The 144,179-nt window shown below is 37.5% G+C and overlaps 1 long non-coding RNA gene across 2 annotated transcripts; it reads right to left on the bottom strand.

The window, feature by feature from the left end:
* Window positions 1-29,132: 29,132 nt before the first annotated feature.
* On the bottom strand, window positions 29,133-82,634 carry LOC129526633 (uncharacterized). 2 transcript variants are annotated; one of them, XR_008671324.1, is made up of 4 exons: window positions 82,503-82,634; window positions 81,758-81,826; window positions 44,353-44,572; window positions 29,133-29,385 (listed from the first exon to the last, which is right to left on the bottom strand). It is a non-coding gene; the product is annotated as an uncharacterized lncRNA (long non-coding RNA). The 2 variants fall into 2 exon arrangements; XR_008671323.2 differs by lacking the exon at window positions 29,133-29,385 and having other exon boundaries at window positions 44,012-44,572.
* Window positions 82,635-144,179: the final 61,545 nt, after the last annotated feature.

Raw genomic sequence — 144,179 nt, 5'->3', positions numbered from 1 at the left:
TCCTAGGAGCCAGAGTCACTTTTTCATATGTTATTCCCAAAGTCAGAAATCTGCTCAGTCGTTATTCAATCTAATGTTTGTATTTCACCGAGAAAATGTCCTACTTCCTTGTGTCATACTACAGCAAACTCTCTGAAAAGAGTTTAAGTTCTTGGAAGACAGAGTTCATGTTTTATTCAAATTAGTATTTTCATATGTCTATCAGATGTTGTGCACAACTGTGTGTAATATCAGCCTATGTTTAATATATGCTTGTTAAACTAGATTTTGGAAAAATGAATGGGCTCAAATGTATTTATTTTGTACCTATTGAGAGAAGAAATTGACTTCTGCAAAATATCTTGTTTTCAAGAAATCTCTCACTATGTCCAGCTAAAGAAGATAAATAATAATAGTATTGGGCTGCCCCAGTTGTTCCTGAAGACAATTTATGATGTACTAATTTGGCTAGGGCAGCCCATAATTTGGTGTCTGTATGTGTATATTTCATTGTTGCAAAGATATTAATACTGAAGGTAAATTTGAAGCAAGGCATAGTTCAAGGAAAAATAGTCCATAAATTGAAGTCTCTTAAAAACCAATTGAGAGTAAAGTTTTTCTGAAATGTGAATATAAAAAGGTAAGTTATGAAGTTGGGCAATCTTTTTTTTAAGACAGAGTCTTGCTCTGTCATAGTGGCATGATCTTGGCTCACTGCAACCTCCACCTCCCTGGCTCAAGCAATCCTCCTACCTCAGCCTCCTGAGTAGCTGGGACTACAGGTGCATACCACCACGCATGGCTACTTTTTGTATTTTTTTAGAGACGAGGTCTCCCTATAATGCCCAGGCTGGTCTAGGACTCCTTGGCTCAAGCAATCCACCCACCTCAGTCTCCCAAAGTGCTGGGATTACAGGTGTGAGCCACCCTGACTGGCCCGAAGTTGAACAATTTTTTAAGGTGTGTTTGATGAGGCAATAGCAAACCCAAAGGGATATATTATATCTTAAGTTACAAAAGAAGTATACCTTCAGGTATTTTGAATATTAATTTATCTTAAAGTTAGGTATAAGATTTAAAATTAAATCCAGGTAGAGTTCTAGAGGTTAGTTTCAGAAAAGGAGGTGAATATAACCCAAACAGTGACAGCTCAAGAATTTTCATATTAGGTATACTTTAAGGACTAGATGACTTATGTTGCCTGCATAATATCCAACGTTCTGCTTTTACTTGAAATATATAAACATACATATATTCATACAAATTCAAACATACTTTATTATATATGTATACATGTGTATATATGGATATATATAATGTGTGTGTGTATATGTATACATATAGTCACCTTTGTCTCCTGCCCCAATAATGAAACAACTTAGTAGCCCCTTCCTCACACACTGACTTTTCCTCCTCTCCCTCCACACCTGAGGTGTGAATTCTGTTCTTTTCTTCCTCTAGCCCAGTCTTAGTTGACAAAGTGTCACCACCTTCTCTGGCTCAGAACCTACATCCACCCAATGGGAAACCTTTACTACCACTACCACCAGCCCCACATTCATCACTTCTGCATCACCTTCAGCATGATTCCCTGTTTGTTGTCTCACCCACAAGATTTTGTGCAAGTGAGGCCAGATATGTCCTGTCTGAAATCTTCACTAGCTCCCCTTTACCTGACTTGAAATAAAGCCTAGACTTCCCCGTCTCTACTAAAAATACAAAAAATTAGCCGGGCGTGGTAGTGGGCGCCTGTAGTCCCAGCTACTCGGGAGGCTGAGGCAGGAGAATGGCGTGAATCCGGGAGGTGGAGCTTGCAGTGAGCCGAGATCGCGCCACTGCACTCCAGCCTGGGCGACAAAGCAAGACTCCGTCTCAAAAAAAAAAAAAAAAAAAAAAAAAAAAAAAGCCTAGACTTTAAATCTGGTGCTATGTACACCTCTGCCCCAGCCCTCCCTTGATTTGAGGGCTTCCATGACACTCCATCGAGAAAGGTCCTGCAAATGGAAAGTTGAGTAAATGCATGAATTCATTCAAAGGATGCGTTAAAGCACATTATGAATATGCATATATGCTGAAGAGTACGGAAAGCTGACAAGGATCATGACAGGGCTAGCTAGAAACCTCAAAGGAGATCCACTGACCTTGGGAATGGGATCATTAAATCCCAGAACACAAGAAAACTGCACTTTCATTAGGCTGCAGTTAGACTCTGAATTCTCAAGGGAGTCTGGCTTTCCACAGGTACTGATGTCACCTGTGAGTTGGCTGACTAGTTATTCTAGATTCATCATTGTCCTGAAGAAAAAAGAAAGAGGCCTTAAAAATTGGCACAGTAGGAGGTATTAGAAAAAGCTAGTTATCTGTATACCCCCTTCTAAAAATCAAGAAATGTGATGTCACTCTCACACAGCTGAACTATAAACTTTTTGACACAATTGTCTCTTATCCATTTATATGTGAAATCAAAACTCAGACTTGAAAATTCAATTATTTAATCATTTATTATTTTTTAACCTAAAGCCAAATATTAGGTAACAAAAACACTGATCAATAAATACTGCCTACATGTTAATTAATAGTCTATTGTTTTACATATATTAATATTTATTTTACAGATGAGGAAACTGAAGCACAGGGAGATTTAGTAACTTACATATAATCCCAAGGCTAATAAGAGCACATAGGGGATTCGATCCCAGGCTTTTCGGCTAGGAAGCTCACACTATAAAACATACAGCCTCAGCTAGCCATGGGGAGATAGCCCACATGGTGAATATGCACAGGCATTGTGGGGCATCTCTATCTGGATTTGAATCTGAATTGCATCGCTGGTTAGGAGACCTAAGACAAATTAATTGTGAAGGCATCTCTAAAATGGTGATACTAATATTACCAGGATGCTAGAATCACAATGAGGATTAAATGAACTAATCTTTGTAAAGTGCTTAGAAGCACTCCTGAAACATAATGAGATTTATCCAGTGTTCTTATTAAATAAATATAGTACCTGATCCCACGGAAAGCACTCAGCTGTTAAAGTGACTACTTCAATAAAATGGCTGAATTCTTTTTGAAACCCTAGTGCCGTGAACTTGGTGTTGTTATACAGTCACAGCCTAACAGATCATGTCATTCCAGTTTGCTAAATGAATCTGTTAAATGAGTTCTCCAAATGACAGGTCAGTGTATTCAAAATTTTCATTGTCACAAGTTTTCCGCAGGTGTTTCTTAAAAGGTGTTCCAAGTTGTGACAATTCAAGTTGTACTCTTTTGATCATAAGCTTGACTATTTGGGGAGAAATACACTCTATCAATAATGAGATAAATGAAAGTAACTTACCGTTCATATTATCCAAAAGCATCACAAAAGTATTTGTAATTGAGATGCAAAACAACAACCACAACAACAACAGCAACAAAAAGAAACAAAACTTAGGACCCACCTGTCTAAAATAACATTTATTTTCAACCTCTTTATAAACTTATTGTAGCTATCTTCCATTAACATGCAACCTTTAGACCACATTTTTAAAAAATTAGGCAAGTTTTAAAGTAATTTGTTTTCTACAACAAGCATAACATAAAGTGGAGAGATTTAAAGAGAATAAATGCTTTTAGTTCAGAGACAGTTCTATGTCTTCAAGACTACACAGTGAAAGTTGTAATCATTCATTTTAAGATGGTTTTAAATGTGGCATTAGAAATAATTATTGAAAAACTCTTAAGTAAGAGATGTTCTGGGCATGATGAAAAAACAAGATGCTAGACTTAAGTCATATGACTTAAGTCATATACAGTATGTTTAATAGATCAATAGACGATCATTATTAATATACATATAAGCAAAATAATTAAGATTTTAAGCAAGAGCAAAGAATAGACACAACACTTATCGGGGGTTCAAACTTGTTTTTGATTAAAAAAAAGCACTTAAACACTTATTTTATTAGCCCCAAATTTAAAATTATGACTCTGAGAACAGTACTTGCGCATTTGACAAGAAAAAGACTTGCTAAGTCTCCAGAACTAGATACTAGAAGAAGCACTAGAACTATCTAAAGTTCTAGTATCAGTTCTGAGATTTTCAGGATGATCAAAAGCAAGAAACTGAAAACAGCTTTGCCTTATTTGGTGTATTTTTGCAGATAAGATATATTTAAAGCCATTTCAAGTCCTAAAATGTTGTGTTTCTCAAATTGAAGTACAAAATACGTATGATTTCTTACAACCGAAAATAAATTGTAAATCGTGTTCATTGAAAAAGACTTAATAGAATGAAGTAAAATTTGAACTGAGACCTAAAGTAACTTAATTGTTGCTGCAAAACTCCATGCCCAGGTGGAGGTAATTTGGGGTTTGTTTGTTACAATCGATCAATTATACCTGCTGCTTTTCCTTCCCCTTCACTTTATAGCAAAACTCCCCCAAATAGTTGTTTTGGCCTCATCTCCAGCTCATCACCTCCTACACCCTCAGTTATATTCAATTATGTTTTTAGCCTCCTTTTTCCCTTAAGTCCATTCAAATCAAAGTCACTAAATGACAACCAAATTGTTAATTCCTGGAGTCAGTTCCTAGCTTTCACCTCAGCAGCATTCCCCACAGTTTAGTCTTCACTCCTTTGAATGCTTTCTCCACTCCTCTTCTAGAAAACTCTTTTTTTTTTTTTTTTTTTTTTTTTTTTTTTTGAGACGGAGTCTTCCTCTGTCGCCCAGGCTGGAGTGCAGTGGCGCGATCTCGACTCACTGCAAGCTCCGCCTCCCGGGTTCACGCCATTCTCCTGCCTCAGCCTCCCGAGTAGCTGGGACTACAGGCGCCCGCGGCCACACCAGGCTAATTTTTTGTATTTTCAGTAGAGATGGGGTTTCACCGTGTTAGGCAGGATGGTCTCGATCTCCTGACCTAGTGATCCGCCTGCCTCGGCCTCCCAAAGTGCTGGGATTACAGGCTTGAGCCACCGCGCCAGACCGAAAACTCTCCACTCCTGGTTTTCCTCTTACTCCACTCCTCTTCACGATCCTTTGCTGAATCCCATAATTTTCTGATGTAGAGATGTTGGCATGACTCAGAATCAGAACTCTGTCCTCAGAACTTGGCTCTTTTTCAATGTCTTACTGGGTGATCTCATATACTCCTGTGCCCTTAAATATCATCAATATCCCAATGACTTTCAATATCTCTCATCAGCTCAGGCCACTCCTTTAAACACTGGCTCATGTTCTGCTGCCTCCATGATGTCTCCATTTGAGTGTCTTGTTGCCATCTCAAACTCAACAAGTCCTGCACATAACATTTGATATCCCCTTCCCAACTTTGCATTTCTGTGTTGCTTATCCCAACGAATGCCACTACCGTTACTGAGCTGCTAAGTCCTCAAACCTTGAGCCATCCTTGACTGCTCTCTTTCATACCCATATTCAATACATAGGACATTCTGCTGTTTAAAACTCTAAAATATATGTTATATCTGGGTACTTATTATCACCTCCTCTGCTACCATCCTAATCCAAACTACAACTGTGTTTCATGTTTGTTTTGCAATAGCTTCCTATTGATTTTCCAGCTTCTATTTTTTCTCCTTTTGTCTGTTCTCCATGCAGTAGAATGAGCCTTTTAAAAAGCAGATCAAACTACACTACTTCCCTAATTTCAACCATCTAATTTTTTCCCGTCCTACTCATCATGTCTTATCATCAGAGGAGAAAGTTCGATTTAAGGAACAGGTAACAAGTGTGTTCTTGACCCATCATCTGAATGGAACAGGATCAATTTTCTCCTTGTTAGCACCCAATATTATTTTTCTATTCCATACCGCCTCCATTTGTTCATTCTCTCACTATGCTTTTATTAACTTTGCCTCGTTCTAAGCCAGCTTTCTTCTGGTTTCCATGAAGATTACTTCCATAGACACCGCAAAGTATTTGTTTTATTACCATCTTTATATTCCCAGGATAGCAAACCAGGTTAAGAGGGTGCAATAGAAAGCAATCTCAATTATTGGACAATTCAATGGTGTAAATAGCATTGTTAAACTCCTCGAGTTAAAGGTCGATGCTATGATGTTCCCGAATTAATACAAAATTAGGTGATGCTACATTTTTGTGTGGCTGAAAGACTTGCCTGAGGACCTCAGAATTACTTGTGAGGAAAATAAAGTAAGTTTGAATACTAAGGTTACAGGTTTCACAACCCAGAAGTCATAGACTTTGAATAGAAATTTTACCTCTGTAGAAAAAGATGGCAGAAGAAAAGAATCATGTATTACAGAGGGTGAGTAAATAGTGGGCATATTTTAGGATTCAGTGGTCAATATATAATTATATTAAGATTTTTGGTTACTAATATTGTGCTAATATTTATGGAAGCAGAAATAGGTGCCATGAAAAATAGTTCTACTTTGAATAGTATTTTTATAGTTCTACCTTGCAGAACATTTTTTTTTCAAACACTCCTGTCAATACAATAGTTTTCTAATGTGGAGCATTGAGCCACTTTTATGTTCCCACACCTTTTTATTTGACCATTTTTCTCCACCCCCAATTAAAGAGCTCAAATAATCATAAAGTTTTTGCCTATCAGAATCTTCTGTACCCCTTCATGTTAAAGGAGGCAGTGGGGCAGTGAACTAACATTTGCAGTATCTATTTTGTGTCCAGCAATCTGCTAAAAGAAAAAGTGATTTTTATTTAATCCTTACCACAACAACAACAAAAAGAGAGTTATGTCCTCATTTTACAGAGAGAAAACTGAGATGAAGGGAGAATAAGTAACCTACCAAAGTTCACTGGCATTTCTGAAACAGAAAAACAGGCCGTCGAGTCACAGTAACCCAATGTTTGCTCAATTATGCTAAAACAGTCTCCGTAGCAGAGAAAAGCAACGTCATTTAACTTCAAAGGCTCTAGACTTTAGTGGACACCGTCTTACAGCTGGGCTTCACAAAGTTCCTACTCCCTTTCCTGTTAACCTTTGTGACACAGGAAGTGAAAAATGAACATGATTACTTTTTTCACATCAAGCTATTAACCTTGACAAAGAAAATTGGATTCCATAATTAGTATCCAGAAAGGAGAAATGGGTTAATAATGAAGATATACTTTTAGAGACAATTAATTGCAGATACTATTAACTTAGGAGTTATCAAAATATATCTAAAAAATCTTTTTTTAACTTCTGAATGAAATAAAAGTAATATTATTTTATCGTAGAAAAATCTTCAGGTACATCCTACTTCGCAAAAAATTCTATACCTAAAAAATGTAATTTTTAAAAGTGTATTGAACTGCCTTCACTTTTCAGATCAATGTACTGTATTACATTATTGTGTGTGTGTATGTATGTGTGTGTAATATGTTCCTTTTAAACATTTAAACTATGACTCCATTGAGAAACTTTAATTAACACAAAATTTTTAGAACATGTCATTCCTTAAAAGGAAGCATCACATATAATGAGAGTTAATTTTTGAAAGCTTTACAGCAAAATCATGTACTAACATTAAAATATTTGAAAGCCAGTTAAATATATCTGTACATTAATTTAATGTATAGTATATATAAAAATATTATACTCATTGACCAGTGAATGCAGTGAAGCATTACTTGGTAGAAATTCCTCTTACTATTACAACTTAACTCATTTTAACTTATAATTATTAGAAGATTTTTAATCTGGTCTTGGGGAAAGGGTTCATTCATTTTCCTTTTAGGTTTGCTCAAGGGCCTGGAAACAGAGGGCTGTCCTAAATGACCTTTAAAGATCCCTTCTAGTCCTAGGACTCTGAAATAAATTAAAGTTTTATGACCACATTATGCATAAGCATCAGTGGATCTGGAAGACAATGAGGATGAAGTCTGTGCTCAGACTCTCCCTCCTAGTATTTATGCTTCCTATTCATTTCATGCATAACTAATTTCATATAGCAATTGGTAATCGCATCTTGGTAATGACACCACAGGCATCACAAAACAATTGCAATCATGGCCGCAATTCATTGTAACTACAGCTAAATGCCAGCGCTTCAACTGAAATACTTCCCTCACCCACCCAAGTAAAGGAGAAGAATAAAATATAACTTTAAAATGGTCACCTTCACTAACTAGCTTTGAGTTCTAAATAGTCTGGGTTTCTACTTTTTTTTTTTTTCAAGGACATAATGATTTACTGAGACAGTGAAACCTGGAAGTTAGCCCGCCTTTCCAGAAACAAAAAGACACATATTCCTTATTTATACTACTCTACCAGTGCCACCATTGCTTTACAGATCTGTTGATGCTTATGAATAATGTGGTCATAAATAAAAGGATATTTTTTTTTCTGCCATGCATCCTATTGAATTAACAACAAATTCAAGCATAAGTAGTGATTATCATGAACATATTAAAATATCAAGGTCTGTTCTCTTCCCTGGAATTGAAAGCTGACATCTACCAACAGTGTCTTGCAAGATTATTTGTAATCTGCTAATACTAATATAATAATTTGTATTAGTCCGTTCTCACATTGCTATAAATAACTGCCAGAGACTGGATAATTTATAAAGAAAAGAGATTTAATTGACTTACAGGTCTGTATGACTGGGGAGGTCTCAGGAAACTTACATTCATGGAGGAAGGGGAAGCAGCTACGTCTTACATGGCAGTAGGTGAGAAAGAGTGTAAAAACCCAGGGGAAACTGCCATTTTCAAACCATTAGATCTCATGATAACTCACTCACTATCACAAGAACAGCATGAGGGAAACTGCCCCCATGATCCTATCACCTCAAACCAGGTCTCTCCCTCAACACCTGGGGATTAAAAGTCAAGATGAGATTGGGTGAGGACATAAAGCCTAACCATATCATAATTAATAGCATGCTTTTTATGGCACTTTTAATTCTCACTACACACATTCAGTTCAATGTTTTAAAATTTTACACTCAAAATTTTGTTAAAAAGATGAAGCCAATAGAAGCCTATATTTATTATTTCAAAATCGCAGATGAGAGATTAGAGGCCTAAAGAATCTAGGTAATGTTTCCATTGTCATCCAGATTCATTCTCTGTTACTATGAAATTAAGTAATCTTCTAAATGATTTAACACAATTCAGAAGCCCATGTCTGCTGGGACACTGAGCCTGGCCCTGTGTTGTCCTGGCTGATAGGAGCTATTTATGCCATAGACTCAGTTGTTTTCCAGCTACTCTGGGACTGTACAAAGAAGTATATTGTAAGAGTTAAGAGTGGTCAATCTTTATAATTTTATCTTTCATTTTATTAACTAATGGTAAAGACACTGGCTTCTATGAAGCCAAAATTTCAGTGCCTTGACTAGTTTCAAGAATAAGAAGTCAAGGCTGTAGTTCTTCTTTAACCCTGAAGCATGTGGACTCAGTTAGGTGACTAAGGGTTACTTTACCCTAGTCAACGCTTTACCAGTCACTATGAAAGAACACACCTGTAGACTTTACCATATATTAATTATACTACTAATTTTAAAACCATATCAAACCATTCATTTGACTTCACACAGGTACATTTCAGATCACTCATAAATTAGTCTATGAGTGAACTTGGTCAAGGTTAAATCTCCTTAATTATTAAAGGATATGTTTTACTCTTAAAATAGCAACCATTTTCATTTGTGAACTCTAAGTATTCTATGTCTGAATAATTATGTTTTAATTTTTTCTCCAGACATACACAAATCCATATTTAAAAACAAATCAGCAATACATAACCTTCACTTACTTCAAATGTTTTAAGGAATGTTGTTTTAGGTATTGGTGACATCGTAAATCAATACGTGAATGTATCTGTTGACAAGCTCATAGGAACGATCCTGGTACACCTGGCAGATTGAAAGGAGCCAGGCCATGTCAAAAACTGTCTATCAGTGACTTGCTACCAATCTTCCTTTGCATGGAGTCGTCAGCAGGAACCATTCCTCACAGGTCCAAAAGAATAAGCCTCAAAAAAAAGCAAGAGGGAATTATGCTCTTAGACATGAATATTCTAGAAAATTCAGATCCATCTCATTTCTTTAGAAAAATGGAAGGAGGACTAAAAATAAGAAGAAAGACTATATTGGCTTTTGAATTGCCAAAAGATCACTCTAACCAATGCATTTAAGAGTTACATGCAACAGAAGAATTAATGAGCTCTGAATCTCTCAAGAAAAGTAGATCTTGGAACTCTGGTCTATATTAAAGATATTAAAGCCATAGAAGCATGTTCCACTGACTACAAAAAAAAAGCAAATCTAACAATAAATAAAAGGTTCAAAAATGAGCGAATTAAAGCATATTAAAGGAGGATAGTATCAATATGAATCTATACATGTTAAATTATTAAGAATCATTAAAATCTAATTTCATTATTATGTTTGGTGTAAGATGTGTTATATCTCATGTCTATGTAGTGTCAATAAAATTATTTTATGCATATATTGATGTGTTACTACTACACTTAAAGAAATAGTAAAATAGTAAAATTCTTCGAGAAGGAGACTTGCTTGGTTCTGGTTCTAAATAAGCAATACCTTTTAAATATTACACAGTTTAGGGTTCACTAGTCATTCACTCTAAACCACCTTTCAAGTTTTACAGCAATTCTTCCATATTCAACCTGAAAATTCTATGCTTGTGAAAAATGAATAGAAAAATGTACTTATGTATATCTAGACTTTGGTATAAGGCATATTTTAGCTGGAGAAGTATTACTTAAATTCTTAAAGCCCCCCTTCATTTTACATGAACCATGAAGTTTCAGCAATAATCCTTGTGAAGTAAGTCTATTGAACATTCCAGCATGAACATTTCAGACTTTTCCTGACACTTTAATAAAGAAGAAAATGAAGTTGCCAATCTCTTAACTAAAAATTAATTCATACATTTCTGATGTATAACTAAATACTCAGCATCTGTTTCTATAAGAGCCTTATGATGTTCTTTTGCTTCTGTTTTTAGGTTTAGTCTTCATAAGTTAACAGGATGCTGTCTTTCTTTTTTTGGTCTTTATACATTTATTATTGTTATTATTATTATTATTGTACTTTAAGTTTTGTGATACATGTGCAGAACGTGCAGGTTTGTTACGTAAGTATACACGTGCCATGGTGGTTTGCTGCACCCATCAACCCATCACCTACATTAGGTATTTCTCCTAATGCTATCCCTCCCCTAGCCCCCCACCCCACACAGGCCCCAGTGTGTGGTGTTCTTCTCTCAGTGTCCATGTGTTCTCATTGTTCAACTCCCACTTATGAGTGAGAACATGTGGTGTTTGGTTTCTGTTCTTGTGTTCGTTTGCTGAGAAGGATGGTTTTCAGCTTCATCCATGTCCCCACAAAGGACATGAACTCATCCTTTTTTATGGCTGCATAGTATTCCATGGTATATATGTGCCATATTTTCTCTATTCAGTCCATTATTGATGGGCATTTGTCTTTCAAGAGATGAATGCCATGTTCTAGGCAAAGTTCACCAAAACAAGCTCTAAAATGTGTATTGCATTGAAGCCACTCATTTGGAATTACAGTTAAGTTTGATGAAGCAAGTTTTCCTCTTATTCTCATTTTGATGCCATAAGGCTTCCTTACACACAGGGGCACAGATTCCTGGTAGAAAGATGCTGCACAGAATGAATTTCTGAAGGAGCATGTTTAATCTGCATAATGGTAAAAATTTCTTATTACTAGCTCCTTCCTTTAATTTGAAAATCAGAGGTTCTATAGAGGATTTCGTGCTGCTTCCAAGTAGTCATTTATGGTAAATAGACTTTAATAATGTTTAAGGGCACTGCACTATCACAGGGAAGATCGATGACTAATGAAGTCCTCTATGTAATCCAAACCTTTTTCTCATATGACTTTTCCTTCCTGGGCCAATTTGTTTATTTTTGAGATTGTAGAAAGATAGCCTCTTTCAGATGGAGACAGACACCCTCCTTCTACAGAAATGTCGATATCCTTTATTTGATTTGTTCTGCAGTCCAGCCCCCAATCTGCCATGCTCAAATAACATTATGGCTTGGCTCCATTTTTCATATTAGAAAGTAATCAACATAGAATCAATAGGAAGCCATGTTTACTCAATAATTAATTCAATTTCCTAGAGAAAATGGATGTGCAATAATTTAGTAACCTGTGCTACAAAATGATCCTTTCTTCTTACTTCTGCCAAGGTTTTCATCACCACTTTCAAAAAGATCAGACTAGAAGTATGGAAAACCATGGGGAAAGGACCACAGGAGACAACCAAAGTGCCTATCAGAGATGTCAATACAGTCGCTGGGCCCAGACTGCTTGATTCTCCAGCTAGGACTGCAAAGTAGTCTTCAAATGAGAATAGCATCCTCAAGAATCTCAAACAACACACAAGCTACTTCTTGCAAATAGAGAAACTCCTTTCTCTTTACTTTCATGATGGCCTGTAGAGGAATTTCTATCAGAAAAAAATACTCCTAGTTCCTCTCTGCTGCCTCAGTTTCCCGGCAAAGAATTACTTTTCTGGTTAGAGCTGATTATGCTCAATTTAACCATTTTTTTCTCTCCTAATTCCATATCTGCATATTTGTAGGAAGGATCCACTCAGGTATCTCTCTCTACATAGACCAGGTTCACTGGTTGCCCAACCTTGCCAGGGACTGGCTGAATAAGTCTGCCTAATTCTAAGGCATAGTATCAGCAAGCCCAGGGAGGCCACAAATCTAAAGCCAGGTTCTCCAATTCAGCTCTTTAGGTAGCAAAGCTGATATTTCCATTCCCTTCTCTCTGTCTCTTATGTCTATATTTTTATTAGTTTTGATACAAAGTGGAGTATTACTTATCGACCCTCTAAAATCTCAGCATTCTTCTTGGAGATTCTCAGTAAATATCAGTTTGCACTGCACACTGGGTTAGCATTGCTCAACTTCACATTGCCCAGGGTATTTAATAAAGAAAACCCAGGTGTTGATGTGTATCCAAGTGTATGACTGACTGACTTGTGTGTGTTTCTGTCTATGTATAACATGAGATCTGACATCTCATGGACCCAAGTCTTAGCAGAATATATTTTGGACAACGCTGGTGAGGGAAATAACTTGTTGGTATCCCAGTAACAGGCTTTTGAAGGTATTATCTTAGGTAATCTGAACCTCAACTTTCTTGTATTTAAAATGGGGGTGCTCACACCAACATTAGTGGGTTGTGGTAAGGAATAAAGGAAATAGTGAATGGGAAGTGTCGGACACATTGTAGTATCTTCAATCAATTTTTTTCCATCTTGCATACATTTCCCTCAAGCATACAAGGATACTGCAAAACATGTAGCCTCATTTCTCTAAAAATGTGATTCTCCTGAGCTTTGTGTCACATAGCACAGGAAATTGTCACTGTTACTGTTGACCTGGGTAACTTCCTGCATCAGGTCTTATTCGAAATATCACATTCCTCAAGGAGGTCTTTTTTAACCCCTTCCCTGAGAATACTCACCGGAGGCACTTGTGGCTGCCACGTTTACCCCGAGGTAACTTTGTCAGGAACTGTCTTGCTTTTACTATTATTTTCGCATCAGTCTAGTATATCGACTTTGGAAACAAAAGGTATCATTCTATTTACAGCTTTCTGTTTTAGTAGTGGTATTTCCATTTACAAAATATAGTAATTCCCGATCAGTGAAAATTTTGAATCCTAGAAAATATGGCAATCCTGCCCTTGACATGAACATATTTCTTGAACAATTGTTGGCCAAAGATTTATTTGATGAACCGATTTTTCCAAAATAGATGATTCTGATGTTAATTCTGTTTAGGAATAACTCCACAAACAGTTTTTATATTTTATTTTCACACTGAAATTCAGTCAGATTCGCTTCAGCTCAAAGAGCCTGTGTATGTAAAATTAAATCAGCTCTGGCTGTGAGCTGCGATTTTTTTTTTTCCTAAACTAGAAATTAGTTAATATAAATTATCTCTCTCCCATTACACCTTCTCCTGGTCTCCTGTTTGTCACTGCACTGATTAAAATTTTAATGTCACTTGTATTGTAATGATTGTTTGTTTAAAGTTTATTCCCAATGAGAATGCCGTATTCACAAGCAAAGGATCTCAATCTATTTGATTCGGCAAGGTACATTAAGGGGCTAACACAGAATAGGCACCAAATATTTGTTAAATGAATAAATTAAAGGAAAAGTAAAACATCCATACAGTCCAAGTATGTGTCAGACAAGGGTAAGAGCAGACAAGCTTTCTTAGTGCATTCTTTCATTTAAAGTATCAAGGCATGATTTAAAATTATGCTTTTATTTTTTAAGGAACAGAATGACCACAGTTGAACAATAATCTCATTAGGCAACCTCCATTCTTTTAAAATCAATAAACATGTTCCAAAAGAGAATTGGAAAGGTTGCAGCTGAAATAATCTATCAAACTAGAGTCGTAAGGACCATGAATGTTCAACCACACGTGCTTGTCATACCTTGGAGTTGAGCTGTATTTGGAGGGTTGTTATCTGCAGCTCTAGGAGAATGGTCAATATTTATTCCTAGCTTGGATCCCCTAAAGAGTATTTTCTTTTTCAGAAAAAGTGCATTTGGCCCCGTGAATTTCCCCAAGAGCATCTTTGGTAAAACATGTCTGTAGCCCTCAAGGGAGGTCCATTCACTGTGGTACGTACAATTTCCCTGTGTCAGAGAGCAATCTCTCTCTAATGACATGATTCATATATACAGAGTCCTCCTTTTCCTCTTCCAATTGCCTCCATAAAACAGGCGCAGTGAAATTTAAAAGGTACTTACTTAAAATACAGATTGTTTGCAAAGTATATTAGCGAAAATTCAGCCAAGCCAAACTCCAATAAACTAAAGCCATAAAAGTAATACAATGCTTTATTACATCTTAAGGCTAGTAGCATCCTTTGTTAGAGAGACACCTCAAATGGCCAATCTTTCTGCCTTTCTCTTTAATAACTAGAAATAAGGAATGCTCACAAAAGACATGCATCAAATACTTTCCTTTGGATGGTTTGAAGAGGCAGAGAAACTGTTCTTTGATTTATTGAAGTTGAATCTGCTTTAGTGCACCAAGGGACAATTAGTGTTATAGATCGCTCACTCTTCACTCTCAGGACATAAAAGCAGATGCGTTGCATACAACCAGCTCTGTCTACTTCAACAGCTCAGAAAGGGACTGGTCACTCTCAGATCTTTATTTAGATAACATACAAATTTAAATATAAATATTATGGGAGTCAGCCTGATCTAGTGTAAAGAATATAGACTTGGGGTTCAGACAGAGCTAGGTTTAAATTCCCATACAGCTATTTATTCAGTGTTGCCTAAGACAATTTATTTACACCACTCTGAGCCTCAGTTTCCAGTCTGTAAGTTGGGTAAATCCTTTCTGACTTGAATAGTTGTTTCCCAATTATAGACAATGTATAAAACATGTACACAGTGGGCCATAGGATGTACTCAATTGATTTTATGTGTTGTCCATATTATTATCATTATACTTTGTAACATGATTCGGAGAAAAGTAGCAAATTCAAATTCTTACAGGGTCCTAGACAAGTAATGTTCATGAGTGAAGTTGGCCTCATGTAAAAAGAGAATGGTAAGGACCATGATGGAAAGAAAGATCTGGGTACTGATAACAATGACCACAGTCACAGCATTTGATGACTATTTCTTCAGCCTTTCCAATTAACTTTCCTGTAATTTTAGTTTCTCACACAATTCCGATTCATGCCTTTGTTTCATTTTCTGAAATACCCTCATATTCCCTGATGCTAAGTTTAAAATAAAAGGATAAAGAATAATAAAACTTGTAGCTCACACCTGTAATCCAGGCACTTTGGGAGGCCAAGATGGGAGGATCACTTGAGTCCAGGAGTTTGAGACCAGCCTGGACAACATAGAGAGAACCCATCTCTACAAAAAAAAAAAAAAAAAAACAACAAAAAAAACTACATTTCTTATCCCCTTCTAGTTACATCTCTGCATTTATCAATCTTTTTTCTGCAAACTATCTGAAAGACTATTCCATTCTACTTAATCATGTCCTCCCTTTCGACCTTTAATTGGCTTCTGCTCCTAAAACTGCAGCAAAGTGCTTGAGTCACTAAAGTCAGCAACAGCATCCAACTGTCTAATGCAGTGGCTATTTTTCCGCCACACTCTTACACGGATTTATTCTCTGCTTCATTTATCAGTACGTTTGTTTCTTTAAAGCTCTCAACTTTCTTACCTCCACCCCCACCAGCCCTCTGTGTCTTTGTGTGAAACTCCTCCCCTGCCCACCCTGTAAATGCGGTGGTTCCTTAGATTTCTACACTTAGCCTATGGCTCCTCTCACTCTGCCAACTCTTTTCAAGTCACGCACCCTCATGGTTTCTGAAACAAATTTACACTGATGATTTGTAAATCTCCCTCTATAGTTCTATAGTTAGACCATAGTCTTTGGTTTCAATTGTTTTTTTTTTTTGAGATGGAGTCTCTTTCTGTCGCCCAGGCTGGAGTGCAATAGCGCGATCTCGGCTCACTGCAACCTCTGCCTCCCAGGTTCAAGTGATTCTCCTGCCTCAGCCTCCTGAGTAGTTGGGATTACAGGCGTGCACCACCACGTCCGGCTATCACATGTTTTTTTTTTGTTGTTGTTGTTGAGACAGAATCTCACTCTGTCACCCAGGCTGGAGTGCAGTGGTGTGATCTCAGCTCACTGCAACCTCCGCCTCCCGGGTTCAAGTGATTCTCTTGCCTCAGCCTCCCAAGTAGCTGAGATTACAGGCACGTACCACCATGCTCGGCTAACTTTTGTATTTTTAGTAGAGATGGAGATTTCACCATGTTGGCCAGGATGGTCTCAATCTCATGACCTTGTGATCCACCCGCCTCTGCCTCCCAAAGTGCTGGGATTACAGGCATTAACCACCACGCCCAGCCGCTATGAAATTTTTATATCCAAATACCCGCTAGACTTCAGCTCATGTTCCAACATGTTGAGTTCAGCATGTCCAACGCTGCACTCATTAATTCCTCTCTGAAATGATATTTCCTCTTCTACGGTCTGTCTCTGTTTTGAGCCATTGAACCTATGTAGCAGCCCAAGCTAAAGTGCCGGGAATCTTGACCACATTCTCTACTCACCTGCCCCAACATCCATCCATTGCTAAGACTTGTATTTCACCTCCTAAGTTTTTCTCAAAAGTGTTGCCTCTTCCTTGTCTCTATTTCAACTGCTATAGATCGGACTCTTATCTTTTCTTCTCTAGACAACTACAGCTGTGTTTTAACTGGTTGTTTCTTTCAAATCTTTCTTCATATCACTTACAGAATAATCCTTTCAACAGTAATCCCGATTATGTCATTTACCTCTTAAAACTTTTCTTTGGGCATCGATTACTATAAATCAGACCAACTTGGCTCCTTAACATGACAGTCACTCTCTCCATCTCTGTTTCCTGCCAACCTGCCCATACTTATTGCTCAGCTTTGGGGCTTCCCAGGCATTTGGTTGACAATGCCAAACCACTAAAATGTATCCATTACTAAAACTGGTTATATACAGACCTATGAACCCCAAATTCTAGGAATATTCTTAGTAAATATATCCCATGGAAATATGTTCACTAAAAGACTGTACATAATATTGTATAGTCTCAATATGAGCAAGAATGTACATAACATTGTATACTCTCAATATGCCCTTAAATCTACTCAAATATTTTTAATTAGTAGAATGGATACAAAAATAATGTCCTATCTATTCAATGGAATACTACATGCTAATGCTAATGAATGAACTACAATGTATGAACTACATGTATATGTATATGAACTACAGGTATATTACAGGCAGATTTTAAAGACCTAACATTGAGCACAAGAGGCCAGATCCAAAAGAAAAAAAAAAAAAAAAAAAAAAAAGCATGTCCCAGGTAATTTAAACACAGTCAAAACTAAACTAAACTGTGGTGTTAAAAGTTAGAATAATGGTTTTCCTAAGAGGAAAACTATACACACACCCAAACTTCTGGGGACTTCCAGTCTTCCCCATAGTAGAAACCACAGTCCTATTTATAAAGATGACATGAGCTGCTCTCCCACTGCTATTCCTCTGACATATCTCCTAGTAATATTTTCCTTACTGACTGCTCCAGCTACGTTGATTTTCTTATGTTTCTGAAAATTCCAGCATACTCCCACCCGAGGGCATTTGCAACTGCTATTGCCACTGCCAGGAATGGTCACTCCTCAGATATCTACATAAATTGTCTCCCAATTTCATTCAGAGTTTCACTACAATGCCGTTTTCCTCAGTGAAGACTTACTTAGCTATCCTCCATCAAATTTCAGGGACATTCCCCCATACACCCACTAATACTTTTTATCTCCTTGCTCTGCTTTATTTTTCTCTTTGGCTCATTTCACTATCTTGAATATTATGTGTCATAATAATTCACCTTCATGATTGTCCTTCTCTCCCACTAGAATGTAAGCTCCACAGGGCAGGGGATTTTGTTTTTTTGCTTGTTTTATTTATTACTCTATTCCCAGAGCCTGAAAGAGTTTGTAGCATAATGAGGCTCAGTAAATATTTCTTGAATTAATGAAAGAAGCAGCCATGTGGCCTAAACCCCAAAGCCTTACTGAGCTAACTCAGCAATATGCTGCATTTCTTTTCTCAGAATAGGAATTAGAAAATATGGACAAGACAGGGATGTTAAGAATGAGAAGCAAGTGAATCTCTTCACCTAGAAAGGGACAGCAGGTGGTGGCAAATTGACTTCTGGTCAGAAGTAGATTTGTCTACTTCTGTTTGCTTTTACTATTATTGTTAAATTTTTTAGACTAGAAAATGCCACAGAAAACAAAGCATGGCCCCTTAAGCCAACAGGTGTTGAAAACCATAAGCTAAGCTCCCTTTGAATACAAAGAGGAGCACAGAGCAGGGTTTCACGCATCAGTGAGAATGGCAAACTATTGCTTCAGTGGTGTGAGGATTGCCCTACTGCAGTGAGTACATTTTAAATATATGGCTTTAAGTAATCATTATTCCTAAAATATGGAGGTTGAGGATTTGGGTATTTAGATATAAATATACTTTGTAAAATAATTTGAAACCAAATTCATCAGCAATAATGTTGACACATGGGGCAAGCTTTTATTTCTTTGCCTCAGTCATTCTTTTTCTTTTTTTTGGCAAATAAAGACCATAAATATTCAAGGCATACAACATGATGATTTGATATATATGTGTGTGTGTGTATATATATATATATAGCTTAATTATTATCTCAACTAAATTAATTAACATATCCATCACCACCCATGCTGTGCCTTAGATTCTCAGAACTAATTCATCTTATAACTGAAATTGTATATCCTTTATCCTTTCATCAACATCTCCCCATTTCCCCCACTCCCCAGCCCCAGGCAAACATCATTCTTCTAGTCTTTGTTTCTGTGAGTTTGACTTTTTAGAATCCATGTATAAGTGAGATCATACAGTATTAGTCTTTCTGTGTCTGGGTTATTTCACTCAGCATAATGTCCTCCAGGTTTATCCATGGTGTCACAAATGGCAGGATTTCCTTTTTTGTGAAGGCTGAATTGTATTCCATTGTATATATGTCTGTCAGATGGCCTAGAGGTCTAAAGTGCCAAGCTCAACACACATCAGTCATTCTTTTGGGTCACATTCACTATGCTTCACTAGTTTTGGTCCAGGCCAGTGGTTAGTCAACATTAGTTGCCTAGAGAAAACACCTAGAAAGATCTAAAATGATGCTGATGCCTAGATCCCACAAGCAAGAGATCCTGATTTAACTGTTCTGGAGCAAAAATTGTCGGGATTTTTTTTTTTTTAAGTTCTCAAGTTGATTTAGTTAAGGTGCAGAACTACATGGTTAACCTTTCAAATTCGTGAAATGTGTAAACAGTTAGAGATATGCTATTTATTTATTTTTGCATTCACTCCTTTACTCTTGCATTCCACAAGTATTGACTGAATACCAGCTCATTAAATGGGCCAGGCACTATGGTAGTGGCCAGATGTTTACTGGTAAATATGACTGCTTGGATGCTTCATAGTCACTATTATAGTCACCTACGGTAGATTATGTTACACAAAATGAGACCGAATCATCTCTTCAAATGACTGAAAGTTGTCTCTAGCCATGAAGACAAATGGTTCTGAAGTGAAATTATGAGATGTCAAGATGTTATTAACAGTAACAAGAAATCCTTATCCCAGATTTTTTTCATGCACTTTCTTGCTTACTTTTTTTTCTTTTAGAAAAGTTCATTAATTTTCCAGCTATTCCTTCACTGTTAAATTGTTAGGGTTTGAAATGTAGAGTTTAAACCTGAAACATTGCTGTTCATGGACTAAGTAAAATCAGCTGACCCTGTGAAAAACTGCATGCCATTTTGGTTCTTACTATTCATTTTCTTTAAAAGAGAGGTGGAAAGACAATAGCCAAAGGCAAATCCCACTAATTACATATAAACACTGTTGCGTCTATACCTAACATTTAATGAAAACATAGTTAATAGCACAGTATATCAAATGCAAATATATACTACTACAACTACTGCTAACAATTATAATAGCTAACATTAACTGAGCTTTATTTTGATGAAGCAAAAATAAAAATGCTTTACATGCATTAACTCATTTCATTCTCGGGGGAAAAATGAGATGAGTACCATTATTATTTCTGTTTTAAAAGAAAACGAAGCTGAAGCACAGAGAATTGATACATATGCACGACCTTCTTTGTGCTAAACCAATGCACATGGACGTAGATGTTTTTAAAACGTAGGTATGCACTCAAAATGCCTTTGTATTTCAGCTGCAAACTCTTCAAAGCCTCATACCGCACATCATTATTCTTTCTTGTTTTATAAAGAATGGCCTTGTTTTCCAGTTAATGTCATGAGTCAGGTAGTTCATGAGTCTCAATTCAGCAGAATTTCCAGTGGAGAATGTTTTTATATGCTTTATATAAAAGTAAGGATGTCAAATTCTAATCCATGGTATCAGAGTTTTGCCAGAACGTTGTTCAGACTGAAATAAAAAACATGATCTCCCACGGGATTCTCTTCCATAATGAAATCATTGAGATATGAAGCGCCCCAGGAGAAGAACTTTTCAAGTTCTAGCCATTGGCAAATAAGAAACCAATTGAGATTTGTTTTTAAAAGAAGATGGTGTAATATTCCTATAGTTTGATATCAGGAGGGAAGCCAAAAACCTAAATTGTGGACCATCTGGAGAAGAAATATAATAAAGAAAGCCAACAAAAATATAATTACAACAACTGGCCTAGAAATAACCACTGCATTTATTAAGAACAGCCAAAGCAGGGATGTCAAGATCGAAATCAGAGTTAAATTTCCACTTCAGCTTGACTGTGGGAATAGGAAGAGAACGTGCTCTTATGTGGAGAGTCAATCCTATAAGCAAGAGATATGAGAATAATTTGGTAAAATGTCAGAGATAGAACCCACACTTAAAACCGTCTTATTGTTTTTCAAAAGAAATAAATAACTAAAGAGCTTCAACGGTGTGTGAGATTCTATGATTGGTTCTACCAGAGGGCAAAGATGAGGCAATCGTGGTCTTTTCCTCAAGAAGCTTAAGTCTGACGATGTACATAAAAACACAATGGCCACAAAAATAAACAAAGGGAATTGCTAAAAAATAAAATGTATGATTGAGTTTAAGAAGAAAATTGTTGAAATAGACTTAGATGTAGTCATTAAAAGACAACTCACAGGACATCATCAATCAGAACTTCTCTGCTTCCTATAGTATTCTAACAGGAATTCATTGAATTGACCACTACAAGGAACATATTTTTATTATATGCACAGATATGCTTCATTCATTTAGAATATGTGGCAGGCATCATGATAAGCATGGTTACTGAAATAAATACAGAAATACATATTTTTCCTCATGCCATCACAGATTTGCGTAGTGAGAAAATTTTTAAAAAATTATAATACTACCGGGCGCGGTGGCTCCAGCCTGTAATCCCAGCACTTTGGGAGGCCAAGGCGGATCACAAGGTCAGGAGATCGAGACCATCCTGGCTAACACGGTGAAACCCCGTCTCTACTAAAAATACAAAAAATTAGCCGGGCATGCTGGCGGGCGCCTGTAGTCTCAGCTTCTCGGGAGGCTGAGGCAGGAGAATGGTGTGAACCTGGGAGACGGAGCTTGCAGGGAGCCGAGATCGCGCCACTGCACTCCAGCCTGGGCGACAGAGCAAGACGCCGTCTCAAAAAAAAAAAAAAAAAAAAAAAAAAAAAAATTACAATGCAATGTGTAAAGAAAATAAAATAGGAGAATTGATTTGGTGAGTGAGTAAAAGGTGATGCTAGCAAGGTTTCCAAGAGTAGATTTACCTGAGCTGAAGCAGAGCTAAGTATTTCTTTGGAGGTGAAAGGAGAGGCCGTGAAAGACATGAACAAAAGCTCAGTGCCCTAAAAGGAAAGGCTGGCCCACTGGAAGAGCTTCAATTAGTTTTGTGGGAGTGTATTAAGCGGGATGGAAGATGATTCAAGAGCAGTAAGGGAGCACTGAACTGAAACAAAATAAAGAAGAGTTTTATCCTTCGATTGCTGGGGAATCAACAATCGATTTTTCTGAGCGGAATTGATGCAAACTGATCTACCTTTGCATAATAAGCTACAACTTAAAACTTGATTATACAGTAAATTGACCACATTTTGACATTTGGATTTTTGACTCAGAGCAAGAGGAGTCTACAATGTGTCATGGAAAATGCATGTAGATCTAACTCCTTCACCTTTTGTGGTCTTTGGAATATAGGTATCTCAAATGGTCACTCAAAACTGACCCTAATTTTTTTACCTGCTAGGAAATGTTGAGATGTTTACTATCTAGACTTTCTGGACATATCATATTGTATCCCTTTCAGCTCTACAATGTGGCCACTACCCACCTCCTTAGCACCATATTTTACTTGCAAATCCGCTCACCCTTCCTGTCTGTGCTCTAGAACATCAGCTGACTCTCCAGTGGCCTTCTCCCTGCTCTCTTCCACTGCAGTACTCTGTTCCTGATCTGCCAATTGCCTGGCCTGATCTTTCCTCTTCTCTTCCACTTGTTTACTAGGGAATGTCTTCAAACTTCAAGTTCGTTAGGTGAAGACTCACTCGGAGAGAAACTCCCTTGGAAACACTCTGACCCATAGCCCCTCAAAATTTAAAGAAACCTCCTCCATAGCATATTTGCCATTTGCATTTTAATTGTGTTTGGATGATGATTGACTTGAGCCCCTCTAGGTAACCATTCTGCCTCTCCAGAATGTCCAGTAGGAACACGGCTGTCCGGGGGGCCTAACTTCTTGACTGAAACGCCCTTCAGAGACTGCAAGTGTGTTAGCTGTCTACCAAGTCTGGTGTAGGGGGGACCATTTTCCTCTATGAGTCCGGCCAGGGAAGCTTTTGGGATTGCCTATGGTAGATCCTGAAATAGCACATGTATTTCAGGTTTGTGGCGAGAAACCAGATTTTTTATTTTTCTAGTAAGTTGTCTGCATTTAAACATACCAAAGTTTCAACAAATAGATATATTATTATAACTTTCTTTTTCTCTTTTATAGTGTTTGCTTTTTGTGTGATGTTCAACAGGTTATTTTGAAACCCAAGAGTCCATAACTATCGTATGTATTTCCTTTTCCTTCTTTCCCTTTTTTTTTTTTTTTTTGAGACAAAGTCTCATTCTGTCACCCAGGCTGGAGTGCAGTGGCGCGATCTTGGCTCACCGCAACCTCCACCTCCCAGGTTCAAGCAATTCTCATGCCTCAGCCTCCAGAGTGGCTGGGATTACAGGTGTGCACCACTACGCCTGGCTCATTTTTGTATTTTTTAGTAGAGACAGGATTTCACCATGTTGGCCAGGCTGGTCTCCAACTCCTGACCTCAGGTGATCCACCTGCCTCAGCCTCCCAAAGTGCTGGGATTAGAGGCATGAGCCACCGCGCCTGGCCAGTACGTATTTTCTCCCAGGTATTATTGCATATTTTGAAGTTATGATCATAATCACTTTGGAATTATGATCAATTTGGTATACAATGTAAAGTGTGGATAAGCATATTTTTCTTTCAAAAGACTATTATCTTTTTTTATTTTATTATTATTATTTTTTTTTGAGATGGAATTTTGCTCTTGTTGCCGAGGCTGGAGTGCAATGGGGCGATCTCGGCTCACTGCAACCTCCGCCTCTCAGGTTCAAGCAATTCTCTTGCCTCAGCCTCCCGATTAGCTTGGATTACAGGCACGTGCCACCATGCCCAGCTAATTTTTTGTATTTTTAGTAGAGACGGTGTTTCATCATGATGGCCAGGCTGGTCTCGAAATCCTGACCTCAGGTGATCCACCCACCTTGGCCTTCCAAAGTGCAGGGATTACAGGTGTGAGCCACTGCTCCTGGCCTTCAAAAGGGTATTATCTATAGTTGTATAATTTGTTAACTTGTGAGTGGCTGGATGAATGGTTTATCATACCTGCTGTACATTTCTTTACAACTTTCTATGAGTCTATAATCATCTAAAAATGAAAACTGTTTATTAAAAAGGGTGTTAGCCAATTTCCCCACTATAAGCTCTTTCAGTGTGTCAAAAACCTAACTAAATGAGTATATTTCTCCCAAGATAAGTATGTGTAGGCTAATCACTTGAATTTATTGAAAATCTCATTATCTCCTGCACTATCTGTTGGAAGACTAATTATTGACCTTTTGGTTTCCAGCATCTTCTCTGAAGTACAAATCAGATCATGCTATTGATCTCTCCTTCACACTCAAAACTTAGAAGCCCTCCGTTTGTAATAGGTGTTCTCTTTAACCAGCCTCATCTGTGACAACACCTTCTTTCCTTTAGGTCATTTCTTTTTACCCTCTTCAATAATTCGAGAACTACCAAGGGTGTTTTATAGCACGTGTAATCATTCAGGCCTCCTTCTCACTATAGAATTTATTATCACGTGCTGATCAGAAATTCTAAATCATAGTAATTCTTATCTTTGATCATAAAATTGAAATACAAATTATTATGACCATTTACTTAATTCATTTTCAAATTTGTATTGTGAAAAAAAAAATAATGATTCAGAGTCACATAGCCCTGGGACTATTTGTTAGCTTTTTACACTTAGGCTCCTTTAATACTCAGTTTTCTTTTCCATAAATGGGGATAAGCGTATCTACCTTATAAGGTTACCATGGTATAAAACAGCTTGTAGACAGGCACTGTGTATGGTATGGCAGATACTCAATAGTTCTTACCCCCTTATCCCTTACCTCCCATGCAACTTCCTCTTAATTCATTTTATTAGACAAATGCATTCAAACTGTGGAGAAGAAGAAGTAACAGAGATTGTTGACAGTGAAAACTCAGAGAACCAAAGTCAATTTGCAGCTAATTTTATATATAACACAAGAAAGGCACAGTCAGGATTAGCACTCAGGTCTCTGTGAATCCAACTAAAGGCTGCTTCACTATCTTTCCCTGATAGTTAAGACCACGTGTGAATTTCCTGTATTGAGTGTTTAGAGTTTCAAAATGCAGGCCATAGAAATTAGAGCCAAGAGATATCTTGACCACCACTGTTCTAATATTGACCTCACCAGTGTTTTAGATGGAATGGATAGGGACTACATTTGATTTCCATCAGCAGAAAATAAAAATTCTGACATTCTTGGCAAATGAACCTGTGTAGGTCTCTTAGGTGACTAGGAGTGATGAAAAGTTAGAGGCAGTTGGATTCCCCATAATGATAAGGATAATTGGATTGGGACACAGGTCTAGGCTCTGTCTGGGACACATGCTCAGCTCTGACATGGGAGTGTTCAGCTCAGCACAGGCATTTTATAATATACACTATGGTTACATTGACTTTCTCTCTCCTCTGTGGCATAAATTCAGGCTTCAGAATCCAGAGTAGTCCCTAAACCACGTGAGGTCCCTGACAGCTAGAGGTGTCTGTAATCGGATCCTACTATAACTCAGAAAAGTTGTTTCTATTTCAACACAGTAAAAGCCACCATAAGAATGTTTACTTTCACTGATACAATAATGGTTTTGCTAAAAATTAGCAATTTTGCTTAATATATTTGGTCTGTGTGAACCAAGCAAGGTAACTGACAATAAAGTAAATATTTGCTTTATGGACAAATGTAAGTAAAATATTATAGTTATTGCGCTATTTGCTTTTGCATAGAGTACAAAATATAGTCATGAATGTATTCGTTAGTAAATAATGCCTAGTGTTAACTTTCATTTTTCTGAAGACTAAAATTGAATGAGGAGTGAAGTTGGCAGCACATGTTATTGGCATTCTTGATCTATTCAACTGAAATTATTAATTTTTTTTTCATTTGGGTAAAGTGGCCTTGGTATTAAGTGACAGTTAAGATTTTTCTTAAAATTAAGAACAAGAAACTAATGTTTGAGTCACTGCAGTGATAATACAGGAGACTTTAATCTACTTGAGAAAAGCAAGTAAACCATTTTTCAAAGAGCCTACATGGGAATTTGTCATTCATTAACTTGGTACATTTATTGTAGGCCAGAATCTAGCCTTTAAACTTATAGCCTCTAAATTTTATTTTCTCTGAACAGCAAGAATGCATTCATTAACCAAGACTGATTTATAAGTCAGAAAAAATTACTATTTTATGAGAAACATGACAATCTCAAAGCTGGAATACACCTGTCAGCATGATCTGTGTATCTGTCCTCATCAATCACTCAGGAATCACAATCTTACTTAGGTCCCTTTTTGTTGAGTGTGAGGTCAGATCCCAAGTCATCAGTTGGCCAGGCTAAAAGGACTTGAAGTGAGTCGGCTCTGGGCAGGATGGCACCCACTGGAATCACTGAATACAGTACCTTCTCCCATACCAGTGCTTTGCTGGAGCCTCTACACATTGCCTCTCTCATTCCCTTGTTTATGTTTTCGCGGCTGTCCATTTCCGTTTCTGATAAGCGTATTCTTTCTTTAGATATATTAACACATTTAATTGAGTTACACCTAAATCTTAAAGGGTGGAACTATATACACCATCTCTTTAAATTGCTTTTTATAGGTCAACATTATTTGTGATCTAAAAGTTCAACTTTCAAAGAGCAGTCTTACTGTCCTCCTTCTATATTTTTAGAGATGCCTCAGTAGAATCCCTGAAAGCAACCACAGTTCAGAAAATAAACATAAAATAGAAATGTTTTTCCATTGCTATAAGTGATGGCCCGCACTAAGAACAGTAGGTTCTATTTATGAATCGTGGAATGAGCTAATCTTAAGATCTTTACAATTGACTGTTCAAATGCTGGTGGATCTTTTCTTCCTGTTTATTACGCTAAAGCCAATCCAGAATGTTCCACTCTAATGTGTTTCTAATCAACCTACGAGATTTGTCCACATTGATCATCTTAGGATGTATGGACATAGAAAATTTAATATATATTCAATTTTTAGTGCAATGTTTCTCTAAATTATCTCTTATCTTTCAATATTTGAATAAAAAATTAAGTTTTTTATTATAATTTTTTAAAAGAAGTGTCAAAGTCTATAAATAGTCAGACCTAAGTTTTCCTGAAAATCAATGCCAGACTTTGAGAATGATTCCCTAGTTTAAATTTATTTCTTCATCTTATGGATATCACTGTGGTTAATTCATCTTTTTTCTTTTTTCTAAAAAAAAAAATACCTAGTATAGTATGAATTTATGTCATTAAAAATTGAGTAGGGTTTATTTTTTTATCGATCTTTAGGTCAAAGAGATTATCTATACTGTCTAGGTCAATAAAAATAAAATAAATATAAAAAATCAATTTTGATATTTTATACCCCCAAATTATCATTTATATGTAGTGCAGGAAACAAACTGTTTAAAGATTTATGTTCCTCTTCTATAGAGCAATTCAAAGAGATGTATAAAGTTCAGCTCTCTAACACTTAGGTGTAACTCAATTGTAGGAAGCAGCTACCTAGCAAGGGACTGTATTTCCCAGGAATACTTGAATCTCAGTGTATCTGGTAACTGATTATTGATGACAGATTTTGAGTGCAAATAATGCAAGCCATATCCACAGCTCTACTCTACCTTCCACCTAAACATAGAGTAGTCAAATAACATAAAGGATGATAGAAACACATGACAAAATAAACCTAGGATCTTCAATCACCATGTGACAGTTCAATTGCTGAACACCCATACTGAACATTTGTGTGAGTGAAAATTAGCTTATATTTTGTTTATCTATATAGCATTTAGTGTTACCTCAAATAATCAGTATGTATAGCACAACCTCAGAATCTAGAAAATTAATGTTAAAATAAATGTTAGAAGTAATTTAATCCACTCTCCCTTAAGCACTACCCAAGATATGAATTCCTTCGAGGACAAGTTTGAGGTTTGGAGATGAGAGAGTATAGCTAAGACATGCATTTTTCCAAAGCTAGTGTGCCAGCTCCAGTATTCATTGACCTTTTCTTCACTTATCCAGCTGATTTCATAGACCCTCAAAATGCATACTTGGCTCTGAACTAGAAGAAGCAATATGTAATAAATAAAAAGGAAAAACAATGGCTACTTTTCTCATGATTGAATAGAACATAGTCTAATGATTAAAGAAGAATTTTATTCTTAGGGTTCTTAATTACCAACATGGCCTCAAGTCATTCAGAGGTCTATGTTTAAGTGAAAGACAAATAAATGAAGAGTGTAATATCAGTGGAGAATGATCAATACTAAGTGTACAAAAACATCTTAAAATGGAGAAATAAAAGTAGAGGAATGACTGAGGAGAAGGCAAAGAAAATAGGCCAAATCATGTAGATAAATGTGAGCAGAGATCAAATTCTAGGCCTAACGGCCTCAGTTCTATTCAATTTGTATTGGTTTTCTGTCAAGTAAAGCTAAGGTAGTTGAATATTCATTGTTTTAAATGCTTTTTTGGATTGTGTACAATATCCATTGTGAACATTCAAGGTTACATATAAATAGTAAAAACATTTTTTTTGGCCAGACCCTTTACATGCCCTTAATTGTTAAAATACATGGGAAACTGCAAACCAATCTGCTTCCAACTTTGACTTCAGTGGAATTATTTGCATATATGGAAAAATAAGATGCACAGTTGAGCTCTCTGTGGCCAAACAGGAATACATTAGCTTTTTTCCTGTGCCAAGACAATAATGTTTTCTCACTGGGACGGTGACTTTGTTGCAGCCCTTCAGCAAATCGATAAGCATGAGTTTCCTCACTCCTGAAGATCATATCCATCCTGGGACAGCTCAAAGAAATGCCAACCAAACACAAATAAATGGCAACCTTCAGATTTCTACTAAGCCTGTGCCAGTTAAATGGAGATGGAAGTAGAGTATTTATTTCCGGGTGTTTCTGTGAAGATTCAAGGAAAGAATTCATGACATATATTCGTACAGTGCCTGGCACAAGCTAATAAATGGAGTCATGACTAATTGTTGTTATTGGTACCTGAATGTTCCTTAGTTTTCTCACCATCTGGGGTTATTCCCCATAACTCAGTACCGTAATTCCTTATGGAACAGGAGCCCAATGGCCTCCTTCAAATACCACCGACGACCCTTAGCCACTGTGTACCACTTGCCAGGATTTCCTCTTGACCCCCTTCTCTGCCATCTAATTTTCTATGCATCTAAAATTGCTCCTGTTGGACTTGCTGCTGTTCTTCATGCAGCTACGATGCTCAGTAATCTAATTTGATTGAAAACATGGGGCCACAGCCTCTCCTTTCATTCACTTTTAAATCAATCTGTAGTTGTTAGCAAATATTATTGTAAACAACAGTTTACTCTAGGGAATTACATGAAAAACAACAGCTGTCTATAGCTGTTTCCATTCACAGGGTTCCCGATTTCCTAGCCCAGCTCCCTGTTGCTTGGGCCCACTCTTGTTAAGGGGTACTTAGCCTGAAACAACTTAACTGGAGAAGAGAAACTGACCAGGATTTATGAAAATAGAATGTGCAAAAATCATAGAACAGAATACTGATGTTCGTCAAGAATTCATAGAAAGTAGGAAGATCCCTTTTTGAAATTGAAATCATTGAAATTATTAATTTTTTTTCATTTGGGTAAAGTGGCCTTGGTATTAAGCGACAGTTAACATTTTTCTTAAAATTAAGAACAAGAAGCTAATGTTTGAGTCACTGCAGTGATAATAGAGGAGACTTTAATGAAATGAAAAAGGAGACTGCAACCCTGACCAACTAGGAAGGTAGTAAGCAGAAAGCAAGGCTCTGTCTTGTGGGAAACATGGAGGGATGTCTGGCAGTGCTCATGTAGGAAACAATGATACCACAAAGGAAATACACTGGGGGGAGTGTGGAGACTTCAGGTTCAAGAACATCTTGCCTACGAGAAAGCCACTGAAACTTCTACTGACCTTGGTGGCAAGCGTTGTAAGAAACTGAAACAAATATATCCTGAACGTATAATTTCTTACCTGTCGTTTAAAATCTAGTGCTATAAGGAAGGAAACACTTACTCCTTCCAGTCCCAAAGACAGTTGAAACCAAGTCTACGGGCTACCCCTAAGAAAGCAAGTGATTACTTACTTTCAAGTAACTTCCAGAGACCCTGCTTATCCTCTATTTAAAGAAATTTTTTTTCAAAGTAGTTTACAGCTTTTTTGTCCAACTTTTCCCATCCTGACACTTGCTTGTCATTTAGCTCTTCATTCGGCAAATACACAGTTCATATCAGCACTTTTCTGGTGGCTAAGCATATACCAGTATATAAGACTATGCCAAGGTGTAAATATTGTAGAAAGGTAAACAGATAAATACTAATTTATAACAACTCAGATGTTTATAACTACTACTAAGAATAAACATGCAGGGACATAGGATACTAGGGGAACAGGATTGGATATGATTTTATATAAGATGATCAAGAAAGGTCTTCTGGGTAGGTGTCGCTTGTGCAGTGACCTGAAAGCAGTACCTACGTCTGGGGAACTGGTGTTCTAAGCACTTAGAAAAACAATTGCCAAGGGCCTGGCATGAAGCATGCCTGGAGCACTCACCCTTTCATAATCAAAATGTCTATTCCCTAAATAAAAGGTCCTTCTCCCCCAAATTCAAACTTTGCAGGCACTGCTGGGATACAGATTCTGCTATAGTGCTATAACACCCTTTTTGGTCCTGCTATATTGTACTGTACTGTTATTATGATAATAATCATTATCATTATCATCGTAACTATGAACTCAGCAGCAAAGACGAACCTCAAACTGGATCTTGTGGGAAAGCAGACAGAAATGAAGCATAAAGGGAAGAAAGCTTCGTAGCTTAAAATACGCATCCACCAAAATTATCCTGAACCACATCACTTCAATTTGCCTTCATTCTTCACCAGAAGGATGCTCTGTCATATTGTATTTCTGTAACTTAAATATATATATAATTCTTTCCAGAGATAAGCAAATTTAAATCAAACAGGCACAAGGATGTACTGACCATAACTAGATGGTTGGCAATATTCTATATATAATTAGAGTTATAAGACTTGATTTCATATGCTGAGGTACTTAATGTCTGGTTGGAGAAACAAAATACATGCTTAATTGTAAGTAGAAATTTATGACTTAACATGGCACAGTGAACAGCAATCATTTGTTAGATGAAGGGATACATTGGGTCTTCCATCTTGTAAAGGTCACATATAAAACAGTCACTCAGAAATGCAAGAGGACTCAGTAATTAGGAGTAAAAGACAATACATGGCGTTAGAGTCTTTCAGTCTTCTCACTAGGTATCCTGTGTGGGCTGAGGGACATCTTTAAAATTCCAAATCCTAGACATTCATGATAGATATCCCCCCAACCTGCTCATCTGCAGGTTTCCCCAACTCAGTAAATGACAGCACTGTACTTTTTACCTGCTCAGGCCTAAAACTTGGAGACATCACTATCTTGTTCTCATAAGCTCCATATCTAACTCATTAGCTTATCTGTGCCTCACCTTCAGCATGTATGCAAAGTCTCCCCACAACCTCTGCCACAACCACTCCTCACTGAGCCTCACGATTTCTTACCTGAACTATTGCACAACCCACTTTATTCACATCTCTTCTTCCTCCCCTACCCCCAGGAGTCTATTCTAAACAAAGCAGCCGAAGTGCTCTCTTTAAAAGCTGAATTAGATCTTGTCATTTCTCTGCTCAAAATCCTGGTATAGCTACCCAGTTGTCAGATTAAAATCTGAAAGTCATGCAATCAAATGCAAGACATTCAGGTACTTCATCTCCTGCTACCTCTTTGAAATCAGATTCCAACCCTTTCTTTTCCCTTATTCACTCTGGCCTCTTTGCTGCTCCTCACACACAAAGTATTATCTTATTTTTTATTTACTATTCTCTGTGTAGCAAACAGTTTTCCCCACGTATCTACAGGGCAGTTTTCTGTGCCCTTCACTGCCTCATCTCTGATCAAATACATCGCCTTCTCAGAGCAGACTCACTCCTCAATAACTCCTCTAACCTTCCATTATCTGAACCCTGCATTTACCTTAGGTCATATACATTTTTGTTTATTTTCAACTCCCCATCTCCAATCCCACAGTAGAGGAAACTCTGTAACAGTGGGGAATTTGTTTTGTTCACTGTGGTTTCCACAGCATATAGAACAATGGCTAGCACTGAAAACTGGTGCCACTCCAGCCCTAGAGGTAAGCTCAGTTTGAAACACCAGTCCCAAAATTCACATATTGTTCTCGCCACATGACATGAAAATGACAAACATCATATTCTTTTTTTTTTTTCCTTTTTATCCCAGAAGTGTGAAGTACGTCTGGCTATGATGTTCTGGTGCCTTTTTAACCATAATTTTTTGGGAAGGTATTTGTTCAAATGTCAGAAGTACCTCAAAGGGATGTAAAAGAGCGATGTTTACGTGGGTAGGATTAGGAACTCTCTCCTTCTATGTAAGATTAGCCTTTTAGAATTAAAAATAATCTAACATTTCATACATTTTAACTTTTGTCTTATTTAAAACTTACAGTTCCATATATTTATTTGTAAGCCTTAGTATACATCATTTCCCTTTTTTAAAAAAAAAAAGCTCACTCTTCACTCCTTAATTTTTAAGTGTTTCATCTTTCTAGCTACTTTTTCTTGAGAATTTTTAACATGAAAAATAACACTGATAGGGTTCTAAGGAGTTAACAAATATTTTTACATAGTTATAACCCTTGATGCTCAAAGCAGAGCAGCACAACAATTTTACTGAGGCTCGGAGAAATTAAGTGTTTTCCTAATTTTACAGAGCTTATATTTGTCAAAGTCACACCCTTAACACAATTCTAACTTTCAAACTCTTGGCAAACAAGGCATTGTTCAGGGCATAAGTTCTAAGCCTTCCAAATGCTGTATAATTTGAAGGGGTTTTTTTGAGGTACTGACATTCTGGTTGATATAAAATGAATATTCAAGAAATAAGCTATGGAGAAGGTAAGTGTTTTACATTCATTGAAGAGCTTCCAATTTTGTGTCTGTATTTGATTTCTCATTACAACTATACAAGGATAACAGTGCATGTGTTAGCATCCTTATCAGGCAGGATAGACAGTTATTCTGTAGTGACAAATAACCCTCAAATCCCAGTGGCTTTGCACAACCAACATTGATCTCTAGCTCCCTCTGTGTTTGCATTGCAAGCTAGTGGTGGCTGTGCAGCCTGTATTTGGCATACTGCAGATTTTGGGCAAAGAAAAGGCAGAAATATGGTGAACCACCATATCAGCACTCCTCAATTCTGCCCATATTTTATTGGCAAAGTCACGTTATACATCAGCTCAATCAGAGTGAGATGTATTTGCCTTCCATAAGAGGGGGCACAGTAAAGTCCCAAGGCCAAGCCTGATATCAATGGCATTGGCAAGTACAACCTTCCTTTAGGGATTTTATTCAACAGATTGCATTATACAATCTAGTGCACGACCCAGATTGCTCAGATGAGGAAACTGGAACTCAAAGCAAGTAGGTAGTAATTGACGAATGCGGAATTCAGCTCAAGTTCATGATTCAAGTCTCAGTGTTTCCTGTATTGCACTAAACTACACTGCTTAAGAACTCAGCAACAGCACCACAGATGTCCCTGAATAGAAGTCAGGCTAATTTCCCTTTCACCCCTATTCCCTACCTCTCTACTTCTCCACTTCTATCTGTGGTAGAGCATTGTTGAGGAATCTTATAATCGCAGAGGACCCTAAGCCTCTGAAAAGCAAAGTTAGAAAATAATTTTAAATTTTAAATTTTAAATTTTAGGCTCAATTCAGTGAGCCACAATATTTTGCAATTGTCAAAAGCAATTGGATAAGGATCGATGGGGAGATCATGGCAGACAGGAGGCAGGACTACATTACAGCTCTGGACAGAGCAGCAGGTGGAAGCTCACATGGTGAATTTAAGCTCCACATTGACTGCAAGAACAAACTAGCAATCCTGAGAGGACCCACAGACCCTCTGAAGGAAGTGGGTGGCTCCTGCAGGACCTGGGAGATACCCCAAATACTGCACTGGTATCCACAGCTGAGAGACCCATAGATGGTTCACATCACACGACTCTGTGCAGACAACACCCAGTACCAGCCTGGAGATGGGTAGACTTGCTGGGTGTCTAGACCCAGAAGAGAAACCACAATCACAGCAGTTAGATTCACAGGAAGCCACATCCATAGGAAAAGGGGAAGAGTACTACATCATGGGAGCACTCGTGGGACAAAAGGAACTGAACAACAGCCTTCAGCCCTAGACCTTCCCTCTGACAGAGCCTACCGAAATGAGAAGGAACTAGAAAAGCAACCAGGGAAATATGACAAAACAAGGCTTTTTTACACCCCCCCCCCTCCCCAAAATCACAGTAGTACACCAGCAATGGACCCAACCCAAGAAGAAATGCCTAATTTACCTGAAAAAGAATTCAGGAGGTTAGTTATTAAGCTAATCAGGGAGGCACCAGAGAAAGGCAAAGCCCAATGCAAGGAAATCCAAAAAAATGATGCAAGAAGTCAATGGAGAAATATTTAAGGAAATAGGTAGTGTAAAGAAAAAAACAATAAAAAATTCGGGAAACTTCGGACACACTTTTAGAAATGTGAAATTCTCTGGAAAGTCTCAGCAATAGAATTGAACAAGTAGAAGAAAGAAATGGAGAGTTTGAAGACAAGGTCTTTGAATAAACTCAATCAAACAAAGACAAAGAAAAAAGAATAAGAAAATAGGAACAAAGTCTCCAAGAAGTCTGGGATTATGTTAAACAACCAAACCTAACACTAATCGGTGTTCCTGAGGAAGAAGAGAATTCTAAAAGCTTGGAAAACATATTTGGGGAATAATCAAGGACAATTTCTCCAGCCTTGCTAGAGACCTAGACATCAAAATACAAGCAGCACAAAGAACACCTAGGAAATTCATTGCAAAAAGATCATCACCTAGGCACATTGTCATCAGGTTATCCAAAGTTAAGATGAAGGAAAGAATCTTAAGAGCTGTGAGACAGAAGCACCAGGTAACTTATAAAAGAAAACCTATCAAATGAACAGCAGATTTCTTAGCAGAAACCCTATAAGCTAGAAAGGATTGGGGCCCTATCTTCAGCCTCCTCGAAGAAAATAATTATCAGTCAAGAATTTTGTATCCAGTGAAACTAAGCATCATATATGAAGGGAAGATACAGTCTCTTTCAGACAAACAAATGCTGAGAGAATCGCCATTACCAAGCCACCACTACAAGAACTGATAAAAGGAGCTCTAAATCTTAAATCCTGGAAACACATCAAAACAGAACCTCTTTAAAGCATAAATCACACAGGACCTATAAAACAAAAGTGCAAGCTAAAAAGCAAAAACAAAAAACAAAAAAACCAAAGTACACAGGCAACAAAGAGCACAATGAATCTCACATTTCAATACTTAACATTGAATGTAATTTGAAGACCTTAATGCTCCACTTAAAAGATACAGAACCACAGAATGGAGAACTCACCAACCAACTATCTGCTGCCTTCTGGAGACTTACCTAACACATAAAGACTCACATAAACTTAAAGTAAAGGGGTGGAAAAAGGTATTTCATGCAAATGGATGACCAAAGTGAGCAAGGGTAGCTATTCATATATCAGACAAAACAAACTTTAAAGCAATGACAGTTAAAAGAGACAAAGAGGGGCATTACATAGTGGTAAAAGGCTTTGTCCAACAGGAAAATATCACAATCCTAAACATATATGAACCTAACACTGGAGCTCCCAAATTTATAAAACAATTATTAATACACCTAAGAAATGAGACAGACACCAACACAATAATAGTGGAGGACTTCAATATTCCACTGACAGCACTAGACAGGTCATCAAGACAGAAAGTCAACAAAGAAACAATGGATTTAAACTATACCTTGGAAAAAATGGACTTAACAGATATTTATAGAACATTTCATCCAACAACCGCAAAATACACATTCCATTCAACAGCACATGGAACTTTCTCCAAGATAGGCCATATGATAGGCCATAAAATGAACCTCAATAAATTTTTAAAAATTGAAATTATATCAAGCACTCTCTCAGACCACAGTGGAATAAAACTGGAAATCAACTCCAAAAGGAACCTTCAAAACCATGCAAATACATGGAAATTAAATAACTTGCTCCTGAAGGAGCACTGGGTCAAAAACAAACTCAAGATGGAAATTAAAAAATTCTTCGAACTGAATGACATTAATGACACAACCAACCAAAACCTCTGGGATACAGCAAAGGCAGTGCTAAGGGGAAAGTGCCCTAAACACCCACAACAAAAAAACCGAAAGAGCACAAACTGACCTTCTAAGGTCACACATCAAGGAACTAGAGAAGCAAGAACAAACTAAATCCAAACCCGGCAGAAGAAAGGAAATAATCAAGATCAGAGCAGAACTAAAGGAAATTGAAGCACCAAAAAAATACAAAAGATAAGCGAAACAGAAAGCTGGTTCTTTGAAAACATAAATGAAATTCATATATCATTAGGGAGATTAACCAAGAAAAGAAGAGAGAAAATCCAAATAACTTCAATGAGAAATGAAACAGGAGCTATTACAACTGACATCACTGAAATACAAAAGATCATTCAAGGCTACTATGAACACCTTTACACACATAAACTAGACAACTTAGAAGAGATGGATAAATTCCTGGAAAAACACAACCCTCCTAGCTTAAACCAGGAAGAATTAGATACCTTGAGCAAACCAATAACAAGCAGTGAGATTGAAATGGTAATTTAAAAATTACCAAGAAAAAAAAGTCCAGGCTCAGACAGATTCACAGCAGAATTCTACCAGACATTCAAAGAAGAATCCTTTTGACACTATGCCACAAGATAGAGAAAGAAGGAACCCTCCCTAATTCATTCTATGAAGCCAGCATCACACTAATGCCAAAACAAGGGAAGGACATAACCAAAAAAGAAAACTACAGACCGATATCCTTGATGAGCATAGACGCTAAAATCCTTAACAAAATTCTAGCTAACCAAATCCAAAGACATATCAAAAAGATAATTCACCATGATCAAGTGGGTTTCATATGAGGGATGCAGAATGGTTTAACATATGTAAGTCAATAAATGTGATATACCACATACACAGAATTAAAAACAAAAAATCACATTATCATCTCAACAGAGGCAGAAAAAGCATTTGGCAAAATCCAGCATCCCTTTGTGATTAAAACTCTCAGCAAAGCAGCATACAAGGGACATAGTTTAATGTAATAAAAGCCATCTATTACAAAACCACAGCCAACATAATACTGAATGAGGAATAGTTGAAAGCATTCCCTCTGAGAACTGGAACAAGACAAGCATGCCCACTCTCACCACTCTTCTTCAACATATTACTGAAGTCCTAGCCAAAGCAATCAGACAAGAGAAAGAAATAAAGGCACCCAAATCAGTAAAGAGGAAGTCAAACTGTCACTGTTTGCTGATCATTTACCTTGAAACCCCTAAAGACTCCTCCAGAAATCTCCTAGAACTAATAAAAGAATTTAGCAAAGTTTCCAGATACAAGATTAATGTACACAAATCAGTAGCTCTTTATACACCAACAGTGACCAAGCTGAGAATCAAATCAAGAACTCAATCCCTTTTTCAATAGCTGCAAACAAACAAACAAACAAACAAACAAACAAACAAACAAAAACCTAGGAATATAACTAACCAAGGAGTTGAAAGACCTCTACAAGGAAAACTACAAAACACTGCTGAAAGAAATCATAGACGACACAAACAAATGGAAACACATCCCATGCTCATGGATGGGTAGAATCAACATTGGGAAAATGACCATACTGCCAAAAGAAATCTACAAATTCAATGCAATCCCCATCAAAACATCATCATCATCATTCTTCACAGAATTAGAAAAAAAATTTCTAAAATTCATATGGAACCAAAAAACAGCCTGCATAGCCAAAGTAAGACAAAGCAAAACATATCTGGAGGCATCACATTACCTAATTTCAAACTATACTATAAGGCCATAGTCACCAAAACAGTGTGGTACTGGTATGAAAATAGGCACACAGGTCAATGGAACAGGATAAACAACCCAGAAAGAAACCCAAATACTTACAGCCAGCTGATTTTTGACAAAGCAAACAAAAACATAAAGTGGGGAAAGGACATCCTTTTCAACCAATGGTGCTGGGATAATTGGCTAGCCACATGTAGGATAATGAAACTGGATCCTCATCTCTCACCTTATACAAAAATCAACTCTAGATGGATTAAGGACTTAAATCTAAGATCTGAAACTATAAGAATTCTAGAAAATAGCATTGGAAAAACCCTTCTATAGCTTGGCTTAGGCAAAGATTTCATGACAAAGAACTCAAAAGCAAATGCAATAAAAACAAAGATAAATAGCTGGGATCTAATTAAACTAAAGAGCTTTTGCATGTCAAAAGGAACAGTCAGCAGAGTAAACAGATAACCCACTGAGTGGGAGAAAATCTTCACAATCTATACTAATATTCAGAATCTACAACCAACTCAAACAAGTCAGTAAGAAAAAAACAAACAATTCCATCAAAAAGTGGGCTAAGGACATGAATAGACAATTTGCAAAAGAAGATATACAAATGGCCAACAAACATATGAAAATATGCTCAACATCACTAATGATCAGGGAAATGTAAATCAAAACCACAATGCAATACCACCTTACTCCTGCAAGAAATGGCCATAATCAAAAAATCAAAAAACAGTAGATGTGGGCATGGATGCAGCAATCAGGGAACATTTCTACACTGCTGATGGGAATGTAAACTACTACAGCCACTATGGAAAACACTGTGGAGATTCCTTAAAGAACTAAAAGTAGAACCACCATTTAACCCAGCAATCCCATTACTGGATATCTACCCAGAGGAAAAGAAGTATTATTCGAAAAAGATACTTGCACGTACATTTTTATAGCAGCCCAATTCACAATTGCTAAATCGTGGAACCAACCCAAATGCCCATCAATCAATGAGTGGATAAATAAACTGTGCTATATATACACTATGGAATACTACTCAGCCATAAAAAGGAATGAATTTACAGCATTTGCTGTGACCTGGATGAGGTTGGATTCTGTTATTCTAAGTGAAGTAATGCAGGAATGGAAAACCAAACATCATATGGTCTCACTGATATGTGGGAGCTAAGCTATGGGGATGCAAAGGCATAAGAATGATTCAATGGACTTCAGGGACTGCGGGGAAGAGTGGGAGTGTGGGGGAGATATAAAAGACTACAAATATGGTACAGTGTTTACTGCTTGGGTGATGGTTGCACCAAAATCTCACAAATCACCACTAAAGAACTTACTCATGTAACCAAATACCACCTGTACCCAAATAACTTATGGAAAAATAAAATTAAATAAAATTATGTATAAGGATTTAAAAAAAGCAATTCAACAGACTGCTTCCTATGGCCCTTTACAGCTGTAACAATCAGTGAAAACAAGATTTATCTGGCCCCTCGCCATTGATAAATCATCATTCTCTTTTCCATAATGTTCTTTTGTCATAAACACAAACATAAAGAAAAATGTTTTTCAGTGGAGAAAAACAAGACTATACCTAGTGTGGGGTAAAAGTTCTTTGTATTTTTGCTGTTTAAAAGGATGAATCTTATATAAGACAACAGTGTTACCCTTTGGAGTTCTTTTAAAGAAAAAAATGAAATAAAAATAGTGTTAGAGTCATTCTTGGTAAAAATCCAGATTGCTGGAAATTCTACAAATAACCTGATTTCTTCAACAAATATAAAGCACAGAGAAACAATTTATAAAAAGTGCCTTAGAAGACATATCAACCAACTATAATTGTGTCTCATTTGAACAAACCAACTGTAAACATGTTAATGCAAATAATAAAGGATATTTGAAACCTGATTGTATATTTAAAAGTATAGAATTATTGCTATTGTTTCCAGTTTTTGAATACTGTATCTTTTAGAGCTATATATTGCAATATTTACAGATGAAATTATATGATATTTGCGTAACAAATTTCAACACAATGTTATGGGGGAGTAGACAGGAGTATAGCTCTGAATTAATAACTGTTAAAGCTGGATTTTGGTGAGAACATTGGTATTCATTGTACTTTTTTCTTTTGTAGGTTTGAAATCTTCCATATCAAAATATTTAAGACAATTTCTGCCCAATATTTAAGACTACAGCGTCAGTTTTGTTGTGCCTTTTAATTTTATAAAGCTTCATTCCTCTACTAAAACCTGTCATCTTAATTATTTATTTATAAGTTGAAACCAGAATACTCAAAAGGGAGGTCAAGTTCCAACCTTCTATGTTGTGACATTTAGATTATTGAAGCCATGGAAAAACATCACAGATATTTGTAGACTGCAGCCAGATTGAACCAAAATGAATATTTTTCTACTTATAATATGTGCTTTTGGTGGCAGAGGGTTAATGACATTTCATTTTGTGCCCACTGGCATTGAGAACAATTCGCCTGGTATTTGAAGCACATACAAAAAATAAATTTTCTTTATCTTAATTCCTTAAGTTTTAGTATTCCACTTTCTATTTGCAATTACACGAGGATTTGAATATGAAGAGGAGCACCCCAAGCTTAAGACCTTTCATCAATCTCAGTGTAACAAGACTCAAAAGTAAAGTAACTCCGTTTTTTTTTTTTTTTACTCTAAGAAACTCACCCACAGCATATATATTTGCAACTTAGCCTTGACCTTGGTTTGTAATGTCAACATGAGGTTCCTTTTAGTCAGCAGTTTTTCCTGCAAATTTCATACAACTATATCTGGATTTTATTTTTAATATGGCACTTACATATCTGGGATGTCAGTTTGCCAGCAAAAATCCAATATAAGATCCTTAAATATACTTAACTTGAATTGCTTTGCTTGCGGCTGACACAGTAAAGATCCAGTGATGGAGTATTTAATTCATGGTCTTGGACAAGATGCTGTATTGTGCTTTGATGCAGCTCAGTCAGATGCTAGAGGAATTCAGCACAGTGGAAGCCCACATAAATGTGAGCCTTGCTCAACTAACTCTGGTAATATGAGAGGGTTGTGTGTTTTATGCAAACACATGTTCTTCGTGTGCATGATACTTTGTGTGTGTCTGCTGCTTGTGGTGTCTGTGCCCAAGCCTAACTGCAGGAGAGGTACACACTGGGCATATAAGAAGCCTTGACATGAAGAAGGTCTATGGCAAAACTTCAGGCCACAGAGTACAGTTGTCTGCAGGTTAATAGGGTGAAACAACTCCTAATTCAAGAGTACTTGATTTAAATTTCCTTGGTAACTAGATCAGAGCTAAGATAGATTCAAATTGCTTTCTCAGAATCGCCTCGAATTTCACCATTTTTCCATTCTGTATCATTTTTCCATTTCCTTTGGGGACCTAACCACATGCATTATTCCCTTATCATTTGGTAGAGAAAAATCATTTTAAACAAAATTATTATAATTCTATTCAATCTAACAAAGCACATTTGTTTAAGACTGGTCTGGACAAAGTCGGCTTTGGCTTTTATTGTTTAACTGCTGTGTGACCTTGGGAAAATTGCTTCACCTTTCTAGGCCTCCGTTTCCTAACTGGTAAAGTGGAAAAAGGTATAAACATACACCCAACGTGAAAGATGGTGATACAAGAAAGAGAACAAAAAGAAACATGTTCATAGGGAATAATGAGCCCTCAAGGTTGAATCTTTTCAATCTAGTCTCATTTTTTGAATGCTTGCAGTATAATGGATAGAGCATATGATAATGGATTTTAATAATCGTCATAATAATTACAATAATATATTTTAAAAGATGAGACAGTACTTGCATACAAGGGTTCACAGTTCGGTCGGGGGACAAGTGAGAAAACAAGCTGCAACATCAGCCATGAGTAAGACTCAGGGGTGGTGTTGCCAAGGAGGTGAATTTTACTGGGTTTGTGAAGGAAAATTAAGGTTTTGCCTGTTGAAGTAGTTTTGAAAGGTTGGCCCAAACAAGTTTAAAGCCAAGTAGATGTGAAGAAAGGTATTATTAAAAATTCTGGCTGGGTGCGGTGGCTCATGCCTGTAGATCCCAGCACTTTGGGAGGCCAAGGCAGGCAGATCACTTGAGGCCAGGGGTTCAAAACCAGCCTGGCCAACATGTTGAAACCCCGTCTCTACTAAAAATACAAAAATTAGCAGGGCGTGGTGGCGTGCGCCTGTAATCCCAGCTACTCAGGAGGTTGAGGCAGGAGAATCACTTGAACCTGGGAGGCGGAGGTTGCAGTGAGCTGAGATTATGTCACTGCACTCCAGTCTGGGCAAATAATTATAAAAATAAAAATAAAATAAGATAAAATAAAATTTCAAGGACTTTATATTAGAATAAACCTCACATACAGACTGGTGGTAGTGGGATAGAGATAGAGGAGATCAGAACTATAAAGAGCTTTCCATTTGGACTTGGTCATGAAAGCAATGGCAGGTAGCTTTTCAGAAATACAAAGCAAGGAGACATAATCATACTGACCACAGAAATTAGGGATTTGACATGTAGCATTTCTATGCATGATGTTAACTTCGTTCTCGAATAGTTGTTGACAGAAGATTCATTTGATGAATCCTGTTTTTCCGAAATTGACAATTCTGATGATTGGGATGATTCTGATGTTAGTTCTGTTTAGAAATAACTCCAAGAATAGTTTTTATATTTTATTTTCACATTGAAAAGCATCAGATTTGCTTCAGCCTCAAAGAGCATGCTTATGTAAAATTAAATAAGCGTGGACTGCGAGCTGCGCTTATTTTTTCTAAACGGGAAAAGGGTTAAACTCTTGAATCACCGTTTTTCCTTTCCTTTTACTTTTCTTTCTGCTCTTCTCTGCACCAATGTGCTTGTGTTTTATTAATTTCTGGTCATTCAATCTTTTACCCATTATAGACTGACTTGTAGGCATATCCACCTTTATGTATTTAAAATGCATATACGAGCTAATTTTATCTCACAGAGAGAAGTTATTAAAAGGCGAGACAATCAACATGGAATTGGATATATGTTTATTCATCACAGCCTCCTCGCACTCCATATCCAGGCACCATACAGTGAGATATTAAGAGGTGACAAAATGTCATTACAATACCAGATCTTGCTTCTCAGGCTATATTTAAACTCCAACTCTTCCAGCCACTGAAAACTGTAGCAGAGGGCAGCTCACACAAAACACAAGGAGCCAGAGAGAGGCTTTGTAATAATTTACACTTATTTTGTGTTAGCAGATATTTTTAGGGGATTGAAGTGGAAAACTGGCTGCTATACATAGCACTCAATATGAAGCCTTTTTACAGACCACAGGCGGATTCCTATTTATTTTTATAGATGGAGAAATTTTTTTTCAAAAATGAGGAACACACACACTCACAAACAAAGCAAAAACAAACAAAATCATCTCCTAACTTTTTTTTTTTTTTTTGCCTCAAAGGAAGCACTGTAGGAAAAAAGTCACAGAGTAAAGTCACAGGACTGTAAAGCTGGACAGGACCATGAAGACCATTCCTTCCAAACCCCTCAAATTACAGATGAGGAAACAGGCTAAGGGAATGTGCAACTTTCCCAAGGTCACAGTTTGTTAACTTTTCAGCAGGGACTAGAATTTAAATCTTTTAAATCCCAGTCCAGTCCCCTTAAACAGTAAGAAAAGGTGGAAAACAAGTGCTTTTTCCCCAGGAATCACTTATCTATTTGCAAAAGGAGGTTTGGCCTAACAGAAAAGAGACAAGTCTACGTTACCATATGGTTTAAAATATGGAGTAGTTACCCCAGTGCCTTCTGGAAAGTTCTTTTAGGCAAGTTCAGCATCTTCCTGTTGGGTTTCCTGGCTGCTCCGAGAACCTTGGAGGGCCCGTGGTATAACTTCTACAGACTTGCGTACAAGAGACTGAACCAGCAGCTTCTGAATTATGATCCCCGAGCTATTTGCGGCTTGGCACGCCTTGCAGTTTAGCAAAGAAGTAAATTTCAATTTCTAGAAGAGTGAACTTGGGAAAGGGGAGGAAAAGAGATGGTTTTAACTGAAAGGTGAAACACAAACTGTGGATTTTACCATGAATGACAGACAGTTATTTCATTGTGTATGAAATCCATTTGAAAAGGGAGAACACTCTAAAAAGGCCATAATAACAAAAACACAGTATCATGGCTATGTGTGCTAGTTACAGGGCTGGCCAGACCACTTGCTGTAACTCTCAGGACTTTCAGAGAAGGCCACTGGGATGAAAGAAAAATCCATCTGTATGCAGCAAAATGCAGTCTCTTTTCTGATATGAAGAAATAATTATTCTCAAAGATCTTGCGGTCGTTGCCTCTACCCCTTGCAGTAGAGTGAGGAACAGCATAACAGCATTCACTAGGGAGAAATCCTATACGTCCCTGGCAGTGTGTTGGAACATACCGGGGAAAATTAACAGCTTCAAGTCAAATAGGTTCCTGGATCAGAGAAACCTCCTGTTGAGCATTCATCATTTAGTTTCAATTTTTTCAACTGGCCATGTTTTACTCTAATACACAGCCTCGTGTACACTTGCACATGCACACGTGTGCACACACACACAATCACACACTTGGCGCTGAGGTAGACACATGGCTACAATGTTCTTATTGTCCCAAATTGAATTTGACTATACAGTAAGGCAGCTGGATAATGATAGTTTTACAAGGTCTGGAGATAATTTATCAATTGAACTTCAAAGTTCTCTCAGCCTGTCTGCATTGGTCATTATTAAGTAGGAAAATATGTAATCATTTGAGAAGAAAAATATTAGATTTAAACTAAGGTCAACTAGTCCTGAATCAATGTAAGTTTCCAAGATACCATCCACCCCCATCTCCTTGTTTTCTTAATCGGCTATTCCTTCAAACACAGTCCTCACTTCCTCATGTCTTTAGATCAGGGATAGAGAAGTCTATAGAGATAAATAAGAAAGAATGTGTGTATTTCCTATTATTCCAATAAAAGAAATTTAATAAGGTGTCTTCTTAAGCTCAAAAATTAGAAAAGAGTTGGTAGTTTGGAAATTTGCTGCTTGTTGAGATTGCAAGGCAATATGCATCTGAAATTTAGAAATGAACAAGATCGAAAAACAGGGTAAGACAGCAGGAATTTGAACATCCCCACTATCTCCCAAAAGCCTTGGAAGCAACTAATTCTTATGGATAAGTTAGTGTTTACTGGCACTGTGTAAAGCAAGCATTTGTGCATTTCACTTTCAGAACATCCTTGGAAACAGGGACTCTTTCAACTACCATTTTACATATGAGAAGAACTGATGTTAAACTGCTTATATTGATGGTTAACAGCTGGTGAAGTTGGCGCACAGGAACAGGATGGTTTGACCCCTAAGTCTATTCTGTTAATAGCACACTGTGAATGAGAAACAATGGGAACCCTAGAGCTGGTCTTTTCAAAGTTAAGAACAAATGTTATGTTTAAAATATGTTTCATTTCTAGCTTGTAACTAAAGTACAAACAGAAAAGAACACAGATATGTGACAGGTTAAGTAACAGTTCAGGATTGCTCTTGTTCTTGTTAACAATTTATGGTTAAGTTGACTCTCAATTTGCAGATAGTTATTTAATACCTGTATTTTCAAGGGACTGTTCTTTGGCATCATGAAGAGATATTTTTTTTAAAGAGATAAGACACAATATTTGCCCCCGGCTTTCACTGTTAACAATTTAATAGCAAACATAACACATGTGCCAAAATAATTCCAGGAGAAGCCCAACGAATATCACATTCTAATGAAAGCACACACAAAAAAAATCTGTCCAGGAATGGTTGCATTTTAATTGAGAATTAAAGATAGATAGAATTTGAGAGGCTGAGGAGGAGCACAAGATTTTCTTGGTAGGACAAATGCTGACAGCAAAAGCCCAAGGAGTTAAAGTTCAGGCCCAATTCAAGGGTTATCTAGTACATTACCCTCACTAGTGAATATCAGTGACTTGTGTGTAGGAATTGTGGAGGAAAGTAAGATTGAGTCCATGTTTCAGCTCTTTGCTTGTTTTTGTTTTGTTTTTCTTTTTGCTAAACTAGTTGTTTATAGTACTGTCATGTTGGAGTGGCACAAATCACTATGCCAACAATTGCTAGAACTGGAAATCTTCGCTAAAACATTCTACATATGAATTTAATTTGGACAACGTTAGTTATTTGTAGTGGTGTTTAAGACTCAAATACCCCAAAGGAACATCAACATTAAAAATATGTTATAGCACTTCTGCAAATCAATATAGAGTCTTTGAGATTATTTCTTTTATGTAATAAATACTCATTTCTGCATTATCTGATGATATTCCCATAGCCTATCAAGAAAACTCAAGATAATAATCAGTTGGGATGATTAATATAAACATCTCCCAAAAACAACCAAAAGGAGTTTGGTTTTTTTTCCCTTCTGTTTCCATTTGGCTATACATATGGAATCAGATAACACTAAATTATCTACAACATCTCAAGGGGCCAAAACCGAATAAAGTCTTAAACTCCTGAAACACTTTGTTGTTGTTTGGTTGGTTTAGTTTGGCTTATTTGGGTCTTTATTTTTGCAATGTGCTTGGAATTAGAGGAATAAAAAGAAAGATAGAAATGTAGTTTGTCCCTGGAGTCCCCGCTAAGTTGATTGTCATCTTTACTCCCACAAACATTATATTTTTTACATCCTTTACGAATCCTGGTTGTTCCTTTGCTCCCATGTGTCACACAGCTAAAATTTAACCAGCAGGGAAGTTAAAACATTGAAATACCAAGTTGTCTCCCATCTTAGAAGGCAGTGCATTCTATGCACAATAAATAAATAAATAAACTTACTGGAAATAAACAAGGTTGAATAGATGCACTTAATCTTTCCTAGATTTAGTTTCCTAGAGAGGTAAAGTGAAAGCCCCCAGGAAGTGCAGTAGTTTGTGGCCCCATAAATGAAAATAAAGAGGATCCCAAAAACCTGTTGTTTGCACCTAGAAACAAATGTCTAGTTCATTATTTAAGAACTAAGATGCAAATGCACGATCTAAATCTAAGCTCTTGGCCTGATGTAGCATCTGACTAAACTCTCAGTATTAGTAGAATCAATGCAGAGAGCTTCATGCTTATGGGTTGGAAAACATGGGGACATCTTCTTTTCCTCAAATATTGCAAACACATCCATGTGAAGGTATTTTTTTCTTTTCAATCATGGCTCTTATTTTAGCATTAAATGGGATTTTTTAAAATAGAAATTTGCTTCATAGAGAGTATTTACTTAAAAATACTTTTTGAGGGTGTTGGTATGAAATTAAACTGCTTAAGAGTAGAGATTTTGATTTCATGCTTAATTTAAATTTAATTTAAATTTGACATCTGACCCAAATCTCCAATAGTTCACAGAGGCACCTCTCATGAATCTTTAAACTTCCTTCAATATTTTGACCCTCTCTTTTCTTGCTAGTGTATTTTACTTTGCTGCATCTGTGGACAAATGCCATTGTCCATTTTGATTGTCCATATGTTATTCTCTTACTCAAAGGCAAAAATCCTTTTTATTTCAATTATCTTATCAAATGAAAAGTTCAGATTCCTTTAGTAAATTTGAAAGCCTCCTTACATCTAATTCTTTCTTACCTATCCAAACTTTTTTTACCTTGTTAACCACTTCCATCTTTTCTTGGTCATCCTGTGCCTCTTCCCCACGCATCCATGCCCCCACACCTACATGCCCACTTTCACCACTTTATCTTTGTATAATTCTCCTTCTTTTTTTCGTGAAACCTATGTGTACTGTTTCTCTGAATTTAACCAACCCTTCAAAGCGCAGTTTAAATTTTCTTTTCTCCCACGGCACATAGTGGACTGTGCCTTTGGTGTATTTCTATTGCATTTGCAAGACAGTATTATAAATTTAACATACTGTAAGCATCATACTTTACGTTTCCCTTGTTTTGTGAAAAGTAGTTGCTACAGTACTGTGAGCACAGTAAGTCCTTTGTAGATGTTGATTGATTGATAGCTGCTTACATGGTTAATTTCCTTCCAGCACCTCTGTAAAGATACAGTAAATTTTAAGAAATCACCATGTATTCTATCCTTGTACAACTGTAAAGAAATTACCTGGCATTTGTGTTCGGTTGTTTCAAAGCCTAGACATACTGTTAAATATCTTTATACATCAAGAAAAGGCCATAGCTGCAGATTAAAACTAACTCACCATTGCAAAATGTAGCATAATTAGGTGCATTATGGGATTCAGTGACCACACATATCAAGATCCTTCTACTATGGTCTCTTAAAAACTGGACCACAGGCCAAATAGAGTCAATTACTATAAATAAAACATAATTCCACTGACACACAAGCCCTTCTGAAGCATCACTGATATATATTCAATGGTGTTCTGTGGAGCTGCAGATGAGTGGTAAAATATCACAGTTCACAGGGGTTGCATTGTATTATATGTATGGCAAACTTCTTCTCTGCCTCCTTATTTTTCAGCAAACACATCAGAGAAAAGATGTCCCCATTATATGATGGATTTTTTCCTGAAGTATGTATGTTTTGTGAGTTTGTAAACTTTTGTGTGAGTTAAATCCTACTTTTTGCCCTCATTGTCTAATAAGGGGTTTACATTTCAGATTTATGTTATACTTCTTTTTCTAAAGACGCCCTATTCCAAATTTCAAATTTTTCTGCCCTGCCTTCAGTACTGTTATTTTAAAAATCTTTATCCATGATTAAATGATAAAATTTATCTGAGAAACTGTTTTTAAAAGTCTGGTAGTAAATATTTTTCCTATAGTCACTGTACTGATTTACCTGCTTCATCATTGATTTATCTGTATTCTCTTGATATGCTCTTGTACTGACAAAATCTTTAGTTGACCATTCTTTCTCCTTTTTTTCTGGACTCAGTTTCCAACGTCTCTTTTTCTCTCTCACTCTTTCTTATTTTTCTGCAGTTTGAGAGTCAGAAAGAACAGTAAATGTGCTCAAATCCTTCCAACATTTGTAAAGTTCAGAACCATTTTTATAACTACTGTTGTTTTTGTTTTAAAAAACTCTTAATTTTAAGCAAAAATTTTTGTTTTAATAGTGGGTACCCAAGGAGATTAACAGAGAAGGTACTTATCCACAGTAGCAGATATGCAATTTCCCAGAGCATATGTCTGTCAGTAATAACTTGTCAGATCAGGTGAAATTCTGATAAAATGACAGTTATCAGTATGTAGCTATTTTTGTCACTGTGATTGAAGACCTGAACATTTGCCAAAAAATCACTTTCAGCAATGTCTCCTTAGAATATATTTTTCTGAGCATCAAAATAAGCTGAGACCTTTTTTTGTACTTGCACAGTGTAACTGTGGGGACAAAAGCTGACAGCTAGATTAGAACCAAACAAGAAGGGTCAATAGGAGTCCCTTGGTGGAGAATGATATGGTCACAGCGACAGAGAAAATTTCCCTTTGCACTCAGGAATCATAGATATAAGGATGCTACAAACCTGAGGTGTAGATGACCATTTTTGAAACCACAAAAGAAATCAGATCAAAGAAAAAGAAAGAAAGAGATAAACAGATCAAGCCTCATGAACTTGTTTGAACATTTAGATTGAGACAGGCCTAAAATCAGCTGTACCTCCTTGGATTTCCTAATTCTATCAGTGAACAAATTCACTTCTTTGTTTAAAATGTTGTGAACAGGGTTTCTATCACGTAAAATTTGGTTTCCCATTCCAATAATCCAGAATAATGGTTTTGAACATGTACACTATTGACGTGGATTTTGCTTACCCTATTTGCTGGCTTACTGTCCCTCTTTTATATGCTGATGGGCATGCCATATTTATTGACCTAGCATTGGAATTAAATTATTAAGACTTTGCACAGAGTAGTCTCCCAGAACTGCTCCAGCCATGATTTACCTTCAATGTGAACTGTGAGCTTTCTACCTATGGTTGTGAAAAAGCATCCCTGATCTGTATGTGTCAGTTAGAAATCGCACAAATAACCCACACCAGTACGACTACACATTCGACCCAAGGTCTTCCTCTGGGTGCATTGCCAAGCAGCCAAAAATATCTTTTGTGTTTTCCCTGCAGCCTCAGTCTTTACCTCAGCACACCCTTTGGAGAACCCCACACCACATGGGTCATATTCTGGAAGGTGCTTGCTCTCCAAAGGCCAGCAAAGCAGCCCATGAAATTTATTCCACTGGAGAATCTCCCTTTCATGATCGGTGGCCAGACACCACGGCAGGACATGCAAGAAAGGATCTGGACAGCTAAGGGCATCGGCTGTCCTGTAAATTGCATTGTAGGAGGATCTACCTATTCAGTCCTCCCTGAGGTCTGCCTGTCCTAGAGGGTTCTCTTCAGAAACAGGATCCAATGTATTTGTTAACCCATGAGGTTTCTCCACTTTAATTTTTTCTAAATTTCAACTTTCATTTTAGCTACAGGGGGTACATGTGCAGGTTTGTTGCATGAGTATATTACACCCAGGAAATAAGCATAGTAACCAATAGGTGGTCTTGCAACTCAGGCCCACTTCCCTCCCTCCCCCTTCTTGTAGTCCACAGTATCTGTTGTTCCCCTGTTTATGTCCATGTGTGCTCAGTGTTTCACTCCCACTTATAAGTGATAACATGTGGTATTTGTTTTCTCTTCCTGCATTAATTCACTTCGAATTATGGCCTCCAACTTCATCCATGTTGCTGCAAAGGACATGATTTCATTCTTTTTTGTGGTTGCATACTATTGAGGCCTGCTTTCCTTTTATGCGGCTTCTTAGCATTTCTTTTTCTTTTAATCTGTCACATTAATACTGTAAACCAGATATATATATATATATATATTTCTCTTAAAGACATACAGTGAAAAAGGATTGTACTGTATTGATCACCACAGACCCATATACTTGAGAAACTTTGGAAAATAAATGTCACAGTCCTATAAAACAAATCTGATGATTAGACTATCAGTATATTGTCATTTCTAAGACTATTTGTTGAAATGTTTTACCTCCTGAAAAATAAATGACATTTAATTTTTGGCCTTGCATGACTTTTTTGTGAATGGTATTGATTTGCAAAACATTCCTTATCGCCTGTAATCCCAGCACTTTGGGAGGCCAAGGAGGGTGGATCACGAGGTCAGGAGATCGAGACCATCCTGGCTAACACGGTGAAACCCCGTCTCTACTAAAAATACAAAAAATTAGCTGGGCATGGTGGTGGGAGCCTGTAGTCCCAGCTACTCAGGAGGCTGAGGCAGGAGAATGGCGTGAACCCGGGAGGTGGAGCTTGCAGTGAGCCAAGATTGCGCCACTGCACTCCAGCCTGGACTACAGAGCAAGACTCCGTCAAAAAAAAAAAAAAAAAAAAATTCCTCATTTAGAGATCAAATTTAAAGTCCGGTTTCATTGGGATAACAACAAGAAATACAGGTATACCTGGGAGAGATTGGGGATTTATTTCCAGACCACTCCAACAAAGCAAATATATCAATAAAGCAAGTCACGTAATTTTTTGATTTGCCACTGCATATAAAAGCTATGTTTATACTAGACTGTACTCTATTAAATGTGCAATATCATTATGTCTAAAATAACAATGTCCATACGTTAAGTTAAAACTATTTTATTGTTAAAAATGTCAACTGTCGTCTGACCCTTCAGCAAGTCAGGATCTTTTTGCTGGTATCTTGCCTTAATGTTCATGGCTGCTGGCTGATCAGGATGGTAGTGGTTGCTGAAGATTTGGGTGGCTGTGACAATTTTCTCAAATAAGACAACAATGACATTTCCTGCATCAATGAACTCTTCCTTTCACAAAAGATTTCTTTGTAGCTGTTATGCTGTTTGATAGCATTTCAGCCACAGTAGAACTTCTTTCAAAATGGTAGTCAATACCTTCAAGCCTTCCTGCTGATAAAGTTCCTTCTTTATCAAAGTTTATATAACATTCTAAATCATTTGTTGACACTTCAGCAATGTTTACAGCACTTTCACCAGGAAGTAGATTCCATATTAAGACACCAATTTCTTTGCTCATCCATATGAAGCAACTCTTTACCCATTCAACTTTTATGTTGAGATTGCAGCAATTCAGCCAGATCTTAAGACTCTGCTTCTAATTCTAGTTTCTTTGTTTGTTTGTTTTATTATTTCCACCATATCTGCGGTGACTTCCTGCACTAAAGTCTTGAACTCCTCCAAGTCACCCATGACAGTTGGAATCAACTTCTCCCAAAGTCCTGCTAATGTTTAATGTTGATATTTTGACTTTACTCCCATGAATTATAAATGTTTTCAATGGCATGTAGAATAGTGACTCCTTTCCAGAAAATTGCCAATTAACTTTGCTCAGATCCAGCAGAGGAATCACTATCTATGGCGTCTGTAGCCTTAAGAATGTATTTCTTAAATAATAAGATTTGAAAGTTGAAATTCCTCCTTGGTCCATGGGGTGCAGAATGAATGTTGTGTTAGTAGGAATGAAAACAACATTAATCTCCTTGTACATCTTCATCACAATTCTTAAGTGTCAATTGCAACTCAAGCCCACTTCCCTTCCTACCCCATCTTGTAGCTTGCAGGTATCTATTGTTCCCATGTTTGTGTCCATGTGTGCTCAATATTTTATAATATCTTCAAAAAATCATAATACATTGAAAGAAATATTATTTCTGAACTGTTGGTGTCAACATTGGGCTTAAAATATTTAGTAAACCATTCTGTAAACAGACGTGCTGTCATCCAGGATTTGTTATTCCATTTATAGAACACAGGCAGAGTAGACTTAAAATAATTCTTATGAGCCCTAGAATTTTTTCAGAATGCTAAATGAGCATTGGCTTCCATTTAAAGTCACCAACTGCATTAGCCCCTCATAAGGGAGTCAGCCTGCCCTTTGAAACCAAGCATTAGCTTCTCTTCTCTAGTTATGAAAATCCTAGATGGCATAATCTTCCAATAGAAAGCTGTTTCATCTACAGTGAAAATCTTTTGTTGAATGTAGCCACTGTCACCAATGATCATAGATAGATCCTCTGGGTAATTTGCTGCAGCTTCTACATTAGCACGTGCTGGTTAACCTTGCACTTTTATGTTACAGAGACGACTTCTTTCCTAAAACCTTATAAATCAACCTTTGCTAGTCTCAGACTTTTTTTTTCTGCAGCTTCCTCACTTCTCTCAGCCTTCACAGAATTGAAGAGAGTTAGGGCTTTGTTCTGGATTAGACTTTGGTTTAAGAAGATGTTGTGGCTGCTTTGATCTTCTATGTAGATCACTGAAACTTTCTCCATTTCATTAATAAGATTGTTTCATTTTTTTTTTAAATCACTCATGTGCTCACTGGAGTAGCACTTTTAATTTCCTTCAAGAACTTTTCCTTTGCTTTCTCAATTTGGCTCATTGTTTGGCACAAGAGACCTACTCTTTGGCATTTCTTGGCTTTCCACATGCCTTCTTCATTAAGCTTAATCATTTTTTAGCTTTTGATTTAAAGCAAGATACGTGAGATTCTTCCCTTCACTTGAATATATAGAAGCCATTGTAGGGTTATTAATTAGCCTAAGATTATTATGTCTCAGGAAATAGGAAGTCCCATGGAGAGGAAGAGAGACAAAGGAAGGGCCACACAGTGGAGAAGTCAGAAAACACACAACATTTATAGATTCGTTGTATTGTCTTATCTAGGAATAGTTTGTGGTGGCCCAAAACAATTACAATAGGAATATCAAAAGTCACTGATGACAGATCACCTAAACAGATTTAATAAGAACAACTTGGAAATATTGTGAGACTTGTCACCATATTGTCACCAAAATGTGATGCAGAGACTTGATGTGAGCATATGCTGTTGGAAAAATAGCACCAATAGACTGGCGTGATGCAGGATTGCCACAAATCTTCAATTTTTTTTTAAAAGCAATGTCAGCAAAAATGCAATAAAGTGAAGTGGAATAAAACAAAACATGCATGTTTCTCTCTGTTACATGCTTTTCTTTGATTTTGGTATATTGTATTTGTTTTAACCTTAAGAAAGCATTTCAATCCAAAGAAAAAAAAACTAAATAATTAAGTTTTTAAAATAAATCTAAAATTTGCAACAAAATTCATTTACACACACACACACACACTCACACACACACATTCATGGATACTCCTAACCCCTGAATAAATAAAAAAGTATGAAAACCTACCAAGGAAATGGAAAAAGACCTCTCTTGGCTTAACCTGTTTTGAGAATATGTCTGTTAAATAAATTTTGCACGTGATCTGAAGTGTGAGCCAAGGAAGTACATATGGTGAAACTTTAGCAAATACTTACTAGGGGAGTAACCCACAAAGGAATTAAAGATCCTAGCCACATATTTAATTTTTTCACCCAAACTGTTAAAAGTTATGTCATTTTTCACTGGAGAATGTAGGTTGGCTAATGGATTTAACACTACCATTTGGTCTAATTTCCTGATGTCTGCTCCAATCATTGTATGTGCCTCTTTATAGAGAGAAAAAAAAATAGGGCTTTATCTCCTTGTTTTTTGTGTTCTCACACAGGATCTCTGTTATTTTTTATTCATTGAAAGCTGATGTTGGTTGAAAAAGAAACAGTTCAGTATCGAGATGAGTTTTAATGTGGTATCTCTATCCCTGAAACCAAAATAACAGAGATAAAAACATTTTCCAACAGAAACCACATTTTTTAGGTCAGGGTGGAAAACCTGGAAGAAAGAATAAGTGTTTTACTCTATTTATATAAAATGTGTCTTCTGGTTTTAATAATTTTTATACTTTTCTATCTAATCTAGTTCTATTTTTCATATTTTATGTCGCTTCTTTCTAACAAACCACCATGTCAATGACTATTCTAGTAATTGTACTTATCTTCTGGATGGTTTGGGCTGCCACTTTTTACCTTGCCTTTCCCAGATGAAAGAACCCTATGTGTGAAGTAGATCTGCTTGTCCACTAAATATTTTTAATCTGTGCTTTGAAGCTCCATTTTAGAAGGTTTGGTACTCTGATCTTTTGCGGGTTATATAGAAGCCTAGGAATCTGATTAAAATGTTTCACAGCATTTATTACTTATCTAAACAGTCACTGAAAATGAATAAAAGTTTAGAGACAGACCTGGGTTCTAATCATGGCCGCATCATTTATGAGCTGTGTAACCTTGGATTACTTCTATAACTTCTAAATTTACTTACTTATCAAAGACAGATAAATTGTTTCTACTTTCACAAAAATGTTATGAGAAATAAGTAGTCTGATGCACAGACTCAGTAGAATGTTCAACAAATGACCAATGCTCAAAATAAATGAATTATTCAATTATTATTATTATTATTACATTACTAAAATCATCAATTCAGTGTTAATCCCCTCATATCATTAAGTTTTTATATGCAGAAAAATATTTTGTTTGAGCCATGTTAGAACAGTCAGAAAAAGAGGCAAACATCTGTTTTAGAGTTCTGGTTTATAATTATTGTTGTGTTGTTAGTTACCATAATTTATGCCCTCCTGAATGCATACTGCCTATCCACAAGTTCACCTCTAACTTGTAATATACAAATTTAGAAGACAAATGCTAGTCTTCAGTCATCTTATAGTGAAAGCCAATTCTTCTAAAGCCTGAAGAAGTAATTGTAATGTTATCAGTAGTATATTTATTTGCTTATTTTTAAATTTATGGCTTATTTTCTGCTATATTCCAAAATACTTTATTAGGTAGATAGAAACAAAATAGGTAGACAGATGGATAGATACATAGATGGATAGATAGATGATAGATAGATAGATAGATAGATGCACGAAAAATCACACATACAATAAGAATTAGATTATCATACAACAAATTTAGGGTAGTGATTACCAAAAAATAGTCTTTTATTTCATTCAGAAACTAAAGTGAAGGGAAAACAGGGAGCAAGAGAAGTCATGGAGCTGCAATAGAATTGGGGGTAAAAATGGGCTCAGTTAAAAGGAATGTCATTTATGAAAATGCACTAGGTGTTCCAAACTGTGTTAGATATTAGTATATCACACTTCATTCAATTCACACAGCAACTTCATTAAGTAGGTGCTACTATGCCTGTTTTAGAGATGTATAATTGGTGGTAACAGCTACACAGAGACTAAAGGGCAGACATGATTCACACTCCAAACTGCCTAAACTCACTGCTTACTATTTAAAGAAGAGATGTATAATAACTGCAGGGAAGTTACATAGACCCTGGATTTTCTGTTCAAATGCAAATTACAGAGGGGAAGTAGTTAAGTAATATGTGTGTTTCTCATAATTTTTGAACTCACTATAATCCATACCCAGAGAAGAATAGTTTATGCTAGTTATTCACTAATTCTGTATTTGCAAATTCGACTATGCACTAAAATTTATTTGTAACCCTCAACTCCATATCCCCAGTGATTTGTGATCATTAAGAGGCATATGTAAGTGGAAAAAAATGTAAGTCACCATTACCCAAGTGCACCTTCCTGAATAAGGTCAAATAAGGTAATGGGTGCACTGCCTTTTTGTCTCAGCTCTCATGCTGTAAACAACTGTTCTTCTTGTGGCCTATCTGGTGTCATGATTTCTGTATTTCTGTGCTTTTCATTGGTGATTTCCTGTTCAAAATGGCCTCAAATATTGCTTTCTAGTGTTCCTAAGTGCAAGAAAGTTGTGATGTGTCTTACAAAGAAATAACGTGTGTTAAATGAGCTTTGTTCAGGCTTGAGTTATAGGGCTGTGAGTTCAATGTTAATGAATCAACAATATATATTAAATAAAAGGACTAAATAGAAACACACTTAAAACATGACTCTGTACTAATTTGTTAATGAAAAGACTGTGACCAGAGGCTTGCCGCAATCTAGCTGTGCTATTTCCTCTGGGAGTAATGATGCAGTATTTGCTAATTCAGTGTTCACAATACTTTGAAGAACAAAAATACTACAAATAATATCAACTTTATCTCATCTAAAAAATATGGTCTGGCTAGGACATTAAAATAGTCCTCCTAACTCTCTCATACACTTACATGAGTGGGTAGAGTTGGTATTTCAAATTTGACTTATAAAAACTCTTATTAAAATCTTTATCCTCTGTTGTTTGTTTATAACAGTCCAACTTGAGGATCGCTCTTACACTTTCTCCCCAGCAAATTCACTCATCCACAAGGGGCTTTCCCCACATCATGAATTGCCCATTTCTTTTCAACTCACCTTGGTAAGAGCTGCCTGACATAATGCCATAGTTCTGAATTATACTGAAAAGACATTTCTTCTCCACCCCAGCATATCCTTGTGTGGAATCAGTTGTTCTTTCAGCCTTTGATTTCTCTTAAAAATCAAGCTGCATAACTTTTGTGGTTCCTATCCTTTTCCTAGAAAATTATAAAGGGGGAATATTGCTCAAGAGGCAAGCAGACAAAGGAATTGGAGAAAGTTTGTGAAGGTCAGCTCCACATGTGAACACCAAGGCATGGGGAAAGGTGAGAGCTTATTGTTCTGTGAGCAGACAGTGACTCCTACTTCCCACAGCCAGGTTCCATGGCCAGATGATCTCTCTCTGTCTCTCTCTCTCTCTCCCTCTTCTTCCCCCTCCAACCTTTAAATTGAGAGGGAGGGTGAGGCAATAAAATGATTAATTTATTGCATCTGCATAGTAAAAGACACAACACCAATAAATACAGTTCCACGTGACACTCAAGGCTGGTGTCCTTTCCTGTATATACTCGTAACACCAATAGATAGCTCACTTTTTTTATATAAAAAGAATGCATTTTGCTAATGAGAGCTTCTAAGCTTACTTTTGCCCTTTGGGAAATAACTTAATAAAATTGTAGCATTGTAGCATTCCAACTCAGTGCCATCTCTTAAGAAGTCTACCACCTTGGCCAGTTTTAATTAAGCACTACAGTTACCTCTGTCTTTAGGTAGATACTTTTTAGTACAGGCAGAATCCAACAATTTCTCACTCCTTCCACTGTTACCACCATAGATCAAGTGACTCGCCTCAAAAACTACTGCTGTAGCCTCTCAGTAGAAATTCTTTTCCACAGAGCTGCAAAAAGAATGCTTTCAAAATCTGTCTCCACTCCTTCACTCAAAATTCTCTAAGGACTTTCTTCTCACTAAGAGTTAAGTTCAAAAATCTTTATCAAGACCAACAAAGACTTAGATATCCAAGCCCCTCTCCTACCATACTCCTCCCTAACTCCAGACACACTTGTCTGTGCTGTTTATTCAATGTTCCAGACATGGCCCAGCCTCAAGTCCTTCACAATTGCTGTTTCCTTTTCTCCTGATCTCAACAGAACTCTCGTTCTCATCATTGGTCATGGTTCAAAGGTTACCTCTTCAGAGAAACCTCACACAATGGACCTTTCTAATTGTACCCTCCCTCATCACTGGCGAGGCTGTAAAGAAAAAGGAGTGCTTATGCACTGTTGGTGGGAGCGTAAATTAGCTCAGCCATCATGGAAGACAGTGTGGTGATTCCTCAAAAATCTAAAGGACCTAAACACAGAAATACCATTCAACCCAGCAATCCCATTACTGGGTATATACCCAAAGGAATATAAATTATTCTATTATAAAGACACATGCACACATATGGTCACTGCGGCACTATTCACAATAGCAAAGACATGGAATCAATCTAAATGCCCATTAATGATAGACTGGATACAGAAAGTGTGGTACATATACATCATGGAGTACTATGCAATTATAATAAAGAAAGAGATCATGTCCTTTGCAGAGACATGGATGGACCTGGAAGCCATTATCCTTAGCAGACTAACTCAGGAACAGAAAACCAAACACCACATGTTCTCTCATTAGTAGGAGCTAAATGATGAGAGCACATGGACACATAGAGGAAAACAACACACACTGGGACCCTTCAGAGGGTAGAGTGTGGGAGGAGGGAGAGGATCAGGAAAAATGACTAATGGATACTAGGCATAATACCTGGGTGATGAAATAATCTGCACAAAAAGCCCCCACGACACAAGCTTACCTATGTAACAAACCTGCACCCGTACCCCTGAACGTAAAATAAAAGTTAAAAAAATCACAAGACTCTTTCATAGTAATATTTAAAATTTAAAACTCAGTCTACACAACTATTAATTTCATGTTTTGATGATATTTTCAGAGTTTATTCAAAATACTAGTTTGAAAGTTTCAAGCTGAAATTAACTTGGTTTCTATCCATTTATTGTTTGCGTTTAGAAGAAAAAAGAAAACCATCCAGCATACCGCATGCACTTTAAGGAGAAGAAATCCAATAATACCGTATGAACTAATCATGAAATGTATTAAAGGCTGGAGATTATTTTGACCAAGTGTTGACAGTCTAAAGTCTTGGATTTAAAATTAGTTTAATAGCACTGCCAAATGCATCTTAGGCTTTAATTAACGTGAAGTGTTGAAAAAATGTCTGAGTGCAAAATCTATCTTAATTTCTCAGCCTTAGTTTAGTATTTACTGAATCTGGAAATGCTGTAGAGGCTTCTGGTTTTTATTTATTCATAAGTAAATAATGTAACAGAAAAAAATATTTCAGGCACATCAACCTTAAAAATAAATGCATCCTCATAAAAAAGTGTGGGGTGGGCAGCAGGTGTCAAAGAAAAATTTCATCAGACCCGAGCATGACCTACATGCTTCCTCTGATCCTTTCTACGGCCACAAAATATATTGGAAAAATTAATCTTGTACAAGATTGCAGGACCCCACAATGACCTTAGCCAAGTTTCATAACTGCTCAAAACACAAACTGTGCCATCATCATGTAAAGAATTTGATGGGTCAAAGTGTCATTTCATTCTCTGAATGACAGAGAAGGAATTGCTCTTTTAAGTACATTCCCTGTATAAACACATTTTATACCAAAGTGTGGTTTACTTGATTATTTTCCTAAAGTATTAGATATTTCATTGTGTTTAATCAGAAAGATAATAGTCACTTGGGGACTCTGCTTCGTAAAGTAATACAAGGATCTGCTCTCTCTAATTAGCTGCCCCAGCTTAAAACAATTTTAATAGTGTTATCAAAATGTATCTGACATTAATTACTACTTTGCTAGGATGGGGTCAAAAGGTTCAGGTTCTGTTACAAATTTTGGAGGCAACAGATAGTAGCGTTAATGCTTCAGTCATTAGTCAATCAAAAGGTTGCATTAGCAAAGTCTAAACTAGGTAAGCTAAGCACAGGGAAAACATGTGAAAACATTCAGTAACACAATATGGTGAATATTTTAAATCTTGGGGTGAAAAGATGCTGAAACACATTTAAATTAATTTGATGGCTAAAGAATTTTGACACTGATATAAATATGTCAGTAAATAGATTATGCAAACTGAGTTTGCAGGTATTTGTGATCAAAGATGACCTGTTTTCTCAATGCAGAATGAATCCAAATATACCAAATATGACCATGGCAGATTGTTTTACAGCTAAACCTCAGAAAGTGTAATTTCCCCTGACCCCAGTATCATTAAATGCATGAGTTCTCAAAAACAAACAAACAAACAAAAAAACCCTCAGAAATTTCATATTTGGGAAGTCCCTTAATTTACTGTAATTAGATATGACCTGAAGGCATTAATATATTGGGTCAACCCTGATTTTCCGCCCTCCATTCTCCTCTCATTTAGACAGTGCTGAAGATATTGCAAACACAACTTTTTTGGGTGCTTCCTATGCTCCTTAGGATTCTATTGGAGATGAAGCTGGAATATGGAGGAAGGATTATCCTTCTTTACTCCTTCAGACTTCTGGAAAGGAGAAACAACAGGGAAACAAAGGAAGCATCCCCATGGTCATGGTATTTCCTTAAAGGTAAGTTTTTCACTACGCACTACAGCAACCAGTTAGAAAGGGAAAATAACCATCTGCAGGATGGTCTGACACTTAACCCCAGTATGTTGGAACCAGTGATAGCTAAATCAAGATGGGAAACTGTAATTCGTAAGGATCCAACAATTTTTCTTTTCCTTTGGGTGAAAGTATGGATTCCTTAGGCTAGATTTCTTCTTATTTTGTGTTATTCAAATTTTTTTTAAAGGTTTCCAATAACAGCAGGAAGATTCCCTGAATTATAGTTAGGGTTGCCAGAAAACAAAATACAGGCTGCCTAGTTAAATTTGAATTTCAGGTAAGCAAAAAGTATTTTTATATAAGTACAAGCACTTGTATTTGCTAAAATTGAGAACCTTAACTATACTGGGCAAAACTTCTAAGCATAAAAATGCAAAACAGTATCTTCATGAAGAGTTCTGCCATGTCTGTATAAATTATTATTATAAGGAAATAGGCCTATACTTGGAAGTGAGAGGTTAATAGTTTTGTTTGTTTGTTTGTTTGTTTTGTTTTTTCTAGCTCAGCTTCAGGGAAGATTGAGAAGGCAAGGATGGATTCCAGGGTAGTAAAGATAAGGTCAAAGCCACTCCTATTGGTGGGAAATAAGATGACCCCTTGTACCAGTTTGGCTGTTGAAAGACCAGGACATAAGAAGACAGGTAGTTTGTTGGAGTTATTATGGGAATAGCATAGCCCACAGATATAGGAGCTGGGACAAGTGACAACTGGAATGGATTTGGGAAACTTATAAACATTATTCAGGACTTCCCACAAATCCTTGGAGAGGGGAATCTGACAAAAGACTAAAAATCTTGTGGTCAAGCAAGAGGAGATTTAGACAATTGCTAAAGGGGCACTTTAAAGAGAAATGAGATCCTTGATGATTAAAACACTAGTTCATTGATTAGTCCAACATCCCCAAATTAATACCATCCTCATGTTGTACACGATAGAAATACAAATCCACTAACAGTAATTTTGCCCAGGGGCTGGGTTACATGTAGACATGTAGAAACAGTGTTAAAAATTTCAAAAGTTAAATTATGTTTTATCATACCACTGTTTGTCAGAATAAGTTCCAAAAAGGCTTTGATCTTTAACACCGCTGGGTCTAACACGGCTGCCAATGTGTAATGTGTCCACATAAGTGATAAAAATTCTTCTGGAAGTTTAGCACTACAAAGGCCAATAGGAAAAGTTCTTCTAACTTAAACCAGTATTTAGAAATAGCTGTGGATGCTGCATTATAAATATACATACCCCAAAAGCAAATGAAGGTGATGAAAATTAGTTCACCAACCACTTAAAAATAGTGCTTAAGATGTTGCAGATGAATTTCCCCTCTTCTTTTGATATTAACTTAATTGATTAATAAATGATTTCAAAATGTGACAATTTTCAGGTCTGATAATCTGCTCTTGAAAGATGTTGTGTGCATGTAGATTTCATATCAGTTTTTAAGTATGAAATATTACTGAGGATAAATGCTTATATAAGTGGCTACTTTGAAAACATTGTGAAAAATTTAAATAAGCATATAAGAGTAGTATTATTCTCTTTTAAGCTCCTTGAGATTTTCTTCTTCCTTTACCTGTATTTAAAACAATGAATGAATAAATAAATAAATTTGTTAGATGGATGGATGGATGGATGTACAGAGAGACAGATAGACCGATCAATCAATTGATCGATCAATAGATAGATAGATGGATAAAAGTTTATTATATTTCACACTACACTGACATGAATTAAGGCATGTTCTGAAACATGAATAACTGCTTTAAAGAACTGTTTTTCCAGATGGCCGTCATTATATTTTGAAGAGAAACAAATTAAGTTAAGAATGAATGTATGAGTGTTACCTACATAGGCATTCTTTGTGGAAAAGTCCTGAACTTAATAAAAGTTATACCATTCCCTTTTCTTAAGCCCACAGAGAAAAAAATGTTGGCTGTGGTTACTTCTTTCCATATTTTCCATAGAGGTTAGATGCCAGAGGATGATTTTACTTTAAACAAAATGGTAGAAACAATTCCACATCTTTACATGTCTGCACAAGTTTGAGAGGTAAAGAGAAAGAGATGGTAGGAAGCATGAGACACTAATGAAATTGTTCTACACGTGCATAAAATTTCCATCCCAGAGTCCCTAATGCTGAGTTATCTGAATGTCCAAAGCCGTGTGGTCTTGAGTTAATGTAGCATTTTCCAGCTGGTTCTTTTACATGTTGACAGCATGCAGTATAAATTCATAAAATGCTGCAACCACAAGGCCTAAAGTCCGATGGTAAAGCTATTGCCTAGTTTATGGTTTAATAACACTAATACTAACTCATTTTACCTCAACATTGACAAAACAAATGTACATTAATAAGGTTAAAGAAAAAGAATTATTGCCATGTGAGGGCTGCTCATAAGCAAAGCTTGGACTTTGTCTCTAAAATGAAAAGGAATGGGTGAAAAACTCAAAATTTTGATCAAGCAACAAGTTGTGTTTCTTACCACAAAGTCAAACATGTTGTTCAAATGACTTTTAAAATAAATACAGGGGAAATAGATATCAAACAATAATGGACACTAATAATTCAAATAAAAAATGTCTACATTGATCAGAAAGATAATCAGTTGTGTCAAGGAGTCACCAATTAAATTACTAGAACGTATGCCAGAAGGGATAAAGTAGAAATATAAGATACAGTCCTTTTCTTCAAGTCTCTATAATACAATTTAGTAAGTAAAGGGTTTGAGAAAGGTCTAAAGAATTGGATGAGTAGGTTCTAATTCAGTCACTCTCAAATATTTTGGGTCATGCCTGTGTTAAAAAACATCATTTATAACATAACCAAACACACATAGAACATTCACACACACAGACACTTTTATTAAAACATAAAAAAAACTGGTAATGCTTACACGTATTACATTTAAAGGACTCTGAATATTCACTTTTGTTTTTTAATTATGAGTCATGATCCACAATTTCGAAGACACCGGCCTAGAGGGCAGGGCTGTGACCTCTTCAAGAGCAGGAAGGCTACCGTGTATCTCTATATTTCAAGGAAAGAGTCTAGTGCCTAAGGTTGAATGAACAGATAGTAAATTCTTTGTGAATGATGGAATAAATAAATAAATGGAGTTTACGTTCATCATGCTGAAAATAAAAGATTGGAACTTTTGGAAGTGGTTATTATATTTCCCTCTAAGTGTATCCCTACTGTTGCTAGAAAAATAAGTAGATTAAATACATATATAGGTAGGTCAGTGATAAATAGATAGACGGTAGGTAGATAGATTAGATAGAAAGATATAGATAGATAGATAGATAGATAGATAGATAGATAGATGATAGATAAAGATAACATTTCCCAATAAATTGAAGAGTTATAGATAAAGATACCATTTCCCAATAAATTGAAGAGTTATAATCCTTTACATCTCTCTCTAGACTAGAGATCTGGAACCAATTAATCACAAAGTGACATTGTATTATGGTCAAGAACATGAATTTGGGAGCCAGACCAGCTAGATTCAAATCCTAGCTCTGCCAATTTCTTTGTGACCCTTGTAAGGTCCTCTGAGCTGGCCACACCATGGTCAAGCCATGGTGACATTCCCCTGCCCTTGTGATATGTATTTTGTGATATTCCTTGTGAATGTACTTTGTAACACCCTCCCCACCCTTGTGAATGTACTTTGTGACATCCTCCCAGCCCTTGTGACAATACACCCTCCCCTCCCTTGTGAATGTACTTTGTAACATCCACCCACCTGTCCTTGTGACAAAATACCCTTGTGACAATACGCCCTCCCCGCCCTTGTGAATGTACTTTGTAACATTCCCCCACCAGTCCTTGTGACAGTACATCCTCCCCGCCCTTGTGAATGTACTTTGTAACATCCTCCGCACCCATGAGAATGTACTTTGTAACATCCATCCCCTGCCGGCAAAAAATTGCTCCTAACTCCACCGCCTATCCCAAACCTGTAAGAACCAATGACAATCCCAACACCCTTCACTGACTCCTTTCTCAGACTCAGCCCACTTGCACCCAAGTGAATAAACAGCCTTGTTGCTCACACTAAGCCTGATCAGGTGGTCTTATACGGATGCGCATAACAGTCCTTACTTGGCAAAAGTGGTTTAACCATTGTGTCCCAATTAACACATTTGTAAAATAAGAATGGTACTGTTTAATAAGCATAGCTCATAAACTTGTGAAGATTAAATGATTACATAATAAAAAACCCTTAGAACTCTGCCTAATGTGTAAGAGCACTAAATAAGTGTCCCTCCATCTTTCTTGGTTATTTCAGAGTGACAGACATCATTTTCTCTAGCTTCTCCTCAAACACAACAGCTGAGGTACAGAGATCAAAATGTGTCAGTGGTGAAAATGTGTCACTTGAATGGGTAGTGGTAAGTCACCCATGATAGAGAAAATTTAAACACACTCTGAAAATTCACAAAGAATGTAGATATTACCCATGATCTTTTTAGAAAACATTGCATTTTTCTCCATTGAACTGCAGACATTGTATTTTTCTCCACTGAACTGCAGCAACGTTGACTAACTCTAGCCTCAACAATGGGACTAACTCCAGCCTCAGCATAATGGTAGAACCTGAAGAACACAAATAAATAAGGACAGCACTGCCATCCTTATTGTGCCATTGGTTGATTTAGCAATGGGCATTTAATCCAGGCCTAAGTCAGTCAGCATAAGTCACTACTTTGACCACAAGGTATGGGCATGTGATTTCAGATGGCTCTGTCTGAGGGAAGTAGAGGGTATTGTTCCATATCTGATGCAACAACATGCTCTCATATTTTAGATGGTGAGCCCAGGAATGACTGCAACAATTTGGCTACTTAAGTGAATCATCTCAAGAATCACCTGAGGATAAAACCAACCTGAGGAGGAAGGGTGGATTATAGAGGACCCCTGAGACATGGAGATTATTAAACCACTGGAGGCCTCCTCTGTCTCTGGACATCTCAGTTATGTGATTTTATACATTTTCTATATTGCTTAAATTAGTTTGAGTCAAATTATCTGCTGAATTGATTTGCAAGCATCTGACGAGGGGTTCACCTAGGTGACTTACAAGGTCTCATCCAAACCTGGATGTTTCTACCTCTAAATGACTTGCAATTTTATTTCACCATCAAACATGGAGAAAAGTTTTTTCCCAATGTGTTAACTTTATTCAAATGTTTATGAAATTTTCTTTAATTAATAAACTAAAGATATTGAAATAGGTCAAGTACTTACAATGTGTCCGTAACAGTGCCAAGAACTTGGCAAACATTTTTTATTTAATTTCACAGCAACTAAGGGAGGTTGGAACTATAACCATCCCTGTTTCAGATGAACAAAATGAAGCTACTAAAAATTAAATTTCCGCTTAAATCATATAATTAGTAAATGAAGAACTAGAATTTAAACATGATTTTATTTATCCCTTTAAAAAGTTCTTAACCACTATATTCTGCTGGTTTAAATTAATCATGGGTCAGGTGATGTGCTAGATAGGAACTAGAAGCAAAACTCCTTACAGGCCAATAAAAGTATTTGAGAGTCTATCATGTGCCAGGTGAGATACACAACTGAGTAATTGAATTGGATAAACTTGGAAACGCACAATCAGTATTTTCATTTTCCTCACCAGTGCCTTCTAGTGCAGTCTGAAGTATTCCCGTTCTCGGATATGGGGTTACAGTGGGTCAGATTGTAGTACATTTCAGCTCTAAGGATGGTCTAACTTTCAGGTATTAAAAAGTCTGCATAAAAGATTTCTAGTTTCAGCCATGTTGGAGTAATTATCAAGAGCTTCCCCTCCCACCATAAACGACAATAAAACTAAGCAAAATGTAAAAGTAAAAATTTTCAGACTTTGGGTAAAAGTCTATGCAAGACGTGATATTTCAGAAAAGGGAAATAAATGAAGTAAACCCTACAGCATTCCTGGTGCTCTTCTATGGAGGCAATTATTATTAGAGAAGTGGAAGTCAAACAGGACCCTGTAGTCTTGCTGAGTTCAGGAGACTCGAGTTAAGAGTTTCAAGAGGAGGCTAAGGCATGGAAAGTTTTTGTGGCAGAGTTTCATAAAAACTGGAACAACATAGGAAATGAGCTTGGGAAATTTGCATAGAGATCCCTTTAAGTATTTGCTAAGTATTAAACCATGGATATTATGTCAATCAGGGATCAACCAGAGAAACAAAATCAACATAATGGATGTATATATCCATTCTACTGGTGTGTGTGTGTATATATATATATACATATATATATGTGTATATATACATACATATATATATGTATATATATATGTATATATATATACACACACATACACACACCAGTATATATATACTGGTAATATGTATTACATCATATATATATATGATGTAATACATATTATATATATTATAATATATCTATAATTATATATATTATATATATATTAGATGTAATTATCATAAGGAATTTCCTTATGCAATTTGGTGGAGTGGGGGTGCAGTGTGGTAAAGTGAGCTGCAGCAAGGTGGACAGAGTTAGGAAGTGAAGATCATGATCAGGCTGAAACTTTGAGTTTGAACTGGTGCTTGAGTTCACAGGCAGGCAAGTAAGTAGAAAGGATAGATATAGGGGGAAAAAGGGGGGAGCAATTTCAGGCCTCTGTGCTGCTTGTATTCTGTATCAGGGAAAGCCTAGGGCCCTCTTTTAAGGACTTCTATATGACTCAGACCCCTTCAGGATAACTTTGTTTTCATTACCTCAAAGTTAACAGATTTTGATTTTAATTCCATATGCAAAATTCCTTTAAAACAACATCCAGATTAGTGTTTAATTGATAATTCTGGAGAAGGTGTGTATAGCTACAAAATGGTTGATGTCTCCCCTGTAGCCCATTCTAACCTGCAACATATTAAAAAGGGAATTCTAGGGAGTGTTGCTCACATGGAAAACTTGGCACCTCACAAAGTGATCACAGATGTGAAAAGAAAAATTTCAAAAGACAAGCGAAGAAGGAGCAATTCCCTAAACTCACATAAGGAAGAGAAAATGTGAGTTCCAACAAGCCAGGGTAGAGAAACTAGAGGAGTCTATCTCTGGAATAAAAATTACTCTGGCCATGCCCTAGCAAAGTTTCAAAACAGGGTAGAAGAGATCAAAGTGATCTTCCAGTAACATGACTGTCTGCTAAAACAAACATCAATGCTCCTTAAAGAAAAAAACAAAATCCAGACACCTAACAAGATAATGTCAAAATGTTTAACAAGTAATCAAAAATTAGTAGACATCTCAAGAGAAGGTAGTGTGACTCGCGAACAGAAGAAATTTCAGTCAATTGAAGCAGACCAAGAAGTCAGAGAGATAACAGAATTAGCCAACGAGGATGTTATAACTATGTTCAAATATTCAAAGGAAAACATGAACATATTAAAGTTATGTTGTAAATAAAAAATACAAAAAAAGCACCCAGATAGAACTTCTAGATAGAAAAAGTAATGTTTCTGGAATTAAAATTTTACTGAATGACATTAATTACATATTAGACAGTACAGAAGAAGATTTTAGTGATATTGAGACATAGCAGTAGAAACTATTTGTAATGTAGCAAAGTGCCAAATAAAAAGACTGAAAGAAAATGAACAGAGCTTAAAATACTGGTGGTAAAATAACAAATACCCTAAAGTATGTGTATTTGGCGTTCCGAAGTATAAGACAAAAGAAAAGAATGGCAAAAAACAATGATGGCAGCAACAACAAAAAACAAACAGATAAATACCCCAACATATCTGAAGACATAATGAATATTTTCCAAATTTGATTGTAAAACACACCACACACACATGCACACATACACATACACTCACACATATACGTACACCCACGTACCCACAGGTCAAAGAGTTCAAAGAACCCAAAACAGGATAAATACAGACACAGATATACACTCTTCAAGACATATCAAAATCAGATTATTACAAACAAATGATAAAGAAAAAAAATCATAAAGGCAACCAGGAAAAATAAATAATTATATATAGAAATGAAAGGTTGAGAATAATCACAGATTTCTCTTATGTTCTCAAAGCATAAGAGAGCTGGAGGTCTTATAATCAGACTAAGGTTCAGAAGAAGGTATATTATCTGAGATAAAGATAGAAGTTTTATAATGATAAGAATATTAATTCATAAAGAAGACATAACAATGCTAAATTAGTATGCATCTTAAATTAGAGCTTCAAAATACATTAAGAAATGGATAGAATGGAAACAAAATAGACTAAATTAAAATTATAAATGGGAATTTCAACACTCCTCTCTCAAGAGTTGGTAAATTATAGTTAGCAAATAAGTAGGTATACTAAAGATTTAAAAACTATCAACCAACATGACTTAATTGACATTTACAGAACACAAGCAGACTGCACATTGTTTATGGCCACGCAGGCAACATTACCAAGATAAGTCATATGTTGGCCCATTAAACAAGTCTTAATAAATAAATCCAAAGTATTACAATGATATAAAATTCTCTAACCATAAAATTAAACTATTAACAGTCCTAGAATGGCAACAGGAAGCTATTTGGAAATCAGACAAAAGAAGAATTAGACAATATGTTTCTAAATAACACATAGGTAAAAGAAAAAATCACAAACAAAATGAGAAAATATTTTGAATTAAATAAAACAAAAATTACAACGTATCAAAGGTATGGGGTACAACTAAAGCTGTGTTTAAAGGAAAAATCATATATTTAAAATTTATGTTAGAAAAGAAAAAAACAATTAAAACCCATTATCTAAGCTTCCACCTTAAGGAGCTAAAAAATAAAAAGAGTAAATTAAACACAAAGTAAGCATGAAAAAGAAAACGATAAGGGCGAGAGCATAAGTCAGTGAAATAGAAAACTGAAAAAGGAATATTTGAAACCAAATGTAAACATCAAAAATGAGAAAACTCCAGCTAGAAAGACTGAGAGAGAGGAAGCAAACAACCTGCTAATATCAAGAATGAAAGAGGAAAAATTGCTAGAAATCCTTCAGATGTCAAAAGGATAATAAAGAAAATTACAAGTAACATTAAGCCAATAAATTTAAAAAATAGTTTACATAAGCAAATTCCTTGAAAGATACAAATTAACAAAACAAGCTAAAGAAAAAGATAATCTGAATATTCCTATGTCTACTAAATGAATGGAATTCATAATCAAAAACTTTCCCACAGAGAAAACTCTAGTCCTAATTTTTCTTATCAATTCAAACTTAATAAGGAAGAAAAAATATCATTCCTATACCAACTCTTTCATAAAGTAGAGGAGTGATTACTTTCCAATTCATTTTATAAGGCTAACATTATCCTGATATTAAAGCCATAATATATTTCAAAATCACACACCGGGGACTGTTGTGGGGTGGGGGGGCGGGGGGAGGGAGAGCATTAGGAGATATACCTAATGCTAAATGACGAGTTAATGGGTGCAGCACACCAACATGGCACATGTATACATATGTAACAAACCTGCACGTTATGCACATGTACCCTAAAACTTAAAGTATAATAATAATAAAATTAAAAAAAAAGATAACTAGAAAGTAATATCTCTTTTGAACGAAATTCTTAACAAAACATCAGCAAATTTAATTCAGCAATAGACAAAAAGAATAATCCATCACGCACAAATGGAACTTATCCCAGGAATGCAAGGCTTGTTTTACATTGTAGAAAATCAATCAATGCAATACACATAACTGATTAAAAAAGAAAATGCACTATGATTACTCAGTGTGAGCAGAAAAAACACTTGAGGAAACTCAACACCAATTATAGTAAACATTCTCAAGAATTAGCAATAAGAAAGAAGTTCCTCAACTTGTCAAGGGAATCTACAGAACACCTATAATTAATATCATAGATAGGGCGTTATTTAATTTCTGCCTTTACTACTTTTAATCAACATGCTATTAGCCATCCTATCAATAAAAACTAATAAAAGAAATAAAATTGAAGGACTTGCATTAGCTGATTTCAAACTTATGTAATACAACAATAATCAAGAACTTTGGTATCTATATATAGTTCAGAATTAAACCCATTTATACATAGTTAATCCATATTTGACACGGGTACCCAGATGGTGAAAACATAGCCTTTCAACAATGTAGTTGAAGTAATACAAATATTAATTTGGAAAAAAAGCAAAGTCAAGCATTTATCTCTTGACATACACAAAAATTAACTTTAAATGGATCATAGATCTAACTGTAAAATCTAAAACTAGAAAAGTTCTGGAAGAAATCATAAGTGAACGTTTTTACAACTCTGGGATGGATTTCTTAAACAGGGCTCCAAAAGTATGAAACATAAGAGAAAAAATAATAATTTGGACTTTACAAAATGAAAATATTCTCTGTTGGTAAGACATGGTTTAAAAATGAAAAAGATAAACCACAAATTTGGAGAAAACATTTACAATATGTTTATTGCAAATAAATACTTCGTGTTTGCAATAAATATATTGCAAATATTTTATAGATACTGGGTACAAACTCTTTGTATTTGCAATAATCCTCACAAAGTATTATCATACTTTTGTTTTCAGTATTTGTATCCAGTATATACAAAAACTTCTTACAACTCAATAAGAAGACAAATAGCCTAATGCAAAAGTCTTTGAACATTTCTCAAAAGAAAATATATTAATGGCAACAAACACACTAAAAATGCTCAAAATCAGTAGTCAACAGGGAAATGCAAATCAAACCAACAATGAGATGGCACTACTCACTTACTAGATTCGCCAAAGTTAGAAACACTATATCAAGTTTTGGCAAGGGTGTGGAGAAACTAAAACTCACATACACTGCTCATGCAAAATAGTGTGACCTGGAAAATAGTTTTATAATTTCTTATAAAGCTAAACATACTTACCAGATAATATATAAATTCCACTCGTAGGTATTTACCTTGAAAAATGAAAACTTATGAGTGCATAAAGACTTTATTGTGTATAACAACTCTATTCATAATAGCCAAAAACTGGAAACAACCCAAATGTCCATCAGTAGGTGAAGGGACAAATTGTGGTATATCCATACAATAGAATACCAGTCAGAATTCAAAAGGCACACAGTACTGATATGTGCAACGACATATATAATGTCAAAAACATGAACTAAGCACTCCGTAATATTTGTTTGAAATTTGAAAAAAAGACCAATCTATAGTGACAGAAAGTGAATCAGTCATTGCTCAGGGCTGGTAATGGGGAGTGTGAGGCAGTACCTTACATAGGTCTCAAGGAAACTTGTAGAGATGATTATATTTTGGATGGGTGGTAATTACATGGGTGTGTACCTTGTCAAAACTCATCAAAATGTGCACTTAAAACTAGATGCTTTTTAGTAAAATATTTAGCACTGTCTAGTTCTTCCATTGCTCTTCCCCCATTGGTGTGACTTTGTCTTTTAATGCCAGGGCTCCCCTATGTTGGGAGTGGGATTAGAGGAAAGGAATAAAGCCCTGGGTGCTATGATGGGTATCAAAATGCTGTCCCTTGATCTTAAAGTTCAGATGGGGGGTTTTTCCAAGGCACTTTCTTCTCCAACCCTCCTCCAAAGACTGGATTGCACCTTTTCCTGACAAAGTAATGGACCCTGTCTGTCAAGTGATCCCTTTCTGTTTCTGCCCCCAGACGATACATCTACAGCTTTTTTTCTGCGAAGGTCCCTTTGGGCTACTAGAGAATCAAAGGCCAGTTCCCTTTCTGAATAATACTCGGTCACTAGTAACTAGGTCATCTCCCTCTAAGAAATAAAAATAATGGCTTCCCCCATGGCAGATCTTTTTTCCTCTTGTCCAGCTATAAAGGACACCACTAGATATGCCCCCGCTCACCCCCGCTCTGCCATTTCCAGATAAAAAAGAAGGCACAATTCTCTCCACATATACACATCAGATTGTCAGAACACTTCCATCCTCTGCCTGCTCCTGTAATAGCACAGCAGCAGCCTACATCTCAGCAACAGTCTGGGTGGGAACAAAGGTGCTAGATGCCATAAAAAGAAAAAAAAAAAAGAAAAGAAAGAAAGAAAGAAAACTCTCAAGTGCTTATGAGAGGTTCTTCCAGTTTCCTCTTCATTTAGCCTGAGGGACAGGGGAGAAACATCTGGTTCTTTCCTTCACCTTAATGTGAGAGAAAATACCATTACATTTTCTTCTTTTTTGTTATAGGATCACTTTTTTCAAACTTTCATTTTAGTTTCAGGGTACACGTGCAGGTTTATTACATAGGTACATTGTGTGTCACAGAGGTTTGGTATACACATATTTTTTTTAAATTTCTACTCTTATCCTGAAGATCGGTAACGCTGTTGGTACTCAGTTTGCCCAACTCTTACTAAATCTTAAAGAAACGTGTGTAGCAGCCCTCATAACTCAGGATTTCCTGTCACCTACTGTCTCCAGCTTTGGCTCCTTAGACAAACAGAGACATGAAGAGAAGTTCCACTTGGCATTCTGTGACATGGGCTAGATTCCTGGGATAAGGCGCCCAATAGGGGTAAGAGGTATTCTCACCCTCCCAGAAGACCACAGGCAAGTAGAACATACAGTCAGATAAACAAATCATTTCCATACAAGATAGTTAAACCCAGTGGTAGTCACAGAGAGATTCATATCTTGAGAAACTCACAGTCTGATCAGAAAATAAGCTGAGGATGAAGCTTTGCAATAAGAAATGGGAGGTCCTATATTAGAGAAAACCACAAAACAGAATGAAAGTGCAGAGGAGAAGCACACAGAACAGCCTCAAACTCTTCACCCATTACATTCATCCATACTACTTTTAGTATTTGATGTACATAATGTCCTCTGGTTGCTTTATTTAATTCCATGCCTTTGCAATTAGCTGGCTCTTCTTATTTTTTTAGGCAATCACCATTTGATATCTCCCTAGAAATTAGACATAAATATAGTTTTTAAAAATTCTTCATGTTTCTCCATCTGTGGGCTGCAGAAATTTACTGGAGGCATGGTTGGCTTAAATAAAACACTTAACATCAGTATTATATGCATTCAATATATGCATTTATGTATATATCCGTATTTATGTAGCTCTACACAATAAGTATAATTTGCCAGTGTAATTACCAGTTCTAAGGATATCTAACTGCCCATAAGTAATTGTAAAAACTAAATGTTCCTACTTCTATATTTACCAAAGTTAAAGAATATAATTAGCAAGTTAAATATAATTGAAGGTCTGTGACTTAGTGTCAGATCTGTATGAAATTGAAATGAGTTAACTTCAACAATACTGGATTTCCAAGAAACATATTATGTCTTGGATATTTCTGTTTCTCTATCTCCCTTCTTACTTCCCTTTCTCCCACCTCTCTCCAGATGTGATGTAAATATTAAGTAATTGAACTAATTCTCAAGGAAAAAGTATACATGTGACTTAGAAGTGTTTTTTGTTTTTGTGGTTTTTTGTTGTTTATTTGTTTGTTTGTTTGTTTTTGAGATAGAGTCTCACTCTGTTGCCCAGGCTGGAGTGCAGTGGTGAGATCTTGGCTCACTGCAACCTCTGCCTCCTGGGTTCACGCGATTCTCCTACCTCAGCCTCCCGAGTAGCTGGGATTACAGGTGCCTGCCATCATGCCCAGCTAATTTTTGTATTTGTAGTAGAGACAGAGTTTCATCATGTTGGACTTAGAATTTGATCAAATATCACTTAACGGCCATTCAATAGTATTAGATTTGAAAACCAATAATAAATGAGATGATTTAAAAAGAAAAAAGAGAGAGAAAGAGAGAATTAAAAATCACTGGGCTAATGCCCATGTGAGTGTCTTTACCATAAGCTAATCCTGAATTAACAGGTGTGCTCTTGGATAAACAAATCACTTGGCTCACTTACATACATTTGGCATGTAGTATGAAACAAAATTATTTTGCAACTCACACATTACTTAAAATTAAAAATATAAAAATGTATAAATCTGCTATTTCCTTTTAAGTGACAAGTGGCTCAAAAGGGCAAAAAAAAAAATGGCGTGAAAAATAGTATTTTTCATCCTTCCAATTATATACCGGGTTCTATCCTAAAGAGTACATCTTAAAATAATTTCGTTTAACAAATACTTCTACAGTGCTTACTGTGTATAGGGCTCTGTTTTAAGCCACTTTATGTATTAACTCATTTAATCATCATAACCACCCTAGGAGGTGGATATTAGTCCCACTTTACCCATGGGAAACTGACAAACTACAAAGATGCAACTGAGCTGGGGTTTAACCCCCAAGCCTTCTGGTTTCAGCAAGTTACTTTTATTCTGAAAGAAAGCAAAAGAAAGTTTGATTCAGTCACATGTCTTATATTTGGCAGAGTCAAAATTTGAACTTTGTTATATTTGCTATCAGCATTTCTGATTGCTACTTTGCAACAGTAGGAGTAGCAATTCAGATCAAACCAGTTAGCTACAAGCAAAGCCAGCACCTCTACAGTTTGGAGTTAGCAAAAATTGACATGTATCAAACTCCAACTATGCATGTGCTAGGTCTGAGGGGTAAGTACAGCAAAGAAAATGTTTTCACAGTTTTTCCATCAGCGAACATCATGATTTATACTTGTAGGTATACAGTAAATGTTTCTTGCATGAATAAATGTTTAATCAATTTAAAAATTACCTATCCTCAGTGAACTGAATTTGAGGGAGGAGGGCTTAAAAGAAAGATCAAGGATCTAATTTGTTCTAGGCAGAGGCGAGGCAGAGACAGGAGAGGCTTTCAGAGGGAGTAACAATTGATCTGAGATTCAAAGAATAAAAAAAAAAAAAAAGGCAAAAAAAGATACAAGAACCAGATGACCATTCCAGCATATAAAGTAGTGCACTTCCATTGTTGAATTATGCGAGATTCAGTTATCTGTTCCTTCTTAACAAACATTTCCAAAATTAATGGTTTAAAACAATGATTACTACTGTCATGGTTCCTGAGGTGACAGGTGAGCTGGGAAGTTTTTCCTGCTCCAGGTGTTTTCAACTTGGTGGTATTCAGCAGGTAGACAGGCTGGTCCAGTAGATATAAACCATGTCTGGCACCTTTACAGGGATGCCCACAAATGCTGGACTCAGCTTAGAATGCTGAGCCAGGAGCCTATACCTTGATGGTCTTGGTCCAAGGTGGGCACTTGTGAACTTCTTACATGGCAGTGCAAGAAACACTGGGGCAAGAATTCCAAAAGACCGGAGGGGAATCTGCCAGACTTCTTACAGCCTAAACCTGGAATGTCCGACCATTACTTCCTTCATATCCTATTAGTGGAACAAGTCACCTAGGCCAGCCCCAGGGGAGTGGAGTTAGACTCCATTTTTCAAAGAACTTGTAGCTGTCTTTCATCTATAATCTACCACACTCTGGTAGCACACTGAGCTTCAAATCACAATGCAGATATACGTCCAAGAAATAGTAACTATGCTAATACTTCTAATGGATGCAGAATACCTTAATAACCATCGTAACAACACCCATGTGAACTGAAGCCCATCCTTAAACATAAGGGAAACAAATCCTATGGCTTCACTTTGATGGATCAAGCATTTGCTCTAGATTGTAATTAGCCTAACAGTGAAAACAGTCCAAATAAAAAGGTAGACGATAGATGTTGTTTCCCAGCAACCTGAGGATAAGGCACCTCTGGATTCAGCCCTTACTACAGGTGGAAATGCAGAGACAGGAATCCGATCTGTGCAAGAAAGATTACTGGATTGGTGTTCCTCTCTTTTTGGTAAAACCAGCTGAAAGCCCATTAGTGGAAACTTGTTCCCTTTACGTGTGAGTGCTCTGAAAGTCCCCCTCTCCCTTTATCCCCCATCCCTCCCCACCAATTCAAAATAAACCTCGCTAAATTAAAGCCATATTTGCGGATCATAAAAGGAAATTTATCTTAGTAGCCAATAAATAGTAGTAGGTTTTGATTCTTGTACATGTGCAGTGTGCTGTCCTGAGTGGTTCACTTTACTTAGCATTGCTGGGAGATTGGTAATGGATTTCCCCGACAGATCCATCTCTGGGTAGATCAGATCAGGGAAACGAGCTCTTTGGGGGCACAGGCTTGTATGGAATTGTAACAGTATGTGTTCACTGACCCCAAGTTGAAGGAATGTTTCATTCCACCACCCTGAAATGGAAACTGATAGTCTCTGTTGTTTTCATTGCTTAAACTGCATATTATTTTGAGGAACTTTATTTTAAACTAACTTGAGTGGTAGCATAGCTTTTCACAAAAAGAAAAAAATAAATCAAATGCTTCATATTTTGCTGGCAGCATATTGGTTAACTGAAAACAATTTCTTTATGCCTTTACAGAAAAGAGAGCAAACTCCTGAATTTAAGGTGAACTAACAGTAATATTCTCTCTCTCTCTCTTTCTTTCTCTCTCCCTCTTTCTCTCTCTCTCTCTCACTCTCACTCTCATTTTTCTATGTATTTGAATAAAAGTAAGAAATTCTCTCACTTGCTTAAAAACTCTGGCCCAATGCCTTTGAAAAAAGTCTCTGAAATCTTAGTTTGAACTGAATCTGAGTTAACTGTCAAAGATTTCTCCCTGAAGTTGTGCTCTCTTCGAAATTTAGTTTCCCTTGGACACAGTATTTGCAACCAAAGCAATCTCTAGAATGGAAGACCAGAAACTGGCCAGCCTGCGTCTGACCTTTCTGGCAGATGTTTTTAAATGGAATGGATTGCCTTTCCCAGCCCGAAATGCGTAATCTTTGGTTAGGGTTGTTTTCCATGCAAATACTTAGACAGACTGTGGTTTGTGCTGCTGGGCATTGGTAATGGAATATGCACAGAGCTCAGGTCACTGACTAAACCAGCTGGATCAGAAATGACCTTTTTAAATCTTAGGATGAATGTTTGATACATTAGGGAAGTTAGCGGATCTGGTCAGCACATTGTTTTTTTTGTTTGTTTGTTTGTTTTCTTTTCTTGTGAAAGCCCAAATTATGATCTGGACAACTCATTGGCATGATGAACAGAAGAAATATAGAGATACATCTTAATTCTGATTTGGACAAAAAGTAATTGGCCAACACAACTATAAATATGTCTAATCAAGTGATGTAATAAGGTGAGCCTACATATGGTTGTTTAATGGTTGGTGACCAGCAGGTAGAAAGAAGGCATGGGAATGTTTCCCCCTGAATGACTCTATTTGCACAAGAACTTCATACAAGTGAAAAGACTGGGGAAACACAATCTCATAGCAATATGGGAACCAGTGTTCAGGGACTGAATGTCTTCTGCTTATTTTATGGAAGTGAGGTTCCTGAAGGGTGTATTAACCATTCTCCTAAAAGTTAAAAATGAGAACTAAGCTTATGAGTGGTGACTTGCAGATAGCATTTTTTTTTTTGAGACAGAGTTTAACTCTTGTTGCCCAGGCTGGAGTACAATGGCGCAATCTCGGCTCACCGCAACCTCCGCCTCCTGGGTTCAAGCGATTCTCCTGCCTCAGCCTCCTGAGTAGCTGGGATTAGAGGTGCTCGCCACCACACTCAGCTAATTTTTGTGTTTTTAGTGGAGATGGGGTTTCACCATGTTGGTCAGGCTGGTCTCGAACTCCTGACCTCAAGTGATCTGCCTGCCTCGGCCTCCCAAAGTCCTGGGATTACAGGCATAAGCCACCTCACCCAGCTGTAGATAGCTTCTTAAGAGGACATGTTGGAGCTGTGACTCCCCAAATGATGGACCAGGCAATTCGTATTGCACTGGACTCCTCCAGAGAGGTGAAGGAAATCAATAATGAGTGTGTCTAACAGGCAATAAGGGCCTCTTTTGGGGGCAGAAAGTTTACTGCAATGAAAAGAGCAGAGATTGCATAGGTCAGCTGACCTTGTATTAGACTTCATTTCTGCAACTTTTGTTTGTCTGGCCTTGGGCAAATCATTTAACCTTCCTGAGCCCATCTTGTAGGTAATACCTTCAGTTTTATAGTAAGGGTTAGTAAAAATGTATGTAAAGCATCTAACATTATGCCTGGTACATGGTAATGACTTATAGATTGCATCCTCTATGATCCTTCTTGTCTTACATGATAGTATCATTTAGTGAATGAGACAGAACCAGGTCTGAATATGAGATTTACCCCCTTTGTAGCTGTATGAATGAAAACAAATTTCTTTCCCTCATTAAACTTCAGTTTCTTCATTTTATAATGGGGAAAACAAAAATTACCTTATAGGAATTACTTGATCATGAAATCAAGGCTCCTCTGATACAATAAAGTGCCTAAGACAGTTTCTGACCTACAATAGTATCCATTTGTGTCATTTCTGTACACACACTTCCACAGCCTGGGGCGTAGATGAATAGGAAAACTTGTCAAGGGTCTTTGTTAAATCTAGGGGGACGATAGAGCCAGATTTGAGCTCGGCCTTAAGACAGAACTATCACAGCAGAAAATGTGGCAATAAACTCTGAGGAATTTGTTACATTTGAAGGTGGTAGAACACATCCATGGTGAAGAAGACACAGGGAAATAGTGATGAGATTAAAGTAGTCACAAGAATGACTCCTGACACAAACAGTGGGACTTGTAATTGAAAAAATAAAAGAAAAAAAGAGATTCAAAGAGGCTGAGAGATATAACTAGTGCTTGATTTGCCATTAATGGGGAAACTTCAGTGGTTTTCATTGGGATGATAACCAGTTACAGACTTGAAACTCCAGGCACCCTTCTTCTCTTTCTTTAATGTGCTTCAACTAAGTTTTAAATGATTTATTCTTCCAATTTTATTTGATTTTAGCATTTTCCCATATTTTTTTCTTTTGGAACATTCCAGGTCTTTTTACATATTTCACTTTAAAGCTATAAAGCATGCCAGGAGCTTCAAGGAATGAAAGAACTGATATTTACGCTGCTGTGATACTTAAACTTTTCCCCCTGAACTCACACCCAAAAACTTGTCTATAGGCCAATTTGCATTTTGGCCACATTTTGAGGAGTTGGCAGCAATAACCACGCTGCAAACTCACACCACATGTGGTACTAATTGGCGCAGTTGGCAGTTTAAGAAGAGAGGCTAGGGATTGAGTGGGCATGGAAACCTAACAATACCTTCACACAATGGTTCTCAACAGGAGATAGAAATTAGAACTGTGAGGGAAAGGATAGGCCTCTGTGGCAGGTCAATAAGATGAATTGCTCAGTGCTTTGCAAAAGCAACCAAAACCCAGAAAAACAAACCAGAGAAAAGACTTGAAGTAGACACTGTAATTTTTTTTTTTTTTTTTTTTTTTTTTACCAAACTTCCAGAATAGACCAAGAACTTGTTCACTTAACATGTACAGTCAAGGAGCATAAATGCACAGATGAAGGAACGATCTGGGGTCAAACAGGCACCTTGGGCCGTTTGGATATTCACTCACTGATTCCGGCCAGTGAACTTCCCCCAGGTCAGTTTCTCCATCTGCAAAGCAAGCAGGAGTCTTTCATCGCATTTGCCTCCTACCAGCTGAAGGGAACAGGGGGCAGATTTGTAGTTTGTTAAAGTGCTTTGATTTTACAAACTTTAAACCCAAACACAGGAATCTCTCATAACATCTTAGCTGTGGGTCTCTGTAGGCTTGAGGAAAGCGGCAGTGGTGTTGGGGATAATTATTCCCCTAGACAGCTGTGTTAGAAACAGAATTTGCAAGAAACAGAATGGAGCCTCAGGGAATTGGGGTTAATTGTAAGGATACATGAGGGAGGATGGAAACACAGGAGCTGCCTCAGTAGCCACATCGAAAGGCTCATGGAACTGGACAGTTTTGCTTTTTTTAATTCAAGCTAAAACAGCAGCTTTGGTTTCCCTATGGCAATTATAATGGTCTTAGCATTCAGCATCTCTCTTTTCTTTCACTGTGCCTGTGTGTGCTCACTTCATATCAGAGCACAATGAAATCAAAGAGAGCTCCCTGATCTGACCCTATCAAGTTCTTTACAGAAGCTTCAGCTTTCCTTTCCCTAAAAAATAAGAATGTAATTACAAGAACCTAAAATTACGAATGCGAGTATTGCATCTCTCTCTCTCTCTCTGACACACACACACACACACACACACACACACACACGCTTCTCTAAAACTCATCTCTGAAATTTGCAGGGCCTGAGACAAGGATATGACTGTAGACCCCTAGACTTCACCCCTTCTGTTCCCATCCCAGCTCTGTTTTCAATATGAAGGGCCTTACACACTTCTGTGTGAACATAGCCCTTAAATCCAAGCTCCATTCATTCCCACATACCTGCTTCCCCACATACCCTGACAAATGGCCATTCCTCCGAGACTTCAAGAGGTCAACTGAAGAAGAAGCCTGTGCAAGAACAGAAGTGGATTCAGAGACATTGGGTCAGGGAATTCCAGTGCCTCAACCAACCTACTGTGGCCTAGAAAAGACCCCTTGTGGTAATGAATGTCTTGTCCTATGGGATAGAGCTAAGTAGGATCACGATACAGACTCATCTAAAGTGCACAACCTTGGGAAGGACCTTATTAATTACTTGGGTTTAAAGCAGGAGAATCTAATCTTTTGGGTTCCCTGGGCCACATTGGAAGAATAAGAATTGTATTGGGCCACACATAAAATATGCTAAAACTAATGATAGCTGATGAACTTAAAAAAAATCATTAAAAAATTTTATGTTTTAAGAAAATTTATGAATCTGTGTTGGGCTGCATTCAAAGCCATCCTGGGCCACATGTGGGCTGTGGGCCACAGGTTGGACAAGTTTGGTCTAAAGCAACTTATTTTAGTTTTCTTCTCTCTTCTCAATTCATATCTGTGCCTTTTAAAACAACTACTTCTAGGACTACACCTACTATCACCATCAGTACTATTACTACTGTATGAAGAACAAATGGGGAATCGTATTTAAGGAATCTCCTTTAGAAAACATGAGGCAGATTATTCTTGTAGGCTGCCTTAGCTCAGGTTCCCATAACACATGTCATAGATTGGGTGGCTTAAACAGCAAACATTTATTTCTTACAGTTCTGAAAGCTGGGAAGTTCAAAATCAAGGCTCTAGAAATCCAGTGTCTCGTGAAGGCTGCTCTCTGGCTTGTAGATGGTCTTCTTTCTGTATTCTCTCAATGGTGAAGAGAAAGGGAAAGGAAGTAAGATTTCTGTAACTCTTCTCACAAAGGCACTTCTTCCATCAACAGTGCTACACCTTCATGACCTAATTACCTCCCAAATGCCCCATCTCCAACGAACTCATCTAATGCGTTAAAGAATGCCATTTCTCCTCTTGGCCACCCTAATCACCTCACTGATTCCAGTTCTGAAGTTAGAATTGGTTCCCAATGTGTCAGAAGGGGTCAAATACAAAGTGTGAACCCGAAAGAAAAGGCTACAACAACAAAAATGGCAATAGTTATTTTTTATCAGCAGAAACCTGGAGGAAATGTGCACCTAGAGTCAAAGGGAGCTATACTAGGTAGAAATAATCATAAACAGATTGGGGCAAATTAGCCAATACTGGTACATGTACCAGAGCCTACATGCAGTGAGCTTCCCCGAGTAGCTCAGAGTGATTATAATTGTTTTGCTTTCTGAATTGGTTGACTGAAATCCAGATTCAACAATGGCTCATACTAAATGAAGTTGAGATGCAAGAAATTCCCTGGTATATTGTGGAATCTGAAGCTTATGGTATATATTAGTGGGTTTGAACTGCTGTAACTAAAATACCAAAACTCGGTGGCTAATAACAGCAATAAACAATTACTTCTCACAGTTACAGAGGCTGTAAAGTTCAAAATCATGGTGCCAGCAGATCTGCTGTCTGGTGAGGCTGTTCTTCCTGGCTTATAAAAACTGCATGCATGTTTACAACAGAACAATTTGCAATTGCAAAAAATATGGAAGCTAACCAAATGGCCATCAATCAATGAGTGGATAAAGAAAATGTGAGATAGATATATATATGTGTCTGTGTGTGTGTGTGTGTGTGTGTGTGTGTATAAAATGGAATACTACTCAACCATAAAAAGGAATGAAATAATGGCATTTGCAGCAACCTGAATGGAATTGGAGACTATTATCTAAGTGAAGTAACTGAGGAATGGAAAACTAAACATAGTATGTTCTCACTCATATGTAGGAGCTAAGCTATGAGGACACAAAGGCATAAGAACAATACATTGGACTTTGGGGACTCAGGGGAAAGGGTAGTGGGTGGTGAGGGTTAAGAAAACCACACATTGGGTACACGTTACACTGCTTAGGTGACGGGTGCACCAAAATTTCAGAAATCACCACTGAAGAACTTGTTCATGTAACCAACCGCCACCTGTTCCCCAAAAACTATTGAAATTAAAAAATATATGTTAAAATTTATTTTGAAAAATAAATTTGCCTCCAGAAAGTTCTCTCCTGTCTCTTCTTACTAAAGGCACTAATCCCATCACAAGAGCTCCACCTTTATGACCTAATTTCCTCCCAAAAGCCCCATTTCAAAGTACTATCCCATTGAGGGTTAGGATTTCAACATAAGAGCTTTGTGGAGACAGAAACATTCAGTCCACAGCATAGGCTAAACCTATTCCAAAGAGCAGAAATGGGAAGTGGTCAAGTGGTGATGGTACTCAGTACATTCAGAAGTAGCTTGGGGTGAATGTAACATCAGGGGGAGCTGTAAGGCACGAAATGAAATATATGCTAACATTAATGTCTGGGCCATTTCCAGGCCTGGTTTTTGGGTACTCAAACTAGAATTCATTTTTCGAGAATCCTTTTTAGAAACTGAGTTCCCAATTTCTAAGCATTTTCATTCAAGTCAATGCTCATGTCAAAGTTAGCCCTGAGCCAGGCAATGTAGGTGACGCCAGGGCTGTCAACCATGCAGACCTCACTCTTCTTCTTTTTAATATTTTTTAGAGAAAGACAGGGTCTCACTCTGTCACTCAGGCTGGAGTGCATTAGCTCATGCAGCCTCAGTCTACTGGGCTCAGGCAATTCTCCTCCCTCAGCCTCCCAAACAGCTAGGACTACAAGCATGGGCAACCACACCTGGCTAATTTTTAAATTTTTTTGTAGAGTTGGAGCCTCACTATGTTGCTCAGGCTGATCTTGAACTTTTCTGGCCTCAAGAGACCTTCCTGCCTTAGCCTCTCAAAGCACTGGGGTTACAGATGTGAGCCACCGTGTCCAGCCTAGTCACTCTTTTTGTCCCTTTTCCTGCATCACACATGAGAGATGACCTTCATTTTTCAGAATTGAAAAGGTTCAGAAAGTGGCTTAGGTCACAAAGTTAAAAAGTAGTAATGCTGTGATCTGAATACAGGTTTTTGACTCTTGAACCAACAAGGAGAGAGTTTCTCTACCAGTTACTTGCTCAGAAACATATTAACGCTAACCCAATACTTGCCTCCACAGCTTTCTCTTAATAAATGATCAAATAAGTAAATAAGTCAGTTAACAAACAAATAAGTAAATAGCGAAAGTGAAGGGAACCTATTTTAATAAATAACATCTTACTTATGACAAAACAGTGGAACCAAAAACCAAGGTTCTCAAAGAACCAAGGTTCCTAAAGCCTAAAGGAGTCAAGCCTTCACTTCTCTGAGACTCGTTTTTAATGCTAATTTCAGAGAAGAACAAAAGAAAGTGGAGAACTTGAGGAGGGCATTTTAAGAGTTAAACTTTTGACTTTCAACCAAGGGTTATTTTAGTGTCATCTATTCAAACGCTTACAGAATAGAAAATGACTTCAAATCTAACAATATAAAACATTTAAGAACGTGCATGGTTATACATAAATAATATTGAATCCTTTTACTGTAGAAGAAAAAACAAACAAAAATTGTACTAGATTGAACTAGAAGGTCAATGGCTTTTGTTGTTTCTCCAGACTGACATGGTGCTAAAAAGCTCGTTCTTGTATTCTTTTCTTGATACACATTTGTGTGTGTGTATGTGTGTGTTTGTGTGTGTATTTAAAGTGCTTCAAAGTATTTCCAGAATGTTCTGTGCTCTTCTTCTTCAAGGCATACAGTGGGAATGAATATTGCACCACTTTTGTTAAGTGGAATGATGTGACATTTTGGCGAGTGAAATGTGAGCGAAGTCACACATGTGATTTCTGTATAGAAACTGCAGGAGCCATGCACCTGAGTAGCCCTGTTCCCCGACTCCTGTGGTGGTGATCCTGGAGACACATTTTAATTGAGAGCCTCAGTTATCCTGAGTCCTACAATGAACAGAGCCCATCTAGTAGGTTGGTGCAAAAGTAACTGCAGTTTGGGATGGTGAATTTTAAATCAGTATAACTAGGCTCAAACACATTCTTTAGTCATTTGTATAGAAACCATTACAATCAACACGTTATGTCAATGAGAAATCAATTTGTTTATTCCTATAGCATAAAAATCTGTGCTTGGGGATTTGACAAACTCTTGGAAAGCATTTTCTGCATCCTGCTGGTTGTGGAAGTGTTTTCTCTGCAAAAAGCTGTCAAGATGCTTGAAGAAGTGGTAGTTGGTCAGTGAGGAGTCAGGTGAATATGGTGGATGAGGCAGAACTTCCTAGCCCAATTCGCTCAAATTTTGAAGCGTTGATTGTGCAAGGTGAGGTCAAGCATTGCCGTGGAAAAGAACTGGGCCCCTTCTGTTGACCAACACTGGCTGAAGGTCCTGCAGTTTTCAGTGCGTCTCATCGTTTTGCTGCGCATATTTCTCACGTGTAATGGTTTCGCCAGGAATCAGAAAACGGTAGTGGATCAGACCAGCAGCAGACCACCAATCGGTAACCATGACTTTTCTGGTGCAAGTTTGGCTTTGGAAAGTGCTTTGGAGCTTCTTCTCAGTCCAAACACTGAGCTGTTCATCGCTGGTTGTTGTATAAAATCCGCTTTTCATCACACGTCAGAATCCAATCAAGAAATTGTTCGTTTTTCTTGCATAGAATAAGAGAAGAAGACACTTCAAAACAATTTTTTTTTTCACTCAGCTCACGAGACACCCACTTAGCGAGCTATTTCACCTTTCCAATTTGCTTCAAATGACAAATGACCGTAGAATGGTAGATGTTGAGTTCTTCGGCAACTTCTTGTGTAGTTGTAGGAGGATCAACTCTGATGATTGCTCTCAACTGGTTGTTGTCAACTCCCGATGGCTGACCACTGTGCTCCTCATCTTCAAGGCTCTCGTCTCCTTTGCAAATCTTGAACCACCACTGCGCTGTATGTTCGTTAGCAGTTCCTGGGCCAAATGTGTTGATGTTGTGAGTTGTCTTTGCTGCCTTATAACCCATTTTGAATTTGAATAAGAAAATTTCTTTTCTTATTCAAAGAATAAGATGTTAGACAAAAAAGAAATTTGCTTTTTGTCTAACATCATTTCCATAGCCTAAAATAAATATAAAATAAACATTAAGAAATAAATCGTTAGCAAAATAATATAAAATGAGAAATGTCCATTAAAATGATGTATAACATAACCACAATTATTTAAGAATGTATTCCAATATCAGACGGCAAATTCCAACAACGTAAAAACTGCAATTACTTTTGCACCAAACTAGTACCAAGCCAGGCTGCACTTCCAAAGTGAATGAGAAGTGATAGAGGAATTAAACTACTAAAATGTTATACTTGTTACGACAACATAGCCTAGCATTTCTTTAATAATACAGAAGACACTCTTTGTGTTGACAGAGGTAGTGTGTTAAAATGAGAAGAAATTGGATAAGGAGGTGAAAAACCCAGATTCAAATCCTACCTCTGCCATTTCCAAAGTTCATGCACTTTCCTTCTATTTCCTTTTCTCTAGAATGTATGGATCAGAAAACATAATAAAACTGAAGTTTCTGACACGTTCACCCTTTGAAAAAATTAGACATAGGAATGCATTTTTACTGCCCATCTTTCGTGATAAATTCCTACTGATTATTTAGTAAAAAAAGTCTGACAATTAGAGCATGTAGGAGAGTGGTTAAATCATGGGTTTGAATTTTGATAAACTAGCAATGCCTGTTCTATCCCTTATTCTGGGTATACATATCAGAAACTTAATAAATACGTGTTCAAGAAATTAAGTTGCAGGTATTCTGAATTTTGCTCTTTATCTAAAATATATTTACTTTAGAGCCACTATAAATGTTAAATAAGATAATTCTTAGCAATGTTTCTGGCAAATAGTATAGACTCAAAAATGGAGACTATCATATTCATTTATTGTTACACAAAGACACAAAGCTTACTTTAATTGAGGGCAATAGGAGTTGTCAGAAGAAGAGAAACATGAAACACAGAGGGAGTTACAGTTAAAAGATGAAACACACCAATATATGTAAAAGGCAAGGCAAGAAGGAATACTCAGATTCCATAAGGCAAGTAGGGTCGCTAGAAAATGCAGAGATTCTGGAAATCATGGGATATGTGGGGAAAGAAGGGCTGATAGTAAAAACATGCTATGCCAAGCATATCACATAGAATCTTGTGAAATTGTTACTAACTCCCCTATTTTACATGTGAGGAAATCACATCTCAAAGAAGTTAAGAACATTAATCAAAACACGAAGCTTATCATTGGCACAGTAAAAACTCAGGCCATGGACTGTTTGATTTATATCCTGTATTCTTTCAACTGTATTGTGCTGTGTTCTGGAAAGTGTCACCCAACAATTTTGTTCACTTACCCCTTAGACTAATACTGGTCTTGTTGACTTTTCAGGTAACACTAGGACCCATTTGTATGATGTTTTCTCCTACTGTATACCCAAGGAAATATCATAAGCTTGTGTGGCAGAGAGCCAGAGGTAATTTGTCCTCTGTTGTAACACAAAGCATATCTGGCCATTTGTTTGAATGATCAACAATTATTGATTTGTTCAACAACTGTTCAAATGATCTTGGATGTTGTTACCAGTGTGTAAGGAGGAACTCACAACTCCAAGAAATATACAGGGATTATAGTTGCAAGTTAGCAGTTGCAAAGTATTTTACAAAAAAATTTTAATATTGCCCTTCTATTTGAGGTCCATGTAGGAAATATTTTTCTTTGTGGATTTACATATAGAGCTATGAGACTTTTCATACCCTAGAAATTGATGAAAGCAAAGGGTTTCTTTGTTCCTTGGTTATTTTGGTGTAACACATTGCTATAGGGAGTCATGGTGCAGATCATTCAGCTGTAACCTAGACCTTGTGGATACAAAGATAAAGACACAGCTGTAAGCCACAAAAGATATCAAACTACACTTGAACTGATGAAAAAATAAAGAAAACAATAGAGTATGAAAAGTCCTGTATACAGGGGTAGGAACCATCAGAGAGATCTTCATCCCAGGTAACTCAGAAAATGTTTTCCGGGGGAGGTAAAGAATAGACAGGATTGGCTAAGTATTAAAGATGACAAAGGAAACATTGAGGGAAAGGATGACAAGAGGAAAGACATTCCATGAAAAGTAAAGAACATGTGCCAAGGAAAGGAGGCATAGAACTTCCAAACCAAAGCATCTTATATATTCACCATGCTCTCTTTTCCCTTGTTCTTGTTAAGCCACCAAGATTTTGGGAGAGTCATTTGTTACTGCAACATAATGCATCCCCAAAGTACACTGTTACACTGAAAGTTGACCGGTCCTTTATAACTTGGGGTGATATGTGAGGTTGCTTAGGCCAGTAACCTAAGCAAGAATATACATGGTTTGGGGTGGGGGAGTGGCAATTCTGGGAAACCCATGGCTCTCTTAAAGAAAGAAGAGAGATGTGGCAGACATGGCTTTTTAAGGCTTCTTCCTCAAGCTTCTTCCTTTTTCCTGCTTTGAACTGAGACATGACTATAAAATGACAAGCACAGGACAAAATAAGACCTATTATGAATGAAGAAAATAAATAATAAGTAATAAAAATGACAATAAATAATTAAAAGATAGGGAAGCCCTGATAGCATCATCAAAATATCTCTAATAATCGCCTACCACTGAACTTCTTGTTATGTAGAAAAATACTTACTTTGAGTCACTTCAGTTGAGTACTTTTTATTGCATTCTCATCTATACTAATCCTATGTTCAACCCAAGCATGTCTATGCAGCTGGAACCCTCATTGTCCCCCAACCACAACTTGCTCCTCCATGTAACTTTGTTCCAGGCACTTCCCTAACATGAGATGTCTAACCCTTCTTTTTGACTTACCTAGATGTATACTATGTAAACACAGCCCATGCTCAACCTCCTCATGGGAGACAAGAAGTTGTTAGTTGCCCAGGTTTCAGATATAAATATTGTAGGTCCAAATCCAGACTCTGTGTATTGCTAGCTGTATAACTATGAGCAATTCACTTAAATTATATGGCTCTTAGTATACTGATGTGTAAATGGGGATAATCAGCTAAATCTCATAGATTTCCTATGTGCACTGATATGGTTTGGCTCTGTCCCCACCCAAATCTCAACTTGAATTGTATCTCCCAGAATTCTCATGTGTTGTGGAGAGGACCCAGGGGCAGGTAATTGAATCATGGGGGCCAGTCTTTACCATATTGTTCTCATGATAGGGAATAAGTCTCATAAGATCTGATGAGTTTATCAAGCTTTCCACTTTAGCTTATTCCTCATTTTTCTCTTGCTGCTGCCATGTAAGAAGTGCCTTTTACCTCCCACCATGATTCTGAGGCCTTCCAGCCACGTGGAACTATAAGTCCAATTAAACCTCTTTTTGTTCCCAGTTTCAGGTATGTCTTTATCAGGGGCATGAAAACAAACTAATACATGCACTGAATGAGATATTTTGATGATAGCATCATTATAAGGCCATGATTTCACATGTAGAAAATGCTCTTATAAATGTAAAGTTGATAATTAATTTATTGCAAAAGAGGCTATTCATCTTTCTCACCCTTAAAATCCTGTTAGTTTCCTTATTGGTTAATGCAATGCCACCAAATGCTTAGTTCTTTCCTTTATATCATTTTGTATTTCAAATGGATTATCTTGTCTTCATCAAAATACTTCAAATTCCCTATGATCCGGAAGCATTTTTTCCTTGTAGTAAAGTACAAGTAGGAAATGGAATTTGCTGTCCTGAATCCATAGCACCTGTTCATCAGTAATGTCTTAGGCAGTGTTCTAAGTTACTTTTATGTTTTGCCTCTTTCATCTTCACAATCTGATGAAGTAGATATGATTTTTAATACTGGTGTTTCCATGGAGTTATGCAGCACTGTGAACCTCATTTTTAGCCCAAGTTCACACAGTTAGGAAGTGAGGGGTGGGTTGAGACTCACACTCAGCCCATCTGCAACATCCTGGTCTCTCATCTATAATAATAGTGCATGCCTAGTCTGCCATATACCAAAGGGTAACCAACCAATACATGATGACTGAATATGATTAATTGCTGGTAGATGAGTCATCCTTTCTCATTTCCACATCAGTGTAAAAAGTAGAACAATGTTTCTTATAAGGCCATTGTGCTTTCTTCATTTAGTCCCTATCAGAGAGCACCGTCTATTTCCTGCATTACCCTGTAAGTACCAAGTGCATCATATTTATCTTTGAATGTCCAGGAAATAAAAAAATTCCTGGAAGACAAAATATCTCGAACGACTGCTAAATAAAATAGTATTGGAGATAGGAATTTCATTTTTTAAAAAGACAGCGTGAAGACTGGAAGATATCAATTTACTTCCTGAAACAAACTGTTATTTCCAATATTGTAAGCCAGATAGAAAAGTCTAAAATTTATATTTTTGTGTGTTAATATTTTAACATAAATTCAACTTTGTATCTCTTAAGTCATATATTTAATTTAGGATGTTTCACCTATTTTTTAAAATTTAGGTTACAATAAATCCCCTTTTATTTTCAGGTTGAATAAACTATAAGGTACCAAACAATCTGTTAGACGCCCGTCATTGCGCTTTAACTTGAAACATAATGCATTAGTTCATTTTCACACTGCTGATAAAGACATACACGAGACTGGGTAATTTATATAGAAAAAGAGGTTTAATGGACTCACAGTTCCACGTGGTTGGAGAGGCCTCACAATCATGGTAGAAGGCAAAGGCATGTCTTACATGGCGGCAAACAAGAGAGGATGAGAGCCAGGTGAAAGGGGTTTCCTCTTATAACACCATCAGATCTCAGGAGACTTTTTCACTACCATGAGAACAGTATGGGGGGCAACCACCCTTACAATTCAGGTATCTCCCACCAGGTCCCTCCCACAGCACATGAGAATTATGGGAGCTACAATTCAAAATGAGATTTGGATGGGGACACAGCCAAACTATATCACATAAAATAAGCTCTGATTTTCTCTATAGAAATATTATTTTAAGGCAATGCCACAACAAAACCAATATTAAAAACTGAATATGTAAATGTAGCTTCAACAAGGGGGAAATGTACTAAGAGAAAGCCACAGTCAAGAATTAAAGGAAGGATTTTTCCAACTTGAGTATTTTCCTAGAGCTTTTGCCAAACTTCAGAAATTCCAGTTTAGAAACCCAAACTTGGAAGACCACGGGCAACTTCTTCTTACAAGTGAAGAGCCTTTGCTCTCACAAATCTGTAGACCACCCGCAGGCAGCTGGACCTGCTAAGAACAGGAAACAGTGGGGGAACTGGTGCTTTTTCTCTGCCACAAAAATTCAAGCCAAAAATAAATGAATCTGGATGCACAGGAATGCTTTCCTTTTCAATTGCCCAAGGTGACCTTCAGCAGAAACAAAAACAAAAATGTTTTTCTCCTCCTAAAGGAGATCATTTCTCCTTGAAATAACATATATGTTTAATAACTTAAACATTCAAGTGTTCATTGCATTGCACAGTGTTACTCTTCATAGCAAGACAGTGGTATTTGTCTGTAATGAGAAATGCCTGAATGAATAAAATTTTTAGAGATTAAAAGCACCTAATCCTGGAAGTTCTCTGAGCAAAATATTCCTGTTCCACCCCTTTCATATGCCTAAATGCTTTCTCCCATCACTGGATACTTAGAAGCAATTGTCCTAAAATCCCAGAACATACCCAGGTTGTTTATGTAGAACGCAGTCCCAAGAAAATGCAATTTTCCCACAATACAATTGATCACTTACTCCATTCACCAGATAAAGCATAAACACACAAACCAAAAATTCAGTTGAGTAGTCAAGAATTTTCAGTTTTAAAATTTGTATGCAAACTCCAGTGCTTAATACAATATTTTTATAAGAAAGTTTACAAAAAAGTTTTCTCTTATGTCAGATACTTAGACACCAAATATTTATAACAAAATAAATCAGAAAATTGGTTGATCACTTATATCTTTTCCCCACCATTAGAAACCCTTTCTTCTGTATCTTCCTTTTTCTAAATTATCACAGCCCCTGCATCACTATTTGTTAGATTTTATCACATTCACTTAAATTATTATTTGAGATAATAATTTCACAAATAAATATTACAAGAAATTCTCAAAATTATCTCCTAAATAAATCAGTATGCATTTAAACACATAGTTGTATTTCTGAATACCAAGGACTAGATGCCATTATCTAGCCTGCCAGAGAAGAATTTGGCAAACTAGAACCAACAAGGGTGTCTCTGAACTGCCAAATGTAACCCCATCTTCCTTTTTTAATGTGTAATATTATTTTGTTATCATAGATTATTGTCAAAAAGAATGGACATTTAAGAATAAAATACAGAGTTCAGTGAAAGAGACAGAAAGAAACAAGAAGCTCTATTTATGTGAAGCAAACTATAGATGTAATTTTAATCATTAAAAGCTGTAACATTTATAATGCTTTTCAAATACATTAAACCCTGGTGTGTGGTAATACATAGAAACGTTCTATCAAATATACATAGGCACAAGCTCAGACAGAATCTAAATCATGTTATCATATTACATATTGTTTTCTAAGTAACAATTCTGGCTTCTTATCAGTATCTATAGCTTCAGGTAGTATATCTACATAGTCCCCAAACATCCAAGTTAAAAGAAATTCAAATCAGTCAACCATCCAGAATGTTAGTTAATTCAACACTAAACATCTGTATATTTGAAGCTCTCCAAATCATTAATTTTTTTTTGTAGTTTTTATCCAGATGGCAGTGTATTTTACACTTGAGAAATAAATGTAATTGCATGGTCTAGTGGGTAAACACAAGAAAAGTAACAACATGGGTTCAGAGGATGAGAACAATGATTGAGATTCATATAATTGATATTATGAGCCAAATAAGGGGGCACATATAAAATACCGTCTAGCTCGTCAGATTATCAGGAATACTATGTCAATAACTTTATTAGGATTCTTCACTGGCTCCTCTCTCATACATCTAATGCTTTGAATCCATGTTTTTGCTCAGCAGGCATGTGTAACCTCCTATACCCTTGTATATCTGTTTTCTATGCTGTGTAAGAAATTAGCGCAAACTTAGCAGCTTAACACAACACATTTATTATTTTGAAGTTTTTGTATGTTAGAAGTCTGGATGTATCTTACTTGGGCCCTCTATTCAGGATCTCACAAGGTTGACATCAAGATATTGGTTCGATTGTGTTCTCATCTGAAAGCTTGATTAGGGAAGGATCTGCTTTCAAACTCACTCATTTTGTTGGCAAAATTTATTTCCTTCCTTGTAGTTTTAGAATTCATGGTAGGTTGTTTCTTCAAAGCCAACAATAAACAGAATCTCTAAGGGAAGAGCTTACCTTATGAGGTCAGGCCCACCCAGAATAATCTCTCTTTTGACTAACACAAATTCAAATGATTAGAGACCTTAATCACATATAAATATTCCCTTCACCTTCTTCATTTTCAATTGGTTAGAGGCAAGTTGCAGGTTCCTCCCATCCTCAAGGGGAAGGAATTACACAAGTCATATAAGAGGGAGAAATAGAAAACTTGGGATCATTTAAAAATACTGCCTACCACATTTTATCAATTAGGATATTTGCCACCTAATAATCATCACCAGCCACCTCCATATATACAGTAATAACAGTGGTAATAAATCAAAATTTAGATTTTTTAATTTAAATTTTTAAAATGTTCTTTTATCACGGTAAAAACACAACATGAAATCCACCATCTTAACACCTTTTTAAGTGTACAATATGGTACTGTTGACAGCAGGTACAATATTCTACAGTGGATCTTTAAAACTTACTCATCTTGCTTAACTGAAACTTTACGGCCATTGATTAATAAATTCCCCTTTTCCCTTCCCCCTAGCCACTAGCAACTGTCATTCCACTTTTTTATTCTGTGAATTTGACTATTTTTGATACCTCAACAAGTGGAATCATGCAGAACTTGTCTTTCAGTGACTGGCTTATATCACTTAGCTTAATGTCTTCAAGGTTTATCCATGTTATCACAGATTGCAGTTTCCCTCTTTTTTCAGACCAAATAGTATTCCACTGCAGGCTGAATGTCACTAATCACCACAGAAATGCAAATCAAAACCACAGTTAGATATCACCTCACATCAACTTTCAAGACAGCTGTTATTTAAAAAAAAACAGACAGCAAGTGTCCGTGAGAATGTGGAGAAACTGGGACCCTTGCATACTGCTGACGGGAATATAAAATTGTGCTGTTGCTATGGAAAGCAGTATCGGGGCTGTCTTAGTCCATTTGAGGGGCTAAAACAAAATATCATAAACTTGATGACTTCGAAATGACATAAATTAGTTTCTCATCATTATGGAGGCTGGGAAGTCCAACATAAGGGCACTGGTGAATTTATTGTCTGGTGAGAGCCTGCTTCCTGGTTCAGAGAAGCCATCTTTTCACTGTGTCCACACATGTTGAAAGGTATAATGAAAACCGGGTGTGGTGGCTCACGCCTGTAATCCCAGCACTTTGGGAGGCCGAGGCGGGCAAATCACTTGAAGTCAGGAGTTTGAGACCAGCCTGACCAACAAGGTGAAACCCCGTCTCCACTAAAAACACAAAAATTAGCTGGGCATGGTGGCCAGCACCTGTAACTCCAGCTACTCAGGAGGCTGAGGCAGGAGAATTGCTTGAACCCAGAGGGCTGAGGTTGCAATGAGCCAAGATCGTGCCACTGCACTCCAGCCAAGGCAACAGAGTGAAACTCCATTAAAAAGGAAAGGAAAGGAAAAAGTTATGATGAAGTTCTCTGGGGCCTCTTTTATCAGGGCATTAATCCCATTCATGAGGACTCCTAATCGCCTCCCAAAGGCCCCACTTATAAATACCATCGCATTGGGAATTAGAATTCAGCATATGAATTTGGGGGAGATATAAGCATTCAGTCTATAAAAGAGATTCTCCCCAACAATTAAAAATAGAACTACCATATATTCCAGCAATCCCACTTCTGAATATTTCTCCAAAAGAATTAAAATCAGGATCTTAAAAAGATCCCAAGCTTATTACAGTACTATTCATGAAGCCAAGAGGTAGAAAATATAGATTTTTTTTTAAATGGGTCTTTTCTTTGAAGGTCTTGCCACAGATTATGCAGCTGAAGGTGCACACACCCAGGCGGGTTCTTCGACAATAATGCTGTAGTATAAGGTGGCAAACTTCTCACACTCAGTGCGGAGGGAAGGCTACTCACTGGGGAGTACTTAGTGTCAGATGGAAAGTGGGTAGCGAAATGGGACCCACACCCATCACCTTTCCAAGGACTTGATACAGCTCCTATTAGCCATCTTGTTGCTTCCACCAGTGTAGAAACTGTTAGTTTCATTTTCTATTTCCAAGCAAGAAAGTATAAGAACAAGGTATAATATCATGTAGTACCTTCCCATTATAATCAACAAGAATTCAACTTCACGTAACATTTTAATATGGTTAATCCTCAAGATGCTTTATTTCTAAATGTATGTGTGTATGTGTGTGTGCATCTCTTTTATTCTAAAATCAGGATTTTTATCATGGATTCAAAGGAGTATGTTCATATGCTCCAGTTCATCGAGTGTGATATGTTTCGGCAGTAAAAACAACAAAAATGAATTCAGTTTTTTATTTGAATTTTCTATCATGCTCAATCTACACCTTGGTGCTTTTCTAGCACTTTATAAGCTCTTCAGATTCACTGTGATGCTAGTTAATTTTGTAGCTTGAGGAATTGGTTTGGCTGCCTGCAGCTGATCAAAACTTACTTGAGGAACCACAGAAATGATGGCACAACCAGGGATATTGCAATTATTTTCAAAAGTTCTAAACAAGGCAATCAGCTGAATGTGAACTTGCCTTGTCTTCTTCCTTACACAACTATAAATGTATATGACAGCTTTTCAGGTATACTGAGCCTTTCATTCAAATTGAGAAAAATAGATTATAATTTTCCTCTCTACCTTTTACACAATAAGTCTTTCCCTGGAGACAAGCAGTTGATGGATCTCATACTTCTTTATTCTCTTTCCATTATTATTGTAATGTTATAAACTGCACCCAGCTTCTCTCAGGGCAATGTGGAAGCTATACACACTCTCTAAAACACACTTGTGAATACTTGGATTGTTCACAAACAATGTAAGCAAAGACAATCACTTGAAATCATACCTATATGTAAGGCATCAAATAATAATATTCTATTCAGCTTAATGATGCAATGACTCAGAAAATATTTATTGAGATCCTATAACCACATGCTAAGTAGTGTTTTGAAAAACAGAATCATAGCAAGGACCAATAAAAAAGTTCATTACTTCCTTTCCTCAGGGAGCTTACATTCTAGTGTATAATATAATGTTAAGTGGTGATAAGGGCAGAGAAGATGGGTAAAAAGGGAAAGAAGGACTATTGCTTAGACTTCTCTTATGGAGGGGACCTCATGGTACACATTCATTTGTTTATTCATTGCCTTTTCCCCCAGTAAACTTCATGAGTGTGAGTACACTGGACATTTTTTTTTTTAATTTTTCAAATTATGGAAGATATAGATAACACTAAAATTACCATTCTAACCATTTTAAATATACAGTTCAGTGGCAATGTGTGTTCACATCGTTGAATAACCATAGCCACCATCCCTCTGCAGAGCTTTTTTATTGTTCCATACTGAAACTCCATACCCATCGAACAATATCTTGTCATTCCCTATTCTCCTCAGCCTTTGGTAACTATCATTCTATTTTCTGTCTCTATGAATTTGAGTACTTCAGTAATCTCATATAGGTGGAATCCAATAATATACCACCTTTTGTGAATGGCTTATTTTGCTGACAATAATTTCTTTAAGATTCATCAGTGTTGTAATGTGTCAAATTTCCTTCCTGTTTAAGACAGAATAATATTTCATTGTATGTATATATTGCATTTTGTTTACCATTCATCCATTCATGTACTGCTGGGTTGATTCCACCTTTTAGACATTATGAATAATGCAGTTGCATAATGAGCATGCTTGTATAAATATCTGCTCTAATTCCTCTTTCCAACTTTTTGGGTAAATATCCAGAAGTGGAATTGCTGGATCACAGGTTAATTCCATGTTCAATCTCTTGAGGACTTGCCATATCATTTTCCAATGTAGTCACCATTCTACATGTCCTCCAAGAGTGTACAAGAGCTCCAATTTCTCCACATCCTTGTGCACACTTGTTCTTTTCTTTTTTTTTTTTTTCTTTTTTTGAGACAGGGTCTCATTCTCTTTGCCCAGTCTGGAGTGCAATGGTGCAGTTATGGCTCACAGCAGCCTCAAACTCATGGACTCAAGCAATCCTCCTGCTTCAGCCTCCTGTGTAGCTGTGGACACAGGCGTGCCCCACTGTGCCTGGCTAATTTTTTTTAAGATAGGGTCTTGCTATATTGCCCAGGCTTGTCTCAAAGTCTTAGGCTCAAGTAATCTTCCTGCCTCAGCCACCCAATGTGTCGAGATTACAGGCATGAGCCACCACACTGGCCCCCCACCTTTTTTTTTATGGTTGACATCTCTATGGGAGTAAAGTGGTTTTTCATTGTGATTTTGATTTGCATTTCCTTAGTGATTGACACTAAGTGTTTTGTTCACTGCTGCACACTCAATGCCTAGAAGAAGCCTGAATGATTAAATAAATCAGAAAGTGGTATCACAAATGGCAAAGAGAAATAGTTGAAGAAAGAAAGAATGTGTCCGAGTGTCAAATAATGCAACAAGCATAAGTGATACACACGCTGAATCATTTCTGTGTGAATTTAGCAATTCGAATACTGACGGCAGCTTCTCTAAAGTGGTTCCAGGTGATAAGAGGTTAACGGGTAGATGGAGGATGAAGACAGGGATACAGCAGCAGATGCTGTTCACACAGGCCTTGAGTGAAGCCATGAGACCACGCACAGAGATGGAGAAAGAACATTTCAGACAGACAAAAGAGAAGATGCAAAGATGGAGAGGCAGAAGCAAGAGCACTCATAAGGAGGCTGATATGAATGAAGAGTACTAGCACAATAAACAGAGGTGGGGATGAGGGTGGAATTTGGAGCCTCATGCACCATGTAGGTGCTAGCCCATTGGGCTTCACTCTAAGACACGTGAAAAGTGTGAGAAAGTTTTGAGCATTAGAGCGAAATGATCTGATTTATGTTTGTGGAGTACAGATTCTAGACAAATATGAGTGGAAACAGGGAGACCTGCTGGGAGTCTATTGCAACAGGCAATAAAGAGGCAGCTGAAGAGACAGTGAAACATGATCAGGTTCGGCACAGATTTAAGGGTAGAGCCAAGACCATTACTGGTGGATTGGAGTTAATAATAATGTCTTTGTTTAATGATATATGAAAAACCCTGTGAGGAGAAGATTCAGGGTGGGAGATTCATCAAGAATTCTGTCTTGGATGTTTTAAGTTTGAGGTCTGCTAGCCTCTGAGCAGAAGTGGCAGGTGGACAGGAGGGTCTGTAGTCCACAGAGATCAGAGCTGGAGATAGAAAAACATGAGTCATCTGCAGAGAGATGGTCTTTGTGATGGTTAGTACAGTACAGAATCTGGAGGACAGGATGAGATCTCTAAGGATGAGAGAGAAGGGAGAAGGGCCCAGCATGGAGCTCAGGAAACTCCAACATTTAGAGATTGGAGAAAAAAAAAAAATCAAAGAGGGAAAAACTTTGAAAAATGGCTGTTGAGGGAGAAGGAAAAACAAGACATAGACTAGAAGAGAAAAAAAGGAGCAGAGAAGAGACTCCAGAGTAGCCCTCACCACAATCAGGCTGCAGCCTTGAATCCCCCAGCAAACGGACATTGTAAGCTGTAACTACGAGCAGCAATAATTACAAATGTGTACCTTCCTCAGATCAACTCTCAACTAAGTTGAAACCACATCACTTTTATAATAAACCAGTGGAATCACTTCCACAACACTCTGTCATCCTCTGTAATTTAAGCATGTGAAATTAATTCTCCAAACTCCATACATCAAAATTAACTACTAAACAAAGAATGTATTCCAGAGTTATAGGCAAAGTAGTTAACAGCTAATCACATTCCTCCAAAATACATGACTGTAGAACCACTGCAATTAGCCCTAGTACATTCCAGCCAAGGAGACAGCTTTTAATTAACTGATTGTTTGTGCTTTTAATTAAATGGCCAGGCAACCTGAAAAATTATTATATTTATTTTTTCAGCACAGTCTTATTTCTGAACTTTAGATCTATATCCCCAGATTCTGTTGGGTTATCTCATCTAGATGACTGCTGGCCTGGCAGGACTTGGAGTCAATGGTGCTCAGACAGAGTAAACTACCTTCCCCAACAACTTTGCCCCTCTTTCCTGTTCTCTCTCTCCCTGAGTTATTTTGAGATATTTTGCATATTTCATGCATGTCAGTGTATTTTATGATGTTGCAAAATCCTTTTCTCACCTGTATCCATCCATGACTGTGGACTCTGGAAAAAATGGGGCAAGATGAATGTCACCCCAGAAATGAAGGGGATATAAGGAAATGTGCTCTTCAATTTTCATAGAACATGGAAACCCCCTTGCCTCCTGAGAGTGTGAGAAGAGAGAAAATGGTGAAAGAAGAGCCCAAGGAGGCCTCTGTTCCCTGACACTCAGAGGTATGAAGACAAAGAGTTAAATATGAAGACATTGAGAATGTTAGAGCTTGGTTTCCTGGGGAAAGCCTGGGGTATGTTATCAACCTCCCAAAGGAGCTCCACATTTGGCTGGACCCTAGATCCAAGGCAGCATGGGAGCAATTGTACAGCATGTTTGGGAGAAGATGGCTGGATAGAGAGCTGAGACTGCACTGCTGGTTGTCCATGGTCAAGATGGGATGCAGAGTAGTGGGAGTTGCTTCCTCCCTTGCTAATAGAACCAAGAGACACTGAGAGGTCAACTGGGCTAACAAAAGCCTGCATCAGAAAGAGGAGACAATCAGGAATACAAACATTAATAACCATGGACAATGGTAGATAGCAGGGTGAGACAGAACCTGTCACACCTCACTGGATTCAGCCCATCTTCTCTGGCAATGCCACTGACATTCAGAGACCTCTAATCATCTCTAATTCACCATACAACCCCCACCCCCACTCCTCCTCAAATAGCAAAATGATATCTTTTCAGAAGCAGAGAGAGAGAGGAAAAACATATGAAATAATGAGCATTAGCCTGAAAAAGGTTGAGCTTCTTGACGTAGACTTCTTTTTTTCCCCCTTGTAGCCTCATTACCATTAATTGGCAATTTAAAGTCCCAGCCATCCCTTGCTACTTAGTGGAGTGAAGACTTATGAGGAAAGTTAGAGCAATTATATAGAATTGATATGTACTTAGATCAATTATAGAATAAATAACCATAGTTTCTTGCATAGCTGAGTGGTAGCGAGTAAATTTTTCCTGCTACACCATCAAAAACAAACTTAACTCTTCAAGCTAAAATGTTTTAATACATCACTGATGGCCCAAACTTTTCCTAATTTCCAAACTGTCACAAATAATTTCCAATTAGACATCTGGCTTCTTAAATCTGCCCCTTCCATCTATTTTTCTAGGCCACTGAAGTATTCTTTGCACTGGTCTTCTGATTTCTTCCCACTCTGAACAGTCTTCTAATATTGATTGAAGTACTATGATTTTCATTACGTTAGTTACTTGCTTTAAAACTTATCTTCATCCTTTATTGCATGAACAGCAGTTTTCACCTGTGGATACTGAGACAGTTGTTCTCAAAGTGTCATCCCTGTATTAGTACTAGCAGCAGCATCATTCCCTTGAAACTTCTTAGAAATGGGAAAAAAAAATTGTAAGAAATGGGGTCTGGTCTTGAACTCCTGGCCTCAATTAATCCTCCTGCCTCAGTCTCCTGAGCAGCTGAGATTACAAGTATGGGCCACCATGTCTGGCTCCCAAAATGAAAATTTCAGGCTCCTACCATAAATCTGCTGAGAATTGGAAACTCTGGGGATAAAGCCCAGCCATTTGTCTTCTAACGAATCTTCCAGGTGATACTGATGAAAGTTCACTTTCAAAAACTACTTTCCTGGAAGAACCATAGAAGAAACTCAGAGGTCACAATGGCTAATACAGGAGCCCTGGATGGAGTTTCTGAGGAAGAAATGAGCAGGAAATGAAAGACTCCAAGCTTGTCAGCTCTGTTTCAGATACAGACTGTCCATTCCTATTGTTTTGTAAAAACTTCCACCTAATATATCACTTGTGACCTCTGTGAGGTTTAGCTTCCACATAATATACCATTTGTAAAAGATGTCAAATTATTTCCTCCTTCCTTCCTTCTTTCCTTCCTTCCTTCCTTCTTTCCTTCCCTTTTTCTTTCTTTTGCCTACGGATGTTCAATTGTCCCATTGCCATTTGCTGAAAGGTCTACCTTTCCCTCACTGAATTGTGATATAGTTTGGATGTTTGTCCCCTCCAAGTTTTACACTGAAATGTGATTCCCAGTATTGGAGTTGGGGCCTGGTAGGTGTTTGGGTCATAGGGGTGGATTCCTCATGAGTACCTTGGAGCTGTCCTTGTGGTAATGAGTTCTTTCTCTACGAGCTCCCGCAAGATCTGGTTGTTTGGAAGAGTGTGGCACGTCCTCCTTTGCTCTGTCTTGCTCCCTCTCTCACCATGTGATATGCTTGTGCTCCTTTCAACTTCCACCATGATTGGAAACTTCCTGAGGCTTCACCAGGAACATATGCTGGTGCCATGCTTGTGCAGCCTGCAGAACCATAAGCCAAATCCACCTCTTTATAAATTACCTCACCTTTGGTATTCCTTTATAGCAATGCAAACAGATACAAATTGGTTTTGTATCTATGTCAAAAATTAGTTGGTTTTTCGTGTTTGGGTCCATTTCTGGGTTCCTTATTCAGTCTGTTGGTCTAAGTGTGTCTCCCTACTAAGGCCGCACTGTCTTGATTACTGTAGTTATATAGCAGGATGTAAATTTGGGCAGAGTGATTCCTCCCACTTTATTCTTCTTATCAGGATTGTTTTAGGTGGTCTAGGGCCTGTGCCTTTCCAAATAAATTTTAGAAAAACTTTGGCAATGTCTACAAAAAACCTTGCTAGACTTTTGTTAGGAAATTCACTAAAGCCATATAAACCAATTTGGAAAAAAATGAACATCTTTATTATGTTGAGTTTTTTGATCCATAAATATAGTATGTTTATCCATCTAATATAGTTCTGCTTTTAGGTCTTTCATCAGTATTTTGTAGTTTTGAGTGTATAAATCTCATAAATGTTAAGTTTATACTTACCTATGTCATTTCTTTGGAGTTGTTGTGTTTTTAATTTTGGTTTTCAAATTTTAAATTTCTCAATTTTGTTATTGTTTGTTTTTTAAATTTGGTTTTAAATTTTGGTCTTTAATGTTCATTGTTAGCAAATAGAAATGTGATATTTATTTATTTATTTACTTATTTACTTATTTGATCTGGTACCCTGCAACCTTGCTGAACTTACTTATTAGCTCTTGGAGGTTGTTTTTGTAGATTCCTTGGCCTAATATATTATCAGAAAGAAGAATTTTGCATTCCTCAGCACAAAACACTCAAGTCCTATCAAAACACAACTTCCATTTACCTTTCCAGACTCATTCCCAATCTTTGTTCTCAGTGGAAATCCTTTCCCAGTGTTGTGTGAAATTGTGGTTGAGGATCTCCTGCATCATCACTTGAGGTGGTTTAAAAATGTAGGCTCCCAGGGTGAGCCTAAAGTCTGTAGGGGCAGCCTGAAACCTGACCTTTTAATGTGATATCCTGGATGATTCTTATATACCCTGAGGTTTGAGATAATTTAGGTCTCAGCTTAAGCCAAAAAGACATTCTCATTTTCCCTGAACTTACCACTCACTTCTCAGCTATCAGATCTGCTCCTTGTGTCCTTTGTTTTATGTTTACCGCAGACCTCCTTATTTGAGATCATTACTTCCAAGTTGGAAATTCATTACTTCCAAACTTATATAGTAACACCTCTCTACCCTTCGCACATAGTCTGCAATTTTATTCAAACTGAAATTCCTTGTGTCTGCATCAAACTACCCCATTTTTTGAAATTTCTTCATCTATGAGAAAAATTATTCAGCCCTTAATAAAAATTATGATATTTGACCTGAGGTGGGTCCTGAACATGGCACAGACATCCTGTTGCATGCACTTGGTCAAGTGCTTCACATTCACAAGTAGTTATTACAAATATGCATACATTTCTTGTAAGTCTCCTCCCCATCACCACATCACAATAGATTACCTAGTTTCTGAATTTACAGAAGAAAAAAGTTATCTCACTCCTTCATTTAAAAGCTTGCTTTTATTCATAGTTCAAAGTACTCCATCCATAGTTCAATGGTTCAAAGACTATCCTATTAGTATCACCTTTGTTTCCTAATACCTATAACTCATCTTGATTAAAAATAACTTCGATCACACACTCCTTTCTCAAGGAGGTTTCTTTACTGGCTTCCACTGGATCATCCCCCTAAGAATATACAAGTACTACAAAACAAAAATAAAATATTCAATAATACTTTATTGTATGCATTGTATACTGTGTTGTATCCTCTTTGGCTATTGCCCTATCACATTTTCTTTTATCATTCCTCAGCTTATCAAAACAGAGCTCAATACATGGTATCTCTCTTTTTCACTTCTTAAATTGCTGAAAATTTGCTGTGTCTCCTTGAAAACGACCTGATGAAGTCATCAAGCATTCCTAATCCTTAAATCTAATGGGAAATATTCCATTGTTATTGCCAGGCCTCTGAGCCCAAGCTAAGCCATCATATCCCCTGTGACCTGCACGTACACATCCAGACGGCCGGTTCCTGCCTTAACTGATGACATTCCACCACAAAAGAAGTGAAAATGGCCTGTTCCTGCCTTAACTGATGACATTATCTTGTGAAATTCCTTCTCCTGGCTCATCCTGGCTCAAAAGCTCCCCTACTGAGCACCTTGTGACCCCCACTCCTGCCCGCCAGAGAACAACCCCCCTTTGACTGTAATTTTCCTTTATCTACCCAAATCTTATAAAATGGCCCCACCCCTATCTCCCTTCCCTGACTCTCTTTTCGGACTCAGCCCGCCTGCACTCAGGTGAAATAAACAGCCTTGTTGCTCACACAAAGCCTGTTTGGTGGTCTCTTCAAATGGACGCGAGTGAAATTTGGTGCCATGACTCGGATCGGGGGACCTCCCTTGGGAGATCAATCCCCTGTCCTCCTGCTCTTTGTTCCGTGAGAAAGATCCACCTACGACCTCTGGTCCTCAGACCAACCAGCCCAGGGAACATCTCGCCAATTTTAAATCCGGTAAGCGGCTTCTTTTTACTCTCTTCTCCAACCTCTCTCACTATCCCTCAACCTCTTTCTCCTTTCAATCTTGGCGCCACACTTCAATCTCTCCCTTCTCTTAATTTCAGTTCCTTTCCTTTTCTGGCAGAGACGAAGGAGACACGTTTTATCCTTGGACCCAAAACTCCGGCACCGGTCACGGACTTGGGAAGACAGTCTTCCCTTGGTGTTTAATCACACAGGGATACCTGCCTGATTATTCACCCACGTTTCAGAGGTGTCTGACCATGCAGGGACGCCTGCCCTGGTCTTTCACCCTTAGCGGCAAGTACCACTTTTCTGGGGGCAAGAACCCCCCAACCCCCTATCTCCGTGTCTCTACCCCTTCTCCACTTTTCTGGGGGCAAGAACCCCCAACCCCTTCTTCACCCTTAGCAGCAAGTACCACTTTTCTAGGGGGCAAGAACCCCCTGACCCCTTCTCTCCGTGTCTCTACCCCTTCTCTACTTTTCTGGGAGATAAGAACCCCCAGCCCTTCTCTCCGTGTCTCTACTGTCTCTTTTCTCTGGGCGTCCCTCCTTCACTACGGGCAAGCTTCCACCCTCCATTCTCCCTCCATTCTCCCTTCTTCTCCCTTAGCCTGTGTTGTTAAAAACCTAAAACCTCTTCAACTCACACCTGACCTAAAACCTAAATGCCTTATTTTCTTCTGCAATGCTGCCTGACCCCAATACAAACTCAACAGTGGTTCCAAATAGCCAGAAAATGGCACTTTCAATTTTTCCATCCTACAAGATCTAAATAATTCTTGTCATAAAATGGGCAAACGGTCTGAGGTGCCTGATGTCCAGGCATTCTTTTACACATCGGTCCCTCCCTAGTCTCTGCTCCCAATGCCACTCGTCCCAAATCTTCCTTCTTTCCCTCCCGCCTGTCCCCTCAGTCCCAACCCCAAGTGTCGCTGAGTCTTTCTAATCTTCCTTTTCTACAGACCCATCTAACCTCTCCCCTCCTCCCCAGGCTGCTCCTCGCCAGGCCGAGCTAGGTCCCAATTCTTCCTCAGCCTCTGCTCCTCCACCCTATAATCCTTTTATCACCTCCCCTCCTCACACCCGGTCTGGCTTACAGTTTCCTTCCATGACTAGCCCTCCCCCACCTGCCCAGCAATTTACTCTTAAAAAGGTGGCTGGAGCTAAAGGCATAGTCAAGGTTAATGCTCCTTTTTCTTTATCCCAAATCAGATAGCGTTTAGGCTCTTTTTCATCAAATATAAAAAACCCAGCCCAGTTCATGGCTCGCTCGGCAGCAACCCTGAGACGCTTTACAGCCCTAGACCCTAAAAGGTCAAAAGGCCGTCTTATTCTCAATATACATTTTATTACCCAATCTGCTCCCGACATTAAGTAAAACTCCAAAAATTAAATTCCGGCCCTCAAACCCCACAACAGGACTTAATTAACCTCACCTTCAAGGTGTACAATAGTAGAGTAGAGGCAGCCAAGTAGCAACATATTTCTGAGTTGCAATTCCTTGCCTCCACTGTGAGACAAACCCCAGCCACATCTCCAGCACACAAGAGCTTCCAAACACCTAAACCGCAGTGGCCAGGTGTTCCTCCAGGCCCGCCTCCCCCAGGAGCTTGCTACAGGTGCCAGAAATCTGGCCACCAGGCCAAGGAATGCCTGCAGCCCAGGATTCCTCCTAAGCCATGTCCCATCTGTGCGGGAGCCCACTGAAAATCGGACTGTTCAACTCACCCGGCAGCCACTCCTGGAGCCCCTGGAACTCTGGCCCAAGGCTCTCTGACTGACTCCTTCCCAGATCTTCTTAGCTTAGCAGCTGAAGACTGACACTGCCTGATTGCTTCAGAAGCCCCCTAGACCATCATAGACACCGAGCTTCAGGTAACTCTCACAGTGGAAGGTAAGTCCGTCCCGTTCTTAATCAATACAGAGGCTACCCACTCCACATTACCTTCTTTTCCAGGGCCTGTTTCCCTTGCCTCCATAACTGTTGTGGGTATTGACGGCCAGGCTTCTAAACCTCTTAAAACTCCCCAACTCTGGTGCCAACTTAGGCAATACTCTTTTAAGCACTCCTTTTAATTATCCCTACCTGCCCAGTTCCCTTATTAGGCTGAGACCCTTTAACTAAATTATCTGCTTCCCTGACTATTCCTGGGCTACAGCCACACCTCATTGCTGCCTTTTCCCCCAGTTCAAAGCCTCCTTCACATCCTCCCCTGTATCTCCCCACCTTAACCCACAAGTATAAGACACCTCTACTCCCTCCTTAGTGACCGATCATGCACCCCTTACCATCCCATTAAAACCTAATCACTCTTACCCTGCTCAATGCCAATATCCCATCCCACAGCATACTTTAAAAGGATTAAAGCCTGTTATCACTCACCTGTTACAGCATAGCCTTTTAAAGCCTATAAACTCTCCTTACAATTCCCCCATTTTACCTGTCCTAAAACCAGACAAGGCTTACAAGTTAGTTCAGGATCTGCACCTTATCAACCAAATTGTTTTGCCTATCCACCCCGTGGTGCCAAACCCATATACTCTCCTATCCTCAATACCTCCCTCCACAACCCATTATTCTGTTCTAGATCTCAAACATGCTTTCTTTACTATTCCTTTGCACCCTTCATCCCATCCTCTCTTCGCTTTCACTTGGACTGACCCTGACACCCATTAAGCTCAGCAAATTACCTGGGCTGTACTGCCACAAGGCTTCACAGACAGCCCCCATTACTTCAGTCAAGCCCAAATTTCATCCTCATCTGTTACCTATCTCGGCATAATTCTCATAAAAACACACGTGCTCTCCGTGCTGATAGTGTCTGACTAATCTCCCAAACCTTAATCCCTTACAAAACAACAACTTGTTTCCTTCCTAGGCATGGTTAGTGCGGTCAGAATTCTTACACAAGAGCCAGGACTGCACCCTGTAGCCTTTCTGTGCAAACAACTTGACCTTACTGTTTTAGCCTAGCCCTCATATCTGCATGCAGTGGCTGCCACTGCTTTAATACTTTTAGAGGCCCTCAAAATCACAAACTATGCTCAACTTACTCTCTACATTTCTCATAACTTCCAAAATCTATTTTCTTCCTCATACCTGACGCATATACTTTCTGCTCCCCAGCTCCTTCAGCTATACTCACTCTTTGTTGAGTCTCCCACAATTACCATCGTTCCTGGCATGGACTTCAATCTGGCCTCCCACATTATTCTGGATACCACACCTGACCCTCAAGACTGTATTTCTCTGATCCACCTGACATTCACTCCATTTCCCCATATTTCCTTCTTTCCTGTTCCTCGCCCTGATCACATTTAGTTTATTGATGGCAGTTCCGCCAGGCCTAATCGCCACTCACCAGCAAAGGCAGGCTATGCTATAGTATCTTCCACATCTCTCATTGAGGTTACCGCTCTGCCCCCTTCCACTACCTCTTAGCAAGCCAAACTAGTTGCCTTAACTCAAGCTCTCACTCTTGCAAAAGAACTATGCATCAATATTTATAGTGACTCTAAATATGCCTTTCATATTCCGTACCACCATGCTGTTATACAGGCTGAAAGAGGTTTCCTCACTACGCAAGGGTCCTCCATCATTAATGCCTCTTTAATAAAAGCTCTGCTCAAGGCTACTTTACTTCCAAAGGAAGCTGGAGTCATTCACTGCAAAAGCCATCAAAAGGCATCAGATCCCATTGCTCTAGACAAGGCTTATGCTGATAAGGTGGCTAGATAAGCAGGTAGCTTTCCAACTTCTGTCCCTCACAGCCAGTTTTTCTCCTTCACATCGGTCACTCCCACCTACTCCCCTGCTGAAACTTCTACCTATCAATCTCTTCCCACACAAGGCAAATGGTTCTTAGACCAAGGAAAATATCTCCTTCCGGCCTCACAGGCCCATTCTATTCTGTTGTAATTTCATAACCTCTTCCATGTAGGTTACAAGCTGCTAGCCCATCTCTTAGAACCTCTCATTTCCTTTCCATCCTGGAAATCTATCCTCAAGGCAACCACTTCTCAGCGTTCCATTTGCTATTCTACTACCCCTCAGGGATTGTTCAGGCCTCCTCCCTTCCCTACACATCAAGCTCGGGGATTTGCCCCTGCCCAGGACTGGGAAGTTGACTTTACTCCCATGCCCCGAGTCAGAAAACTAAAATACCTCTTAGTCTGGGTAGACACTTTCACTGGATGGGTAGAGGCCTTTCCTACAGGGTCTAAGAAGGTCACCGCAGTCATTTCTTCCCTTTTGTCAGACATAATTCCTCCGTTTGGCCTTCCCACCTCTATAACAGTCCAATAGCAGACCAGCCTTTATTAGTCAAATCAGCCAAGCATTTCTTCAGGCTCTTGGTATTCAGTGAAACCTTTATATCCCTTACGGTCCTCAGTCTCCAGGAAAGGTATAACGGACTAACGGTCTTTTAAAAACACACCTCACCAAGCTCAGCCACCAACTTAAAAAGGACTGGACAATACTTTTACCACTTTCCTTTCTCAGAATTCAGGCCTGTCCTTGGAATGCTACAGGGTACAGCCCATTTGAGCTCCTGTGTGGACGCTCCTTTTTATTAAGCCCGAGTCTCATTCTAGACACCAGACCAACTTGGACTGTGCCCCAAAAAACTTGTCATCCCTACTATCTTCTGTCTAGTCATACTCCTATTCACCATTCTCATCTACTCATACGTGCCCTGCTCTTGTTTACACTGCTGGTTTACACTGTTTCTCCAAGCCATCACAGCTGGTATCTCCTGATGCTATCCCCAAACCGCCACTCTTAACTCTTGAAGTAAATAAATAATCTTTGCTGGCAGGACTATGCTGAATCTCCTTAGGCACTCTCTAATTAGATGTCCTGGGTCCTCCCAATTCTTAGACCTTTTATACCTGTTTTTCTCCTTCTCTCATTCCATTTAGTTTTTCAATTCATACAAAACCGTATCCAGGCCATCACCAATAATTCTAAATGACAAATGTTTCTTCTAACAACCCCACAATATCACCCCTTACCACAGAATCTTCCTTCAGCTTAATCTCTCCCACTCTATGTTCCCACTCCACCCCTAATCCTGCTAGAAGCAGCCCTGAGAAACATTGCCCATTATCTCTCCATACCACCACCAAAATTTTCGCCATCCCAACACTTTACCACTATTCTGTTTTATTTTCCTTATTAATATAAGAAGACAGGAATGTCAGGCCTCTGAGCCCAAGCTAAGCCATCATATCCCCTGTGACCTGCACGTACACATCCAGACGGCCGGTTCCTGCCTTAACTGATGACATTCCACCACAAAAGAAGTGAAAATGGCCTGTTCCTGCCTTAACTGATGACATTATCTTGTGAAATTCCTTCTTCTGGCTCATCCTGGCTCGAAAGCTCCCCTACTGAGCACCTTGTGACCCCCACTCCTGCCCACCAGAGAACAACCCCCTTTGACTGTAATTTTCCTTTACCTACCCAAATCTTATAAAATGGCCCCACCCCATCTCCCTTCGCTGACTCTGTTTTTGGACTCAGCCCGCCTGCACCCAGGTGAAATAAACAGCCTTTTTGCTCATACAAAGCCTGTTTGGTAGTCTCTTCAAACCGATGCGAGGCCTGTTTGGTGGTCTCTTCACACCGATGCGAGTGGAAGTTATCTTATTGGCATGTGATACTGTTGACCACTTTCTCCTTTCTGAACTTTCATTACACTACACTCCCCTAAAACCTCCTTCTTAGTGTTTGGGAGGTTTTCTTTTGATTGTTTGTTCGTTTTGTTTTGTTTTTGAGACGGGGTTTCACTCCATAGCCCAGGCTGGAGTACAGTGGTGTAATCTTGGCTCATTGTAATCTCCACCTCCCAAGCTCAAGCAATCCTCCCACTTCAGCCTTCTGAGTAGCTGCAGCCACAGGCATGTGCTACCACACCCAGCTATTTTTTTTTTCTTTTGCATTTTTTTTGTAGAGACAGGGTTTCCCCATGTTGCCCAGGCTGGTCTCGAGCTCCTGAGCTTAAGCAATATGCCCACCTTGGCCTCCCAAAATGCTGGGATTACCGGCGTGAGCCACTGTGCCTGACCCCTTCTTAGTGTGTTTGTTTGTTTGTTTCTTTGTTTTTAACTGGATCATAAACTTCTTTTTGCTTCCTGTGTATTAAAAGTTTTCAGTGTTTGTAGAGTTTTAGAGATCTTTTTCTCTCCATAACCTCCCCCTGGATTCTCCATTTTATGCCACCATTTCAATTACCTCTATTGTTTCCCTGTTTTGAAACAACGCTTTCCTAGTCTCTAGAGCCCTCACTGCTGTCTCTTAAGCTCCTCATCTTTTCTTCCAAATTCCAAGTTGACAACTCAGCTTGAAAGTTCTGACTGTACCTCAAACTCAGCCTCTCCTAAAAAATAAAAAAATAAAAATCTCATTATTCTGTTTCTACCAGCCTTTCCTCCCATTTTCCCTGATTTGGAAAATGAAATGCCCTCTTCTCTAGTTGCCCTAGCCAAAACCAGAGAGAGATTTCAACCTTCCTTCTCTCTCATTCCTGCAGTCAATAAGCCACTAAATTCCAACATTTCTACTGGTTGTTCCTCTCCATCCTCAAATCTGCCTACTCCTCTCCAAGTTTGAGGTCACTGTCATAGTTCATTACTTAACCATGCCTCACTGGAACCACAGAAGCAATCATCTACTTTCACTCCCTTTCCCAAGTCTAGTATACTCCAAGCCATTAAGACACTCTCCACACCGCAGCCTCGGCAGTGTTTCAGAGATGCAAATCACTGGTCAGCTTAGTGTTTCTCCAGATGTTTCCTATCTCTTACAGCCTTAGTAGGGTATAAAATGCTCTTGTGTGACCTGACTTCTACTGTGTTAACTCTACAAGTACTCTGAACCTAACACTACTGAATTACTTGCACCCATTCCACAGTCTAATTCTCTTATATTTGATTATCTTCTAAGATAATCTAAAAATTAGATTATCTTCTAATTGTTGCCTAATAAATTTCTCTTCATCCTTTAAGACTTAATTTTATTAACCTGTCATTAATGAAGCCTTCCTTTACTCTCATAGGCGGACTTAAGTACTTTTTCTTCTCTTTTTATGTAACATTTCATATATTCTCTTATGAACACTTTTATCAGGTTGTTTTGTGACTCTTTTTGTTTAGCTATTGGTCCACCAAATTCAATATGAACTGCACTAACACAAAGACCCTGTTATATTCTTTCTAAAAGTTTTTATAAAATAGCAATGAAATGTTTGTGAGCGAAATGTTGAGTGTTAGACGAGAGAGATGCATATAAATTATTAAAACACAGGACCAAGAATGACACACACTTTACTGAGATATTGATGAAGACTGAATATATGGAAGAGGAAAAGATTGTGACCACACACATTCAATTTTGGCCCAAAAGTACATATATTACAACAGCAGGAGAGGGCGAGATGGCATTATAGGGAGCATTGTTGATTTGAAGTCCTGCTGTCAATTGTCCAGTGACATAATCAAAAAAAACCTAGGGATATAGATCTAGAGTTCAGAAATAAGATTGTGCTGCAAAAATAGATATAATCATTCTTCAAGTAATTCTTCAGGTTGCCTGGCCATTTAACTAAAAGCAAAACAAACAGCTAATTAAAATCTAACTAAGAACATGGAAGTAAAAATCACAACACATACTGTTTCAGCTGCATAGTCTGATGTGACAAGTCTATGTGGTAAATGAAAAAAAAAAATGAGTGTTTTGGGAAATAAAAATGTAAAGGAGATGTTAGATTTCATTTTGAAACATTTCTGATACTCTATTAAGGAATTAAAACTGCAAGTATTCCAGAGCCATTTAAGCATTTTTGACAGGGGTGAGTTTTAAGAAATTTTCTTAAAATATAAAACAACACTGTAGTCCTAGTTACTCAGGAGGCTAAGGCAAGAGGATTGCTTGAGCCTGGGAAGCAGTGGTTGCAGTGAGCCGAGATCACACCACTGCATTCCAGCCTGGGCAACAAAGTGAGACCCTGTCTCAAAAGTAAATAAAAATAAAAATAAAACAATGGATTGTGGGAGATGAAGAGGATGGGAAGTCCCTTAAATAATTCAGGATAGGCGGGGCGTGGTGGCTCACGCCTCTAATCCCAGCACTTTGGGAGGCCGAAGTGGGTGGATCACCTGAGGTCGGGAGTTCGAGACCAGCCTGACCAACATGGAGAAACCCTGTCTCTACTAAAAATATAAAATTAGCTGGGCATGGTGGCACGTGCCTGTAACCCCAGCTACTCAGGAGGCTAAGGCAGAGAATCGCTTGAACCTGGGAGGTAGAGTTTGCCGTGAGTTGAGATCGCGCCATTGCACTCCAGCCTGGGCAACAAGAGCGAAACTCTGTCTCAAAATAATAATAATAATAATAATAATAATAATAATAATAATAATAATAATAATTCCGGATAAAGGATAAAGGGTCAGGGCAATGAATACCAATAATAAGCATCTGGAATCTGACTTCTGACTTTGGGGGCACCATTTTTCCCTCAGAGGCCCCAAAGGGCATAAAAACTTTATCTGCACGTATGTTCAAAAAGGAAGACTATATTTTACTACATATTATGATATAGACACTATATAAAAATAAGACCTACTCCCATAATGAAGCAGAAAGTAATTTTCTATGCATGATTTTAACTTCCTGGACGCTAAAAGATCTTGCCAAACTAAGCAATTCTGACATTGAATTAAATGACCAAGCATGAGGAGAAAAATTGTGATAAGTCCAAGCATAAAAGACATACTATTTTTTATGAGAACTGAATATGAATGGAATTAATAAAACAAAAGAAAATTGAAAGTTTCTACTAAAATATTTTAGAATGATTACATAAAGTTTACTAAGCTTTTAAAACCTAAGCAGTGTTTACATGTCAGTACATTTTTCATAATACCACACTCTCTGAACACTGATAGTATCATAAATATATCATATTTAGAGTTATGTGTAGTGAATATATACATACAAATATACAAACAATTTTATTGCGAACATCCTAGACCTACTGTGAACCCCAAATGATCATAGTTTCAGATTTCTTAGACACGATAAGTTATGACACACACCAGATAAATAGGGCCACACTGCAAAAGAATTCATGTGCTTATCTTTTGCAGAGACAGCTGGAAATCCATGAGAATTATAGATAGGGAAGATTTTGGAGGTCAGGAATCTTGTTAATCTTGTCAACTCTGCTGCTGTTACAATTCCCTATCTCTCTAGTTTCAGAGTGGTAAAGGAAAATACTTACACTTCCTTTGGAATACCATCTTTTCTTATAATCTTTACTGTCCCATTTCTAAGCTATGGTCTGACCTTCATCTTGTGTAGGCTTTCTTGTTATGTACAGTTCTCTTTCAGCAGTGAATGCCAGCACCACTCACTGGACACTTAAACAACAATTCAGTGCAGCATGTACTATATCACTTAACAGATTTTCATGTCTTCTTAACCAGCTGAAGAGATGCTTGATGCACTATATTCATTTTTTTCTATATGATACCTAACAATGTGCTGAGTGTATATTTACAGATCATGTCTAAACATACTGTTAAATTGAATTTATTTTTTGAAGATTGACAATATTCTTTCAAATGGTATATGTTCTTTACATTTCATATAGGCTACATAGTGTCCTGAAAATTGCTTTTTCACAAATTGTTCTATTTATGCTAGGTACTCAACTCACCCATCTCTCCTACAGTTCTTATTAGAAGTCTGTGCAATTGTTTGCATATCTGCCCCACCCTGCAAGTATCAGAGCAACTTACAGGATGTAGGTGGATTAAAAAATCTTTCCAGTAAGAGAGAACAAATACAGCAGGGCTCACTCTGCCACCTGTAATAAACCCACTCCTCTATACAGCTCATACCAGAAGTCTTTGCTAAGTTACACAACCAGAAAGGCAGTGAAAGATGGGACTAAGTTCAAAGACACCACTAGGATCTATACCAACACTGGAGAGAAAAAAATGCAAATAAACTGGTCCTGTGCTATAATTTCAGATACTATTCAACAAATTATTACATAGAGTCATGAGAGGGGAAGTAACTGGCAAGATGGGACAAAGGTCAACCTTTAAGCCTAGGCCAGATTCCATTAAATTCTACTTTAGGGTAGCAACTCCTTTGATACAGACCTGTGCAGTCTGCTTCTAAATCTATAGTTTTCCTTGTTTTACCCCAACTTTTTTTACTCCTTTTACATTGTGTGTGTCTCTATTTCTGATCCCATATCAGAAATAGACCCTATCTTGAATGTTGAGAATTACTACAACAGAATTTCAAAAATATAAATAAAAATTATGAATCATATTATTTGCATTAGACAGGCTTTCCCCAAGACAGATGTAAAGATTGTTTTTAAGTTGTTTTGTTCCACCTTTACGTGTTAAATATGATTTTGTCCCTCCAGATTCATGCCTCTCCCTTCTTCACTCTGCTCTGGACTCTGGAAGGCCATTGCTTTTAGTTTACATAAATGGACCCCTTCTCTGTGTCTTTGTAAGTTGGTTTTGGCCAGTGGAAGGTACAGACAGGAGATAAGAGAGTGAGAAGAATGTGAGGTCGACTTCCTCCCTGCCAGGTGACTACCATCTAACCGAATCCTTTATGGAGCTCTTGAGCTTACAGCTACCTCTTTCCAGAACCCTTGAATCTTAGTTTTTTCTCTCTAAGGCCTCTTACCAGCCCCTTATTAATTTTCCTAAATTCTTCCCAAACCTGCTTAAATAGTCCCTTTAGTAAGCTTTTTCAAATTACTGGTTTAAATGTGCCATCTGTTTCCTACCAGGACCTTGATTGATATGTCTCATATCTGTTTACTGGAAATCAACTTTTTGAAGAGTGATGAAAAGATGGGAAAGAAAAGAGCATGGAAACCTTGTATTCTTTGGCCTTGTCTTAGTAAAATGAAACATTGTTTTCCATTCTTCTTTCCCATCCACAAGCCAAGGCTGATACACGAAGTCCCCAACAGACGTCCAAGGCTCATAGGTAGAGTGGGCAGATCGTGGTGCACCTCATAGAACTTCTAACTCTACATAGTCCAAAAGCATCTCCATCTTGGTGGCTTGGTAGAGATTGTTGTGCCCTCAATTTATAGTCTGAAAAATGAAGCAAACTTAGCTCCTAGACTCTTGTGTAGATTGGGTCCTGGTGGCCCCCATGTGCTTGTGGGGCAGTTCCAACTATGTTTTTCTGTACTCTGGTCCTAATTCTTATAACATTATAGTTATTCCCTGTTACATATATATATATATATATATATATATATATATATATATATATATATCTTGACCCCAACTTACTCAATATTTTTAGCTACAGATGGGTATGGTGGCTCCCACCTTAACACTTTGGGAGCCTGAGGTGGAAGAATTACTTGAGGCCAGGAGTTTAAGACCAGCCTGGGCAACAAAGGAAGAACCTGTCTCTACAATTTTTTTTTTTTTTTTTAGACTTCGCCAGGTGTGGTCGTATGCCTATAGTTCCAGCTTCTTGGGAGGCTGAGGTGGGAGGATTGCCTGAGCCCAGGAGTTCAAGGCTGCAGTGAGCTGTGATCACACCACTGCACTCCAGCCCAGGTGACAGAGCAAGAACCTGTCTCTGAAAAGAGAAAAAACCAAAACAAAATATTTTTAGCTACTACCCTTTTTTGTCATCTTATCTAGTTTATTGATATGAATATATGTTACATATGTCAATGGTTTTGACTAATACATACAACTCCGCTTTCTAATTTTCATACAACTATACATATTCATAAACAATATTTTCACATCATGTTGAAATATAGCTACGGTCACTACAAAGAGCTGTAGATACGAAAGAGGTGGCTTAACAAACTTTAACAATGTCTTCAAAACTCTCTCTTCTCCACAAACTGTTCTGTAATTCTGATCGTAAGTACATATACTAACAGGTGTTTAAATGAGAGACCAAAATCCAACCCCAATCTTGTGAGTAATTTATTTTGTCTAAAATAAATGACACAAATATAAGTTGGCATAAGGTTTTATATTATTTAGGGATAATTTAAACATAGTCTTAAACGTACTTCATATATCATGATGCTAAAGTTACATTGGTATTTCTCTCCCCAAGAATAGTTTTGAAAACATCCCCAGCCATAATCATGCATCATATAAATATGTAAAGCTTGTGTATGTAGATGCTAGGAAAATAAGTGAAAACCAAGAATTATTTTCACCTGTATCAAATAATATGGTTATTAGTGAGAAATCATAATGATGATTATTATTTTCAGAATGTTTATCAAAACTTCTCTGCTTTTGTCCCCAGAAAAGAGAGAAGAGCATCTTCTAGTTTATGTTTATAGGAATATGAATACCTCTTTAAGATCTCCAGGAACTATGCCAAATTTGATTATCTTATGTTTTAATAATGATATGAAGTCACTTAAATCTGCTTCAAATGGCATCAGAAACAACTAGCAAAAGATAATTCAGCAAAATTGAGATAATATTAGTGAAAGAAATGTAAAAATGTTTTGAGATCTGCAGATTGGATTATGCCAACTATTATTATTATACTCATATACAGAGTTTTAACGCCTCTAGGAAACAGCCTCTTCAGTATTTTGTATTCTATGTCAGCTTGATTTTACTTATTGCACAATTAAATCTCTCTTAAACAATTCAAGGAAAATCTTTATTCTTTCAATAAGCTTTAAAAGTATAATAAATTGGCAGCTCTTTTTAGAAATTCTTTTCTAATAAAACATTATAAGTGGTTAGATCATTAAGCCTGGTTTGAAAAGCCTACATATACGGGAGAAAACCCACCATAGCTGACACAATGGAAACATCTGCTAAACCTTCTAACACAGACTCGCAGAGAGAAGAATATATTCTTTTTTTGGTTTTTTAGATGGAGTTTTACTCTTGTTGCCCAGGCTGGAATGCAATGGTGTGATCTTGGCTCACTGCAGCCTCCACCTCCTGGGTTCAAGCTATTCTCCTGCCTCTGCCTCCCGAATAGCTGGGATAACAGGGGCCCGCCACCATGCCTATCTAAATTTTTTTGTATTTTTAGTAGAGACGGGATTTTATCATGTTGACCAGGCTGGTCTTCAACTTCTGACCTCAGGTGATCCATCCGCCTTGGCCTCCCAAAGTACTGGGATTATAGGTGTGAGCCACCACACCCTACAAAGAGGAATATATTTTTTTAAATAGAAACCAAATGGCCAAGACTGAATGCATGGTCCTTAAGGGACAGTGCATATTTTGTATCTGCAAAGGTCACCTGGCCTTTGAGCATGCAGAAAGCAATGAAAATGCCTCAGAGCTAAACCCAGCAGGACTGCTCTGTTAACAAGGATTCACCCTAGTATGAAGTCATCTCTTTTCCTAGGGTAGTAGACGATTCTAACGCTACTAATATTTGAACCATAATTAAATGGAAAAATTCATCACTAGATTTATTAGAGAATTGGACAATAATACAATGAATGGAATTCCACATTGGCGAAATAATCAAATAGATATGTCAATATGTTACTCAGGATAGTAACTTAGAGTCAAGAAAGACTTTCTGCAATGGTTCAGAAGCAATTTATATACACAGAGTGTAGTCCTAAGATAGAAAAGCCATGAAAGAAGCTCGTGAAGTGGCAGATATCCTGTAGGAATGTTCATTTCTTTTTACACACACTTCAGATTTACTTTGCTTGTAGCTCGAACTCCATCTTTTTTAAACCGTTTCAGACCATTGCTTGGTGAGATCTACATGTTCCAGTTTCTTAGTTAATAAATCCTGCCTGATAAGCACTCTCTGAGTACTTTTAAGTTTGCAGAACCTCATACAAAATTCTAATTTTTTTTTTTGATGAACATTGAGATAAGCCTAAAAAAATTGTCACGGTCCCCCAAAACTAAGTTCAGTTGTGCATATTTAGGTAAAAAGAAAATGCTTACTTCTACCTAGGGTTAAATCGTAGCTTTAGTCCAGAGAAAACGTTGTAGAGGAAAGAGCCTTGGAAATACAGACTTACGTTTCAAACTGACATCTTCCACATTTTTTGAAGATGAACAGATTATTAAAGTCACTGAGTATCAGTGCTGCATCTGTAAGTTCTGGGTTTCCAGTGAAATTTTAATGTAAAAATTTATATAAAACACTCAGCATGGCCTCTGTCATAAAGGATATGCTTAATGAATTACATTTGTTTCTTTCGAGGATAATATTAATACTTCTATAATTGTGAGGACTAAATGAATTAATGGAGAAGGCATTTATAATGAGCCCTGGTACATATTAGAGCTCTTTTTAAATTACAAAAGAATATCAAATAAGCTATATCTATTATTACCATTAATGTTCTAGGGCCTCAATATTAATTCAGTAATGGGGAAATTTTAAAAATTAGGGTTAGAGCAATGACAGATCAATGAATGAATCACTTAAACCAGGTATTTGTAGTTACATAGAAAAGAAGAATCTAAATTGGTAACTCCTTTGTTTTTTGTTACGGTTTATTGCTTCAGTAAGAAATTACTTGCTTAATATGTGTTAATCACTGTATGTATTAGTCAGGTTCTCCAGAGAAAAAGAACCAACAGGATGTGTGTATGTGTATATATATCCTATATACATCATAGATCTATATATAGATATATATTTAAGTGTGTGTGTATATTTATCCACATCATATGTGTGTATACATATATATGATGAGTATGACCAATAAGATATAGCTATATACCATATACATATATATGATGTATATGATACGTATGATGTATATATACATCACATGTAGTATCACATATTACATAAATAGAGAAATAAAAATGAAATCCTATGCTTCTCAACTGACTGCACAGATTCCTTCTTGGCTAAGACCCCAGGGAAACTTTGAAAACTCAGTTCCCGGCCGTGATGGAATGGGAGGTAAGACGCGCCTTGTTGTACCCCTCCCTCACTAACTGCCATTACTTTTTTTTTCCTAAGGGTTAAACAGAAACTAGCCCTCTGGAAAAACTCACTCCACCCCTGACGTCTACCAACTGCCCCTCCCTTTTGCAGTTTTGATAAAACTACCAACCAGTACTCCTTCCTGGTAAGAGACCACCCACCACAAAGTGGTTCTGGCCAGTCTACGGCGGATGCCCAGAGAGACTTTTTGCATCCTATGCTTCATCTTTTGACATCAGAGAGCCAAATAACTCCACTGTTGGATCTTGCTGACAGCCATTTTATGAGCATGAGTCCCATGGGGGCGCATAACACTCAAATGTGCTTGTGCCTGTTTCTGTTTTCAAAAATATTCATGACTCCTCCTATAGCTTATTGAATATGTATATTTGGCTACTCTGTTCAGCAGAAATTCCCGTCTTATTCTTCCCACCTGTAAGTATCTGTTTCTGGCTTCTGACCAGAAACGTCACTTCCCAGCCTGCCAGAATGGCCACCCTGCAGGCTTTAACAGTTACCGGCTGCGAATCTGTATGGGTCTGCAGCAACCTCAGTTCTTGCCTCCTTAGAAGAATTTGACCAAGGGGCATAAGGCAGAGTGAGACACCGAAGCAAGTTTTAGAGCAAGAGTGAACGCTTATTAAAAAGCTTTAGAGCAGGAATAAAGAGGAGTAAAGTATACCTGGAAAAGGGCCAAGTGGGCAAATTAAAAGATCAAGTGGCCAGTTTGATCAAGTGGCCAGTTTGACCTTTGACTTGGGGTTTTATAAATTGGCATTCTTCCGGGGTCTGTGTCTCTTCTCCCCTGATTCTTCCCTTGGAGTGGGCTGTATTCTTGTGGCAAGAGATTCTTCTCTTGGAAGGGCCACATGCACGGTATGTTTACTGGAGTTGTATTCAGGCTCACGTGAGGCGTTCTTTCCTTACCAGTCATATGTTCCTAGAAGGTCATATACCCGTTAATCTCCAACATTTTGCCTTAGTGCTTATGCTTTAGCCCATTCACCCGATTTCTGAGATCTTATCGGGGAGCTGCTGTTCATCAGTTTTATGTATTTCTATGTATTGGGAGATTATCTTTCCCGGGTGCTGGCTGCGGCCAATTATTTTAGAGAGACAGTTAACAACTGCCTGATCATCACCTGAGGGTTAACTGATGTTCCTGGTGGTGGGAGGGGGCGGAGGGGGCTCTCCTGCTCTGCTCATATCTGCCTGACTACCTACTGTAACACAACCCTTTATGAGAAATAAAGTTCTCTTTTCCAAATTTATGAACCTCATCATTCTTCAGGTGACAATATATAAAGAGGTTTATTATAAGGAATCAGCTCACATGATTATGAAGACAGAAAAGTCCCAAGATCTGCAGGGTGATTCAGTAAGCTGCAGACCCAGGAGGGCCCATGGGAGTCCCACTCTGACTCTAAAACTGTGAGAATCAGGAGAGCTAATGAGGTGGTTTCTGTCCACAGGCTTGCAGACTCAAGACCCAGAAAGCATTGATATTTCAGTTGGGGTCCTAAGGCAGGAAACAAGCCAGTGCCCCAGTTCAAAGCAGTTAGGCAGGAGGAATTCTCTCTTAATCAGGGGAGGGCCAGCCTTTTTAATATATTCAATAGGTTGGATATGGCCCATCTACATTACAAAGGGCCACCTTATCAACTATTTAAATATCCAAAACAGTCATATAGACACACCCAAAATGTTTGAACAAATATCTATGCACCCCATGTGTCCCAATCAACTTGATGCATAAAATTAACCATCACATTCTAATCTAGTTTTGAAGACAAGTAATATTCCTTTAAAAGTTTATGTAACCAACATAGCATTAATCCATCCAAGTCTTGTAGGTAACTCTGAACAGGAATTTACTAATGGCCCACCATACATCAGCCCCTGTGTATTGAATCTGGTTGGTAGATAAAGACATAAAACAAGTGCAGTATATACTTTACGTGACATAATAGGGAGTTTGGACTTTGTCTTATAAAACCTAAGAAGGTAAAGGTAAATTTTAAGTAGAAAAGTAATTTGATCAGACATGTTTCAAAATAATAGTAATATTTGGGATGAAGGAGTTAATATTTATTTTTGGGCTCTTCTCATCTCCTGGACTTCTATTACAGGGCTCAGTCCTCGTACTTCTTATCACTTCTATTTATTCTCATTCTGTAAGTAGTAACATCCAAATGTTTTGGTGTTTATGCAACTAGGAGGGATATTAAGAAGGTTTAACAATTAGTATGACAGAAGAATGAGCAATGAGAATAATTACTATCGTGTTCTAACAGGGTCCTGGAAACCTCCATATTACTAAATATTATGCCTTTAGTAGCATGATCATGAAATTGAAGCAAATTTACAGGGAAATGAAGAACTCTTGGTAAAGGTGCTGGAGCAGCATGGTTGTGCAAACCCTCTCAATTACACCAGACAGGCTGTATGGATTACAATTATGAAATCTATAAAGATGTACTCAAACCAATAGCTGACAAATAAAATACCTAGGAAAAAAGACTCCCAAGGGTTTTGGACAAAAACAGTCAAAGATCAAAAAGAAGTCTGCCCTTGAAAGTTCTGGCCACTCTTATGCAAATTCTATGAATTTTCTGCCTTTAAAAGGGAGCATTCTACAGTCATATATACTTTGGTTAGCATAAAGCTAGAGCGTATTGGCCTGAGGTGTCAGAGAATAGAGGAGAAGGCTGATATAGCAGCTGGAAATAAGGGGCAAACCCCTAGAAGCAAGAAAATCATGGAAAAGCTGAGCTCTGTAATCTGAAAATAATCTATGCCTAAATCTTTGGCTGATGATCAAATTATGCAAACACAGAGGAGACCACTAAGGGACAGGAAAAAAAGGTTTCAACTGGAAGCCACTGGCAGCACAGAAATAGGAGCTGCTGTACACAGTGAGGAAAAACACATTTGCACTATGAATCCAGGCAGGTTAATTGCCTAGTAGAACTAAATAAACAATAATTCTCAAAGAACACAGCAGAATTCAGAACATATTACTTATGATATCTAGTTTTCAAACAAAAATTACCAGACATTAAAAAACAAAACAGGAAAACGTAACTTTTAGGAAATAGAAAAGTTAAAATAATTTGAATTCCAGTGAGCCTAGATGTGGACTTCAGGAGATAATAATTTCAAAGTGGTTATTTAAGATATGATGAAAAAATTAAAGGAAAACATAGTGCCAACGAATTAACAAATAGGGAATCCCAACAGGCAAATGCCAAATATCAAAAATGGAAATTAGCTAGTTAAAAGTGAAATGGCTGAAATTAAAAATGTATTAGATTAGCACAAACACAGATTAGAAATGACAGAAGAAAAGACTTAGATAATTTTAAGATAAACAAAGAGAAATAACCCAATTCAAAGCATAGAAAGGTCTTTCTACTCTTTTAAAAAACTTTTTTAAAAAACGTTTTTAAAAAAAGTTTAAAAAAAACGTTTTTAAAAAAAGTTTAAAAAAACATTTTTAAAAAAAGATGAGAAGACTTCAAGATTCATAGGACAATATCAGGCAACCTGATCTGTGGAAAATAAATGCCCTAACAAACATGTAATTTGAGTTCCAGAAAGAGAGGAGAGAAACAGTAAGAAAAACTACTTGAAAATGTAATGACAAAAAGTTGACAAATTGGCCAGGTGTGGTGGCTCACACCTGTAATCCCAGCACTTTGGGAGGCCGAGGTGAGCAGATCACCTGAGGCTAGGAGTTCAAGACCAGCCTGGCCAGTGTGGTGAAACCCTGTCTCTACTAAAAATACAAAAATTAGCCAGGGGTGCTGGTGCATGCCTGTAATCCCGGCTGCTTGGGAGGCTGAGGCAGAATTACTTGAAGCCAGGAAGCAGAGGTTGCAGTGAGCCAAGATTCTTCCACTGCACTTCAGCCTGGTCGACAAGAGTGAAACTCCATCTCATTAATAAATAAATAAATAAGTTGCCAAATCTTGTGGGAAACTGAGTTAAAACTTGATTCAAGAATCTCAAAAAACTCCAAGCAGCATAAACAAAAAGAAAACTACTCCCAGGCATAGGATATTAAAACAGCTGAAAGACAAAGATAAAAGGCAATCTTGAAAGTCTTGAAAGCAACCAGATGTAAACATCATGTCACCTACAGGGTAACAATGATTATAACAAATGCCTGATTTATTATCTTTATCATTAGAAACCAGGAAGGCCAGAGGAAACCAGAAAAACATATTTAGGTGCTGAAAGAAAAAATAAAAATACAAACGCATAACAAAAAAATTCTATGTCCAGCAAAACTATCCATTAAAAATGAAGACAAAATAATAACATTTTACATAAACCAGGCATAACAAAGGAGGTATTAAGGCTAAAGACAAATGGCACTCAAATGTAATTCAGATCTCAAGGAAAAATGAAGAAGAGCATCAAATTGGTATACAAATGACTATGTAGGTATTAATATATATGCATCTATGAGTGCATATATATTTGCTTTCTTTTATAATAATTTAAAAAGCATATGACCACTTAAAAATAATAACCCTTAAATTGTTGTTTATTATATATAGATATAAACATTTAATACATTATATATGATAGATAGATAGATAGATAGATAGATAAATATTATGTATATAAAAATAGCACTAAGGAGGATGGCCGGGGAATAAATTAAAATAAACTGTTGCAATGTTTCTCTATTTTACTTGGAACTCTTGATACTCTACTATAAGCATTTGCCTGAGGCTCCATACATCTATATCTGTGGCAAATATGTGTGCATTAATGGCAAGGTGGTTTAGAAATAAGAGCAGGCCCCATGAGAATCTGAGCCACCTGCTCATGCTGTTTGTACTCCTCTTCCAGATCTCTCTAGGCTTGGTTTACTATAGCATTTCCATTTTTTTCTTGGTTTTGGTGGTTAGTGACACAACTAGGTTAGTCATGTAACCTCTAGTTATTCTACGATGAGTTGTCAATGTCTACCTGGGCCTAATAGCAAGTCAAACATTGCTTTCAAAATGGGAAGTATTTGTTGGCAATGAAGAGCATTGCCCTTCTCCATAACCATAGACACCTACACTGTTTTTTCTCCTGTGAGTATTTGCCAGAGGCTCGATATAGCATCTCTATCTGCACAGACATTTCCTTTACCAGGGATTCTGCTGAGTTACAAGCCCCAAGTGGCAGAGAATCTTATATCAATGTCTGTATTTGTTACAGAATTATGTTTTTTTGTTCTGAACTCGTTTCAAAACTGGCAGTCTTGAAGGTTAGGCAACATATGGGTCAAACCAACACACATTTGTTTCTTTCTTTGCGGTGTAAGGTGCAGATACGACACTTGTTTCTGCAAGTGAGGTAATATACTGACATGTTCTAGACTACTAGTCCTTAGAAAATGTATCAGTGAAACAACAGGCCTCTGAAATTTCTCAGTTTACTGTTTACCCTCTTGCAATCACGAAATTTAGTAAGTCACCTAGAGTGCTTGCTACTTCTTGCCAACCAAGTCCAATGACCTTTGTATCATGAATATAGTGAACCACGTCTGTACGCTATGAAGATTATCAAATTTCCTCCAGATTATATAATGAGAAGTAGAACAGTTCACATAAGGCAAGAGAATGGAGGTATATTGCTGTTCTGCCAGGTGAAGACAATTTCTGGTTATCTTTAATACTAGGGATGTAGAGAAAAGCATTTTCTAGGTAAGTATTAGTAACTGTATACTTGGTGCAGAAGTCCCTATTTTTTTTCAGTAAAGATACCACATTCGAATTTTACAGCTGTGAATTAAAGCATGACCTGGTTTTGTCTAAAAGAATCTAAGTCATTTTCTGTGAACCAAGTTTTGTGCTGACTAAAATGTGTAAGTTAAATAGGAATGTAGTAATCAAGAAGACTTTTGCTTCTATCAAGACTGGTGAAAATAATAATTTGCCATTCTTCTGGAGATACCATATATCTTTTGGTTTATGACCTTGAGGTGGGGCATTTTTAGAGGCTTCTTACCTTTAAAGGTCATAGTTTAGGTAACATTTGTGCAGGTATTTTCAATTACTTAGTATATCTATTCTTATCATATAGTCAGGACCTGGAAAACAAACAAAACAAAACAATGGATGGCTCCTCAGTCCCATGGAGACACTATGAGAAAGAACTTTGCTGAGATGGGTAGATAGATGGAACAATATATTTATATTGTAGGAATGTAACTTAATATCAGGAAAAGCATAAATTCAAAAGACAAAAAGATACAGAAGGACACATAGATATTTTAGTGGTTGGATTTCCAGTAGATTATATCTTTCTTGGTCAGCACTACTTTTAAAGAAAAGCCCAGCTTTCCTAGATGAACAATGACTTAAAAAAAAAAAAAAAAGACTGCTTGGTACCACTGGGAACATATATGACAATATTTTGGGATCAAAGAAATTCCTATCTTTACTCTGAAACCTTTCACTCCAAATCAGTCTGTAGAAATCTGTGATTCTGTTCCTATTATGATAATATTAGGCTCAACAAACCTTTTCCATGTTAAAATAATAGGCTTCTTGGGAAGAGAATGATTACCCACTCCTTGTAGAAAAAATAATAATTATACTTTTCTTGAGAGAATATTTTTATTGAGTAGGAGAAAGAAAGCAGAAACAAAGAAGGAATATATTTCTAATATTGGGTGACCAATAAGTAAGGAAAGACTGAAGACATAATGATAAAATTTACAATCTATGGCAAATTGTAAAAAACATTGACCAAAAATATTTTGAAACTCCACCCATCAAAACATGAAGCCCATTCAAACCCTTGGGTCTGGGCCTCGTCATTGACTTACTTAAAATAGGCGCAAATATGTTAGAAGCAAAGGTTTGTGAATTTGAGGCTTGCTCTAGTTGCTGGGAACCTTCCTACCTCCATGAGAACGAACCTGGGCTAGACCGGTGAATTCTGAAAGATACACGGCCCTGCCTCAGAAAATACCAAGCCAACTGCTAGACAGGTGAACAAGACCTAGACCAACTACTGCCCACAACCAGACATGTTCATGAGGCAATTCTAAGTCATCCAACTTCAGGTAGTTTGGTTCAGCCCAGAAGAAACACCTAGTCAATCCAAAACCCCATGAAAAGACTGGCCCAGCCTCCCAGCCTACACCTTTCTCCCTTGCTGGATGCTTCCTGCCCTTTAACACCAGACTCCAAGTTCCTCAGTTTTGGGACTCGGACTGGCTCTCCTTGGTCCTCAGCTTGCAAACGGCCTTGTGATCGTGACAGTACCTAGTTTTAGCGAGAGGAGTCTCAGAGCTGTCAAAGAAAACATTGGGGAGAGTGACTCACAGTCATCATGGTGGACGGGAGGCAGGACTACATTGTAGTTCTGACTCAGACGGACAGAGCAGTGAGCGCAGGCTCACGTCGTGAATTTCTACTCCAGAATGACTGCAGGAATAAATCAGGAAACCTGAGAGGACCCAGAGACCCCCTGAAGGAAGCAGATTGCTCCTGCAGGACCCGGGAGGCACCTCAAATACTGTGCTGATATCCATGGCTGAGAGATCCACAGGTGGTTCACATCACAGGGCTCTACGCAGACAATGCCCAGTACCAGCTAGGAGCCTGGAAGACTTGCTGGGTGGCCAGATCTAGAAAAGAGATAACAGCCACTACAGCTGGGCTCTCAGGAAACTACATCCAAAACCCCACGAAAAACAATGAATGTTTTAAATTTTAGGTCTTGGAGTGATTTGCTATACACCAAAAGCTAACTGATAAATGAAAGTCACATTTTGATTAGCAATTTTTAAAATGTTTCTCCTTGAAAAAAAGAAGTAGTCATTTGCCATGTTTAAATATTAGGAGGGACAAAAAATTGGAGGATGAGAAGATTTACTAAAGATGCCACACCTCTGACTCCTGCCCTTATTTTACTCTGATTTGCCACCTTCTTGCCATTTCTCACTCTTCCCATGAGATTCCAATTTGGTATTAGATCTGTTGTTGGCAGAGTCCATCATACTTGTTATGAATGAAAAGTCTCCTTGCCAGAGACACATCAGGGTCATTTGTCAACTTTTACCACAGGACCTTCATTCTTGTTTAAATTTCAAATTTTTTAGGTTGAGGTCATATTTTAAACTGTTTTCTGTCACTTTTGCTTTTCATGAGCAGGAATTTCAGGTTCATTCTCAAGAAACGATTTTGATAGAGAAAACATGAGACAGATGAATGCATGAAGGTAGGGAGTGGCAGTCATACTGATGAGAAATAAGAAATGGTGTTGGGGAAGGGAGAGAACTCTAAAATAAAATCCAAGTCTTAATTTCACTAACAGTCGACTGATCATATGTGCATGTCACAACATACTGTCAACATCTTCTATAATTGAGTCATTTATAAAACTTTTATGATATCCAATATCTATCTGTCTCTCCAGTCTAAGACAAAATAGCCTCAGAATAATTTTTCCAGGACCTGAATATAATGGTCCCAGATTCGAATTTTATTTACTAAACACTAAATGCAAAATGTTCAAGTATGCACTCAGCTGACAGAAAAAAAAAATGGACTTCTCGTAGCTAACTGAGGTGTGTTAAGACAGAAGCAGGCAGCCATGGCTGGGTGAGGGAGTGGTCACATACCCTGTGTTCTCATAAAGATGTTGCAAAAGTATCACAGGACCTCCCTTTGTACAATCAACCAAACCAGTTACTGTTGTCAGTGGGTGGTAAATCCCTGCCCACAGTGGCCCTTTGAAAGAAACATCTGACAGAGACTTCTGGTTTTAGGCTTGGAAACCAATCAATCAGAGCTCACTTGCCCCAGCCAACAGGGCCCAGCTGCACTGATCAGAACTAAGCAAGTTTGAATCCTTCATTTGCAAAAACAGATGTGATTCGAACCTGGGCAAAAACTTTTGCTGTAAAACCCAAACCTTCTCTTGGTTCTCTGTAATTCACCTTCATTTTACACTAGACACTGCATCTCCTCAATTTGCAAACTGTTTCACAAGAATAAAGTCTTTAATCCAAATTCCCTTTCAGAGAATTTTTATTCACAAAACAATCATTTTATATATATATGTGTGTGTGTGTATATATCTGCAAATATATATTTATAATACTTGTGTATATATTTTATATATACATAAAATATATAACATACCTGTGTTTTATACTCCAGTGCATGCTGTGGGATTATAGTTTTCTCCCCTTTGCTCTCCTCCACACGTTTTTGGTTTTTTGTTTTTTTGTTTTTTTTTGGAGACAGAGTTTTGCTGTTGTTGCCCAGGCTGGAGTGCAATGATATGATCTCGGCTCACTGCAACCTCTGCCTCCCGGGTTCAAGAGATCCTCCTGCCTCAGCCTCCCAAGTAGCTGGGATTACAGGTGCCTGCCACCATGCCCAGCTAATTTTTCGTATTTTTAGTAGAGACAGGGTTTTACTATGTTGGCCAGGCTGGTCTCAAACTCCTGACCTTAGGTGATCCACCCACCTCAGCCTCCCAAAGTGCTGGGATTACAGGCATGAGCCCACACTTTCATAATTATTAGAATTATACTTTCAGCAGTTAAAAAATAATAAAAATAAAAGTGGGGTATTAATGTGATGCACCTTTAATTGATAACATAGGAATAAAAGACAATTATCATCTTCAAATGGTGTTATTTCATTATAGCGATGAGTTCCATATGAGAATGATAGAGCCCTTTTTAAGGTTATATGAAAGATAGCTACCCAAACAATGCATCATTTACAAAATGCATTTGAGCTTGCCCTTTGTCTTGTCACAATTCAAGAAAATGAAGTACTTTTTGAAATTTAAAGGCAACAATACCGAAGCAGATAAAACAAGGTGATTTAGTATTTTCCAGGCACACAGCACCTTGTATCCCAAAGAGCTTTACAACATAATAATTTGCATTTCCATAATACTTTTTTTGTGAGATATTTCAAAGTCTATTGCATTAATATGAATTCAACTATGATGCATTCCCTTGAAGTAGGGATTTATTCTTCATATCCCTGTTTTACAGGCAAGCACCTTAGGTGCCTTGCTGAAAGGTACACTGCAACCCATAATTCAGTTAGGAAATTGATCCTAGAAATTCTAATTTTCTCTCCCTTGTTCCGGTATCTTGACAAAACTGTTTTCCAAATAGGGAAATATATTAGTCTGCAGCTAAATAGCAAAATAAAGACATGCTGTCTCATGTAATCTTATAAATATGCTTTAAAAGCCACCGGTACCCCCTGAGAGGCTTACCATCTGCTTCTCATGGTGGCAAAAAGGAAGTGAGGCTGAGTGTGGAAGAGAGGCTGAACTGCATTCAGCGGGCAGAGGTAGACTTGTGCACAGTCTACAACACCTGAAGTAGAATTTTCAGACTATCTTTGCAATGGAGAAACTAATATCACATGAATTCCAGGTGAAGAGTACCATAAACGGCAAAAAGAGAACAAAGTGTCAATATTCCTAAGCAACATATGGTCAAGAGATTTAGTATCGAGTGCTTACAACCTGTAATAGTCAACATCCAAGATGGCCCCCAATAAGACTTGCTTCCTGCCATCTATGCACCTGTGGTAGCTAGTCTATTTCATATTGAATCAGGACTAAATCATAAAAGGTATAGCAGCTTCCACCTTGGTCTCTTGAATTATTCTCTGGGAAGCCAGCCAACATGCCATAGAAACACACTCAAGCAGCCCTCTGGAGGGGCTGCATGAAGAGGAATTGAAACTTCCTGCTAACATCCAGCACCAACTTCCAGCTTTCTAGCAATGTGAGTGAGAATTATCTTGAAAGTGGATGCTGCAGCCTCAGCCAAGCCTTCAGATAACTGCAACCCCAGTCAACTACACCCTCACAAGAGAGGCCAAGCCAGAACTTCACAACCAAGCAGCTCCCAAAATCCTGAACCACAGAAACTGTGACAGATAAAAATTGATTATTATTGACTTAGCCACTAAGTTTTGGAGGGATTGGTTATATTGCAGTAGGAAATTAAAATATAATCAAACAATTGTTAGGTCTAAGGAAAGTACATAAGTAGTTAAATTAGTCAGTTCAGTTCAGTTCAATTCAACAATTATTTAATTGACATCTGCTTTCCAATAGGCATCAAGGAAGAGACACTACTAATAAGTAATGACCACACCCAAGCTAGAACAACAGTAGCTTTATTGCCTTAAAAAGGAAATTAAAGCAAATACTCTTTCAACAACTATGCAGCCTTCAAATGTGAAAAGATCTACATTATGAAATTGTATAAAATCTCTTACTTAACATTTTGCAATGACATTTTACGGCATTTTTGTGTTACAACTAAGTACTGTGCCATATCTGGCCTCTAACTCAATCTCGCTTGCTACCTTTCCAAACACTCAAGCCTTCAGTCTCTTGAGCATACCAAGCTCTTGATGGCCTGGAGCTTTAGCAGGTGTTTTCCTTCAGCCTTGTCTATGTCTGCCCCGACCCCTAACGTTGATCATGTCCTTGACATGATTAACTACTCAGGTGTCAGCTTAAATGACACTTTAAGAGTGTTTCTGGGCTGGGCGTAGTGGCTCATGTGTGTATTCTCAGCACTTTGGGAGGCCAAGGCAGGAGGATCACTTGAGCCCAGGAGTACAAGACCAGCCTGGGAAAGACGGCATGACCTTCTCTGTATTCTTTTTAAGTGTTTTGGGGGTACTTTTTGTAAACCTCTTCCCTCCTCACTGCATCACTGCACACACACATTTTTATCATCACAGGACTGTTTCCCTCTATCTGTTTCCCTCAAATCATTAATCCAGTTCGTAAGACAGGATCAGTGGCTGTTTTCATCACTCACTGATTTTATACATACGTTGGTTAGCACCATGCCTTCATATATTAGGTCCTTAATAAACATTTGTTGAATGAGTACTTTAAGAATTTAAAGTGTAAATAAACAACTACAACAATGAAGGGCGTGTTATATCATTTTAGGAAAGACTTCCTAAGAAAAGTGGCATTTAAGTGAGACTTGTTGATTAAGCATCAGAATGCTAACATTTGTGGTAGAAAATTCTTCCAAGAAAATCACCATACATGTGAGTCAGGATAGAGAAAAAGTATGTTTTTCGGTCTGTTGTGCTTGTTTTCTGTAGCCAGTTTTCATTTCTCTCAGGACAAACGCTCGAAGGTATGTAACTATATATACCAGCATTGCCTGGTCGAACTTGTATGGGTGAGAGACAACACCGCCACAGCTCAATACCAGCATTATGTGTTGAATCATTGCTATGATTAAAAATGAAATGAGGCAGTAATATTCTATTAGTGGTGATTCTGAGGTGAAGGTATAGGGATTGTGTGGAAGGTTTAACAGTATCATCTGCAGTACTTTTGTTTGCACTCTCCCTTTCCCATTCTGATATGTTGTAAATATTTGCGACAATTATACAAAGGCTGCAAAATTGAACACTGATGAGAACCTCTGGACATAGGCTGCTCTAAGCAGAACACCCAAGATTGGGATATAAATATGAAATAATGTCCAATTAAAGAACAGACTACAATAGAAATATATATTATAAAAAATTGAACTCTCAGCTGCTTTAGGAAGACAGATAGAATCACAGAAACTAAGAGTTTAAATTAGGAGAGTTTGTCACATTGACTTCAATCTAAAAACATGTCCTTTTTTGCAAAATATCAGGGAAAGCTCTAGCAGCTCTCTGTGCATGCAAAGTGTCAAGCTTAATTAAATACACACACACACACACACACACACACACACATACACACAATGAAACTACCAACCAAAGGGTACTAGAGAATGGCACACATAACTGGCAGCTTAAGAGGAGAATCTGATAGGTGGAGTTGTCCATATATCATGTGGCTAAACCTACCATTTGAAATAAGAAAGACAATTTGGAGTATCTTTGGCCTGGGTTAAGTTAAGAAACTATAAACCAATCATTGTCCAAGTGGAACTACTACTTTCTCCACAAATTCATGCTCTGTGCTAAGCACCGAGGTTACAAAGATTAATAGAATATAGACTTCGCTTTCAAGGTTCTTCCTGGCTGGCAGATAAAACAATCTAGACTTAGCAACAACTCAGATTATTCTGGCTTTTCTTTTCTCATATGAAATGAAGAAGCATTACCAACAACACATTTTACCTGATTTAACACATACGATGGGCTGTGCCAGTATTGGAAGAGAGTGTTGCCTTATTTTCTCATCACCTGCAACCTAGACAGATCTTTGTAACTGCCTTCATCAAAAGACTGTGGCAAAAATCACCCTGAGGGATTTCTGAGACAAGGTCATAAGAGGCCACAGCCATACCACCTGGCTCTCTCTTTCTCAGGATATACCTACGTTTTATACTTTATTTTACCTTTTTTTTTTTAGCAAACTTCCATAGAACTAATTTCTAATAATGTTAATATCTTCGTTTTAACTAGTCAATATCGAACTTGAGTTTTTGACGTGCCAGTATCCTACTACCGTATTGTCACTAATTTTCTTAACAAATTTTAGGTGACAACTCAAAGAGGGCCAAAATCTTAATTTTCTGTTTTCTCATCCCTGGATTTTGTAAGGAAATGCAGAACATATTATATGTGTTTATGTGCTCGTGGTCTCTAGTCTATCTGGATTTTTGTTGCTGTTCTTGTTTTAATTACTCTCTGGAGGAAACTCTCCTGTCTTTTCAGTGTCCTCAGATCAGACTTGCTAAAAATGTCCTCACCTCTTAGCCTTTATTTACCCTTCCTCTAGCCTGGGAGTATCTTATCCATTTCTCAGTCTACAATCCAAACTAGAAGATCAAAGTCCTTCTCCAATCTGAAATTTCTCAGAATGTTTCATGGTGATTTCTTTTGTCTGAATTTACAGACTCTGTTCTCTCTATGATATTATAAAATAAAAATCATACAATGTCCTTTTTCAGCTCTTTTATAAACTTATATTTTTATGTAACATTTGTTAACATTCACTGTAACTTGATGTTACTTCTCCTTACTGAGCTGCAATCTCTTAGAGTTTAGCCATCAGAAGACTCAACTTGCTTTGCACCTAATAAAAATTAATTATTATTCTTATGGTAGATTGTGTTTTCCGAAGACTACAACAAGATTATGTAACTTAGCCCACATGCACTTCTTCCAACATAATGTCCATGCTCTTCCCAGCAGAAATATTGTATATGTTTCCTCTCCTTGACCTTGGATAAATCTTTATAAATTTTTCCACCAACAGCTTGTGGTTGAAACAACACTGACTGATCCTAGACTTGGTTATAAGAGCAACAAATTTACAACTTGGTTTTCTCTCTCTTTCTCAGGTCATGTGTCTTTGAAGCAATAAGTTACAGTGAAGCCACAATGCTGAGGAACCTCAAGAATAGACCATACAGAAAACGAGAAAGATGCCCAAGGAGCTGTAGCTCTTACAGCCCCCAGTTGTTTGAGTCTTCCTGGCCTAGTTAACAGACAAGGTAGCACAGAAGTCTTAGAGGTGATTCGAAGCCCAGTCATGGTTTGACTGGGTTTGGAATCCAGTTAAAACAATGAAGAGACCCTAAGCAAGCACTGCCCAGCTGAGCCCATTCAAATCCTCAAATTGCAGAGGATAATAACGATAAGCAATTGCTATCATTTCATACTACTGTATTTGAGGTGAATTTTATATTGATAGATGACTACATTTGACAAATTTTTATTTTAATGTGTGACTATAAGGTTTCACACCAATGGAATTCACATAGCAGTTTCAACACTTTTCAAACTATATAGTTTTTTTATGTTTTTTAAATTAGTCTTGTCTTAATGTTCTTTAATTTTTTTAACCTAAATTTTCTTAATGTATTCATTACTATCAAGAGTCCTCACACATTTATGTTCCCCTCCACTAGAATATAAGCTCGATAAGGACAGGATTTTGCCTGTTTTATTTATGGCTGAATTCCCAGTAGATAGAATAACATCTATAGTGCCCTTGGCTTAGAAGTCATAGGACAACAGGATATAATTCTAGTTGCTATTGGAAGTAAGCAGAAAATTTAAGCATTGTATTATGGATGACTGACACATACAAAGATTCTTCTGGCTTTTATTTGTGGTGATTGAACTGTGGAAGAATAAATGAGGATAGCTTCCTTTTGTATAAATGCCCATATTCTTAAATCCATGTAGTAGACACAATACACTAATTTATCTTTAGCTTTTCACCCTTGGGTCATATTGCAAGTTCCATTAATTTTTCTTCCCATTATAAATCTGAGGTATTATTAAGTAGTTCTGATTAACAATATACCCTTTTCATTACATGGTGGTTCTGAGTGTTACCTGTTCTCAAGCTCTGGGAGTCTCCTTTCTCTTATTTCAATCTTTTTTCACCTATTCTAGGTTTTACAGGCCTCTTAATTTTTTTTTTCCCTGATCTCACTTGGGCTTTCAAAGGCTACTGAATTAATATCATCCAAATTTAATGTGCTGTTTGCTCCTTTTTGATCATTAATGAAGAAGTAAAACAAGACCAGCTACCTAGCTTTTTGTCATCTTTCTTGATTTGCCACCCTCAGCCAGCCATCATACCATTTAATAGAGTCATTTCAAGTCCAATTTGGAAAGATGCCGTTTAAAAATAACTAATTTCTGCCTTGTTATTCCCAGTGCATGTATTCTGTGTGCACCAGTGGAAAGCCAAAAGCTCAGAATGTTTTTCTGAGAACTAAGATAGAAACTCAGAAAGATATAAAATAGAATAAAATATTGCTGCACCTGCCGCCTAATGGCATTATTTTCTATGAAATAAAAAAATTTGATCTGACTGGAGTTAGGCAATTCTCTTTTTGACATGTGGCTTCTTGAAAAAAAAAATGAAGATAAAAAATAATCTTGCTAGGCAACTTTGATATGAATAAAGTCAATTTATTGGAAAGATTGAGGTAGTACGGATTTAACTCTTTGTATCCTTGTTAGTATTCTTGGCCTCAGTTCCATAGGAAAGGTGTTGTATGCATACCCTTCACAGATGGGGATCTAGTTCATAGTTCTTTTGTTAAACTTACCCATGCAGCACAAATCAGAGCTTCATTTTTTCATTTTGATGGAATTTCTTGCTGCAAATAATATTGCAACCCATTTAGAACATAGAGATATTTTAATGTAGTGGCTCTCACCCTCAAGACATTTTGGATTATATAAAGAACATGACCAGATTCTGAAAGCAAAATGCCATTTAACAAGGGACTAACAACATTCTCTTCATCATATAATTATACTCAAAGCTTTGCTTTGCTAGTCTTCAGTACAATCACGACTGACAACCATCTAACACCAGAGGCTCCGAATGATCCTGAAATGTCCTACAGCAATTTGTCATTAACCCAAATAGGCAGAATATGGCATGCTCACAGTCCCACACACCAAAGAGTTAACAATATTTTCCTTATTATTCATTTCATTTTATAATTTTAAGTCTTCAAAATGTAAGAGATAAGTATACATATATCAAATTTGACTAAGATAGAACATTTTGCTAAACTAAGTAAGAACAGTGAGTTTGGGAGTCAAGTACCTCACTGACACTTAATAAAGTACTTGACGTCTCATTTCCTCGTCCTCCCACCTCTATAATCTAGGCCAATTTCCATTCAAATGAGTCTTAAATCAATAATCAGAAACTGACCCAGAGAGAATAAATAAAGCCATTAGAGTGAGTGAGTCAATCAAAAGCCTGTCCTCTCAGCTGTCTCCAACCTCCTTTCGTCTGAGTCTAGCCCTCCCAAGGCATATCTATTGTGAGTTGTAGTTCTGTTACACCCCTCCTTGTGAACAGCACACATTCGCATCAATCCCAATGCTTGGCAAAGGGGAGATGTTATTATTTTCCCAAACTACTCACTCCCATGTGGCCCCATGCCCAGAGCCATACTGGCAAAGCAATTATCCAGATTTTGTTGTATATGTTCCCCTGGCTAATCTGTCTCCTGGCCTCATACATCCCCCACATACAGGCATGCAGGGATCCCAGTGCCTAACGCACAGTTCTGTCCCATGTAGGCTCAATACCAGAGCCCAGACCTGACTGCCTTCCCTAAGTGAAACATTCCACAGCCCATGCCTACCGCTTACAGCCTTATCACTTCAAAAAGAAATACCAAGATCCCCAAGATGAGATACTCACCTTACCCCTTAACCTTATTTTCAACACTTCTCACATAACACAAAACCCTCAACTACAGAGAACACCTTATACTTCTCTGCGTTTTCTACAGTCTCCTGCCTAGAATCTTTGCTCATGCCGAATCTCCTGCCTCGAGTGCCTTCTTACTCTTTTCCTGTTCCAAGTTAAATTATGCTTATATATTGATGCTCAGCAAATACATTCATTTATTGATAGATACCAATTGAACACTGTTATGGGCTGAGTTGTGTTCCTTCAAAATTTGTTTGTTGAAGTTGTAAACTCTTCATCTCAGAATCTGACTATATTTTGAGACAGTGTCTTTAAAGAGGTAAGTAAATTAAAATGAGGTATACTAGAGTATACCTTAATCTACTACGATTCGTATCATAATAAGAAGAGGGAATTGGAATATAGACATACACAGAAAAAAGACCATGTAAAGACAGAGAGAAGGTGGCCTTCCCCAAGTCGAAAATAGAGACCCCAGAGGAAAACAACCCTACTGACACCTTGATCTCAGACTCCTAGCCTCCAAAACAGTGAGAAAATATATGTCTGTGATTTAAGCCACTCAGTCTATGACACTTATGGCAGCCCTAGAAAGCTAAGACAAGTATGTATTATATGTGAGCCACTTTGAAAGTCACTGGGATATATTACAGAACAAAATAGATACAGTCTCTTTCTGCATAGAACTCAAGATCTCCAGGTAGAAGAAACATTTCAACATTACTGGGTGTTAGGTCACCTTTGTGTACTCTGCTATAACACCATATATGTGTTTCTAAAGTATTTTACATTGTGTGGAATCATGTACCAAAAATAACAGGACTTATGGAGGAAATGGGGCTGGATGCAGACCTTTCAAAACAAGTGAGACTTTGTAATGGGAGCACTTACAAAAATAACAACTAAGTTGCACAATTAAATCTCCACTATCATTTACACCCAATATTACAGCCAGTCTCTCTTTTGCAGCCTAAAACCTTATAGTCATGCTTCCTGGTTTAAGATGTAAGGCATTGAAGAGGCTTGCCTGTTATAGTGACTAGCTTGATCATATTTGAAAATCTAATCCAGGATATACATCTCTTCAAATTTTTTGTTAAAATGATGATAATCTTTCCAATTTCCTCTTCCACATTCCCAGATTAATTAACAGATTAATAATTTCCCAGATTAATAGTATAGATAGTTCAGTGCTTCCTGAAGCCACTGTATCAGTCACTACTTATGCTAAAGATTGCCAAATTTTTATCTTTTTTTTCCACAAGGCTTTAACAATTGCATAGACTTTCTCTTTAACCTAATCACTTTGAAACATTAATCTTCTGGAGAAAAATCCACATAAACTAACCAGTTTTCCAATCTCCAAGTGATACTGACATCATTCTCCTATTTGCAAATTGATTATGGGCTAATTAGCATCAAGCACTCCTTGAAACAGAACACACTGTCTGCTATACCCATATAAAGAAGGGGTAGAAGGTTGTATGGCCTATAATAGAGGACCCATATTTTACACTCATGGAAGGACTCAAATATAAATTTAAATATTTATAGCCACAAGAGATATATGAATGGGGCTGAGAGAATATATTTATTCAATTTAAACTTGTATCCAAATATTAATCTATAATACCTACAGTATCCCATGAATATTTTAGAAGTCCTCTTAATATTTATTTATAAGTAACAAAATCATATTTCACTGTATTTTTATGGTTAATGTAAAAACATTTAAAATAAATCATTTCTTTTTGTAGCCCCTGATTTGGAATTTTTTAAACTTTGATTATACTTTCAGCCTCAGAAATTTAAAGGGACTTGAACCTCTCAACCTCCAAGAAACCTGGCCTTGGAATTTCTGTCATTGCTTTCATCAGATTGTGGAGAACTATTTCATTTAAACATAAGATACCTGTCCATGGTCAATGACTTTTGGGAGGCTGGGATTATGCCTGATTCATTTTTGTATTCCCAGCAATTAGTCTTTGTAGCAATATAGAACATCAGTATAAGTTTGAAATGTAAATGGACAATTGACCTAATGGATGAATGAATACAGGACAGAAAGGAAAAGAGAATTGCCTAAAACTTCAACTGTGATGCAGGAGATACAAATATGACCCAGAAAGCCTCTCTGCCTCTCAATTGTAGCCAATGTACAGTTCTTTAAGGAGTACGATGCCTGCTACATATTGGCACTCCATGTTTGAATGAATGAATGATTAAATGTATGAAAATCCAGCAGGCATAATTGCAAATCCCAGCTCTCTAGTTTTTATATGCACAACAAATATCTTATAAATCACAGTTTACAGCAATAATAACAAAAATGAAGATAATGAATTTTAAGATGACATATGTATGACCAAGGGTCAAATGAAAGTATAGGTTAAAGAGTCTTTCATCTAGTTCAGAAAAACGGGTCATCTCTGAAGACTAAAGAAATTTAAGATGTTATAAGATTCTAAAGGTCTTAAAAGATTGATTAAATTTAAATACATGAAAAAGATGCTTCAGAACATTATTAATAAAAAAAGTCAATATGAACAAAAGTACAAAAACAGAAGCCAAGAAATCTTCTCCAGTTTCATCATCTAGTCCACACAGGGATAATTACTACAATCTGACTCACTGCCCCAGCTGGCCTGAAAATATATTCGCACTGTCAGCAAAACTAAAAATGGACCTAAAATGATTTAGACATGCAATGCTGAGAAAGACTTCAGTCTTCAGATACATTTTTCACTAAAAAGAATCTGGATCCCTCAAGTTTATGAAAATGTGTAAGATGTGCACTGGTATTGTGTTGTATTCTATTGTATTAAGTAAGATCTGAATGTATTGTCTATCTATCCACTGCTACCTCAAAACGGAGTAAGAAAGAACCTCTTCAGGCCGCATACATAAACACCCAAGCAGTTGGGAAGGATGTTATTTGGGTACGATTTATTCTATGGCAGAAATTCACACATTTTTCTGAATTAATTATATCAAGGCCTAACATCTCAAGTCAAAAAGCAGGTTGTGCCTTTTAGCTATCAGGGTTTCCATTGGAGGAGGGGAAGGGCAGATGGAACCAACTTCCTTTAAATAATCCTTTGCTCTAATGTAAAATAGTCCAACCAGTAAAAATCAACAATTATCAATATGCTATAGTGCATTTTTATAGCAAAATCATTTTCTTCTTCAAAGAAGAGCAATTCCATTTAAGGTGTGTTGCCAACAGTCAGTAGCAAAATATAGGCAGATATTAGTGAACTAAAACAGCCCCATGATCCTCTAATTCCTGTTTGGTTCATGTTTTCAATGCTATAACTGTCTTACTCTCTCTCCCTCTCTCTTTTTTCTGTGTGCAAATCCTTCAACATTACGTGCATGACTTTGAACAGAGGGACCCTCTAGTGGCTAAGTTTTCCACAAAATCTACAATTGCTTTCATAAAATGAAAAGTACTATTCGCCTATGAAGTTGGATGCAGACAGGGCTGCTTTTCCATTTCCTGCCTATTAGCAGAGGAAGTTGAAGTGCATTCTTCTGTTCTCTGACCATTTCATGGTGTCCTTGCCTTATCTTTTACAATACAACATTGACATGCTCTTTAATTTGCTGTTCCTATCCTGGGCTGATGTGACCAAACGCAGCTTTGGGGAAACAGACACACACTTATCACCCAACCCCTTTCTACAAAGTATTTCCTTTCTACTCCACTCTGCCCCCAGTGAACAGCTAGTGTCTGAGTGAAAAAAATAAAGTGAGAGATTTAGTCATCAGACCTGAGAAAAACTCATGGTGTGAATCCTTACCCTTGAGAGAATTTGCTGAGTAGCATTAGCCAAGCTATTTTCCGACAACTTGTAGCTAAAGATCAAATGATAGCAAAGTGTTTCAAAACCATCCAGACAGCTGACTCATGTGTAAGCACCTTTCTTATGTCAAATATAAGTTTCACTGTAGCTCCTGGTTCTGGTTTGAAAATCTGACTCTTCAAGTGCAGCTCAACAGGTGAGAGCTCTGAGGCATATGGAGGCGGTCTCATTACCCAAGGGTCTGTTGGGAGCTAGAAGCCTAGAGAAAACACGTTTTAGATTTTAATTACTTAGTTAATTCCATGCTTTACTCAGAGTAGCCCTTGAAAGAAAATGCTTGAAAATTATTTGAGCAGCATTATTATCAAAAATCATGGCCCGACTCCACATAAGATACATGGGAATTTGGGTTGGAGGAAGAAAGGTATGCATTAGTTAAGCCTCTTTTTTTTGAAAAGCAGAAAAAATCTAACTGAAACTAGCTTAAGCAAAAGAAGGAACATACTGATACAATGCATTCAAAAGGGCAGAATAGCTTCAGGCATGGCTGACTTAATGTGCTCGGAAGTAGGTTTCTCTCCGTCTCTTAGTTTCTCTCTCAGAACAGGAAGATGAGGACTGTAGCTGCAAATCTTGACACCTCCCAGCCTCAAATATGACAGGTTAGCGTCTCTGTCATTCAAAGGCTTTCGGAAGTCTCATAGCGTCTCATTGGTTCTGACAGCGTTGTCTATCCACCAGTGAAGGAGGAATGTAAGACTCTTATTGGCCAAATCTGAGTCACCTTTCACCCGTGGAATTGGTGTGGAACCGGGGGCCACTGGTGTCACATGACTGGAGGATGAGCCCAAAATATAAATTTGAACCAATATTATAAGAAGGTGAAGCAGATGCAGTGAAAGAAGATGAAGCAGGAACCAACTGTTTTGCAATAGCTCAGCCCATACTCCAGACCAATTATGCCAAAATTCTTGGGGTTGGGGTTGCATACAGGCATCAATATTTTCTTCTTTTTATTTTTATTTTTAACTTTTAGTTTATATTCAGAGATACAAGTGCAGGTTTGTTAAATTGGTAAACTTGTGTCATGGGGATTTATTGTACAGATTATTTAATCAACCAGTTATTAAGCTTGGTACCCATTCGTTATTTTTCTTGACCCTCTCCCTCCTCCCATCCTCCACCCTCCAATAGTTCCCAGTGGGTGTTATTGCCCTCAATGTGTCCATGTGTTCTCATTATTTAACTCTCATGTATAAGTGAGAACATGTGGTATTTGGTTTTCTGTTCCTGCGTGAGTTTGCTAAGGATAATGGCCTCCAGCTCCACCCATGTCCCTGCAAAGGACATAATCTTGTTCTTTTTTATGGCTGCATAGTATTCCATAGTGTGTGTGTGTGTGTGTGTGTGTGTGTGTGTGTGTGTGTGTGTGTGTGTGTATACACACTACATTTTCTTTATCCAGTATACCATTGATAGACATTTAGGTTGATTCCACATCTTTGCTATTGTCAATGGTGTTGCAATGAACATACACGTGTATGTGTCTTCGTAATAGAATGATCTATATCTGAAGAAATATAAAGCATCAATATTTTCTAAAGCTCCCCGGATGACTCCAGTCTGCAGCCATTATTGAGAACTATTGCTCCATAAGCATCAGGTGTCTGTTCCTTAGAAGGCCTCTATCCCCCCAGGTACCAAAATCCTTGAATTTCTTCCATCACTCACTGCCTTGGGCAGTCTTTGGAGAAGAGAGCTTATTTCCCTTTGCTAAGTACTTTATGCACATTGCCTTATTTAATCCTCTCAATAACACTGAGAGGCTTCAACCTTTGTTCTTCTGCCTGTTAGTATCAGGTAACTGAGACTCAGAGCAATACATTGTTTGCATAACATCTCACAGCTATTTGGTAGTGGAGAAGGATATTGATACCAAATATCATTGACTAGGTGGCTATTTTTTAAAATATTTACTGCTATAGTTTCTGTGTATCTGAGGGCAAGACCATGGGGGCTACATCTGAAACCAAAGTGTCACTTCCAATTCTGAGTCTATTCAGTTGCCACTTCTCTTCCTGCATTCTAGCTCTTAACCTTGACCTGTGCTATTTCACCTCTGCAAACTGTACCCAAAATATAGCCCCTTTGAGCTATCTGCTTCCCTCATTGTGGACCCCTGTTAACTCCCCCTTCATCTTTCATGCTTAGTCTCCCTTCCCTTCTAAGCCTTCACTTTCAAACTCTTAAACTCATTTTTGACAAATAAATGCTTCTACATTTTTAAACTTCACTTAAATCACTTACTTAAGCATATGCTACTTTGGATGGAATTTTATCTTTGCTGGACAACTTTTGTGACATTAAGAACAATGCTTCAATTTTCTGAGACCTATTTTCATGGTTAAACATCCACAAAGTTACTTACCTTGTGATTGTGTAGACTTAGAATAATCTAAGTAAAGGGCCTGACACAGTGTCTATATACAGTATGAAGTCAAAAATGGTAGCTATGATTATTAGTCTCTACCTCCAAAACATCTTCAACTCTTATCTACATGCTTATAGAAGATTTGAACACACAAAAGTGAATCTTAAAAATACCAAGAGTAAGCAGCATATTCAATGGTAAAGTGTTGAAAACATTCCCACTGAGATTGGGAAGCTCCATTTCCATTAAACATTTTACTGAAAGTCCCTGCTAGTAAGAGAACAGAAGGAATAAAATGTATCAGGACTGTAAAAGAAGAAATAAAATTACTGTTATTTACTTTTACATGATTGTATAGGTAGAGAACCAGAAGCAATCAACAGAAAAAAGAAAGTTAAAATTATAATTTTTACATAAATTTTTTATTTTAATAAAATTTTACATTTATGAAAAAATGAAAAGAAAGTGCAGTGAGTTTCTATATATTGCATACCCAATTTCCCCATTATTAACATCTTATATTAGTATGAGATTTTTCTCACAATTCAAGAACCAAACTGATACATAGTAATGTATAGTCCATATTTTATCCAGATTTACTG

Source organism: Gorilla gorilla, chromosome 15, assembly GCF_029281585.2.
Source record: "Gorilla gorilla gorilla isolate KB3781 chromosome 15, NHGRI_mGorGor1-v2.1_pri, whole genome shotgun sequence".
Taxonomy (NCBI): Eukaryota; Metazoa; Chordata; class Mammalia; order Primates; family Hominidae; genus Gorilla; species Gorilla gorilla.
Note: the sequence above shows the minus strand (reverse complement) of the source record. Positions and strands in the feature narration are given on the sequence as shown.